Source organism: Lipophrys pholis (genome assembly GCF_963383615.2).
Source record: "Lipophrys pholis genome assembly, chromosome: 6".
Classification (NCBI taxonomy): domain Eukaryota; kingdom Metazoa; phylum Chordata; class Actinopteri; order Blenniiformes; family Blenniidae; genus Lipophrys; species Lipophrys pholis.
Window position 1 is genome coordinate 9,184,781 of NC_137629.1, and position 144,179 is coordinate 9,328,959.

The following is a 144,179-nucleotide window of genomic DNA, read 5'->3' on the forward strand; positions in this document are numbered from 1 at the left end:
TTCGTGCATGCGCCTGTCGATGACGTCACATAATGTGATTTACGGCGACTCCATATGGACAAACTACATTACGGGATTCATTGATGAATAGATAGATAGATAGATAGATAGATAGATAGATAGATAGATAGATAGATAGATAGATAGATAGATAGATAGATAGATAGATAGATAGATAGATAGATAGATAGATAGATAGATAGATAGATAGATAGATAGATAGATAGATAGATAGATAGATAGATAGATAGATAGATAGAGATCGACTTTTTGTTTGACATATTTTTGTATAGTTTTCATTCTTAACATACACACACCTGGACAAAATCTTTGATACACCTTTGTTAATCAAAGAAATACCCACAATGGCCAGAGAAATATCTTTAATCTGACAAAATTAAAAATAAATAAAAATTTAATGATTTTTCCTCCTTGGTTGTCTCCCATGAAGTCTACTGTGGCTCAAACAATGACGAATGGTGCAATCTGACACTGATGTACCTTGACCTTGGAGTTGATCTTTAATTTATTTGGGTATTGTTATGGGCTCTTTTGTTACCATTCATATTATCCATCTCTTTACTTTGTCATCAGTTTTCCTCCTGTGGCCACGTCCAGAGAGAGTGGCTACAGTCCCGTGGATCTAAAATTTCTGTATAATATGTGAAACTGTCATCACAGGAGCATCAAGCTGCATGGAGATGGCCTTGTAGCCTTTAGCTTTATTATGCTTGTCTATCATTTCTATCATGTCCGGGCTACCAGATCTGTCCAGGGCGGGGCTTGCGCATGCGCTCACGCGACCAGATCGGTCCTGGGTGGAGTTCGTGCATGCGCAGATGACGTTGCAGTCTTTGAAACGACATGGCGAGTCACAAGGAGAACGAAATGGATAGCTTTTATACTGAGCTGAGTCACTTTATTCAAACCGCTGTCTATCACACCCTCACTACAACCTCCAAAAATACGGAGGGCCGAAAAAGTGCGATTCGAAGAGCATCCAAACACTACCTTGTAAAGGGTAAGTCACAGTATGAATTTAATATATATAATATCTACTGTTCAATTGTTCTGATTAAACTGAACTTAAAGTTAAAAAAAAGAATATATATACACACACACACACACACACACACTCCAATGTAATGCCACAAACTGCACGAGTGTGTTGAAGACAAACTCACCACTGTACAGTAGAAACTATTTTCAGAGCCAGACACTGTACTGATTGCACTGATAGTTGCCTGATTATTATCAAGTGTCCCCTTTTACCCCCTTCCTTTTAGTTTTTCCTTTCAAGTACTACAACCAATATTAGTTGTAGTTTTCACTGCCTGCCACTGGATTTTCTGGATTTTAACTTAGTCATAAAGTAATCAAATAGTAAATATACATGCACAGTTCTAAATGAATGTTGTGCTTTCCCACTGTATCAGATGAGCGGCTGTTTTACAACTGCCAAGGCAAACCCCTCCTGGTAGTGATGGACCCAAAGCAGGTGTGTGAGGTGCTGAGAGAGTGTCACAACAATGGAGGACATCCAGGGAGATGCAGAACGATGGAAAAAGTATTGGCTTCCTACCACTGGAGAACTCAGCGTGACGATGTAAACAAATGGGTGAGAGCTTCTAAAGGAAACATGGAATTGTTCATTGTCATTAAAATAGAATAAAAAATAAATACTCATACATTACTCCAATAGTACAGAATACTCTTACAGTGTAGCTTAGCAATTAAATCAAGAAATGACTTTGTTATATCCTACATTCTAATTAATACCCTTTTTTTTTTTTAAAGGTTGATGAGTGTCCCAAGTGTCAGCAGCACGACACACTCCAAACTGTAGCACCTGTGCTACATCCCATTGTTGTTCGGGAGGCATGGAGTGTCCTGGGGATTGATTTGATGGGTCCTCTTCCTACTACTGTGAAGGGAAAACGGTAAATATTTTAGGTAGAAGCTGTTGTCTAAAACTAAAAATGAAATGACATTTAAAGATGCTATTCATTTACAACAAATTGCACATTATGTTGTAGATATATACTGACGGCCACAGATCTCTTCACCAAATGGGTCATGGCCAAGTCGATGTACACCAAAACAGCGGCAGAGGTGGCCAGAAAAATCTCAAATATTCTGCTCCACTTTGGGTTGGTTGAGCGGATTATTACAGATCAAGGCCGTGAATTTGTTAATGAGGTACTGTTATGTGTATAAAATGTAGTTTTGTATGACACATATTTGTACTTCACAATATTTGTAATTGAACCACACTGTATCTGTAAAGATCATTAGTTAACGTGATCATGTCCGCAGGTCAACCGCAGTCTTTTGGCCGCTCTGGGAGTCAAGCACTGCATCACATCGGCTTACCATCCCCAGGCCAATGGCCAAGATGAACGCACCAACAGAACAATCAAGACTGCACTGTCCAAATACTGTGGGGAGCAGCAGAATTGAAAAAAATTAAATGATATCGATTTATGTCTCTGTCAGAGGTCAACCAAGTACACACCATACTGTGCGTTATTTGGTAGACATCCTCGCACCCCAGGAGTCATCAACATTGGACAAAGGGAGGAGGGTGACATTTCTGTTGTTGTGAATGAGGTCACAGAACAACAGGTTGAGGCTCAGACTGCAGAAGTCAGTGAGCTACATCAAAAGGTGACGGTAAAATAGTTCTATGCATCTGTAGTTCAACTTGAAATATATGAACAAGGATGTTCTGGGAAATAAACAGAATGTAATTGGACTTGATAATATCTCTGTAAGGAAGTTTTGACTCTTGTCCAAGGGGCTTCATCAGTTCGTGCTCATCTGATTAGGCTAGGCTCGTCCGACTGGCTGTTGTAGAAGCACTGGTTTTTAACCTCAGGACGTGTTTCCAAAAGCCAATGGTGTCCAACAATTGTTAGAAAAATTGCTAGAATAACCATGACCTGGACAGATTACAATATTCGCTTTTCAATTCTTTTTTTTCCTCTCAGATCTACCAGAACATACAGATTGCCCAGGACAGACAGAAGAAGGACTATGAGAGCCGCAAAAGAAGGAATGTCATGTCATTCCACTTTCAAGTTGGTGAGGAGGTCCTGAAGGCCAACAAAAGAAAGGAAGGCCGAAAAGGAGGGCGACTGGAGAGCAACTGGTCTGGGCCTTACGTCATAAGCTCCATATCAGAAAAGGGAGTGTTGAAGTTATCGAGCATGACGGGGGCTCAGCTGAAACAAGAGCGTCAATGTTTCACAGCTGAAGCCTTTCATCAGACCTCATTTCAGAGGTATTATAATTAATATAAAGTCACGATGTATCTGGATTATGTATGTGGTAGTTGTTAATACTCCCTATTTTTCATCGGAAAGCAAAGAGCCAGATGTCTTAAATGACAATTTTGAGGAAATTATTATTAATCGATAATTTTTTTGTCCATTAACAGTTGAACAGGAGTCCTTGTTCAAGGAATCACTGGATGATCATGTGTACTGTTCTGGGGCGAGTTATTTAAAGGAGATGCATCCAACTCAAGACATGCTGGTAAATATATAAATATGATGACATTTTTACACAAACCTTAATATGCATTATTTTGACTTCACAGTTTCATTTGTATGTTTTGTAAAAACTGCACCCCAGGTACATGCATGTCATACTAGAAAATCTTGTATCTATTTCATTGCACATACTTATTGATGGCAGCTATGCAAAGATTTCATGCAGACTGTACTGTAGTAGTAGTATTCTTTTTTTTCTGTCACTGTTTTACAGGATATGTCGGCACAGGGAGAAGGGGGCAAGTGACGGCATTCTATTCCGAAGCCAGTCATCCAGGCTACTGCAGCCACTTCTGCAACCAGATGCATTAAGGTGAAGAGAAGTGACACACAATTCCTGAACTAGACTAATCAACATGTTTGTTACAATGGTAACTTCTTGACAAAAATATCTATGCATGTTGCAGGATATCCTTGCAAAGAGGAGCAGACTCTTGACTCATCCACCGACCTTCTCCACTTGTCCTCAGCTCCAGCTCGCCAGTCTCTGCTCATCTTTTTGATTGCACTGTTTAATATTTCTTTGTAAATTTGTTTTAATTTCCTTGTTTCAAAAAAGGTCCAAATGTGTCACTGTTTTCAGCATATTTGCCAATAAACTTTTCTTAACAAATATCTTTCTGATATTGTATGAATGAAATATTTATTTTAGCTGCAGTCGGCCTATTTACTGGGTGAAGAGTCGCCACTGTGCTGTTTGGTCCACGTTTAGCGTGGTCCACACCATGTCCCCAGAGGAAGTCAAGGAGAGAGTTGTCTGAGATTACAAAGAAAATGATAGACAAGCATAATAAAGCTAAAGGCTACAAGGCCATCTCCAAGCAGCTTGATGCTCCTGTGATGACAGTTTCACATATTATACAGAAATTGTAGATCCACGGGACTGTAGCCACTCTCTCTGGACGTGGCCACAGGAGAAAAACTGATGACAAAGTAAAGAGATGGATAATATGAATGGTAACAAAAGAGCCCATAACAATACCCAAATAAATTAAAGATTAACTCCAAGGTCAAGGTACATCAGTGTCAGATTGCACCATTCGTCATTGTTTGAGCCACAGTAGACTTCATGGGAGACAACCAAGGAGGAAAAATCATTAAATTTTTATTTATTTTTAATTTTTTCAGATTCAAGATATTTCTCTGGTATATCTATCTATCTATCTATCTATCTATCTATCTATCTATCTATCTATCTATCTATCTATCTATCTATCTATCTATTCATCAATGAATCCCGTAATGTAGTTTGTCCATATGGAGTCGCCGTAAATCACATTATGTGACGTCATCGACAGGCGCATGCACGAACTCCGCCCCGGACCGATCTGGTCGCGTGAGCGCATGCGCAAGCCCCGCCCCGGACAGATCTGGCAGCCCGGACAGATCTGGTAGCCCGGACAGATCTGGTACCTACACCGGACCAACATCGAGCTCATGGAGTATAAATTGGCCTTTAATACATTAACTGTGACGCAAAGCTGGAAAAATGTCCCGTCCCGTCACTTATGTCCTCCATTTCGGCATCAAAACAGAAAAGCTCCTCTCTTCTGATTGGCTGTGGGACAAAATCCTCTCTCCTGTGAAATCCGTCAATCTCAGATAAGCCCCGTCCTTTTCTCCATTGACCGAACCCACAGGTCTTTTTCACCAGATATCTCAGCGGAGGGGAGCCGCGGTGTGTGATTTGTAGATGAAGAAAACAATCTGTGACTTGTGTGAAAGAACTTCACATCGATACAGATGCACAAATATGTTTTTCACCAGATGTACTGCAACAATTGGAGGAAAAATATCAGCACAACAGTTTTTTTAATCTGTGACTTGTAAAACAGGATTTGTGCTCCGGTAATTAAGAAGTTGTGACTTCTAAGTGTGGTGTTGTATTTGTGGAGAGAAAAGAATTCTACAGGTACACAAAACAAATCTACAGGTACACAAAACAATTCTATAGGTACACAGCTACAAATAAATTTTTACAAGTACACAAACCTATTTCACCAATAATATAGAAGTATTCATACATAAATCAGAAGCCGGTGGGAGCTTCCCTGGTGCGTTCAAGTTCACCTCAGTTACAAGTATAAATCACACCAACACTACTGTACAAGCGTATTGTACCAATAATTCATAGAAAAACTAATTGTTTTCAGGAAACTCCACAGCATTCTTGTTCTACAGGCTCCCAGGTACCTCTGCGTCAAACCTCAACTAGAATCACAGTAGCATTTTCTCACAATAACACAAAACACACCCAATACATACAGTGCTGTACAGGTTTATTGTCTAAAAATTCATAGATAATCAAATTGTTTTCAGGAAACTCCACAGCATTCTTGTTCTACAGGACCCCAGGTACCTCTGGGTCAAATTTAAACTGGATTCACAGTAGCATCTTCACATAATTACACAAAACACACCCAAATACATACAGTACTGTACAGGTTTATTGTATCAAAGAATTATATAAAAATCCAATTGTTTTCAGCAACCTGCACCACATTCTTGTTCTACAGGACCCCAGGTACCTCTGTGTCAATTTTCAACTGGATTCACTATAGCATTTTCTTACAATTACTTACAATTAAAGTATTGTCTGTGGTGAGGGTGATGGAAAATGGTGGTGCCCAGGAAGCAGAAGAACTCCACAGTGACCACTGGGGAGCCAATCCTGTGGGTTTCTGACAGCTTTACAGTAATACGTGATCTAAACAGGCATTCTAGTTTAAAGCGCAGATGGCGTTACTCCAGTTAATGTTTAGAAATGTCAACTATTTCACTCAAAGAAAGCAATCGTTCGACACAGTTTCAGAACTTTTTTCATCGTTTTGCCGAAAAGCCTTTTATTTATTTGTTTATTTATTTAGCTTTTACCAATATCAGGTCCATACAGCATATTGTAGCGGCCAGTGTGGAGTGAAGGGGGGGGGAGCAGCACATCAGCAGAAACAGAGACAGCAGTGCAGGACCTGCTACACCGCAGCTGCGAAGGTCTGAACTCTGCACGGCAGCAAGAATTTGCGGACCTGGTGACAGAATTTATGGATATTTTTGCAGCCAAAAATGAGGACTGCACACAAGCCGAACAGGTTCAGCATCACATCGACACTGGCTCAGCTCAGCCAATCTGTCTGCGCCCCCACAGCCTGGCTTTCACAAAATGCCAAGTTGCAGCGAACATGATCAATGACATGGCTGCTGCAGGAGTGATCGAGCCGTCTCCGTCCCCAGGGGATCGGAGACAGCGGCAGGAGGCTGACCTGACCCTGGCGCAAGTAAAGAGCTGGTTGGAGACTGAACAGCGGCCGGAGTGGACAAAGGTGTCAGCTCAGTGCCGGGAGCTGAAATCATACCACTCCCAGTTGGACAGTATCGAGCTCTGTGACGACGATGGCAGGCTCTGGGGCGCGGGAATGACATCTTCCAGCTGCTGGTTCTTCGTGCACTCCGCTCTCAAGTCCTCCAGATGACGCACGGTTCGGCAGCAGCGGGTCACTACGGGAACGCAAAGACTTTGCTGTCTCAGGGGGCAGTTCTACTGGCCTGGCTGCCGTGGCGATGTGGAGCTCCATGTCCACTGCTGCGATGACTGCACCGCTCGGAAAGACCCGTCCCAAATGCTCCCGTGCACCACTGCAGCAGTATTTGGTGGGGGCCCCGAGTGGGGGTGGACATCCTCGGGCCGTTTCCAGTGACGGACGCCGGACACCGCTATGTCCTCGTGGTGGTGGATTATTTTACGAAGAAGCCTGAGGCGTTTGCCGTGCCAGATCAAAGCGCAGCCACCACAGTGGAAAAGCTGGTGGAGGAGATGTTCAAACACTTTGGGGTCCCCAACGAGCTCCACAGCGACCAGGGCAGAAACTTCGAGGCACAGGTGTTTGGCGAGATCTGCTGGAGGCTAGGGACCCGGACCACACAGCTTCATCCCCAGAGCAACGGACTGGTGGAGCGGTTGAACTGCACCCTAGCCACCCAGCTGGCCATCCTGACCAGCCAACACCAGTGGGACTGGGACCGCCATCTGCCCCTGGTTCTGTGGTCGTACTGCACTGTCCAGGAGTCCAGCCAGTGCACACCTGCAACCCTCATGTTCATACCGGAGCCCTGGACACTGTTAGATGTGTTGTTTGGGACCCCGCTGGAACCGGAGATCGCTGGGGTACCAGAAATGGACTATTGTCGCAGACTGAAAGACCGTCTGCATGCCGTCCATGAGTTCACTCGCCTGGGGTGAAACAGAAACGGGCTTATGACACAAGGTGACACAGACAGTGAACCCACCACCGAGCATGGGGCCAGTCCCAACCCGCTGCAGAGGGTCACGGGCAACTGGGACGGCCGTGGCGAGTGAAGGTGTTAGGAGGCTTCCGGGTCGCTGCTCGTGCGGTCGACCGGCCGGTCAGCTGAGTAGTTTTGCGCCGTTTTATCGTTTTTTCGTCGTCTTTTTGTTCGTTTTTTTTCGTCGCCCATTCGGCACATTTGTATCTTTTTCATTTTTCTGAGACTCTTCGGACCTTCGACACTCCAACATGGTCCCACGGCTCAACTACACCAGAGACTTCCTCATCCAGCTGCGGCTGCAGCCCGGACTTCGGCTTCCTCGCTCCGCTCCTACGGACTACTTTCCTGAAGAAATACTCCGTGGATACCGCTTCAAACAACAGAAGTCAAACCGAAAAACTCAAGACTCAAGAGGGAAACACACAAACAACGAGCGCTCCCGTCGATTATCCTGGCGAATGTGCGGTCTCTCCGCAACAAGCTCGACGAACTGCAAGCCTGTGTCAACCACCTGCACGAGTACAGAACCGCGTCCGTTCTGGCATTCACTGAATCGTGGTTAAAGAACAGTGATGACGATGGAACACTGCACATCGATGGCTTTGCACCACCCCTTCGTCTGGACAGAGACAGCGAACGCACCGGGAAGCAACATGGCGGCGGCGTGTGTCTGTATGTAAACAACAGCTGGTGCTCTACAGTCAAGGTGAGGGAGAAGCTGTGCACTACAGACATCGAGCTTCTGGCTGTTTCCCTGCGCCCCTACTACCTTCCCAGAGAATTCCCACAGCTCTTCATCATCCTGGTTTACATCCACCCCAGAGCTGACGCAGCTAAAGCTACTGAGCACTTCACTAGCATTCTACACAAACTGGAACAATTATCACCAGACTCTCCAAAGTTCATCCTGGGTGATTTCAACCACTGCTCCCCTGACAAGTCCCTCAAAGGTTTCCAGCAGTACGTTACATGCAGCACTCGACAAGGGAAGACTCTGGATAAATGCTTTGGCTCTGTACCTGATGCATTTAAAGCCCTACCCCTCCCCCCGCTCGGCTCAGCAGACCACCTTACTATCCTGCTGGCCCCTGCATACACCCCAGTCATCAGGAGGATGAAGAAGGTCACCAAAAACATCAAGCAGTGGACTGCAGAAAGTATCCTCACCCTTCAAGGATGTTTTGAAGCCACTGACTGGGACAGCCTCCTGTCTCCCTCTGATGACATCAACGAACAAGTCGACACGGTGACATCATACATCTCCTTCTGCGTGGACAATACTATTCCCTCAAAGACCATCACCATCTACCCCAATAACAAACCCTGGATCACTAAGAAACTCAAGGAAATCCTAAACAAAAAAAAGAGGATTTTCTTTACTGGCTCTGCACTGGAAAAGAAGGAGGTCAACAGAGAGGTCAAGAGGGCCATAAAAACTGCTAAGCTGGAGTACAAAGACTCAGTGGAGAAGAAATTCTCTACAGGGGACCTTCGCTCAGCCTGGCAGGGCCTCAAAACCATGGCCTCTGTGAATACTGCTGTCACCACCTCCAGGACCATCCAGGTGGAGTGCAGCAACCCCTCCTTCCTCCCCGACGACCTCAACACCTTCTACACCAGGTTTGAGTCGGATAACACCACCCAGCTTGAGGAAACCAGATCCTCACTCAAACATGGCAGCTCTGCACTCACATTCAGGACTGAGGACGTGGTGAGAGCCCTTAGGAGGACCAGGGAGACGAGCTCACCCGGCCCTGACAACATCAGCAGTCGAGTTCTGAGGCACTGTGCAGAGCAATTAGGAAGTGTGTTCCGGAGCTTATTCCAACACTCCATGGACAGTCACACCGTCCCCCAGTTGTGGAAACACTCCACAGTTATCCCTATCCCCAAAAACAAAAACCCTAAGACTCTGAATGATCTTCGTCCTGTGGCCCTCACGTCTCTGGTGATGAAGGCTATGGAGAGGATCATAAAACAGCACATCATCAGAGCAACCGACCCCCTGATGGACCCACTCCAGTTTGCTTATCGCGCACGCAAAGGTGTCGATGATGCAAAGATTTTCATCATGGACTACCTTCATAAGCACCTGGAGCTCCCTGACTCTTCCGCCAGAATACTGTTTGCTGATTTTTCCTCTGCATTCAACACCCTGCAGCCCCACATCCTAGCCACCAAACTTTCCTCCCACTTCCACCTGGATGACCAGCTGATCCTGTGGATACTGGACTTTCTGACCAACAGGACACAGAAAGTTCGGGTCAACAACTCCCTCTCTGACCTCCGTTCCACCTCCACTGGCTCCCCCCAGGGCTGTGTGCTCTCCCTCCTGCTCTTCATCCTCTACACCGATGACTGCAGATCCACACAGCCCAACTGCCACCTGGTGAAATACGCTGACGATACAGTTCTCCTGTCACTGCTGTCAGGCCCCTCACAACACCACGGACCCGTTCTTCAGGAGTTTGTAGAGTGGTGTGACAGCTCCAGACTTGAACTGAACGTGAGCAAAACCAAAGAGATGGTGGTGACCTTCTCCAGGAGGCAGAGGGATCTGGCTGCTGCAGTCACCACCATCATCCATGGGAAGCCAGTGGAGGTGGTGGAGGAGTACAAATATCTGGGCACCATCATGGACAACCTCCTGAGATTCTCTGCCAACACAGAAGAGATTCTCAGGAGGTGTCATCAACGAATGTACCTCCTCAGGAAACTCAATTCCTTTGGAGTCAGCACAGCCATCATGATGACTTTTTACTATGCCTTCATTGAAAGTATCATGACCTTCTCCATGACCTGCTGGTTCCACTCCCTCAGCCTTCAAAACAGGAACAGACTGCAGCGCACTGCATCGGTTTGCTCAAAAATCATTGGTTTGCCTGTCAGAACTCTTGCACACATCTTCAGCCAACAGGCCCTGAGACAGGCAACCAAAATCATTAATGATCCCTCCCACATTCTCCACCCCGCATTTCAATGGCTTCCCTCCGGGCGGCGCCTCCGCTGCATTGCCTGCAGGACTGAGAGGAGGAGAGCTACCTTTGTCCCCAAAGCCATTCTGCTCTTCAACTCCAGCTGCTAACATAACATCACATTCCCTTTTCCTCGATTATTTATACTATTTATACTCATTTATACTCATCTTACACTGTCCACACCCCATTTCACCCACTTCAGTCACTTTACTTGATATTATGTATATACCATATAGTCTATAATTATTACTCTTTTTTTACTATATTTATTTATTCATTTATTTTTATTCGATTTTATTCTATTGTCTGTCATTGTCCTGCTCAGTTGTAGTTGCCCAATTGCCCCTTGGGGATAAATAAAGTATTTGATTGATTGATTGATTGATTGATTGATTGATGTCCGGCCCACTTGGACGATTTTGTTATGACTGTGGGTTCCGCCAGGATGGCTGACTTGGGATGGCCGACTCGGGATGGCCGCTGTGGCGTGAAGGAGGAGCTGCGCAAAGGATCATGGAAAGTGCTCCTCGTAATTTTGTTTATGTGTTGCCTTAGTTACTTATTATAGTTCCGTGTTTGAGTTTTACTGTTTTAGTCAGTTACAGTTTGTGTATTTGTGTGTGAAGAGATTGTAGTGCCCCAATGTTGGAACGGGATGAAACAATATGGCTTTCACGTCACGGCCTATTTGGAGTAAAGGTCATCGGTGCAGCGACCCTACTGGAGCTGCCTCTCCCACACCTTCCTCAAGTGGTTGATCTGAATTACTGCGGTGAGAACTGAAGGAGAAAACCAGAATCTTCCAACTTGCTGCAACCAGTTACTTTTTCATTTCTATTGCATCCGATTCTAATCAAGCAGAGCACAGAGAAACATCTAGACCTGCGAACTACATCAGCTGCAATAGATCCCTTTAATATTGGACAGAAACGCATCTGGTTTTATTAGAACAATTGTAAGCACAAAACATTCTGGGGAAAAAGACATGCATGCATGTATTTGTAGTGCCCGACTTACTGAAATCAGCAGAATTGTGGTATGTGGGGCAGTGGAGGCCCAGATTGATCATATAAGGGATGAGGTCAGGGATTAAACCCTTGTATGGGTTCATCAAAGAACATGACGGGCAGGTTGTTGACCAGCTCCAAAGCAATGGCAAGTCTTTTTCACTAACCCCCGGAGAGAGAGTTGGCGCGTGTCTAAGCATGCTCCTGAAGGCTCAGAGCTGTCAGGATTTCATCCACCTTCAATCCAAACAAATGATGGATCATATTGACACACATAGTCAAAACGGTCTGTGGGTAATAAATCTTCTTTAACGGTATATGTGCCGTTAAACCCTAATATCGATGTATGTTGTAAAGCTATGTAGAAAGAAGGCAAGGAGAATGGTTGTCAATCACTATGGCCATCAATGCAATGTCCTGCTTTTTGTGATGCTGCTCAAGAGCTGTATTTTTGGGGGACTTGTGTCATAAATTTCAAATTATAAAAGAAAAAAAATCCAACTGAAAGTTATCTTTAATACTATATACAATTTTATCCCCAATAATCAAATACAAGCAGCAACTTTAAGAAAGGTGGAATGAAAAAATCTCCAAAATGAAACATATTCCTTTCCTCTTGTCCAGTCATGTTACCTTATTTTTTAACACATATTTATTGCCTTCACCAACAAAAGTTGGGGTAATGGTTATGTTTATGTCTGCGTTTATTTATATGTATGTATGTATGTATCAGTGGTGGTCGGCCAATAGAAGGCACCAGGATGCTGCCCACCCCTGCTGGAAGCAAGCAAGATTTTTTTTTAATATATATATAAATACAACGACTGCGTCATATATGTGCATTTTCTGTGTCCTGTGTGCTTCTCCCTGCCAATTAACTATGTAAATTGGGCTGTTCTGTCCCGACAAGCTGATTGGCTGAATCCACCAAGTACAACGGTACTTAAATACTTAAAAGGCCTTCCCATGCTCTCTGCGAGACGCAACTGCAGACTGCACAGTTGGCGCGCAGTCACAAAATGTGCGTCTGTTTTTGGAGTCGGTGCTCCTGGGGTGCTCCTTCGCGCTCTGTTGGCCCGACAAGAAGCCAGTGTGGCCGTGATGCACGTCACCATCAGGTTCACCCACAGAGGCAAAGAGACAGATCTTTCCAAAACCATACTTTTATTAAATTAAATCAAAACTCACACACACAGACTCAGCACTGTGTATCCTCCACCTGTCATCCTTGTCTCTGGGTGGCTCCTCCTTTATGGGCAGAGAAGTGATTAAGCACCTGATGTGAATCAGGAGCGCTGCCTCACCTCTCTGCCAGTGTTTTTTCATGAGAGAAAACTGTAAGCCAGGCAATAATTTGCTTTAATTTTGCTGTTGGAAAGCAGTTTGTAACTATTATCTGTTTTTTCACCTTTTGTAAAACACTGTATTCATAGTTCACATGTGTGAAGTTTTCTAACTTTACACACATAGAGCGTGCTGCATGAACCGGAGCCATGCAGAGCAGGGGTAAAACACAAATGACCCAGACGACTAAACTGCACACTGCAACTTTAGTCTCTCCCACATTATTGCCCAACTATTTGGTTGATTGACTTAATTAATGTCAGATGGACTGACAAAATGATCATCAACACATCCATCACCCACACTGAAGCAGATTATAGCAGAAGCAGCTGGGTCATGTCTCCTGTTCATTGTACAATGCTGCATAAAAACACAAGATAAAGATCTGAGGATAAAGGTAAAAAGAAGTAAGGGTGAGGATGTCTTCTCATCCGACAGTACAGATGTCCAGCACACAGAACTTGGCTCTACAGGTGGGACAGGGGACTCTGCTGGACAGCCATGTCTCAGGTCTCTGCTGGTCCTGACGACTGGCAAACCACCGACCCAGGCAGGACAGACACCACATGGGTCTGCAAAAACACTGCTCACACTCCGAGTCCTCGTCTGTGTCTGGGGACAAATACACGCAGATTAGTGAGGGCCACACACTCATTTACCCGATATACTCCCTTTGCTCCTGACTAACTCGGCGATCTGCAGCGTTTCTAAAGATCTGTGTTAAAATAAAGATAACACAACAACTCAGTTTATATAGTATATATAAAAATATATTTATATATAGTTGTCCCACATTTACTGGAACTCCAGTTAAATTTAGGAAGTGTCTTGCCTGCTGCGGTACACAGTCTGACCAGCTTGGTGTTGGCAGGTGTCTGCATACAGCCGATGCAGGACTCCACCTCCTGTACACATGCAAAGCTTATTTTACTCACTTCACAACTTAAATGAGCATTTCATCTTTTCACACACGACACAGAGGAAAAGTATACCTGTCCTCGGGGGAGTCTGTATGGAGGATTGAGGTCTATCTGAGCTCTGAATGTTTCCAGGAAGAGATCACTGATGGTTTGGTGAATTACCACGTTGGCTGAGTTGCGAATTGGAGCTCGGAGCTTGTCTCTAAACTCTGCATACTCTGAAGAGTTCACACTAGGGAAAGAAGCAGTGTGATTGGCTGGACCTGACAAGGTTTTTACAGACCTGTGCAGTTGTGTACCTGATAGTGAATGGTTTGACATTGGGGTTGGTGCTTTCCACCCTCAGGGTCAGGATCTCTGTCGGAGAGGCCAGGTCTGGACTAAACTGGTGCTGTCTGGATTCTGTCACAGTCACATAACACTCACTCTGTAAGGCCATGTAGATGTGGTACGTGGACACCTGAACACAGAAGAAAAGATGGAGATATGGTTGCCTTTTATTGCCTTCATCACATTGGTTTCATATTCTGCACCTCAGATTCTAGATGTTCAGATGTTCTGTTGGTGGACTGTGGGCTTTTCCTTTTCTGCATTTAATTTACTCTAACTGGTGTAATTTTGACTTTTTAAAGGGATTACTTCAGTTCATGTAGGACAGGGGTCCTCAATTATTTCCCCCCCGAGGGCCAATATCAGACCAGCATGCCGAACCAAGGGCCGGAACAGTCACAGGTTTTTTGCAAAATGTCAGTAAAAGTTATTTTAATTGCAAATGTTAGCTACTGTTACAATTACTACTATTATTATTGTGGTTATCATCATTATTATTATGAGTAATAGTACTCAAGGTGGTTGTAGTAATAATTTAAGCCTGGGATTTTAAAAACATGTGTTGAGGGTCACATAAAAAAGAATTCTTGAAAAAAGTAAGTGTAAAACCAAAAAAGGACTCGCAAAACCAGCTATCTAATTATTTACATACAGAGAGACCGAGACAGAAATACAGGGAGAGATTTACAGTTTGTTACTTTTTAAATTCCAGAATTGTTGTTTCAGTGCTGCTTTGGTTTCTGTTCTCATTTCATGCATTTATTCTATTTAATTGTGGTCTGTTGCATTTGAAGTATAAAAACGTATTATTACCATTGTTGTAATTTTTGTTATAATACACTAGTTAGATGCCAAATAAACTAAAAATTATGAATTCACTGACGAATCAGTGAGAAAAGTGATGGGATGAGGAAATCCCTCTGATGTATGTTGCAGTAGAAAGTCTGTTTCTGGATTCTGTTTCTTTAAGTCACTGATCAGAGGTGAAGAGCCCTTCACTAAATCCTCCACTCTTCTTGTCGCAGTATTATCCGACAGTTACCAATATAATTTTCCAGCATTCCTGCCACATTCCTGACATTCTTTATGTGACATAATGGATCTGAATATAGTTCTCAAATGGGCCTGACATTCCTGGAACATATTTTGGCTCCAATAAATCTTCCAAGAATATCAAGAATCACCTGTATTTTTGAAGTTAGTATCTGAGCGTGTGGATTAGTAGTGATGTGTGTTGATGTGTTATACATCGTGACAGCATCCTCCTCTCTGATCAACTCCATGGAATTTCTCTGAATGTTGAGCGATCTGGAGTGTGTGAACTGTTCAGTAGCTGTTGGTAGAATAACTGAGGTGTGTGGAGTCATATGTTTTTATACCCAGTTTATACCCTGACTTGTTTTACGCCCTGGGCAAACACCCGCCTCCACCAGACGCACCTGAGACGGTGACTCACTTCCTCTGGTGTGCTCTGGCGGCTGGACACATCTCTCATAGCAAAATCCACAACTGAAAATACTAAATTCCGCCGATTCACCACATTCCTGACTGATTAATGATAGAAAACTACGATACACTACGGCCCGCCGCAGCGCACATCTCTGGTCTGCTGCAGATCAAGCATGGGCCGGTAATATAAAACTAACCTGTTCAGTCCAGTCAGAGTTCAACTGAAGCTTTTCCTGACCGACTTTGCACTTTTTCACGCTGCAGCTCGTGTTGTTTCTTTGTTTAATCTTGACTGACTTCGTGGGTCGTGAAATTGAAATCTGTGGATGTCTGAGGAGAGCGCGCATTGACGTGATTACATCAGACACGCACAGGCTCCGGCTCCCGACTACAGTGTGGGATGAGGTCCAAACAAGTTAGAGCAGCGCATTTTCCCCCACAAATCCTACTTTATTTCATGTTGATGTGCAGCTGATGGGCCGGCGCGGGCCAGACAGTTGGCTCCGGCCCGCGGGCCACCTATTGAGGATCCCTGATAGGATATTGACTGTGCTATTTGACTTGGTTTTAAAACAGCTAGAAATGGTTTCATTGGGTACATTCAATATGAATAGTTTTAATGCTTTTTTTTTTTTAAACAACACTTTGTTGGACATAAAATCGGAAAACAATGTGGGCTACCTTAACAGTTGGAACAGTTTTGGGGGGAAACTGGTCTGATAAGGAGGGGTGGCATCATCCCACTTTGGATGGTGTGGCTCTCCTATCTATAAATATGGACCATTTTATTACAACCTCAAAATCTGGACTACCCAGACTCAGACTCAGGCTGTCATCTCTTTTGTTGTCACACGTGGGCAGTACGAGGACTCCATAGCCCTCTCACTGAGATTATCACATATCACAATTGATCACTGGAAGACTGGGAAACACTTCTTCTCATGGAGGTGAGGACAAACACTTTCATACAGTAGTGGCTCATCAGACACTTTTCTCACCTTCAACACCCAGCTGTCAGTAATGAGAACTCGAGCTGCAGGTGGTCCGCTGGCAAACTTATCAATGCGCCTGAACTCGGTGTTGATGCTGGTCGCTATGGAGCCCCACCCAGGAAAGGCGGGTCGTACATGAGCCTGCAAGGCTTGACTGATGGGGTGGTTTAACCAATTGTTGAGGGACCAGTAAAATATGAGCATCCAACTGGAGAGCTGCAGGCAGAGAGAGAGGAGGAGGAAGGCTCTCCAGAGGCCGCTCACCTGGTGAAACACATGTCACAAAGACCAGGAGCCTCATTTAGAAATGTTGCTTGTGCACAAACCAGGCCTGAAAAATGCACACGCCACTTCCCATGCAAACTTTGGGATTTATAAAAACAAACTTGATGGAAAAATGTGTGCACCGGTACGCCAACCATAAACCTTGGGCACGCACATTTTGGAGATGGATATGGTGAGGTTGTGATTCATCTTATATAATTTATGTCATCAAATATCAGACTTATTGATCCACATGATCATGAACATCCAAGCCAGCAGTGTTATAGATGTGTTACTTTAGTGAGCCATGAGGCACCAGCAGCACCAGCAACTTCAAATATCTGTTTGCTGCTCTGTAATGTCATTTCAGTAGCTGCTCTCTTCATCCGATGTATTCCTCTGGCCGAAATCTTCCCCATTGTGTCTTTATCTGCACGAACCCCTGTGAGCTCTGAATCAGCCACACATTTCTTAACAGTACGATGATCACGATTAAGTTTTCGTGAAATATCAAAGGTTTTCATACCTCGTCCAAGGCATTCAACTATTTGACGCTTTTCGGCCGCAGAGAGATCCTTTTTCTTTTGGAGTTTATCCTTTAATTGGGCTCACCTGGCAAACTAATTATCACAGGTGTCCGAGATTGATTTCAGTGATCCAAAGAGCCCTGACACACAATGCCATCCTCAAGTTTAATTGAAAAACAAATAATTTAATCTTTATGACACTTACATGCAATTTACATAATAATTTGGAACGTGGTGTACAGCGGTGACGACCTGTTGCCAGTCACTGTTTTTTCTTTCATTAGTGATGCCACTACTGTGACCACCAAATATTATACAGACCCTTTCCAAAAAATTAGAATGTCATGGAAAAGTTTATTTATTTCCATAATGCCATTCAAAAAGCTATACTTTCATAGAATAAAGATTCAGGGCCCACAATTCAAATAATTTCAAGTATTTGTTTATTTTGACATAATTTGGGCTCATTAAACCCATGAAAACAGAAATTCAAAAAATGCGAATACTGTTAAGAAATCAGCCCAAATTTTGCAGGGCATGAATGAATGTTTTAAACTGAGAGTCACACAAATCATCTACCAAAGTCAAAGCACCTGCACAGGTTTCCCCAGGTGTCATTAAATTGTCTCAGTTCGGTTCAATATGGGGAAGACTGCAGACTTGACAACTGGCCAGAAGACCATCATTGATACCCTCCATAGGATGGGTAAGCCACAAAAGTTCATAGCTAAGGAGGCTGGCTGCTCACAGAGTGCTGTGTCCAAGCATATCAATGGAAAGTCGAGTGGAAGGGCAAAATGTGGCAGGAGAAGATGCACCAGCAAAAGAGATGACCGTGGGCTTCAGTGGATTATCAAACAGAGAAGATTCAAGATGTCAGTGCACATGAAATATCTGGTGAAACTGGTGATTCTACTACCGATCAGCACTCACAGCTTAAATACTAACACCCATTGATAGAATCATTGATGAAATCCAAGAAATTGCTAATTATACTTTAATGCAAGTGTGTTACAAACTTGAGATGGCTACATAAGCAAGTCCAATGTGGGCATTTTGGGAGCAGGATATGAACTGCACAACCTTCCAGGTGGACTGTGATTTATGAAGGGAAAAGTGCTTACAGGTGTGCATGCCCACGGTTGAATAAATCAGATCATTTTTTAAGTGTACACCCTTTTCAGCATTTTGGGCACACGTACACTTTTCGTATGGATCCTAAGCTTTGCTTTATAAATGAGGCCCCAGGGCTTTAAGAGCTCATGCAGAATTCAGCAAATAACACCAGTAAAGTCCATTGTGTTTCTTTACTGAGACAGACATCAAAACTTGGAATGATCACTCTGTTGAAGATGATTATTGTGAACATACACTGAACAAACAATGCAAGAGTTTACGAGGAGAGGACCAGCCATCACGTCGCATCAGCCTGTTAGACATGTCTCTTATACGATCTCAAATACAACAAAAAAGAAAAACTGACAAACCTGGTGCACATATAGCAGGTTTTTCTCTGGAGCAGCGATGCACATCCCCATGTAGTACCCTGAAGAAATGTAACATAGCAGGAATATGTTCATGTCACAGTTCAAAAAGGCTGTATATAAAAGGCAAAGATTTTTGGTTCTCCTAAGCTCAAAATAATTAAAAACGGAATATATCATATGCTGCAAATTAGATTTCACCAAAAAAAGATTTTAAACTTATGGTAATAACAATACAAAACCAAAGACTGAATGTTTACTGTTCCTCAACAGTCAAAGTCACTCTAGTTGTTCAATAGGACATGGTGGATGGATTCACAGCAACACATCAGCAGTTCATTAGAGGAACATGTGATCCACAATCAGCTGTGTCTGAGTTATCAGCTGCAAACATGTCACCCTGTAGGGTTTGGAGGATTAACTGATCATACATCAAACAAATACAATCATTATTGTACAACTCTTAATAAAAACTAAAACAATAATAAAACAGGATTAAATCTGCCACCCATTCATGCAACAGGATAACCATTTAACGTCACTGTATGTTTTCAACTGTGAGAGAAAACTACCTGGATAAATCTCTCACATGAAAAGGAAGAACATAATAATAAATAATAATACATTTAATTTCTAATGCACTTTTCATTCAGAAATCTCAAAGTGCTACAAGCACATTAAAAAGAAGAAACACTAACACCAAAATTTAAATATTTGAAAAGAGTCAATAAAGATAGTTAAAAGCGTCATTAAAGAGGTAAGTCTTCAGATGCTTTTTAAAAGAATCCACAGTCTGTGGGGTCCTTTGGTGGCTGGGTGGGGAGTTCCACAGACGTGGTGCAGCAGCACAAAAGTCCCGATCTTCAATGTTCCGGAGTTTGGTTCTGGGGTGTGGAGGAGGAGGCAGCAACATGCGAACTCTACAAAGACAAGCTCTGGAACTCCAGACGCAAACCAGGGACAATCTCGATATGTGGTGAGAGTGCAAACTACTACACCATGGTGGAGTGAGTCCTTAAAATAACAGTGGACGTACCGAGATACTGAGAAACAGGCACAAGCTAAAGAAAGACCACATGACATGAACATGCATGAGAAGAACATGTGAAAAACATCAGTACAAAGTGAGAAGAACTTGAGAAAAACCTGAGAACATGAGTAGAAAGTGAGAACATGTGAAAAACATAAGAACATAAAGAGAGCGTGAGAAAAACATGAGAAAAACAAAGAACACGAGACGAATGTTAGAAGAATGTGAGAAGAACATGCAAACTCCGTGTAGAGGCAAAAAGCCCAGAAGACCCACCTAATAACCAGCAGGTAGCCCAGAAGACACTGACTTCCCTAAAGACGAGCTTGTAGAAGAACCAGAACTAAAGACCAGACTAAAGACTCTTACCCACCTAAAGGCAGAGCGGAGTGGACCAGAAGGGTGGCGCTGGTCCTCCGGACGTGGTACTGGATGAAACCCACATCTTCACTGCCCAGCCAGGACTGAAACAGGTTCTGGACGGTTAACCCAGCCGAGCGGAACTCGTTGGGTGTGAACACAAAGCAGAGTGAGAAAGCGAAATAGGCTAAAGTGAAGGAAAGTTCCTGGCTCTCCATGTTGGATCGCAACTGTTACTTTCTGTGTTACAGTCAGTCCATGTTTACGTCCGCATTAACTTCTTCTTCTGCGACTCCAGTATTAACCTGAAGGAGGGTCACTGCTTCCGTCTGCTGTTCTGGAGTACAAGCTGCACAGGAAGTACACCACTCGACTGTCTGATTCTATTTTTGAATACCAAATCACTGAAATAAACATCGATTTGGGGGGGGGGGGGGGGGGGGGGGGTTCTGTGGTTTAGTTTATCCACGTAAAGAATGAAGTACAAGTGACGCTGAAAAAGACCAGGGTCACTGTTTATTGGCTGTGGTACGTCACATCCGGCTTACTTCCGGAGTTTACAATAGTTTTTTGGTGTTTCAGATTAAGTGGTTTCCGTGTTACCTGCTGACCGACTTCTCCTAGCGTCCCTCGTTAATACTATTAATACCCGACAGAACCCTGTAGCTGTCTACCCTAACTCTAACCCAATTCCGCTTGTATGTCGCTTTTGAACATCTGCTTTTACGAGCAGCAACAGGGGACGCTAATGGCAGTCGGCCACAAGTTAACATGGAAACCACTGATTTCGAAACACCGGTGTGTAGGGAGTTATTTCAGGCTGGATTAACGAGCACATCTGAGAACAGACAGACTAAGTCTGTTATTTGATCACCGGGCATGTCGGTGCGGCGGGCTGAAGCTCACAGTCTGTGATGAACCTATCGACGCTTGAACCGAGGACACGATGACTTAACATGTTGAAATCTACTTTGTGACAGATCTGAAGGGACGTTTTCACAGCCTCCTGAAGAAAGTGAGTGTACATGTACCCGTGACTAACAATAACTGTTTCAGCTGTGGAAATTACACTCTACTTATAATCATCTTTTTTCTGAAGCCTCAGATTTTGTAATATGTTTTAGAACGGGGGGGGGGGGACGACTCACTCACGCCCTGGAGAGCCTGCATGTATCATTTCAAAATAAAAAGGCATTATTTTATCTTGACATGACACATCAGAATTCCTTAATAACAACTGAGTGGTATTCTGGGATGGCCTACTATCGCTGTCATGTGGAATGACCCCATACAACTAAAGATTTTGGAGTTATTCCAACTTGAAATGAGAGAATGTTTGGTTTAATTCTTATTTTCAAATAGATTTTATTTTAAAATGCAACATCATATTGTAAAAATATAAGTTTAACGTAATATATTAATACAGTAAAATGTATGATGTAGGGACACCCTAAAACCTACGGGCAAGTGTCCCCTGAAGACAGGTGTCCTCTCTTCGGAGGGACGGGTCACGAAGACAAATTGTAGGACCAGTTGATATTGAATGAACCAAACACCAAATATGTTATGGTTATTCAAAAGTAGATAACTGAACCAATACAAAGATGTATACAATATAAATTTACATGTGTATAAGATGTATACAAAATGATAATGAAATAAGATTTAATTTACTTCAGGGACCACATACAGTTCAGTTTCATCTTAAGTGGACCAGACTGGTAAAATATTGCTATAATAACCTTTAAATTTACACTTGAAAGTTTTTATTTGTTGTGGTCACAGTGTCTGTAATGAAATTCTCTATATTTTTGCAAGATCAAACAGATAGTACCAAACGGTTAGTTTTGTCCCACGGGCCTTATGTTCTCTGCTGTTAAACAGTGCAGCGTGTGCGCTGCATGTGCGCAGCGTGTGTGGTGTGCGCTGCACGTGCAGCGTGTGCGCATAACATCGAAATCGTCATCCGCCCCTGTGCGCTAGGGTCCACTCCGACCCTCTGTGGTCAGGCGCCAGAGCCCACTGGACGCTTGTGTGAGGAGATCCTCCGTCTCCATGTCTGAACAATCACAATAAAGATCCAGAGGCTCAGAACTCCTGAAGTGAAACACAAGCTACTTTAGGAAAGGTGGAGAACGCCGGGCAGCGGAAGTAGAGATAGCTTCGGTATTGTTACGTTACGTTATGGAACACCCACGGAAGTGAGCCCAGAGTGTAGTATGGATGCCATCTTCTCGCACCTGTGGCCCGCGCACGGTTTGCGGACATGCAATGGGAAAAGCATGGAGGGGCTGACAGAGAGGAGCTTCACACAGAGCAGCACCATGCTGCAAAGAAGCAGCAATTATTCAGATCTCAAAACTAATCTCCTGACACCAGCACAACGTCTGAATATTCGAATAATCCGGTCCAGCTCAAGTATTTTGGCCCTTGCAGTGTCGCTCAGCTTGAAATTTGCCAGGAAAACCTGTCCGTTGTGCACGTTTGGCAGGTTGTCCGCTCTTTAGGGTGTGTTAGCAGTTAGATATGTGTCCATGCACAGTGACGTGTCCACCCACAGTGACGTGTCCACCCACAGTGACGTGTCCACCCAGTACAGAGTGTCCGCTCTTACTTGGTCCGCTTGTCAGAGGTTCTACTGTATATTGAAATGAACAGTTTAATTCCATTGATACACTATTTGAAATTACTTTTAATGAATAGTCTTTAGCTTGGAAAAAATCATTCTTTAGAAGAGGTCTCAAGGATTCATGGCGACGTGATCGGAGCTTTTATTTACAAATCAGGTAGCAGACACAGTCCTGCAGTCCTGCTAGTATGTTTACATATGTTGTGAAGTTGTATCACAATCTCTACAACTGTGTGTGTGTGTGTGTGTGTGTGTGTGTGTGTGTGTGTGTGTGTGTGTGTGTGTGTGTGTGTGTGTGTGTGTGTGTGTGTGTGTGTGTGTGTGTGTGTGTGTGTGTGTGTGTGTGTGTGTGTGTGTGTGTGTGTGTGTGTGTGTGTGTGTGTGTGTGTGTGTGTGTGTGTAACATATGCTGGGTGCGCGAGTTGCTTTGCCAGTGTGCCTAAAGGCAGACTTATAATCCATAAGAACAAGAAGAATGTTCAGCACTCCACGGTCTTGCCAAACAAAATGACGTAATTTTCTTCAGCCAGCTCCCTCTGGCCGAAGAAATTCTGTTCGTCGGTACCATCTGTCTGGGCCAAAGTCTTTTGGTGCCGCACTGCCGAAACTTTGGCACTGCCGTGAGCTGCGCACACACGTTCCAGCTCACTAATGATTGTACGGTTTTAATCATTTTTAGCATGTAGCCTTGCAACTGTATAGACATTATACAGAATAGACGCCGCATCGAACGCTATTCCCTATTGGTGCTGGCGAGCGGGGAGCCACCATCTTTGTCTGGTCGCCCGCTTCGTTTAGTTCAATCTGTTTGGCAGGAGCAATGAAGTGTCAGCGACTTTAATCAATCATAACTCGCTAAATACTAAACTGATTTTCACCTGGTTTTCTTTCCTGCAAACATCATACATGTAGTTCTGATACAGGACACATGGTTTGGAGTATTTTAATGTACATTGTGGGATAAACAATAATAGAATGTTTTGAATTGTGATATATGATAGGTAAAACACAACACACACACACACACACACACACACAATAATACAATATAATTTTTCGAATCATACTTGTTGTCTTATTAATGTGCACAAAGGTCAATGAAATGTCGACCTCTTCTGTGTCAAGAACTCCAAAATCCGTCAAGCTTTACTGTTAATTCTGGTAATTGTAATAATTTAACTATTAATTCAAATTCCTAAATAATGGTTTAGTATATCTTATAAGTAGGCTTCTCACGATAACAATATTGCAGGATTAGAAATTGTCCCCGAAATTATTGCGATAAATGATAATATTGCTATTTTGATACCATTTTTCCCCTAATATATTAATGTTGGGATTTATGGTTGGTTATTAGCATATAATTACTGTAAGTAATAGATTACTAAAAGTAATAAATCACTGGAAGTAATTTATGAAAAATTTTAATTATTAATGGAAGTAAACGGTCATTTACTCATTAACAACTCCTAAAGTAATTGAGTAATTACTTAAAAAAATAAAAATAAATTATCAAAAATAATTTATAAAAAAAATATATTAATTTGCATAAATTTGTTATTTATGTATTAATAATAAATCAGGGCACCACCAGATAAACTGGAAATAGCTAATACCAAAATATCAGTCTTGTTTGTAAAAAGTTTATTTAAGTTAGTTAATATTTCTGTATAAAATAGAACAATCTTAAATAGAATGGAAGGTGTGAGATCCAAGCACAGACTGTTACAAACCAGTGAAATGTCAACAATAAATACACAATAATCACCAAGAAGCGTTCAATTCAACTAACAGGCGTTTATTAATAAAAATGTATTAATTCATAAATAATTCTGAAATCGTCTCATAAATCAACACATTCAAGTAGCAAACGACATCTAACACCGAGATCTAATCTATTAAACAGCAAACACTATGTACAGTGTGTGTGTGTGTGTGTGTGTGTGTGTGTGTGTGTGTGTGTGTGTGTGTGTGTGTGTGTGTGTGTGTGTGTGTGTGTGTGTGTGTGTGTGTGTGTGTGTGTGTGTGTGTGTGTGTGTGTGTGTGTGTGTGTGTGTGTGTGTGTGTGTGTGTGTGTGTGTGGAGAGATGAGGGTGGTGGTGTTTTGACCTCGAACGTCCACCAGGTGGAGGCAAACGTTGGTGGGTCAGTGTGGTGACCGTGACGACCACTAGGGGCGTGCGGCGGCACGCAGAGGGAGAGCGCAATGACTTGATGTGTCCACCAGGTGGATGTCAAGAGGGATTGCGATGACCCACGCGACCACTAGAGGCGTTTGACTCGCTCTTTCTGGGGACACGGTTGCTTAGCGGCCAGATGAACAAGACGTCCGTTGAGCGCGCATGGGTGAGGGCGGTCTCGGAGCGAGGCAGTCTACCGAGGGCATAACGAACGGGCGGTTCCATTGGCCCGGTTCTGAGCGCCGGAGTCCTAAGTGGAGGTCGGGACCTGCAGTTTGAACTCTTGTGATCGAGGCAGATCTGCTTTTGGTTGTTACATGCAGCTGTGTGTGTGAGCTTATCTTGATCAGATAACACGGGTGCAGGGGCTGCGCAGACTCGGGTTAGTGGAGAAAGGGGGAGAATGAGAGAGGGTGAAGACAAGAGAAAGACCGAGAATTCTGGCGACACTCGGTTCTGAATCCTGGTTCCTCCACACAGAACTTCCAGTGGACTGGAGCTCACTTGGACGTCTGGTTCTGAGGTGGAAAACCCGATTCCCGGACTTGGTTGGTGCGCTTGAACGCGCGTACCCAATCATATGAGATGCTGTGGCCTTCTGAGCGGCACATTGAAACACATTGCATTTTCAACAGAACATCATTCTACTAATATATCTGCCCAGACAAAAGCTCTCACCGTCCGGTTCTGTTGGTTCTGTGAGGCTGTGGTAACTGGTTGTTACCGGGTCTGAATTCAGCGTCCTGAATTCGGAGGCCTGGCTTCAGCTGCAGGAGTGGACAGCTGAGAGGATGATTTTGGAGAGGAGACGCTAGCTCTGGTCTCCAGAATTCCCCAAAAAAGAACAAAATAGAGGAAACAGAAGATGTCGTCCAAACTGGGTCCTGCTCGTCCAGCGGGCTGGGGTTGATGTTTCTTTTGTTCCCACTTGATGCTCTCAATACCATCCTGAGGAAAGCAGAGACTTGTGTCTCCCTTGATGGTCAGATTGAGAAGCAGAGAGTGTTGGTTGGAAAGGTTTCACCAAGGCTTGAATTTCGGACCCCTGTGGTGTTTGGGTTGGGTTCGATCATCCTCATTGGCTGTCGACCTGGGGGGTCGTAAAACTGGCTCGCTCCCCCGCTGTTTTATGGCCTGTTCACTGTCCATGGTGATTCTCCTCAGTCAGAGAAACTTTGGGGAGCAGTTCACTGGAATCTTCAGCCCAACATTAATAATAGTATAATAATGCAAAAATACCCTTTTAAAGATAAAAAAAAACTATTTTCTTAAGAATATCTAAAATTGGAATTGTATTATGAAAAAAGACATTGTAAATATCCAAAATAAATAATCAAAACAACCTCATCGCTCCCTCTCCTCCTCATGGGGCTCTCATGCTGCTCTCAGGTGTGCCAGGTGCCCCCCCCCCCCCCCCCCCCCCCCCCCCACACACACACACACACACACACACACACACACAAGAGTGATTGACAGGCAGTGTTGGGAAAGTTCAGTTTCTACATGAACCAGTTCAAAGTTCAGTTCACAAATTTTAATATGAACTAGTTCAGTTCATAGTTCTAAATTCATAGTTCCAAAAATGAACTAGTTCATAATTCTTTTTTTTCAATATGTTGCTGCGAGCATTAGAGTTACGTGATGCACCTGAATGCATCACCCGTATCAGCAGCATGAAGCTTGTTAACCCTTAAAAAGCCGAGTCGTCCGCCACAGGGTTCAAAGCATGATAAAAAAAAAAAGGTAGCGGCTTGTGGTCCGGAAAGTATGGTAACCACATGAAGATGAAGTATTAATTGTTGAGACAGAGTCTGAGGTCGTGCTGCTGTCTTCTACTTGTTTTTGTCGTGATGCTTCGCATTTTGATGACGTATAAAGCAGTGCGACTCTGGTGGCTGCTGTTGCCAGATTGGCTGTTTTCCACCAACATGTTAAGGCCCATTTACAGTGAGCCTTACCTGGGTTTTCTACTGGAAGACTCAGAAATCTTGCAACTCTCTAAAACAACATTGAACTGTGAGAGAGCCGTTCACTAGCACCAGAATGAGCGCCGTTCACAGTGACGTCTTTGGTAAATGAAAAATTATCGAGCCTGGCAAACATATCAAGCTCATTTTTAATTATTGTGCAATTAATTGATTTATTGATTATTGTGACAGGCCTACTTATGAGACTAATATGACTGAATCATTTTCTGTTAAACAGATGGTGATCCTGAAGTATCAAATACAGATCAGATAAAATTTTCAATAACTTGATTAATAACTATCTTTGATAATTATTAATTATTATCGGTAGCCAAACTGCTAAAGCACAACATAAATGGTGCCCTGTGCCTGAACTGCACTACATAAATGTACCTAGTGATTATTATGAGGTAAGAAATCCCTCCATAAACAACAACGGGAGGGTTTATCGTCAATGAAATATTTAAAGTGCCTTTGACACCATATCGCATGTTAATTTATAAATTTTTCCCTTAAAAAATAACGGTCAAAGCTGTATTTACCTTTGCGAGACGTGCGCTTGAACGTCAACATTTTAATTTTTATTGATTTTTGCGCCGTTGAAAAAAAATTTTTCCTCACGAATGTCGCCGGTTGGACAAGAAAGCAGAAGTGACGTCCCAGGAGGAGGAGGACTTGGCTCTGGAGTACTGTGTCGTTATTATCGTTGTGGTGGATTTTTTTCGGTTCAATTTGTGTTGCTGTTACTAGATTTTTACAAATATGCCGGGGCGTTGTGTGGCAGGCTTTTGCTCGAGCAGACGGAGTAAGCCTTTTCAAATTCCTGAAAGACACCGTCCGCAGCGATCAATGGTCGAGGCAAGTTTAACGGACACGACAAAAATAGACACCAACGGACTTTTCGCTGTTGTGTTCGGCACATTTCGAGGACAGTTGCTTCGACAGTGTGCCTCCGTTAAAGTGAGAGTTTGGGGCTGAAGGTGCTTCGCCAGAAGTTGCTCCTACCATTAGCTGTCCCAACTATCTTTCCTCGACCCAGACCTGAATTTGAGCATGAAACCACAAGCACGGGCGCAGGTGGCGACACGCATACAAAACCCACAAGGAGAAGTTCGGCCGAGGAAAAATGTGCCAAGGTTGAAGTAAGTTAATCCAAATGTTATCTACAATTTCTAGAGTAATACAATGTTTTTTATGCTAAAATTTAATAAACGTGTGCGTATGTGTGTTTTTTGTGATTATTAATGTTTGGCATCTTCAATGGTACTTTACAATAACATACTAGTAGTGGTTCCTGCTCCTCATATTCATAATCATGATAATTCTAGTATTAGTATATGTATTTGTCAGACTCAACGATTTCTTTTGATTTTGATCCTGCCAGTGAAGTGTTTTAATGTTAATAAAACATTTTTTCTTAAAAAAAAATCTATTTCAGATGCTCAATGAACTTCTTGGTCAACAAGCAGAGGCGGAGTCATCTGACTTCCAAATCGTGGAATATTGGCTCCAAAAGTTGTTGAGACTTGGGCACAAAAAGAACATGTGACTCAGGTTCAAGGGACATCAACTCTTCCCACGGATGGGCATTTGGGAGAGATGGAAAAATAGAAGCTGCACAATGCTGAATCTGAAAGTAGCAAAACAAATGAGTGGCTGGAAGTTTCTTTGCCGAGCATAGGTCAGAGAAACTTAAAAAGCTATCATTTTTATAGAGGTCCTTAAAAGCTTTGATGCCAGCATTTTTCCACTGCATGTATGTAACTTCGGCAAGACTGGGGGGGAAATAGATGATTTTTCATGATTGGCATTGTTACTGATGCTGAAAGAAACTAAAATTGGTTTCTGTATTGTGACCATATTTTCAAACCACCGTTTTTTTTTTTGATATTTAGATTGATTAATTGGAAGAGAAGAAGACAACAAAGCTTCCAGTGACGATGAAGAACAAGACAAGTGTTCAAGTTTACACCACAGCAAGTCTTGTGACTGGAGCCAATAGGTCAATTTATGAACGTGAGCTGACCAGTAATAATACAGGAAGTGAGGCAAAGCAAGCCCACCACTAAACGTCATCTTGTGTATTAGAGAATTCTTCACTTAGGGGTTTTTGCCCTCCCACAAAAACGCTATTATAAGATTGTCGAGAATCTTAAAAAAAATTTGGGGCAGAAACAGCGGAATACATTGAAATAGAAAAAGAAATCGGGGTAAAACGTTCATTTTAATTGTGTTTATCCAACCCAAAAGAGAAAAGGGCAGGGAGCCCCATCTCTGAAAGTCTACTTTAATTTGATTCATCAATAGGATGAGATTAGCTGTGTATAAGGAAGTTAAAGTGCGGGTGATATTGATTCCTAAATATTTAAATCCAGAAAAGCTACGTTTGAATGGGATATCTGTCTGGTTCAACGCAAGAGCTAATGAATATACTGGGTAACATTCACTTTTAAGTAGATTAACTTTGTATCCTGAGAGTAAACTGAATTTTTCCAATAACAATATAATTGAAGGAACACTAAGACTCAGATTAGAAATGTATAAAAGTAAATCATCTGCGTAAAGGGACAATTTAAGGTTCATACCAAAAGGAGAGATTCCTTGAAACTGAGGGAGTGACTGTAAGGATATGGATAAGGGCTCGATAGCCAGAGTAAAAAGGAGGGGCAATAATGGACACCCCTGTCTAGTGCCTCGGAATAGAGAAAAATAACTGGGGGTAACATTATTTGTGTGGACACTGGACTGAGGTGAATCATACAATCACCGAATCCATGAGATAAATCGAGTTCCAAAGCCAAATTTAACCAAAACTGCAAAAAGGTAGTTCCATTCCACTCGCTCGAACGCTTTCTCAGCATCGAGTGAAATAACTCCTAGACTGATGGAGGAGTGTTGAGAAAGGATCACATTCAGAAGTGTGTGGACATTATAAAACAATTGATGGCCTTTGATGAAACCAGTTTGCTCCTCAGAAATGATTGAAGGCAAGATTTTCTCAAGACGACAAGCCAATACTTCAGCCAGGATTTTTACATCAACATTTAAAAGAGATATAGGTCTGTAGGACGCACAAGATGTAGGGTCTTTATCTTTCTTTAGAAGAACTGTGATTACTGCTTGAGATAGTGTGGGGGGCAGCGAACCACATTCCAAAGATTCATTGTACACCAATGCCAACAATGGAACTCGTTTGTTCGCATATTTCTTAAAAAATTCAACAGAGAACCCATCTGGGCCTGGTGCCTTACCATTGTGCATTGATTTGATACAATGTTGTATTTCCTCTAATTGAAGTGGTGCATCTAATTGTTTAGCCATGACGGGATCAACAGGGGGTGTGGTAATATCTTTAAGAAAGGAGTTCCTTTCCAAGGGGCCAATTGTGGATTCAGATTCATATAAAGATGAGTAAAAACATAATTTATAGCTATCGGGTCAGAAACCAACTCGCCTGTTGTATATTTAATTTGCGTAATCATAATCAGTCGAGATGCTGCTTGAAGTTTTAGCTGGTGGGCCAGAAGCCTACTGGGCTTGTCACCATGCTCATACTAAGTTGCACGCTAACGGGACAAAAGTTTCTCAGCTTCAGCTGTTGAAAGCAAATCAAATTCTGTAAATTTCTCTGGAAAAGTTAAAGTTTGTAAATCTAGTTGTTTTTTATGCATAATTGGAGAAGAGTCTGTTACAATTTGTCTATCGATGTCATTAATTTTTATCACCAATTCTTTAAGCTTTGCTCTACGATCTTTATTTAAATGGGCTGAAAAAGAAATGATTCTTCTTAGTATTTATACTTATCTTGCCTGTCTGCCACTCTCTCTCTCCCTCTTCTATTCCTCTCTCTCCCTGTCCTATCCCATGTACTTCTCCCCCCAACCGGTCAAGGCGGATGGCCGCCCTTCCAGAGTCTAGGGTCCGCCCCACGGTTTCTTCCTGAAGAGGGAGTTCTTATGAACTTCTCTCCATGCGAGGGAGTTTTTCCTGGCCACTGTTGCTTGTTACATCTGCTTGCTTTGGAAGGGTTCAGTTGGGTTCTGTTGTACTCTATCATTGTAAGAGCGCTTTGAGATGTTTGTTGATGTGATTTAGCGCTTTACAAATAAAATTGAATTGAATTTGCCCACGTAAATAGGCTTTCAGAGATTCCCACAGCAATGCATATTAAATAATGTCAGTCTTGTTTATTGATATATATTCATCAATTTTTGATTCAATAAAATCTTTAAATGCCCCATCTGATATCAATATAGGGTTAAACCTCCAGGGTGAAGAAAAAGAGGGCTGACTTTGCAGTATAATATCAATGCTAAGTGGTGCATGATCTGATATGACAATCGGATGATATTCAGATGTTTCTACTTTAGAAATAAGGGAGCCATCTAAAAAGAAGTAGTCAATCCTTGAAAAAGACTGGTGTAGCCGAGAGTAGAAGGAATATGCTTTTGTGTTTGGATTATAAAACCTCCATGGATCTACAAATCCATTCTGCAACATGAAATTTGAAATGGATTTAGCCATAGAAGACTGAGTCATAGTCTTAGGATTCGAGCGATCTAAAACAGGATCAGTAACACAGTTTAAGTCACTGGCAAAAATAAGAAGAGGGGAGGCTGCTCAACAATGTGTCAGTGAAACTTGGATTATCAAAATTGGGAGCATACACAATAACTAATAACACAGGTTTATTACACAAAGTACCAATAATTAAATATCTCCCCTGTTTGTCAGCTATTACCTTTGATGATGTGAACTGTACTCTCTTATTAATTAGGATTACCACCCCTCTGGCCTTGGAATTGAATGTAGAGTGAAACACAGGTCCCACCCATGGACACCTAAGCCTCATATGATCCCTGTCTCGTAGATGAGTCTCCTTCAGAAAAAGTACATCACATTTAAGGCGTTTCAAATGTAGAAATATTTTAAAACGTTTAATAGGGCTATTTAATCCTTTTACATTCCAAGTCAATAAACAAATTCCACCAATATTAGTTAGGTTCTGACTTGGGGTATTAGTTATAGGCATTATACTTTAAGAAAAGAAAAAGAAAAAATACATGGTAGACTGACATCCCCCCAAAGACATACCCAAATAAAAGTAAAATGACGAACCAAAAATTACCACAAAGCTTTTAACACACACCCTTCTGCACAGCAGGTGTCTCCATCCTGAAACGAAAGAAACGGCAGTGCAAACTCCTAAATGCAGCAATCCAAAACAAAAAGGCTCCCGAATGTAACACGAACTGTACCCGACAAAGGAGCTCCTGCAGAGTAATTCCCTGAAAATGTTTGGCACTAGTATTGGATAAGAGTCTCAATGTAAACCTTAGCTTCCCATGGTGAGTTTGAATGAGAACAATAAATACAAGGCCGAAGTGGTTTCTGCACCACCACTAAATCTAAAGTGTCAATATAGTGAGATCTAGTAATGATTATAACAATAAAAAACAAATAACAAAAATGCAATAATAAAGACTAATAAAAAATATATAAAATAAAGATAAAATTAGGTAATAAAAATAGAATGAAAGAGACAATAAAAAATTCAAAACTCACCGGAGAGCTTCTGTTTTCCATAATTCTGCATTATATTTCACAGTTCTAGTAAGCCAGATTCATTTAGTGAGTCTTAATGTAAACCTGAGCTTCCCCCGGTGAGTTGAAGTCACGCTGCACCCACCTCGTAAGTGATGCGGAGCTTGACCTGGCGGAGGATGCCGAAGCGGACTCCTGGAATGTCCCTCAGCTGGCGACGGACTTCATTGAAAGCAGCTCGGGTGCGAGACGTTTTAGCGGTGTGGTCCGGGAAGATAGAGATCGTCATGTTACGTACCTTTATCCGCTGTCACTCCCTGGCTCTCTGAAGAATGTTGACACAATCCAAGTAATAGTGTAATCGTGTCACTACAGTACGGGGGTATCCGCCAGGATTGGGTTTGGGGGCCAGAGACCGATGTGCACGATCCACCACCAGGCTCTTTCTCCAGACCAAAAACCTCCTTCAGAAGTATCAATACAAAGTCCGTAGATACATGTTGCTCCTCTGGTACACCGACAATACGGAGATTATTGCGCCTGGATCTGGACTCTAAATCGTCGCATTTAGAGCGTCGGGAGCAGGCCGTGACTGAGCTGCGTTCTTCTGAAGCTTGGGGGGCATCGTAAACAACAAAAATGAACTTTCCTTAAATAATTCACTGGGGTGAAGTGCAGGAGTTGGGTAATTGTACAAAAAATACTGGATAATTACTTAAATAACAAAACTCAGCAGGAGCTCCTCGTGTTGTGACCTACTCCATGCTCCGCCAAGCCAGAAGTCCCCGGTTGTTAACATGTTTACCCAAAACAGCTTGAAGATAGACATGTGGATGCTGCAACTCAGGTTCAAATCAAGCCGCCATCCAGGACTGTTGGGACTCTATACCAGCAGAAAGGTCCCTGCAAAGGTACATTTTTCCAAATTGATGTGTTTTGAGTTGGTCCCCTTTAATGGTCAAAAGTAATAATGAAACCTCTATTGCAATATGCTCACAGGTGTTCAAACACATCAACAGTTTACCGACTTGGGTACGCAGACATATATCAGCGATGTTCTGATTGAAGAGTCGGATGAGGACGAACCAGAGGAAACTGAGGAGGCCATATCAGATGAGGACTACACTCTCACTCTCACTATCCAAAGACTCATAAGATGGTGATCTTATGAGTCTTTGGATAGTGAGAGTGAGAGCGAGGTGGAAATGTGCACAGATGCCAGTACTTCTCCCTGCGCCAGCCCTCAGCACACCTTCTACCTTGTCTTCTGGTCCAGCCTCGTCCAACTGTTGACTACATGGTGCAGCTGTCCAATGTGTGGATCTCACCGGCTCACATGGCCCTAAAAGCAGGTTGGGACTCTTCTGATTCAATGTATGGACTGTGGCCATGGATGCACCTGGAACAGTCAGCCTTCTTATGGCAAAACAGCTGCTGGCAACATTTTGTTGTCTGCTGCCATTTTGTTTGCCGGTGCCAGCGCTACGAAAATGCTGCGAGTGTTATCGCACATGGGAGTGGCAATGATCAATATCAGGTCCTACTTTCGACACCAGCAGCATATCCTGTACACAGCTGTTCGCCCTGTGTGGAGGGAGCGACAGTTGTGGATGCTCTGCACATTGCAGGCTGAGAGAGAAGATCTGGTCTGTGGGGGTGATGGCCGCGCTGACTCAACTGGCCACAGTGCAAAGTTTGGCACATACACATTCATCGAACTGCGGGAGAAAGCTGTGATCGACATTCAGGTGGTTCAGGTAAAAGGACTTGTGTCATAGACGCTTAGTGTCCATAGCAAATATTGTTTGTACTTGTATTGCATATTTGTTCTTTTGTTTTTTTAAACTAAATAGAGCAATGAAGTTGGTGGCAGTTTCCACATGGAGCAGTAGGGTCTGAGATGGTCCTTGCAGAAGGTAGAAAACCATGTACATGTTGGAACGCTGATGACAGATTGCACGTCTCCATCTGCAATATGATGCGCCTGGACCATCCAGACATTACGCACCTGTTTGACATCTGGCATGTTGCCAAAAGTAAGATCATTCTCTATGTACATATGCAACATGTTGGACATGTAATTTTTCCATTTGCATCCATATACATGTTTTCATGTATAGCTTTTTTGTCAAAAGGTGTACACAATATACTGAAATTAATACATAAAACTATTTCGTTTTATAAGGTACCAAAGTCTCGCAAGAGCTGGACAGGATTGTGTGCAGTCCAAGGCTGTGTGCAGACATCAGGCGCCTGTCTCCCGTCCATCAGACATCATACGTAGAGGCCTTCCACAGTCTGGTGACCCATTTTACTCCAAAGATGCTGGCCTACTCGTATGATGGAGTGCCGGTAAGATAATGTGTTGGAGAACATCAAAAACCTTTGCAACCTGACACCTTACAGCCTCCACACTATTTGTTTGTTTATGTATTTATGAGAAAACGTGTCAAGTATATGTAACTTTGCAAGCTTATTCTACACATCAATTCATATGGACATTCCTACATATTTATTTTTTTAATTTTTTTGAGTATACAATTTGTCGCCCCCTCCAGCGGGTGCCGCCCTTTGGTCTATCCACACAGCCGACCCTAATTTTCGGTCATATATTCTGTCAAGCAATTTCAAAGAAAAGTGGTGATACCGCCACTGTTTTGCTTCTTCTATGGTTTAGATTTATTTCAATGTTATTTTACATTGTGGTGTTTGCACAATTTCTGCAGTCAGTGAGACCTGACCATAAACAAATAGTTTTTTTGTTTTTCTTTATTTGCAGAAAAATCCTGGCTGCTCTGCACTTCAATGAAAATGCACATAGACCACAAATGTATTCCAAAGATGGTGAGCTGGTGTACAGTTTGCATTTTCCCAAATACAAGAAGGGTGACGACATTGTCAGGAAAGTTTTGGAAAATGCCACTTTTGGTAGGTGTATCCACTATCAGAATAATGTTTTCATAAATACAATGAGTTTTAGAAGCTTTACTCAACCTAACACTAATTGGTATAACCACCTTTACATCGTTTTTATATCTATGCATTGCATTGTCTTTAATACATTTTGCAGAATATGTCACAGAACTGAAGATCATGGTTGAAGCCATTTGTTGCGGTGAGGACTACGATGGAGACGAGACTGAGGACCTGTTGAGTGTTGAACTCGAGCACTTGCCCCTGAGTGCTGCATGCAACAAGGGTGTCAAAAAAGATGCTGTGAGAGTGCATGTAAATCATTTTCTGACTGAGTAAACGAATGAGTTGATGAATGAATGAATGTATATAAACCTAAAAAAATTTCAAATTATGAGTAATTCCTCTCTAATAATTTTGAGCTATACAATAAGACCTCTTGTAAATAGCATCTACCTGTAAATCAGCTTTTGGAAATCTCTGTAGTATATAACTTGTTTGCCATTTATTCTGTGTATAAAATCATCTCTTGAAGATCAGTTATGTATCTGAATCATCTATTGTAAATAATTTCTTTCAGGACTGTACCAAGGATCCAATTTTTGGGTAAAATCTTTCTTGAATCAAGGTTTTGGTACAGGCAGTCATTTTGGGACCTAAAGCAAAATTGTTTGCTAAACTGATATCTCAGTTAAGTGGTGCTGTGCTCACAAATATATGTTCAAAATACTAGTATATATTTTCCATGAACAGCAAATATGTACACCATGAAACAAAATCTGTGATCCGACCCATTTATCCTCAACTAACTTATATGTAACAAAAGTGACAATGTTCCAAGAGTATCTGAGATACTTTTAATATCATTGGTAACTAAATCCCACGTGATCAACTGAGAAAAATCTCCTCCTGATGGCAGTCACCGCACATGATGGAAGTGGCACCTGCAAGTGACTGGTAGCACCCGTAGATAAACTGTCTGTAGGCAGTGTACCGCTTCCAGCTGAAATGACATCAATCATCTACAGTTGTGCTCATAAGTTTTCATACCCTGGGAGAATCTATGATTTCTTGGCCATTCTTCAGAGAATATGAATGAAAACACAAAAGCCTTTCTTCCACTCATGGTTGATGGTTGGGTGAAGTTATTTATTGGCAAACAACTGTTTACTCTTTTTAAATCAAAATGACAAAAGAAAGCATCCAAATGACCCTGATCAAAGGTTTACATACCCCAGTGACTTTGACCTGATAACATGCACAAAAGTTGACACAAACAGGTTTGAATGGCTAATCAAGGTTCCCATCCTGACCTGTGACCTGTGACCTGTTTGTAGTTAGTGTGTGTGTATAAAAGGTCAGTGAGTTTCTGGGCTTCTGACAGACCATTCATCTTTCATCCAGTGCTGCACAGACGTTTCTGGATTCTGAGTCATGGGGAAAGCAAAATAATTGTCAAAGGATCTGCGAGAAAAAGGTAATGGAACTGCATAAAACAGGAAAGGGATATAAAAAGATATCCAAGGAACTGAGAATGCCAATCAGCAGTGTCCAAACGTTGATTAAGAAGTAGAAAATGAGTTGAAACCAAACCACGGTCAGGTAGACCAGCAAAGATTTCAGCCACGATTTCATAACTTTAGCTGAAATACATGACTCTCTGGAAAATTGTGGTGTGGCTGTTTCAAGATGCACAATAAGGAGCCACTTGAAGAAAAATGGGCTGCATGGTCGAGTCGCCAGAAGAAAGCCATTTCTGCACAAATGTCACAAAGTATCCCGCTTCCATTACGCCAAACAGCACAGAGACAAGCCTCAAAACTTCTGGAACAAAGTCATTTGGAGTGATGAGACCAAAACTGAACTTTTTGGCCACAACCATAAACGTTACATTTGGAGAGGAGTCAACAAGGCCTATGATGAAAAGAACACCATTCCTACTGTGAAACACGGCGGTGCATCACTGATGTTTTGGGGATGTGTGAGCTACAGAGGCACACGGAACTTGGCCAAAATTTATGGCAAGATCATTGCAGCATGTTATCAGAAAATACTGGAGGAAAATTTGCACTCATCAGCCTGGAAGCTGCACATGGGACGTTTATGGACATTCCAACATGACAATGATCCAAAACACGAGGCCAAGTCGACCTGTCATTGGCTACAGCAGAACAAAGGGAAGGTTCTGGAGTGGCCCTCTCAATCTCCTGACCTCAATATCATTGAGCCACTCTGGGGAGATCTCAAACATGCAGTTCATGCAAGACAGTCCAAGAACTTACAAGAACTGGAGGCTTTTTGCCAAGAAGAATGGGCAGCTTTGCTATCTGAGAAAATAAAGAACCTTATCCACAACTACCACAAAAGACTTGAAGCTGTCATTGATGTTAATGGGGGCAATGCATGGTATTAACAACTCGGGTATGTAAACTTTTGATCATTTGGGTCATTTGGGTACTTTCTTTTGTCATTTTGATTTAAAAAGAGTAAACACAGTTGTTTGGCAATAAATAGCTTCACCCAACCATTAACCATGAGTGGAAGAAAGTTTTTTGTGTTATCATTCATATTCTCTGAAGAATGGCCAAGAAATCATAAATTCTCCCAGGGTATGTAAACTTATGAGCACAACTGTATTTCTGTACCACATTTAAAAACCAAGGTTGACCAAAGTACTTCACATTTAAAAATAGCAGGGTAAAAACAAAGCTACAATGACATGCTATTTTACTTTATATTATATGTCTTGAACTAAAATATGATTGTGACCAACCTCTTTTGCAGATTTTAAATGATAAAATGAATATAAAGCAAATTTTCTTTTTGGGTTACTTGTATTTGGAATTTACACATAGGCCTATATATGGGATACTTACTCATTTCCTACATCATGTCTGTAGTGTTGACGGTACATGTTGTATGTAGTCGCTAAGACCTTAGTGTTGAGACACACAGGTTCAAACCCACAGTGTTCAGTTATACACCTGATTTCAGGTTGCTCCTCTCTCTTCTCTATCACTCTGGCCTGTTCTCTACAACACACACTCTCTTCCACAGAGATCATTGGCTCATACTGCCCACAGGAACACCTAGATCAAATTGAATAAAACAAATACGATCAATGTAAAACATTATTAGATCCAAATTTGAAATGTAACAACAAATTGTTTATCAAATATATTACTATGTTGTTGTTATTATTTAGTTTTTGTATTGCAATAAAGTAAGATATGATGAGATCCACTTTAATTTCAAGCTCAGCCTCGCCTGTAGACTAGTAATAATTCATTTATTGTACAGAATGTATGACCATTGTTAATGTGATATTGGATTTAGGACGTGGCTGAGTGGTAGATCAGATGCATCATATATCTACCATTCTTTATTCTGTAGTCTCCCGATGTCATTAGGTAAGGACACATTCACATTGATGTCGCCGTGACGATCGTTGACAGTCTCGTCTTCAGATTCTTTATCTGTGTTTCTTGGGTCATCAAGATACGGCTCAAATCCATAAGGTCGGATGCATGATGCCCCCTCAGACACACTCTCATTCTCTTTTTCTTCAAAAAAGTCTTAAACTACAGAGGAATAGTCTGAAAACCTTTCTCTCTCTTCGCTTTGCTGCGGCGCTTCGATCCTTGTCCGGCTGCTGGCACCTGCACTTCTGTGACGTCACCGTCAAAATGGAGGGGCTGAGAGAGCTCGCTCAGCGGAAATCGAAAATCACGACTAGTTTCACTCGTTTTTCAGAGTTGTTTACTTGTGGATGACGGCAGCAAGACAAAAACGTTTTATGAAGATACTTCAATCCTTATTGCTTTTTTTTTTTATGTTTTGGTGTCAGAGGCACTTTATATATTGAGGGCAAGTCGAGAATGACGTGGTAGTGATGTGCCTCACGCACGTGTCGATTCGAGAAGGAATTAATATAGTCACAAAAAAAAAACATTTCTAATGTGGGCCGGAAGACTCTCTTGTGACATAAGTTACCTCAAATCATTTCTGCCTCGATGTCGATCAGGTTTGAAAATAACAGACAATCTATTCACGTGGGAGGAGACAGAATCTCAGGGTTTCCTCTAAAAACCTGCCATCTAGCAGGCTGTGTCCACAGAGTCTGTATCCGTGGTGACTGACCCCAAGCTTAATTCAGCTCTCTTTCTGGATAGGAAAATTCTGAGTTTCCCTCATTTCAGGGTTAACATGCTCTAAGTTTTCACAATACCTGCTTAACCCCCCTGATATGAGCTTAACACTATGCATTGGGAGCTGTGCTTCAACATACCATTGCTCTCTTTTTGGACCCAGGTTCAATGAAACACAACCTATTTCGCCCCCCTGTTCGCCTGCAGTTTCTTCCAGCTTGTCATCTCCAAATTTGTTGTCAAAATAATGAAGTAAAATAAGATCTGTTGTGAACACAGTCTGGTGCAGGAGGACACATTTGATTGGTCCAATATGCTGTCATGCCGAACACGAATAAACAGAGCACAGTAACATAATGTTTTGTAACTCAGTCTGTTTTGTGTTTTATATTATGCGATGTAGACCCTCTTGATGCAGTCACTGACATGATTTTGGTAAAAGTCACAGAAATGTCTGTGTCAGATAGGTGAGGATATATGATACTTCTATTGTCTTGTCCTCATCTTTTGTCCATGTTGTTTGTACACACTTTTGACAGGGATGGACAACAACTTTGAGACTGATGAAGATCCGGCTGGAGAAGCTTGTCTGACAGTCGGTGAGATCTGTTCACTCTAATTGACACGACCGCATACGTCACATATGGTTCCATTATGATTTCCACATCATTTGAGCTGAGCTGACTGAGCTGAACCTGCTTTAGTCCCTGGCTGCTGCATGAACTGGTTTATAAATACCTTTAAAACCACAAAGTTTTCCATCGCTGACTCAGAAACTTCTGTAATATTTGTTATAATTTTGGGTTTCTTTAGCGTTCTGTAGTCCTCATTCCTCAATAAGATAAAGAGCCTGGAAGGCAAGAACTCCAAAGAAGGAGGCAAGGACCGTATAGGTGTATTGCACTCGGGTCACAAATTTCCCATGATCCTCTCTAATTTGCTTGTGTCCGCCATTTTCAATGCAATCAAGGTATAGTGAACGGCAGCTCAGTGTTTTTATATTGTCTATAAAACTACCATAAAACATAACAAATAATGCTGCTACCAGGGTATTAACGTGGGAACACATGAAAGCTGAGCTGAGATGAGATGATCCGACGACATCATGATAGATGGATAGATAGATAGATACTTTATTCATCCCCGTGGGAAAATTCACAATTTCAGCAGCATCAACAGAACTGGTTTGCACAGGAATAAAGAAAACAAAAGCTTTATATACAACAGAGTCTGGTACCCATGAGTACTAGGGTCCCTTCTAGTACCCATTTCCACAGTTTTTTAACTTATAACTCCCTTGGGGGAGTTAAACAGCCTCCATGGCATGAGGGAGGAAAGATTTCCTCAGTCTGTCAGTGGAGCCGGACAGCGACAGCAACCTGTCACTGAAGCTGCTCCTTTGCCTGGAGATGGTGCTGGACAGTGGATGCAGTGGGTTGTCCATGATTGACAGGAGCCTGTCCAGCGCCCATCGTTCAGACACAGATGTCAAACTGTCCAATTCTGTGCCCACCACAGAGCCTGCCTTCCTCACTATTTTTCATTTTTCTTGATGCTGCCCCCCCAGCACACAGCAGCGTAGAAGTGGGAGCTTGCCACTACAGAGTGATAAAACAGCTTTTTACAGATGTTGAAGGATGCCAGCCTTCTTAGGAAGTACATCTGGCTCTGTGCTTTCCTGCATGTAAGAGTACTGAGGTGTACCAGTATCTACACAGTGAAAAGGTGGGCCTTGAGCCGTTATCCAGAGATGGAGAAATTACATTTTGAAGGCAGACGTAAGTCCCAGCTGGCCAGCTGGTGCGAGCCACCATGCCAGCCACACAGAGTGGGTGAAGCAGAGAGGGCACAGACAACTCTTCCACAGACAACTCCCACACAGACAACTCCTCCACAGATAAGGCATAGTGCCACCTGCTGGGAAAAGAGTGATGAATAGGCTAAGGTGCGAGGTCCAGGCCAAGGCTGCTTGCAGCTTTACTTGTCTGAATGCTGAAGGCAGTCACACATTAGTGATCCAAATCTTTATTATTATTATTGTTATTGTTATTGTAATTGTTATTGTTATTTGAAAGTTGAAGGCATTCAAACTTGCATTTTCTTATGGAAATGCAAAACCATCTAGTTTAATCTGTGTCTTCTGTGTCAGGTCCCTGGTCCCAGAGGTCCATCTCTCGCTCACTTCAGCGTGCTGAGGTTCTGCTCAGGAGTACCTTCCATCCCAGTCTGAAGTGGTTGTTCCGGAGTCACAGTCAGGATGAGGAAGAAGACCATTTCGTGGTGGCACATAACCTGGTTTCTCGCTCTTCTACACGTCTCCTCCGTCTGCAGCAGGTTCTTCTGACTGTTGTCCCCCATGGGCAGCTAGTTGGGGAGAAACAGACTGGGGCTTCACAGGTGAGAGACCGTCAAACTTCACAAAGGCACATACTGTACTTATTAGAAGTTCTACCTCTTGAAACTTGGGCCCAAGTTTTTAAGTTTTAGCTTTTTAAGTTTTAGCTTTACACACACACTTTTTTAGATTTCCTGTCTATCATGAGGTGGATCAACACATATTTAATTCATTGTGATTAGCCCTGTCATCCCAAGATATTCTACATCAATAAGAAACTACACACTGCATAATAATTAAAACTAGGCTGTGAATAATCAACTGGTTCAGATCAATTAAGTAGTATATCATATGTGGTGGCCACAGGACAGAAGGTAGATGCACAAAGATCAAGGAAAAATAAAAGAATGAATAAATAGAAAGAGCACGAATCTCAAAGACATAATCAACGTCCGTGTTTATCAATCATATAATTCACATACAGTACATATTACATGTTTACCAGACATTGTGCAGTCCTTCCTCATACAGAATTATGATTGTGTCACAGGTAAGGATCATGGTCATTTTAAGCACAGAGGAACAAGGAATCAGTTCAGATTACTTCATCTCACTGCATTAAAAATGTTTAAAATGGTATTGTGTTCTCATGCAGGGACACTGCAAAGCTGTGTGGAAACTTGTCCTGCAGCGATCTCTGTTGCTCTTCGCACATGAGTACACCAGGAGGGTTAGGCTGGCAGCAGTGTACATCTCCAGAGTTGACCACCTGCTGGACCATCTGAGGAAAGCTCACCAGACACTCAGCCAGGTCAGTTTCATGGCATCTGTGAGACATCTGCCTTGTGGAAAGGTGAAGGAAGGGTCAGGATTTTGGAGTTTGCTGTTGTACGGCTGGTATGAAATGAAAAGCTTATGATGCTGACTGAAATAAAGGCTTTTGTTTATTTCTGCAGGAAGGACAAACAACAAAGCTCTCTTACAGAGAACAGAGGATAGCATGAGACACTGTAAACTGGCCTGTTTAACAGCAGCAGGACCAGTTTATTTAGAATACCAACCAAATGTATCACCCAATTCATCCACACCTCAGACAGAGCTGCACGAACAAACAATGTTAGTGTTAAAGTGTGTATTGGTCAGATTGACAGATTTACACCATCACACAACTCGCTCCAACCAGCAACTACTTGTAAATAAAGCACAGTTAGCCACCTAGCCTGTATTCGTAGCTGGGGATTCAGCAATGGCTCCAGTAAGACTGGTCTAACACAAAATGTTACTTTTGCTGTGTATTGTACAACACTGTAATACACCAGGGATCTCAAACTCAGGTCCTGGACATCTGCAGCGATGCATGTTTTCCATGTCTCCCTTTTTTAACACACCTGAATTTCATGATGGTTCATCACCAAGTTCAGTCAAAATCCTGATAACAAGGCACTCATTGCAATCAGCAATGAAGCAGAGAGACATGGAAAACATGCAGGCCTGTGGCCCTCAAGGATCTCAGTTTGAGACCCCTGAATACCCTGACCCTTCACTGTATTAGGTACGACACCTAAAGCACAGAGCCAGTCGCTACTTATAATGTCAGTATTTTGACAGCTGTGGATATTCAAATGGTTTTATCAGATCGATGCAGTTTATGGATTGTTGACAGCAGGTTTTCAGAGATACAGTATTGTCTTCATTAGGCTCAGGCAACATCAGCAGAAGCTTCATGTGACTTGTCAGGGTTTTTAAGGGTTAAAGTGGCTTTGGTCCAATCTTCACTGACTAGACTACAAATTGGCTATCTCCTCATATTCGGTTTGGCGCTTGTTGGTGGTCAATACTGAGATATTGTCAATGTATATTGGATCACATTTTCTAGACAATTAATGCAGAAAACTGAAAAAAACAAAGCTTTCACATTGTGTTTTGTCTCTTGCCAATGTCTCCTGTTGTGTCATTCTGAAGTTAGTAGTATACGTAATCAATCGGCAGTGCATTAAAACTGCCTTCCATCCAATACTGTTAGGTAAGATGAATCGGTGTGTCAGGAAAAGTTTGACATTTTCAGATGGTGGTGCTGGTGTGTTTCATTCCACCTCCACCCTAGTAATGACAGTAGACGTTCGATTCATACAGAAGGAGACAAATATGTCTCAAAATGCAGTTGCTGCAGACAATGAATTTAACACATTTCTCATTTGTTCCTGCAAAACCACACTGGACTCCATTATATATTAGGCAGCTTAAAAACTAGGCAGCCTCAAGCCAAACCTGAGCCCTGGTTCAATGAAAGAACCGGGGGGGCGTTGACTTGGGTCTTCCGCATGTGAAGCCAATAGTTTTAAATTTAGGTTTTAAAATGAACAGTAATTTAAAATTGGAGTCACAGAAAAGGGTTAAGTCCAGCTTCTTTCACCTCAGAAGGTTTGCAAAGTTGAAGGCCATCCTCTCACACCTTAGCTCGATTAGTATAACGTACTTTATTTTTAAAGAGTTTATGACACCATATTCCATGTTGATGTAATTATTTTCGCCGTCAAGAATGACAGTGAAAGGCGTAATTGCCTTCATCAGATGGCCCCTGGAATTTACCCTTTTTTAAATTTTGCACTGTTGACAAGCTAACCCTCTCCGGGAGGTTGGAGACTGGAGAGGAATGCGGAAGTGACCTCGCAGGAGGAACATTTTCTCTCAGACCATAGGGAATGCTGTGTTTTCATATCGTGTTGGTGTTTTTTATTTTAAGGTATTTTCAACACAGAATGATCTTATACATAGACATATAGTAGTAGACCTCTACTAGATTGCGTATGTCTACACAGTAGACATACTCTAGTGCAGTGGTTCTCAAAATTTTTTGGATCCTGGACCCTCTGCATATTTAAGATCAACCCTGAGTACCCCCCGCCCCCACTCCTGTAAATGTCATAGGACGGGTCCTCAATTATTTACTCCCGAGGGCCAAAATTAGACCAGCATGATAAACCAATGCCGGAACAGTTGCAGGTTTTTTGCACTATGTCAGTAAAAGTTGTTTTTATTGCAGATGTTTTAGCTGATGTTATCATTATTACTATTATCATTGTTATTATCATCATTTTTATTATAGTAGTAATAGTCAAGGTGGTTGTAGTAATAATTTAAGCCTGGGATTTTTAAAACTTGTGTTGAGGGTCACATGAAAAAGCACATCCTCCTCTCTGATCAACTCCATGGAAGTTCTCTGAATGCCGAGCGATCTGGAATGCGTGAACTGTTCAGTAGCTGTTGGTAGAATAACTGGGGTGTGTGTGGAGTCATATATTTTTAAACTCGGTTGCGGACCTGACTTGTTTTACGCCCTGGCAGAACACCCACCTCCTGAGATGGTGATTCTCATTTCCTCTGGTGTGCGGTGCGCCCTGGCGGCTGGACTCATCTCTCATGGCAAAATCCACAACTGAATATAACAAATTCTCCCAATTCGCCACATTCCTGACAGATTAATCTAAGTGACGATGCGCAACGACGCACAACAGGTGGCCGCAGCGCGCAGCTTTGGGCATATTAGTTTGCAACACCGCGGAACATGTTTGTTTCTTTAATTTTTGACTCACTGTTGGATGACGTGTGGTTTCGCCAGGTCATGACATTGAAGTCCGTGGACATCCGAGTGGAGCAGCAATGACGGATACATCAGATGCGCTTAGACTCTGGCTTCGACTACAGTGTGGGATGAGGATTAAAAAGGTGGAGCAGCGCATTTTTTTTACCCACAAATCGCACTTTATTTCTCGTTGATGTGCAGCTAATAGGCCGCCGCCGCAGACAGGTGGCTCCCGCGGGCCGCCTATATAGGACCCCTGTCATAGGATCTTTTTTTAAGAGATGTTTGATTTTCAAGGACCCCTTGCAATTACACCATGGACCGGGGGTGTCTGCGGACCCCCGGTTGAGAATTTCTGCTCTAGTGGATCGTTCACTCTATCTTGTAGACTAGAGGCTCTACACATATAGGTAAGGATCTACAAGCATATGTCTACGCTGTAGGCGCGATGGAGCAGACATTCAATATGGGACCGGGACAGATTGACGGCAGAGTTAATTTTTTATCAGTCCCTCATTAGTGCTGTGACGGGAAATTTCTTCACCGAATAGACTGTCGGCAGCAGCCACACAGCGCAGCGCTTGGGGGAGGTGATGGAGGCCAGGGGTGTAGTTCAAGGAGTCACTGTGTAGGTTATTTGGAAACCCGAAGTAAACCCGAATACCGGAGGAAAACTGTGCACACACGGAGAGAACATACACACTCCACACAGAAAAGCTCCTGCTAGGATTTGCTCCGGGATCTTTTTAGGGGCCAAGCTGAAAAGGCCAGTCTTGTTTTCATGGGTTTTATGAGCTGGAAGCCAAAATTATGTCAAAATAAACAAATAAATACTTGAAATCGTTTGAATTGTGGGCCCTGGATCTGTAATCTATTAAAGTTTAACTTTTTGAATGGCATTATGGTAATAAATAAACTTTTCCATGATTTTCAAATTTTCGGAAAGGGTCTGTAAACAAGCTGCCATGTGTACTCGTGTGCTTTGTGGCCCAGATAACATGCTAATATGCAGTTTAAGGGCAAGCTAACATGCTAACTGTGACATTAAAAAGCTAACAAGCTAATGTGTGCTTTGTAGACCAGATAACATGCTGATGTGCACTGTGACATAATGCTAATACTTTCAATGCGTTTTAATGCTTTTTATTGCTAATGCTAGGCTAGTTAGCTGAGCAGATTAGCATGTGAGATAAGGCCAAATTCCAGGTCAGGGACAGAGTAACCGGTATGATTTTCAGGTAGATAACATTTATAGGGGCCGGAGGCCATGATTGGGCTGGAGGCCGCAATTGGGCCGACCCTGACGGGCCAGTGGGCGAGGTCCCGAACAACGCTGCTTGCAGCTTTAATTTTGTATTGCTTTTTTTCAAAAATGTTTTGGTGTCATAAGCTCTTTAAGTCAGCCAGTCTTCAATCGCATGTCTCCATTTAGTCCAGAATGCTGCAGCACAACTTCTAACTGGGGCATGTAAGAGATGATATATCATTTCCATTCTGATTTCTCTCCACTGGCAGCCCATACATTTTATGATTCATTTTAAGATCTGTGAATGGTCTCTCCCGCCTTACCTCTCTGAGCTGCTCCCCCCCGACATTCCTGCTCTGTGCTTCAGATCAGCTGATCGGCTGCTTCTGGAGGTACTTTTCTTGTTGTGAACCCTCTGTTGTGGAATGAGCTACCACTGCTTGTCAGACAATCCTCTTCATTGTCCACATTTTAAATCAATCTAAAGACCTACTTTTATTCAATGGCTTTTAACCATGTTTGAGACTGAGCCTGTTTGTTTCCAATTATATGTTTTTTTTAGGAATCAAGCCCGGAAGGGAAACCCTCCAAAAAATCACACGCGACACAAGTCTGCAATTTGCCTTTCAAAATAAGATTTTTGCCTCAAATTTACATTGGGTCTTGCACAAATGCTATGTCCTCGAATCACCTTCAAAACCGAGGAGACGTTTCTACTCAAAACATGTGTCAAAGTTTTTGGTCCCTTGAGCTCTTTGGATTTTATTCGCGGTCAAACTCCGAAACCCAACCTCCCACCGCCTGCTTCCTTCCAAAAAATCTCATAAAAACAGACCTGATCGAAGAAGTGGTGATTGGTCATCACAACCATATGATTACTGTTACTCGTAGCACCATCTGAGGGCGTGGCAATGGCCAAACACGCCATGGAAAAGGAAGTGCATCGCAAAGAGCCCTTGCATGATCAGATCAGCCTCAAAGTTGACATATTGCATCAGAGCTTGGCCATCATCACAACCGTATGAGTCTCAGTTGGAACGCCATTTGAGGGTGTGGCTTTGGCCATGTTTGCCAAACAACAGCCAAGTTGGCAGCACGTTCGGACGCAGCGGTTTGAAACTCCTCTCTTAGACAGTGTGTTTTATTGTTTTTGTTCATGTTTTTGTTTTGTCTCTGCCCGACCTGCCTTGCTTTTATCACCTACAGCCAATAGGATCTTTTTTGCATTGGGTTACGGAGAGTACAACTTGTAACCGAGGACTTTTTCAACTCGCACAACATACCGCCAGACATAGCCCAGACACCGGGCTCCCCGTGGATAATCATTCCTGCGGGCAGGAGGAGGACACAGCGGACAAAAGCAAAAGCAAGGCTGCCGGGCCGGCGTCCTCATACAACTGCAGAGAAGGCAACGCTAACCGCCGCTGCCCAGCATTTATCTCTCCAAAGTCAGATCCCTCATTAACAAGATGGATGAGTTGAAGCTTCAGCTGGCAGCAAAAAGACTTGTGTGCGACTGCTGCATTCTGCTGCTCACAGAGACCTGGCTCCACGCTTCCATTCCAGACACCGCTGTCGAGCTCGCGGGCCGCACAGCTCACAGGCACAACAGGAACCGGGACTCTGGTAAGCGCAGCGGAGGGGGGTGCTTTGCATCTACGTGAACAACAGCTGGTGCACAAACTGGAGTTTATCACGGTTAGATGCAGGCCCCTGTACCTCCCGCATGAGCTTACCGTCGTCCTGGTAACTCTTGTGTACATTCCACCGGATGCTAACGCTAGCACGGCTCTTAGCCACTTGGACATTGCTCTCAGCCGGCAACAGAACAACCACCCAGGAGCAGTGCATGTGATCGCGGGGGACTTTAATCATGCTGAGTTGAAAGTAGTGCTTCCTAAATTCCATCAACACATTAAATGTGCCAGCAGGGGAGCTAAGCCCCTGGATAAAGCCTACTCCAACATCAAGCATGGTAACAGGGCCACGCAGCTGCCCCATCAGGGCTCTTCTGATCATATATCGCTGCTCTTGATCCCGGCATACAACCACTGAAGAAGCGATCACCCCGCACAACTCGGACTGTGACAAATTGGCCAGACGATACCCCGCAGCAGTTGCAGGACTGCTTTGAAAGCACAGACGGGGACATTTTCTGCTATCAGGACTTGGAGGTGTTCACATCAGCAGTACTTGGCTATATCCAACACTGTGTTAACACTGTCACAGTGGATAAGCACATCCAGGTGTTTTCTAACCAGAAGCCCTGGATGGACAAGCAGTTCAAGGAACTTCTGAAGGAGAGGGACAGTGCCTTCAGGTCCGGGAACAAGGAGCTGTACAGCTGTGCTCGTGCTGCTCTGAAGAGAGGCATCAGAGAGGCCAAGGCAGTCTACAAGCAGAGGCTCAAGGAGGACTTAGATTACAGCAACAGTTGACAGGTGTGGCATGGGATCCAGCACATCATCAACTTTTGTTCCAGCAACACCACCACAACCTCTGGGCATGCCTCACTGGCATAGGAGGTTAATCACTTCTTTGCCTGCTTCGAGGTTGAGCCACCGGCGGGGTCCACACTGCAGCTGACATCCCCCCACAGCCAGACCTTCAACGTGCAGAAACAGGAAGTGAGGAGAGCCCGGAGGGCAGTGAACCCCCAAAAAGCTGCTTGATCTGACGGTGTGACTGGAAGGGTGCTGAGGGACTGTGCTGACCGACTGGCTGGGGATTTCACCAGCATCTTTAATCAGTCTCTCTCCCCCTGTGCTCCATCTCACCCTGCTTAAAGTCCTCCACCATCATCCCTCTGCCAAAAAAGAACAATATCAGCAGCCTCAATGACTACCGGCCAGTGGCATTCACCCCCATCATCATGAAGTGCTTCAAGAAACTGGTCCGGAGTCACATTACATCATGCCTACCACCCACACTCGACCCCACCAATGTGATTACAGAGCCAACCGGTCCACAGAGGACGCCATCGCCACCGCTCTGCACACCACACTGACCCACCTGGAACAGCGGGGGAGCTACGCCAGGCTGCTCTTCCTGGACTTCAGCTCGGCTTTCAACACCATCATCCCGAGCAGACTGGTAGGCAAGCTGGGGGACCTGGGTCTCCTCCACAGCATCTGTTCCTGGATTATGGATTTCCTGACAGACCGCTCCCAGAGGGTGAGAGTAGGACACCACCTGTCCTCCGCACTGAGCACCAGTACCAGTTATCCACAGGGCTGTCTGCTAAGCCTCCTACTCTACACCCTCTACACCTACGACTGCACCCCCACCCACCAGAACAACACCATAATTAAGTTTGTGGATGATACCAGGGTTGTGGAGCTCATCTCAGGAAGAGATGAGACTGCTTAAAAGGCTGGTGCACCCCCAACAACCTCATCCTGAGAACCTCCTAGTCGAAGGAACTGATCGTCAACTTCAGGAGGTGTAAACTGGACATTCAGCCAATCACCATAAATGGGGAAGGGGTGGAGACAGTGTCAGACTTTAGGGTAGTGGGAATCCACATCAGCGAGGACCTAACCTGGACTGTTAACTCCACGGAAATCCTGAAGAAGGCACAACAGAGACTCTACTTTCTGAGGATCCTCAGGAAGAACAACCTAAAACCGGAGCTCTTGTGCTTCTACCGCTGCTCAGTGGAGTCGGTACTGAGCTCCGGCATCTCACTGTGGTTCGCCAGCTGCATCACAGCAGACAGGAAGAGGCTCCAGAGCAGGGGTGTCAAACTCATTTTGGTCTTGGGGCCGCATACAACTTAATCGGATCTCAAGGGGGCCGGACCAGTAAACTCATTCCAAAATTACATAGAACTAACAATAAGTCCACTTTTTTTCTTTGTATTAGTGCAAAGAAGAAGAAGTAAATTATAAAAATCTTTATATGAAATGAATTGTCCCTTTTACTAAATATATACACACTTAATATAAACACTTTTACTCACTTTAACATTTATTCAAGTGCATTATGCATAAAAACTGATCAGTGATTGTACAATGTTGCAAAACATTTATTCACAGTTTTGTGGAACATAAACCCACTGTCCTGCATGTTAAAATACATCAAACACATACAAATTTAGTGCAATGCTGAAAGCAGCATTCCATACGATTTAGTCTTGCTCAGTATTTGCCCCTGAAACTTGGCATCTTTTAGCCTGCACAAGTGCATCAATATCAGGCATCATGTCCTGAGAAGCAGCCAGTTTCAGAATCTCATTTATGTGCTTATGTGTGAGCTTTGAGCGAAGCTTTGTTTTATTAATGTTCATTACTGAGAAGACCTGCTCACAAAGGTAGGTAGTCCCAAACATGGACAACATTTTTGCAGCCAGTGCTGTCAATTTAGGATAGCCTGGTAGGAGATACTTGTAAAATGTGTCCAAGCCCACAGAAGCAAATTTGTCCTTCAATTCTACATCACACTGCAAATCAATGATTTCAAGTTGCATGTCAACGGGCACATCAGAAGCTCTGACTGTGAATGGTGAGCGAAAAACTGCAAATTCTGTCTCAAGTTCGCTAAAGACCTGAAATCGCTTCTCAAACTCCCTCAGCAACCCTGAAATCTTGTCTTTGTACTGTGTCACGTCAGGATTAACGCTTGCGGCGCACACATCTCTGAGACAGGGAAAATGAGCAGGGTCACCACTTGCCATCTGCGTCTCCCATAACGTGAGCTTTAACTTGAATGCACGTATGCTGTCATAATACTGTGTTACAATTTTTTTGCGTCCTTGCAACATTTTGTTCAGATTATTCAAGTGCTCTGTAATATCAACCATAAATGCAAGGTCCTGCAGCCAAAGTGGGCACTGTAATTCCTTAACAGGTTTTCCTTTTTTCTCCATGAATTGTCCGATTTCCCCACGTAGATCAAAGAAGCGCTTCAGCACAGCACCTCTGCTTAACCATCTTACTTCAGTGTGGTATGGCAGACCATGGGTAATGTTACAGTCACTGAGAAAGCTGTCAAACTGACGATGATTGAGACCTCTGGCTCGGATGAAATTAACAGTTCGGACAACCACCTCCATGACGTGATCCATTTTTAGCGACTTGCAACATAATGCCTCCTGATGCAAAATGCAATGAAATGTCCAAAAATCACCTCCTCCATTTGCGGCTTGTACTTTCTCTCTGAACTTTGTCACAACACCTGCCTTTTTCCCGATCATTGACGGCGCACCATCAGTAGCCAGGCTTACGGCGCGGGACCAGTCCGCCCCGACTCTGTCCAGCGCTCCAACAACGGAGCGGAAAATATCCTCAGCTGTTGTGGTGTCGGTCATAGGCACCAACTCGACAAACTCTTCTGTGACAGTCAAAGTCTCGTCAACTCCACGAATGAATATGGCCAGTTGAGCGACGTCCGTAATATCAGTACTCTCATCAATTGCAATAGAAAATGCCAGAAATGACTCCCCTTTGCGTTTCAGTTGGCGGTCCAAATCTGCCGATAGTTCCGAAATCCTGTCTGCCACGGTGTTTCTCGTCAAGCTAATATTGGCAAAAGCTTGTCGCTTCTCAGGACACACAATTTCGGCAGCCTTCAGCATACAGTTTTTGACGAACTCCCCGTCACAGTACGGCTTTGACGCTAATGCTATATGGCTAGCAATTACGTAGCTGGCTTTCACCGCAGCATCACTGACCTCTCGGCTCCGGGTGAAAACAGATTGCTGTTTCCTCAGACCCACCAGCATTTCATTTACCTTCTGTTTTCTCACTTCTCCGTGCAAGCTGTTGTATTTTTCACCATGCTGAGATTCATAGTGGCGCCGAATATTGTATTCCTTAAGCACCGAAACTTGCTGCATGCACACCAGGCACACGGGTTTACCATTCACCTCCGTGAACAGATAGGAAGACGTCCATTTTTCTTGAAAAATCCGACATTTCACTGAAGAGGGTGCCAGAGTCAACAGAAAAAGCAGGTAAAGCGCGCAGTGCGCCCTATGTGTGTGTGTTGTTGTTGTAAAGCGGACGTAGTAGAGAACACCATGAGAACGTTAAAGGGGGAAGTGTGGGCGTGGATTGCATATAAATGAACGGGTATGTGCGTTATGCAGAACATCGTTGTTTTAACAACCCTGAAAATGGCGAAGAGACACGCTTATGAAGCACAGTTTAACTTTAAACTGAAGGCCATCAGCGGAGGAACATGGAAATCGAGCAGCCGCGAGAGAACTTGGTTCGCAAGTGGAGGAAGCTGGAAAACGAGCTCCGACAGGTGAAGAAGACGCAGCTGAGTTTCCGCGGACATAAGGCGAGGTGGCCCGAGTTGGAGGAAAGAACGAGTGGGAGAAGCGTTTCGACGGTCACCATTCGACTAAAAGCAGTAACGCTAGCAGAAGAAATGAAAATTGAACATTTCCGCTGGACATCGGTGTGAACCGGCCGTTCAAAGTAAGGCTGCGAGCGGCGTGGGAGCGATGGATGACCGATGGAGACCACAGTTTCACTAAGAGTGGAAGGCAGCGCCGGGCGAGTTACGCCACAATTTGCAAAAGCCGGCATCATTTCCAAGTAGCCGCACGGCTCCGACAGTGAAGAAAATGAACCTGGTATGTTTGTTAGTACTTTGTAATCAATACTTAAATAAAGCACAACCAAACTCAGTTTTGCTCCAGCTCTATTTTTAAATACGCACACTTGTGTGTGTGTGTTGTTGTAATGCAGACACCATGAGAACGATAAAGGGGGAAGTGTGGGCATGGAACCCGTGCCCTATGAGCAGGTGCGCCTTATGTGTGTGTTAAATGCAGTAATGGCACACATAACTGAGACTGCGCCTTTTAGTACGGTGCGCCTTTTGGTCGTGAAAATACGGTTATTCATTTTTTTTTTTTTTTTTTTTTTTTTCTTAAAAAAAAAAAAAATTCTTTAATAATGCATATTTATCCCGCGGGGTAAATATGCATCCCGCAGGGGTGTCAAACGTACGGCCCACGGGCCGTACGTTTGACACCCCTGCTCCAGAGGGTCATCACCACTGCCAAGAAAATGATTGGCTGCCCTCTCCCATCCCTGGAAGACATCTATAACACCCGCTGCCTCAGGAGAGCCCACAACAGCCTTAGGGACTCCTCACACCCCGGTCATCACCTCTTCAAACTTCTGCCATCAGGTAGGCGTTTCAGGGCAATAAAGACAAAAACAAGCAGACTTAAAAGCAGTTTCTACCCAAGAGCTGTTGTTGCCCTGAACGCCTCAAACACCAACAAACACTGAGCTGGTGTTTTATCCCTTCTGTCTTGTAAATACTCTCTGGGGACTGTACAGTTTATGTTTTTAAGATGTTATGTCCTGCACTATTCTATTTATTTTTGCTGTTTTACAGATTTTTGATTTTATGTTATTTGCACTAATTATCTTTGCACTTTCTGTTGTTTGCACTGTTTCTTTATGAGAGCTGCTATTTTTAATTTTATTGTGCTTCTGTAAGAGGAGCAGTATTAGCATATGCGCTAATAAGCATACACACCAGAATTAGCACATGTACTGATTAGCATAATGTAAAATTTGCTTACACTGCAATTAGCATATGCACTACGCATTCATGAGAGTCTACATCTGATCACAGTCTAAACAGTTACGATTGCGCATAGCGCCACCTGCTGGAAACAGGAAGTGAGATGTACATGCACTGTTCTGGCTGAAACTTTACACGTTGCATAAGTCCACATCTGATCATAGCCATAAGATGGTTACAACCCTCGGTTATAGTTCCACCTGCTGGAAACAGGAGGTACGGTCTACAAGATTAGAGTGTCGCTGCTTTTCAAAATAAAAGCCCCAAAACCCTTGAAAATAAAAGTCCTTGTTTGTTTAAACCATCCAACTGTATATTTTAATGAGTTAAATGGGCCAGAGGTCATGATTGGGCCGAACCCGATGGGTCAGAGTGCAAGGTCCCAACAAAGTCTGCTTTCAGTTTAATTATTTTTATTGTTTTACTGTATTTTATTGTTTTATTGTTTGCTCTTTTTTAGTTTTAGATCTATTTAGTCTTTTTATGTTAAGTACTTTGGTTTCAGCTGCTTTTGTTTTTGCTTTTGACTTGACATTTTTCATTCAGTTTGGTTCTTGGCCCATTTCATTTGTGAAATTGCATTATTCGGAAAATGAGCAGGAGTTTAGAAATGTTTTTAATTACATTACTACATATATAAAGGGTGGGAGAAATAACATTCTCATAATGACTGTTAAAGCACAAAAATTACCATTGAAAAAATAAAGGAAATTTTTTTTTCCCATTTCTCCTTATAGATGTACAAGAAGTTTGAGATTTTTCATATTTTTAACTTCATTCAGTAGGTCATGTTAAGTGAATCTAATTCTAAATATCCTTTTCTAAATTTTATTAAAATAAAATATATCAATTAAATATGTTTGGAAAAAAATAATCCTAAAGTCTAAACATTTCTTTGCAAAAGCTGAGGACTCCCATTGTAATGTTGTAACTTTAAATTGAACATTATATCATTTTCAAGCTTTGAAGCTATCAAGCTTTTTTTCTCAAAAATATCATGTTTTATTTGTGATTGAGGGATCTTTGTGTTCCCTGTCAAGCTTTGTTATATTATAATAATTCATTTATTGATTTATGAGTCCCTTATTTGTCCCCAAAAGGGAAATTTCTTTTCTGAATTTGCCCATTGGTAGGTAGCGACTGGAGGCCCAGGAACTTGCTCAGGGGGGAGCCAGTGGGGGTTGAGGGTCATTCCCTGGGAGTTCTGGTGGGGGCCAGTTATCAAATGAAGACTTTGTCAGCTTTGCATCTTGACAGATCGATTTCTTGGCAATCCAGAATAAAACATCAGATATGTCAGCCTCTCTGTTGTGGGAAACTTTAAAAGCATTTTTTCGGGGAAAGATAATCTCCTTTTGTATATATGAGGAAAAAACATGGAAAATTTTGACTTCAATATCATATTTAAATTTGATGTTCCTTATCTATCAGTGAAGGAATGGCAAATAATATGTTAACTGAGCTGCAACGCTATATCCGCACCGGTTACAAGAAACACCTGCAGGAAGCTCTTGCTTAGGGAGTCACCATGTCCTTGAGATAAGAACGACTGGAACATCCCAGACACATGAGTTTCCCCCTCTCGCTTCTCTGGGTAAAACAACACACACACACACACAGTTTCATCATGGATGGGACGTCCAATCTCAGTTGGTAACAACCGGTCAACAAAATTGACCGGTTGCGAAAAGACCAACCCAATGTCGGGGCGAGGCCTATGTCCTGAGGGAAAATTGTGATCCCGGGAAGTTCTACACACTTTTTGGGGTGTCTTCCTCTGTGAGTCCAGCGCTGTTCATTGCATTTGGCTATCTTTACTTGGATGAAGGGTTAGACTTATCTCGCTGTCTTGAGACTTTTTTAAACAACCAAGTTCAGGATCAAAGCCAGGAGGAACCAGCTGGCCCAAGGCCGGGTTCTAACATCAGTTGAGTTCAGAGCCCCAGCAAGGGTGGCGTCTCAATTCCTTTTTGTGGTCTTTATAGTCCTTTTCAGCTTCTTAACTGCTTTATTTTAATGCCGACGCTTAGTTAAGAATGAGCTACATGCTACATTTTTGTTTTAGACATTGTGGCTCTGTGATTCCACTGGACTATTGGTGCTTCACTCTGGACCAGCAAAGAGCTGGTGCTCGCTAAACATTAGTTTAGAGATCCTGAACTGGTTTGAGTGATGGAAACACAAAGAACAAGTGCTAGTGGTAGAGCTAGTGTTGAAGCTGATCCAGGGACCAAAAACTACAGTACCCATTAAGAACTCCAGCTCTAGCTCCGAACTTGCACTGGAACCAGCTTGGTAAAAAAAAAGGAACAATAGAAAGCCCCCCACATGGTATTTGAACCCAGACCTTCTTACTGTCAGGCGAGAGTGCTAACTACTGCACCACTCTGCGTTTCTTATATTTCTTATGTTTCTTATGTTTCTTATGTCTTCCAGACTCTGTCCATGTTGTCTTCTCTGGCGATGAACCTTGGCTCTCTTTGCCAGGAGCTACGGATCCATCTGAACCACTGGTCCTGCCTCATCTCCAGAGTCCAGTCAGATACGTGTCTGAGACTTGCTCTTGTTCATCAAACGGGGCTTTTGATGGAGATCCGACAGAACCTGGACTCCCTCAGTTTGCAGGCTCTGGTGTTGATGGAGCATTGTGTTTACTTCGTCCTGTCTGCCGTAGCTCGTATGGACTTAGACACTGTACCACCAAAGGTTCTAGAGGATATTTTAACAGGTACAGACCTGTATAACCAAGCAGTGGAAGAACAGAGGACACAGCAGCGTGCCTTCCATCTCAGGACCGCAGTGTTACAGCAGGCACATTGTCACAGGTCGGCCTTTCATCATACAAAGAGTCAAATTCTTCACCCGTCTGCTTTCTCAGTGCACGAGCTGCTGAGGATTTTAGCTGTGCATCATGCAGATATGGCAGCCAGACAGCTGTATCAGTGGGTGTCTGAACAGAGCTCTGAGACCTGTCATAAGGCCTGTGTGGTCAGGCTCGGCTGTGGTGTCTCCTCATATCGATCCGATGTGAGCTGGGAACAGCAGGCCTTCCATTTTCTTTCTCCACTGTGCTCCATCAACAACCTCTCTCTACAGTCGTCTTTATGCCAAACATGCACTGAGGCTCATCCATTTAGCATCTCCGACCTTCACTCTGACTGTAGTACATTAAAAAAGTGTCCTGTGTTAGCCACACCAACTTCTGTCCAACAAACAGAGAGAGGAGACCAAACACACCCGTGCCTGGCTGATACATATCAGTCTCTGCTCAGCTCCAGCAGTGTGGAAGTTCAGAATCCTGTTAAACAACAGAGAAAGACCTCTGTACCTCCTCCATCCACTGACTGCCAGGTCTCAGCCCCACTTCATTCACAGGCTTGCAGAGTGCAACAGCTCTCTGTGGAAATAATGTTTCAGCTGTTGATCTCCTCCATTAACCGATCATCTCACAGATGTACAACAGAAGTTCCACCTGAACTTTACGCTACAGGAACTGCTGATGCTATGAGTTCTGACTCTCCAGTGAAAAATATGACTGGCTCCCTAGATTGGACGAGAGTGAGTTCAAAACTGAACAAGGACGAGAATGTCGAAAGAAGGAAACAGGAATGGCTGGAAACAGAAGCAACTGGGTCTGAATGTGAGGACAGGTAAGATCTTCACTGCCACGCTTTTCCACCAAAAAGAACCAGGTGCTAGTTCACGGCTGGTGCCAGGGCCAGTTCTTACATGCACATCGCCAAAGAACCTTTCGTTTTTCCATTGTCAACGGAGCCAATTGAGAGCCACGTCACTCCAAAATGTTGTATGTTACTGATTTCCACCAATGCAGTGTGCATACAGGTACGAGGAGACGGACTGTATTCATCGTTTTCGTCCGGGTCGCTCTATCTAGTTTGGCCTGAACCTCGGATGCAGACCAAAGAGCGAGAAAACATTGCGTCTCCTCGTCGCTGTATTTGTGTTTTTTCACGTCCTTCTTGCTGTGTACGGAGCCCTGGAGTGGCAATTGGAAAAATTCTAAATCATCTTGTCTGGCCACGGCGGTGGGAGCTCTGCACTGTGGTTCACTGACCGTTCTGTGGGCTCCTGACCGACTGCTTTGGCAGGCCCCCCATAGCTGTAGGCTGTGGCACCTCTCGACGTGGTCGGCCCCTTAGGATAGTGTTTTCTCTCCTGGCTCATCAGTGCCTGGCCAGTCTTACATCACTTTTTATATTTTGATACGGGCAGTTGGGGTTGGTGGTGTGTGTGTGTGTGTGTGTGTGTGTGTGTGTGTGTGTGTGTGTGTGTGTGTGTGTGTGTGTGTGTGTGTGTGTGTGTGTGTGTGTGTGTGTGTGTGTGTGTGTGTGTGTGTGTGTGTGTGTGTGTGTGTGTGTGTGTGTGGTCGTGTGTGTGGTCGTGTGTGTGGTCGTGTGTGGTTGTGGTTGTGTGTGGTTGTGTGTGTGGTCGTGTGCTACAATTGCATGAAGAGTGCTATATAAATAAAGTTCAATTTGATTTGAGAAAGAGGAGGAATAAATAATTTACCTGCAAGGTTCAAGCATATCCTCCAGCTTTTGTAGTATGGCAAGCAACCGATCAGTCAACATGGCAAGTCTGCTGTTTTACTGCACAGAATTACTTCTGTGGTAGTTAAATTCAACTTTGCAAAATGTGCAAATGACTTTCGCTTTCTCCAAGAGCTATCTCGCAACTTTTTAAAGTGAAACGTTCCACCTGATATCCCGTCCCCCATTGTTACGCCGTATTCTGCTGCTCTCTAGTCAGGGTGACTCGGTGCAGCTGAACCTGCTGTTCTCGTGACCAAAGGTTAGGGAGTGAAAAATCCCAGAAGTAAACAAAACTGTGTTAATTGCGTTTTAAGATTTCAAGTACAAATGTTACACAGCAGAGCCTAAAACAACATTTGCCCCACACACATTGAAGTACTAAGAATGAACAGCTCAATAAGTGACTACTTTCATACATATAAGACATAAACGTACATTACATAAATGCAAACATGGCATACAACACAAACACAGAAGGATAGGAGTAAGGAGAGCGACGAAACCCTCTTGCTTTTCAAATTTCCTTTCCAGTCTCCAGGTTGTAAGGGCATTCTGTGGAAGTTTTCTTTTTTAGACTAACCAATTTTCTAGAAATATATAAGATATTTCAAAGAACAATAGGGGTCACTGAGAAAGCCTCCTTTGGCCACTGCCAAAAATAACTGCACAAACATGCAATTTTGTAACATTGTCTGGTACCCCAAAACCTATCTCCTCCAGGAGGCGTTGTAAGTGACAAGTTTTAATCTGGTCTGCTTATTCTTCCAAAGAAAAGATGAGAGAGAGCTATTAAGAATAGATAGTGCGTGTTGAGAGAGCAGGGATCGTTTAAACTAGGTACAGCAAACGTGGGAGTATACTCATCTTGTAAAGATTCACTGTTTAAGAGACAGAGGCAAAACTGTCCATCTTGCAAGGTCTTCTTTAACCCTGTGGATCAGGAGCACAAAGTTTACTTTATACAGACCATGAATTGATGGAGTAATTTATATGCATAAATAGATAAACCAGATGATGCCTCATTTATAAAACTTGCATACACACAAAACGGGTCCTGAAAGATGCGTACGCCACTTCCCATGCAAAGTTTGTGATCTGATAAAATAAACTTAGCGGGAGAATGTGCGTACCGGTACGCAAACTTTGAACCTTGCGCAGACACAGTTTGGAGACAGAGGAATCTGGCAGCACTGATTGTGAGGTGGTGAATTGAATTCAGATTCATCTCATACGTTTATTATCTTCAAATATCAGACTTACAGATCCACGTAATCATAAACAGCCAAGCTGCAGTGGTATAGATGTTTCTTTAGTGGAACATTACTACTGAATCAGCAGCACCATGGTCATATGTCATATTTTCATCTTCAAATGATACCGAGCGGTGGATGGAACTGATTGATTATCAATTGTGACAAAGTGCGCCCTTTATCCTTCTCTTGTGGGCTCCTCTTGCCTGGGGGGGAATCCTTTCTGCATTCTCCGTCTGGTACTTTCTGGGCAGGGGCGTGGGTCTCTGGGGTGGTTTGCTGGGGCCTCCCCCGGTCTAGGGGGCTGTCAGCTGCCGGGGTGGAAGTGTTGCTGCAGGCCCCCCCACAATTGTTCCAGCCACACCCAGTGTACAAACACACACACACATTCTCACTCCTCACGTGATGTGTTGCTGATGTCGCTTGTTTTCTGCCATCGTTAGTTCAACTATCAAAATCATGTTCTTCTTTTGTTGTTGCTTCTTTGTTAATTTATGTTCCTGCTTGAAAATCATGTGACTGTCTAGACAGAGCTGCTCAGGCTGGTTTAATCTAACAACAGTTGGAAAGTATTTGGATCAGTGTGATAACCGTAAATAATATATAGGACTAACTCTGAGCGTTCCCCCCCGGTCATGTATGGCAGCCATGCCAACTTCTAATAAAGGCAGCAACAGGAGGAGACTGCAGGTCTCTTCCTGTTGCGAAAGCAAAAACTGTTTTGACACCGGAAGGCTCTCAATCACATAATATTGTTTGCCCAAGCTGCCGAACAGGACAAGGGAGGAAAAGAAAAAGAAAGATGTGCGTACGCACGGTTTTATAGATCCGAATTTCTTTGGGCACACGCCATTTTCAGCTTTTGGGCACACGTACATTTTTAGTAGGAATCATACACAAGGTTTTATAAATGAGGCCCTAGCAGAATTGGGGGACCAGGACAGTTCAGGGGTCAAGGGCATCACCTCAGATTTAAAATATTAATCTCATAGCCTGAAAACCGAGTGAATTCACTAATCATATCCACTGCCCTGGCTACAGAAGTTTTGATGTTACTCAGAAACAATAAGACATCATCACAATACAAGGAGATTTTAGTGTACAGGCCCAGGGTCTATGCCTGACACTAAAGGGTCCTTCCTAAAGGCCCACACTTAGGGTTCAAAAGCAAGGGCGAAATGCAGTGGTTATGTAGTACATCTCTGTCTGCACCCACGCCTCAAATTGAAAACAGGAGACTTAAAACCAATTGTGAAAACTGAGGCATGAGGAGCAGCATAAAGCAGAGATATCCACTAATAACATTATCACCCAAGTTGAATTTATGAAGAACCTCCGATAAGTAAGACCATTTAATCCTGTCCAAGGCCTTCTCTCCATCTTGGGAGATCACAAGCGTCTTTGTAAAGCATCTTTGAGTCTGCGAGAAAAAAGTGCTTTACCACATATGCAGCGAGAAAGAGTATGTACTGGTGTACAAAAGATGGCGGTGCCTTTGGGTCAGTGGTTACACAGACTGGGTGGAGGTCTGTGACCCCTTTTTTTGTACCATTGAGAACCTGTTCGAGGTTAACATGGGGAGCCCTGTTGATGGTTTGGGTTGTGAAAATTAGGAGAGCGGTGTCATGCAGGTCGTCACTGGTGGGGGACGATGGCAGGTTGTCAATGACAGGAGCCATCAGTTTAAGATTGTGAAATGAACTGTCAGTTAACATCTCTAATGGAGGAAATGCGGTCACTTTAATGTGACCCTATTTCAGATTTTGGGCCTGCGGGTTGGCTGAATGATCGTTCAGCTCAAGAAGAGATGTGTCACAGATCGTTAGGTCAAGATCTGGACTGTGAAGCGAGGAGGCGCATGAACCAGGGACCTTGGTTAAGGTCTAAAGTGACTCTGCTGAAAATGAGCGGTGGTTAGGAACTTTGAGCAAGTCGGCGCCAGTGGCAGATTTTTCTAACCAGGGCGCCAAAGGTGCCTCAGGAACCGAGGTTCCATTCATGTGTGCACCCCCCACGATGTGGTGGGTGTACCAAGAAGTACTCAGGTACAAAGAACTCACGTCCTTCAGTGACAAGAGTAAAGAGTGGTGTGCTTGAAATGGGTCTTGGCTCGTCGCCTGCAGCAGTTGCTGGCTGTCAACGAGCCTTGAGGTGGATCGGCTTGGGTTGAACTTTGGAAGAGACCCCAGTATTGGTTGGGAACCTCTGGACTGGATGTTAGCGACTCTGCTGTTTGAAGCTGGGTGGCCTGGTTCTGGGCCAAGGTGAGTCGGGCTGGTGACTTCGGACCAGAGGCGCCTTTGGTGGCAGGCAATCTGCACAGCCAGTCGGTTCAGGAGGTCCTGACCAATAAGCAGTTCCTGTGTGTTCAGAGCAGTGACGTAGATGGGATGCGTAACTGATATTAGGCCGTAAGGTGAACCCTGTTATCGTTTCATCTCGCTCCGACGTCTGCGAACTACACAATCTTTAGCTCATAAAAAAGAACGACTTCTGTTAAGTATACAACCAAAAGTTCGTCGCAAAAAAACCTGCCGATTATTTACGGCGAGGCATTTCATGTCGAACTAGATTCTTCAGAGCGTAATAAGATTGTGGTGGCACGGCTCGTCACGTGATCGTGCTAGACCAATCGCGTAGCTCCATTATGACAACAGCCCGGAACATGGCGACGTCGATAGCTTTATTCAACATCACCCACATAGAGGAATTCTATTATTTTATTTTATGTATCATCCTTGTTGTACCTATTGCTGACTTATTTTTATTTATTTATTCTTCCTACTACAACAGTAGTGTTATTATTTTGTTATTTTCAAGCTGTATTCGATATATTGCTGTATTGTTGTGCTGTCCCTTTGTACTTGATGTGCTGTTGCACAGGAACGTATACCTTGTTCGTTTTGTAAAATTTATTCAATAAAAAAAAAACAAATATATATATATATAGAGAGAGAGAGAGGAATTCTACCAAAAGTCTTCTAAAGCGGGTCAAATGGATACTAAACAGTGCTTTATACATAACCGCCTCCAAGAAGAACAATGAGACAAATAGACAATAAGGTGAAATTTTAATGTTCATGTCGTTTTGATCAATAAAGGGCAATAATTGTAGATCAATGACAAGGACCATTCATTTATTAATTCCTTCATTTATTCACTCATAACTAAATACAAAAATGATTAAGCATAAAATAATCTGCATGGAAAACATATATACATATTTACAATATATATAACAGCATACGAAAATGAATGCTAATGTTACCAATGTAATCAATGCAATAGCCTACAATTCTCAGACAATTGCCAACATGCTAGTCCTCACTGTCAGTGTCAGGACAGTTGTCATCTTCCCTCTCCTCGATTTCTTTTGTATTTGAGCAGTGGCAACACCTGCATAAGTCTGTGCAACAGAGTCCTGCAGAGACACATGAACATCTGCCCGTCTCACAGGCACTCTCTTTGCAACTGCAATGTATCACATGCAAAACACTGTCAGGGGCTGGATTTCTTGTCATCCATGTGACTTGTAGGTTTCCATTTTCCAGATGCCAACCATGTCCAGCGGGTGATGGAGCACCTATCTTTTGCTTGACACAAGACCTCATGATTGCAGCCTGATAATTTGCCCTTTTGCAGTGCTGATGGAGGGCATCACTTGTAGGGGGAATAGATAATTCTGGCAAGGCCGATGATGCCATACAGAAAGCCTTGTACCTGGCCTCATTGACATTTTCAGCAGCTGGCTGATCATACAGGTGGCATACATATTTGCAAAGTTGTGCTAAAGTTGAGTGGTCCAAGTTAAAGTCAGAACCCAGATTTTTAAAAGCCTTAAGGTACTCATCTTTCACACATGCCACAGAAAATGTCTTTCTTTTTCCTTTACCATAAAAGGCACTTGTGGAGTCACACCCAGTGAACGTATGTATCCCAATCAAGGATGAACACACACTGGGTCCGAGAGCTGATGACACCTTGGTAATGTCAATGATGCGTGTCCTGTTGCCCGTCCCTGTGAAAAAATATAAGCTGCATGGTAAATTTGTCTGCAGACTTACAGCAATGACTGCCACATCAGTGTCAGGGCTCTTAATGATGACAGTTGTATGGACCTGTGCAGCATGTTGTGCATGTAAAAACACCCTTGTGTCACATTCTTCATGATCACATTGCAGGTCTTCAACGGCACAAACAGACTGTACACCCTCCATTACAGTCACACAGTGACATTGATCTCGATGTGATATGTACAAGCTGAGGTTTTTGCCCACTCCTCTAAGGTCTGCATTTGTCCATGCAACATACAAGAATTCAACAAGTGCTTCTTTGTTTGTTCCTTCAGAGAGAAACTTTTTCCACTGGGTTGGGGTCCTCTGATCCGGGCCATAGATTTGCATGCGCTGTGATCCTCCATCAGCTCTGCGTGACCGTTCTAAATTTTTGATGCTTATCTGTGGGTATTGGTCAGTGACAAAGTCAATGCGTGTACACTTGTGCTGCAAAGCAAGTTGGACTATGTACTGCAGTATGGTCTCTGCAAGCTCTCCAAATGTACCTGGTCGGGATCGAATAGCTTGAATGACAGCCATGCCATCAAAAAGAATGGCACCATCTGCTGGAACACTGTCAACTAAGCAGTCTCCTCCTTTGCTCTCTAATAAATCCATTAGAGCTGATTTGTTTGTTTTAGCAAGTGAACCATCAGCACTGGCTAAAGGATAAGAAACAGTGCCCAGGGAGTAAGACAGAATTTCCCTCATTTCTATCTTTCTGCTTTGACCTAGGATGAGGAGCCTGGAAAACAGCTTCTTGTCAGCACGCAAAATCACCTCCTTGCCTGCTTCAGATTTCTTTTTTGCCTTACCCTGGTCACTGAAGGTCTTCAGTTTTTGTGACTTTATGGGTGAAAATATGTCAACTGAATTAGACGACAATCTCTGTTCCATAAACTCCTTCACAGCATGCTCATCCTTTTCTGATGCTCCAAGCAAATCTTTTGTGACGTCTTCTGCTGCTACTTTTCCTGAGCTAACACACACGATACTCTCTTGGTATGTATCAAAAGGGTTCAGCATGGAATCAATGGTGGAAATGATTCTGCAGACAGCCTTTTCATCAGCATCAATCCGTGTTCTGTCAAGGTCTTTTCGTGTGCGTACTTCAGGAGATATTCCTGCCATGGACTCACATTGTCTTGCTATAGCAGCCCTTTCATGTTGTGACAATATCCAGCGATACACGGCAGATCGATTCTGTGTTATGCCTGTCCAGCCACCTTTCGTCTTGGCATCTCTGTTGCAGGTTTGCTCAATAGCCTGGTCACAGGCAATGGAGGCAAACCCATGAGCACTTTGTCGCTGGACAGTCCACTGGCCTTTCTCACTAATCTCTCTGTGGCAAGAGGGATGTGTAATTGGCAAATTCACCATCTCCAGCCAGTATGGAGGTAGGTAACGAGCATAATTGACACGATCATAGGCAAAAAACCATGGCATCATTAGCCGGACCGTTGAGAGGTGAAGCTGCCAGTTTGACTCACGTGTTGCACGCACAAACAGTAGGAGTAGCTGCATCATATCAATGTAGGAACTCCAGAAAGCAAAAGTTGGATTTTCTGAGCTTTTCCTCTTCACAAAGTCAGCGTATTTCAAACACATGGTACTAAACCTCTGATCTGTGCTCAAAACATCCAATAGCTGGTCTGGAAAAGCACGTTTCATCTCAGTCATGACATCCATGTACTCAGCTCTCTCTTGTGGTGGCAAGGAGTCCAGGAAGGTGATAAATCTGATACGCTGCAGACTCTCGTACAGAAGTTTGTGAGCCCTCATGCTGCGATTGTAGTGATGACCATTGATCACCCCATTGATGGATCCTGGGGCAACAACTTCAGATTCGATGAGAATATCTTGAAGCCCTGCATCTCCAAATCGTTTACCTAAAACACTCAGGTAGGACATGCATGTATGGAATTCACCGAGTCGAATCACTAAACGCTGTGTGAAGTCATCATTCTTCCAGCGGATTTGCTGTGCTTTGGCATATATAGCTTGGTCAAACACTAAAACTATGTGATCCAGTTCTAGCTGGTCAGCAATCTGGACACTTCGCTTCAGGATCGTGTTGACTGTTGACATCTCTGTTGGTGAGGCCTCAATGACTGGAAGATAATACAATGCTGACTTTTGCAGAGTGTTTTCACCTTGGAGCAGCGTATGGAACCCTGTCCAGCTTGGGATTGCACCTCCATCCACAAATGAGGACTTCACGAAAACATACGCCAATTCAGCTTGTGCAGCAGAGTGGGTGTCCATTCTGCATGTCTCTGCCTCCATTGGTTGACACAAGTTGTGTGGGCCTTGCCTTTTGGACTGATGGTATGGCTCTATAGGGATCTGGGGGGGAGCTTTGAATGAGGAAACTCCCTTTCTCAGTGGCTGTCGGGTGGCTGTGGACATAGTCTCGTTGGCACAACTCTGGAGCATAATTCCGTTTGTATGATGAGTAGTTCCACGGCCTGACAGAGTCTCCTCGCCAAAGTCAATGTTATCCCACACAAGTGTTGTGGGTGCCCTCTTTGAAAAGCCCTATGGCACTTTGTCACTGCCCTCTATTAGTGTCAGTTGGGCAAGGCTAGTGTCTAGACTCAACACTGTGTCCCATGATGCACAATGTCCCAGTTTGTTAAGCAGTGACACAATGCGTGATGAACCTGTTAAATGTCGAACAGTTAAACCTAAACACAAGGACTTAGGTGTCTGCTTACGGCCCTTGGAAGCAAGGTACACAATGTCCTGACAAATCGACAACACTTTTAAATGCAAGTCATCAGCAATGTTGACAAAATGTTCCAGTGTTGGCTCCTCAGTGGCACCTATAATCCAGCTAACTAAGTTGTAGAGTTCAAGGGGAACAACAGCTTGCGCTTCAGTGACATTTAAATCTCCTGCAGTGGGAGGCCATGGGCACGACATGCCAGGAGTGTCACTTAGCAGTCTTTTTAACTGTAGCGCTGCTGTATACAGTGTCCTTGTGTCCTCTGATGTTTGGAACTTTGTTTTCATTTTCTCAGTCTCGCTGTACGTCTGACTCATCTCGCTAGACTGTGTAGTTTCAGCACCTGATGGATAAGGGAGCATGTCCAAAAGTGTTTCTGTTGACAGAGTCTCAGCAAAAACCAGTTTAGAGATGTTACGCTTGGTGGGGGTGTGAAACACAAGCTGGGGGAAATCACGGCACAGTCTCCTCTTCAGTGTATCCTGTCTGCAACACAACACAACAAAACATCAACAATTACACCCGAGTACCATCAAAAACATAGGCAAAAGGTGGACTTCATGATGGTTGTGGCTGGTAAAGTCATTTTCACAAAACAACACAGAGTGGTATAGGGGATACTAAACATTACAGGCTGTAACAGATTTCACACCAAAGACGGCCAAGAAAAGCACACATCCCAAACCACACCATCAGCTGTTTCTTTTCCTTGTTGCCAAATAGTACATGTCTGTACGGACAGCAAGCTGAGTAGTCACACACGTTTCATGTCAAATTGGCCTTGCATGTTACAAATGATAATAAATTGTCTCGAAATTACCTGTAGTTTGAAGCATCAAGACCTTCACTTGTGTTCACCAGTTCAATGAAGGTCTTCCTCAGCTGTCCCATTCTCAGCACCTCCTGGTTGACAAGCAGCCTTTGACGGATGATCCTCTCACAGAAAATCTTGTAGCTGATGTCAAACGTTGGTTCATTCCTAAAGAAAGAAATAATTATTTTGAAGACAATAAACATATTATGATTGCTTGTGTTCACATACAAAATACAGAAAAATACATTGTACTCCATGTTTATTTATGTAAAGAAAATAAATGACTTACTGTTCTTTCTCTGGTCTGGCAGGCTCACTCAAAAACCTGGTGTACTGTAGGTAACAACTCTTGTGGTACTGCACCTCCAGAGCCACACAGTCTTTGTCTTTGATGTGAATAAGAATGCTGTAGTCGTCCTTTAACTCAGCAGCTTTCTGCAACTTGCCTTGTAGAATGAATAGATAGATAGATAGATATACTTTATTTATCCCGAAGGAAATGAAGCCGTCCAGTAGCATCAAGTAACATCAATGCACAGACATATGACATCCACACAAACATACAGTACATACTACCCTATGACATCCATCCATACAAACATACATACTACCCAAATGCAAAAGTAAAAGATATAATTGTGTGCAGTGTAGTTTGTAGTATAGTTTAGTTTGATTATAACATGCTTCGTGTTCAGGAGCAGTGAGGCTAGTCATTCAACTACTGTCTTTGTGTGGGTGTGTGTGTGTGTGTGTGTGTGAGTGTGTGTGTGTAGGGGAGGGGGATGGGCTGCATTTTTTATTTTTGCTTACCTGCTGTTAAGGTTTCTGCTTTTGACAAAGCTTCCCTTTGTCGTCTTCCTGCTTTGACTTTGTATATTTCCTTCTTCTTGCATATAATGCACAGGGCAGGAAGGACGGGGCCAGAGCTCGAGACGGGGAGGTCTGACCTGGATCTAAGTCTTTTTGTCGGATTTGTAGGGCTCGGAGTCGTTCTGCTCGATGTCGATGGGGTGGCCTCGCTTCTTAAGGAGCTTTCCGTGTCATCTCCTCTCTCTCTCACGCGCGAGACGGTTTTCCACTTTTGCAATCGCATTCTTGTCAATAAACCTTCGATAACAAGTAGGGTGGAAGGCAGCGTCCTCGGGAATGTTTTCAAAATCCAAATCAAGGCAATGTTTGTAGCTTTCAGTTACGTCTCGGCACTCACCCCTCAACTCGAGCCACCGTCGTAGGCTGTTCCTGTAAGTATCCCAGCGTGCGATTGTGAAATCCTGACCTTTTTCATGTTTCACTGATGCTATGTGCATATAGCACAGTTTATGTCCCGAAGAATTTGCTGTTTTACCACTTTCTGGTAAGTTTTCCTCTTCTTCCGTACTACTCGACGAAACGCCGGACGCTGCCATCTTGGCTTGTGTTGATCAAATTCGGCTCTCCTATTGGTCTAGAACAATCACGTGTCAACCGTGGCACCTCTCGCGGACTAAAATGTTATTACGCCGTGAAGACGCTAGTTCTGTATAAAATGCCTCGCCGTAAATAATCGGCAGGATTTTTTGCGACGAACTTTTAGATGTAAGCTTAACATAACACCTTCTTTTTATGAACCAAAGATTGTGTAGTTCGCAGACGTCGGAACGGAATTCAATTTCTGAAAGACTTTTCGTGGTTCACCTTACGGCCTATATGTAGTGGAAAGCGACATCGACCCAGACACGTTTAGTGATGGGTGACTCGTCCTGAGTGAAGCTTCTGATGTTCATGCTGCACTCTTCCACCTGAAGTGGCTTTCCTAGGTCATGCATGGTTCTAGCAACCTGTGTGAGGGTGATTCCTGACCCAGAATCAAGCAGGGCGAGGGTGTTGGCACCCCCTACCCCCACTGAGGTGTATAAGCGGTTGGCATAGCCAGCGCGCACAAGAATGTCAAAGGGGGCCTCTCTGTTGGTTCCGGGGGCCTCTTTGACTTCCTGGATTTCCTCCTCCTCCTCCTCCTCCTTACAAAATTTACTTTGTGTGAAGAGGAGAGGGGCATCCAGCCAAGTCATGTGGTCAGGGGCTGGGGAGTCCGGTTCCTCAGGGGAGAAGTGCATGGGTGGTGGTCCCCAATTTCAAAAAGGGAGACCGGAGAGTGTGTGCCAATTATCGTGGTATCACACTTCTCAGGCTTCCTGGGAAAGTCTATGCAAGGGTACTTGAAAGGAGACTCCAACCAAAAGCCAAACCTCAGATACAGGAAGAACAATGTGGACTCCTGTCCTGGTCATGGAACAATGGACCAGCTCTTCACCCTCTCACAGATTATTTAGGAGAATAAGAGTTTGCCAATTCAGTCTGCATGTGTTTTGTGGACTTGGAGAAGACCTATGACCATGACCACTCCCAACGTGTTTTGTGTAAAGTGCTAAAGGAATATAGAGTGCCAGAACTGCTGCTGCGGGCTATTCGGTCTTTGTACTTCTGGTGTGAGAGCCTTAAGGCCTCTCTATACTTTGTACATTGCGTGGCCACAGACTGCGCAGACCGCACACAATTGCATCCATACTGCACTCTGGGTTCACTTCCGTTAGCGTTCCATAACATAACGTAACAATCCCGAAAATATCTACTTCTGATGCCCAGTGTTCTCCTCCTTTCCTAAAGTAGTTAATGCTTCACTCCAGGAGTTCTGAGCCTTCTGGCTATCTTTATTTGCTTTTAAATTGGGATTGTTTAGATGGGGAGATGGAGGATCTCCTCACATAAGAGTCCAGTAGGCTCTGGCGCATGCGCATGCCACAAAATTTGGGCTGCACGCAGTCGACTGCAGAGGAGTTTGAACGGACCCTAGCACCCGGGGCGGATGACGATTTTGAGGTCACGCGGACTTTGCGCACATGTAGACATGGAAAGTATGGAGGGGCCTTTATGTTCGACATTAAGATAGACTTGTTCAAGGTGGGAAAGTGGATGGATGGTTGATCTCTTTGCATTATTCCACACAACAGTTTAAGACTTGAAGTTCCTGCATTAATAAATTAAATGCTTATGACTCCTGTCTACCACATTCTGTTTCTGCTACATGATATCTGTAGCCTTCAGCTTGAATGTTGTCACAAATTCATGTTATTATGTTGGTGTATCCTCTCAGATTTCAGGCCTTTTTCAAGAAAAAGATGAAAAATTTAAGAAATTGTTTTCTTTCCGCTTCACTGAAGCCAGTCCAAAAAGATCCCATGCTTATTCATTTCACCTGTCACTATTCAGTTTCCAGTTTCTTTTACATTTCCATCTTTTATATCCTTTGATAAATGAATGACAACTTTACCATTTTTATACTCAGTATATTTGATTTTCATGAGTTATGATCAGTAACTAAACAGATATTTAAGTTTTTGTGTAATATGTCTGAGTAATTAAGCAATGTGTTTCTTATTGTGAAATAACATTCTTTTTGTAAAGGTGAATAGGTATACCAACCTTCATTGCTTTTCATCATGAAACTGGTGCAGATTAGATCCTCCTCACACATTTAAAGCTGTTTGCGTGTTTCAGCTCCTGTCTCCAGGAACCGGTGGGGGTGGGGCGGGCAGCAGAGGAGGCGGACTGTGCTCGCTGGCCTCACTCAGTGCAGTGGTCCGACCTGGGCCAGCCCCTGGTTCTAGGTGACCTGATATACCAGTATAGCTCTCTGTTAAAGAGCCTCTACAGAGAAGCTCTGGGGCTGCAGCTGTTTATCCCACCAGCAGGGGGCAGTGCAGACAGCATCAACTTCCAGGACTTCCACAGAGCCTTCAAGACACTGAGCTGGATCCATCATGCTGCACATACAGGTGAGACAATATACCTAGAGGTTCACCTGAATGGTCCCAAGGAGGTACTGGTAGCAACAGAGGGTCATTTTGCCAAGTTTGTGGTTTCTTTCATGTCTCCCAAATATTTTAAACATGAGAAGATTCAATCCTGACATATTGTTTTGAATCTATAAAGTCACATTAAGTCTACACATAATCAGTTTATAAGAGCATTTTTTCCCCATATTAGTTAAACTTTTTGGTCAAGATCCTTTTGAGAGAACATCTCACTTTAGTTACATTACAACAGAAACCTTGAGAGAATTGTGCTGCACTTTTTGGAAATGACTGTATATTAAACTGTTTTCTGATTTGTTTGTTGTAGGTCAGGTGTCAGAGGAATGCAAAGCCATGCTGGTGGACTTCAGTGAATACCTGTTAGTAATGACAGCACACACTCACTGGGATCATGGTTTGTACACACACACACACACTCGCACACACACAAATACACACACTGCTCTCCGTTCCATTGGTTGTTGAGTTCTGGGTGTTTCTGAAATCCAACTGAATCACTCCAACACGCAGTGGAAAAATCCAGAGCAGCACATACTGTTATTGAAAAAATGCATTTTTAAATAATTTTTAAACATTATGAACGTCTTCCAGTGGTTGAAACCTTTAGACCCGCATGTACCACATGCAAAATTGAATTAATTCAACACCTCCGATGGAAGATTGGGATTGGGTGAGAGACGTTTGTTGCTGATATTCACAAAAAAAATCTCTGTGATGTAGAAGGAGGACACATTGCAGTGTTACCTGTATCTGTATGTGGTGGAGAGCCTGAAACTATTATAAATCAGTGTTTTTGTATTCAAAGTTTACTGTTGTGGTGAAAATCAGCAAAGCTGTAATCTTATAACCTATCATATTAAGTACAACAGCTTCATGCTGATAGTTTTATCCTTGAATATCTAATAAATTTAAAGAATTGGAGATCTCGGAGATACATATTATCTACATGTGTGTTAATTTAAGGGTTCTCACACACACTAACTGTTTTAAAGATTTAAAAAGTATGATTGCTATTTTTCTTTCTTTGCCTTTTTCAGTGCTGTGCAGAACTTTGGGTTCAGCTCTTAAAGATAAATGTCTCACAGCTCAAGGTAGAAAACTCCTCAAGTCTTCATCAGAGCAGGATGGATCTGAGACCACATCACTCACCATGAGGCATTTCCTCTTACTGCCCCCACCTCTACACTCAGCTCTGAGCTGCGATCAGTCAGACTGCAGGGCCTCAGGTAACAACACCTCCTCACAGACTCATCTAACACTGTGTGTGTGTCTAAAACGCAGTTATTCACATGTTTTTTCACAGTTCTTTCAGATTAATAATAGAAATATTAATAAGAGAAGAATAATGCTCGTCATCTTAAATATGTGTTGTATCAAGTTGAAAAGTTTTTGCACAACAGCTCAGTTTTACACTTTTTACAACATGTTCACAATTTTTTTTCCAATTTGCCTTAACAAAGCATCTCTTCCTGAAAGTTATTGCACCACAGATTGAAATATTTTCTTTTAAAATTGTAAATGTAAAACTGTGCATAGCAAATTAATTAATAATAATAATTAATTTTATTTATCTGTGCCTTTCAAAACACCCAAGATATAATACACATGTTAAAAATGCAGGTAAAACTAAGTAAACAAAAAACATTTTAGTAGCAACAAAAAAACATTAATGCATTTGCTGTGGACTGTTATCTAAAATAAATATCCTTATTTTAAAATGTGAGTTTTAAGATGAGGTTTAAGAGTGGCCAAACATTGAACGTTTCTGATGTTAGGTGGGAGGGTTAGTGTGAGTGGGTGTGTAGATGTAGAGGTCATCAGTGAGGTTATAGAGGTCAGCTAGGTGTAGAGGAAGTCAGTAAATTATGGAGGAGGTCAGCGAGGTACAAAGGAGGTCAGCGAGGTTCAGAGGAGGTCAGCGAGGTGTGGAGGAGCGACATTATGGATATTGGAAGCCATACAGTTTATGGAGAAATGGGATTATGTGATGGATGGAAGGACTTAAGACCCCTTCATACTCCATAAGAACAAGACGAAAGTTCGGCAGTGCGGGGTCCTGCCAAACAAAATGACATCATTTCCTTTGGCCAGCTCCCTCTGGCCAGCTCCCTCCTGGCCGAACTATGAAGAGCCGCACTGCCGAAACTTCTGCACTGCCGTGTGCTGCGTGTTCCAGTTCGCTCATGACTATCAGTCATATTTTAATCATATTTAGCTTGTAACCTCGCTACTGTACAAGCGCCACAGCTCCTTAAAATGTGGGAGTGCAGCCTTACATGATGCACCTGAACGCATCACGAACAGCTGTCAGCTCCTGTAATTTAAACTGGACCAACATCGCGCTCGGACAAAAACTCTCTTTTTTACTGACACAGTTCAGAGAAATGTATTTCTGAAAACACTGGAGGTGAGAAATAAACTGTGCAGTTGAAAAGTTTAAACGATGCATCACAGACGTGTGGCTGCTGTGAGGGGGTGTGGCCTGCGAGTTCGGCAGCTTCTTATCGGAGTATGAACAGTCCTGCCGAAAAAGGTTTTTTTTCAGCAGCTGGCTGACGTCATTGCCGAATTATTTTCTTGTTCTTATGGGTTCAAAACGGGAGTATGAAGGGGCCTTTAGGGTGATGATTCAGGTGGCAGCATTTAGGGTCAGTTGGAGTTTATGAATTGATTTATTGGGAGACCACACAGAAGGGAGTTGCAGTCGTCCAGGCAGAAGGTGACCAATGTGTGGACTAGTGTGTCAGTGCTGCTGGGTGAGATGGAGGGGCGAAGGCAATTGATATTATGTCGGTGGAAGTATGCTGACCGAGTGACATTATTGATGTGAGCTTGAAATAATAAAGTGCTGTCAAGGACGACACTCAGACTCTTAACCTGAGAAGAGGGAGAAACAGATGAGCTGTCAATAGTGATGGAAAAACTGACATTTGGTGAGGGCGGACTTTGAGCCAATGTGAAGAGCCTCTGTTCTGTCACCGAGTTTGAGGAAGTTATGGGAGAACCCGGATTTGATCCTGTAAACCAGGGGTCTCCAACCTCGGTCCTCGAGGGCCCCTGTCCTGCATGTTTTAGTTCTCTCCCAGTTGCAACACACCTGATTGCAATGAAGGGCTCGTAATTGGGCTTTTTCACAACCTTGGTGATGACATCATCATTAAATTCAGGTATGCTGACGCAGGTAGAGAACTAAAACCTGCAGGACACACCGTCCAGGACCGGAGTTGGAGACCCCTGTAGACAGTCTTGGAGAGACGAGGGTTCCTACCCGGGTGGAGGTGGTTTTGGTGGAAAGGTCGAGCTCGGTGTCACCTGCATAAGAATGAAATTGAATATTCTATTTGTGAAAAATATGGCCATGGGGGAGGAGGTACTGTAAATGATGAAGAGGATGGGGCCTTGGACAGAGCTTTGGGGGACACCGATGGAAAGGTGAAATCTGATGGTGTGACATGATATTCCTTATTTCAAGCATAATCTTATGCAGAGCCTGACTACTCTCCTGCTAATAACACATTGTATTTGGCGACAGGCTGCAGAAATCAAATGAAGGTTATTATTATAAGGTTATTCTTGGGTGAAATACAAGATTTTGGTCAGTTTTACTCTTTTCAAAAAGAGAGTACTGTACATTTGTAAATGTGTGTGAAAGTTTTTGTATCTCAGTTCTGTCTAGATTTGAAAGACTTTCTGGATTGATGTAAACATGCTGGAGGTTTCTGATGACAAGAAAAGACAAGTTCTCCTCCAATTAACCCACACACCCAATGTTTTTCTCAACATTTACAAAGTAGTAGCCCACCACCCCTACCCCTTCTCTCCTGTACTTAAAAGCTCTGGTACCAGTTTCCATAGCACAGCTCCAGAAGACTGATGCTGGAAGCAACACAACAGCATCAATCTTCATTCACTATTGTTCTGCCTCATTATTACATGAACTATATTTACATGCTCTTCATTAGTGAGGGTGATGTGTATTCACACTCAATGTTTTGAAATCATTAAACGTGGACACTATGTGTGTGTGTTGTGTGTTAAAGTTAAATGCAACTTGTTCAGTTTATATTGCCCCCCACATCCAAAGATGGACATATTACAGGGTGCAGTTATGTTGCAAGAATGTCATTTTAATCTTATGGTGTTCAGAGCAATTTAATGAAAGATGTCTATACAAGATTAAGAAATCCATGGTGGTAAAACCTCCTTTTCTTACTGTTCTCCAGGTCCCGTCGGCCCTCCATATTCCACCCTGAGGAGACACACTGTTAGCCTGGTGTTAGCCTCCGTGCAGCTGTCAACAGTGTGGGTCATGTCCAAAGCTTACCAGTTCCTCTCCTCATGGAGCCTCAATAAGTTCCTGCTTATCACACAGGGAGACCTTAAAGTGAGCGACACACCGAAATCCTTTCATTTATTTGGAAAGTCTGAGGTATTACAAAGAGTTGTGTTTGTCCTGATTCAGACATGGGTAAAGCATAACAAACCTGCACCGTGTTCATATAATTGTGATGGTAAACACTCACACTGGGTGTCAACAGGTGTTTTTATAGTTATCACAAGTTCAAAGACCAAAGCCCACAAATCCTTTTGCTATCTGTAATATCTGTACACAAAAATGTACAGATTAGGCTGTGTGGATATATATATATATATATATCTGTGTTGGGAGAACAATAGAACATGGAAGCTTGTCTTTAGCGTCTGCTTCCTATGTGTGTCTCAGAACCCACTGTGACACGGGTGTCACCGACACTTCAAATGACACTATAAATCTTATGTATACTGCTTTATGCTTGAACTTAACTCATTAACTCCCTAAGTGACATCTACTTAAAAATAAATAAAAGACTAACTTATATAGCGCCTTTTTGCTGACAGCAACCCCAAAGCGCTTTACACGGTTCATCACATTCACCCATTCACACACACATTCACCACTGGAGGCTGCAGCCGTGCAAGGCGCTGTCACTCCAATCGGGGCAGTTTGGGGTTCAGTGTAGGACACTTCGGCATGTAGGAAGCAGAGATGGCAGAGATAGAAATCGAACATGCAACCTTCCAAATGGGAGACGACCGCTCTAACTTGGTCGAGGTCAACATCCTGGTGTGGTTGTCATGTGACAGTCATGTGACTGTGGCAGGTTATGACTTCCTGAAAATGGTGGTGTGGCTTGCTAACAAAAGTGAAGGAGGTAGCTAATTTTCAGAAGCATTTTTTTTTTTAATACTAAAATTAAATTTGAACCCATTTAACATGTCTAATGCTTTAATAGGAAGTCTTGAATTACAGTTAACCTATTCTGACCAAATTTTTTGAGCTGATTAATATAAAACAATTTAAGAAAATATGGCTGTGACGTACACGTCACATTGGGCTTTTTAGCCTCAAAATACTTGATGTATGTGTCACAATAACAAAAATTGGAACAATCCTCTCCATTATTTCAACTGTTTTAATTGTTTTGAATTAAAATATGTTCTGTTGTTCTATTCAAAGTGCATTTGAACAAATATAAACACAAAATAATGTGAAATTATTCAGCTATCAATAAAATAGCGAACAAAACATTTTTTGCACGTCTGTTAGTAAAAAAAGACAAAAAGCAAAGCTGAAAAAACATTTGGGGGATAAACCACATTATCTAAGTCTTAATTTATATATTTATATGACAACATATATATATATATATATATATATATATAAAATAAAAAGGTGAATCTGTGTTATTAAACAGTAATAACAGTCTTGTTGACTTATTGTCAAATGCTAAATAAATGTACCATAAAGGCCCAACGTGACATATATGTAACATCACAGATCTTTGACATTTACTGATATTATTTTTTTTTTTAAACTTCAGAAATGTGTTCTATGGAGTCCACTTGGTATGTGGTGTATTGCACATAATTCTCCTTTTAGGAGAAATGGGTCCGGGTTCTTATGGGTTCAAGGTCCATTTCTAAAATGAGTTTATGTGAATGCAATTTGCTTTGTAAAACATCTGGAGTCATCAGATGGTTTTCAGTTACATGTATGATGTTGTTTTTGATGTGATATGTGTAGGGTTGCAAGTTAACAAGTTACAAAAACAAAGATTAGCATGCAAGACCCTGTTTCTGTGTGTGGCAGAGCTTTGTTTACAGTTGGTTTACAGGTTGATAAAAACTCCTAATATCATTATCAGTAGAACTCAATCACTAGTAATGGAATTAACACATCTTCATGAAAGTTAAACAGTTGTGTTCATTGCATCAGGTTTAACTAATCCTCTCATGTAAATACACAGTCGTTACTAGATCCTTAATGTCTTTGACGAAGGAGTTTGGTTGTTATCCGGGCCTGGGAAGCTGCTGCTTCTGTGGCACTTAGCACCTCCTGCTAACTGTGGTTGGCTGCGTTGAGCAGGCACGAAAGAAGAAGAAACTGAAGCGTTTTGATTGAGGAGCAGTTTTTGCAGCATCCTGTTTTTTCCCTTTTCACACCTGAGGAGCTGGTCGCTTGGTCTGTGGTGCTTTTCCTGTTTGTTGAGGAAAAATCACAAAAAGGTTCTGTGAGCTGTAGTCTCCCAGGTCTCGTCCTGGGAAAACAGGTTGGACGCTCTTACCCTTGTGCTAGGTCAGAACAGGAGTTGAGGAGTGGAGGCCTTAGGTTGCAGGCCTCTGGTGTTAACAGGATGAGCTAACGGTTGAGCTGCTCATCCAGAAGCTCCTCTGTCGAAGAGCAGGAGCAGAAAAAGAGAAGAATTTTCCAAAGGTTTTTGATAAGGTGGGGGCATTCCAAGGTGTCGAATCCTGGGGGCCCCAACCAATTTGTTACTGGGTGAGACCATAGGGGCAGTCAGTGCCCCTAAGAGGGGAAAGGGGGAGGATTTGATGCATAGCGGCTGCAGTGTTTCATGGCCCACCTACTGTGAGATGCTCAGGCACAAATTAGGATTGTCTGTGGTCTGCTGAGATCCTAACTACATCTGCAGTCTGACAAGACGGGACATAGAAAGAAAGGATTTAAGAAGAACAAGTGCGGTTCTCCTCCTTTTCGGGAACATCACTGTCCTGCTAACAGAGGTTCAGTAGGACCTTTTAGCACTGCAGCTGTCTTCATATACTGTATCACATGGTGGTCTTAATGCTTTGGCTCATCACCACACCCCAGGATATTTAATGTAAAAGCATGTTTACCTGAACAGAGCTGAATTCCTTTAAACATAGTCCTCTTTTCACTGTTTATGCTCTGCTGTCTTTGCCACTCTGGGTTATAGTTGTGGATATAACTCTGCTGTAGAGACCCTAAAGACTCCTGGATGTTCAGAGCTGTATCTTTTTTGGGATGTACTGATATGAGTATTGGGTATCAGGTCTGATCCTGCACGGCATACTCGTAGGAAAAGATCCCTGATACGACCCAGCGAGTCCTACGTGACATCATCCGTCAGCAGCAGTTATGCAATAGAGGACCAGCGATGTCCAAGGTTTGGAGATTAATAAGTATTAATGAGAATGACAAACATAAGACAAATTGTAAATTATGTTCTGCCAAAATATTAACAGGAAGAGAAAGATGGTTTGTGCAACACTGGCACCTTTATCACCAGAGACATTTGGACCAGCAGAGTTAATTTCTATGCGTCATGGTTAAAGTATGGCTGATACACTCAACAGGGAGCTCACTCCCTCAGTTTACATTCTATCGTAGCCATGGTGCAGTGTGTAGCTAGATGATACGCGTACTGTCGGCACAGTCGTACACTGTATAAGGCTGCTGGAGGTGACATAGCATTGACGCAGAGGCTGTGTGGAAGTGTTAGCATCTGCGTATGGAGTATGAATTAGGCTTTATGGCATTTGATAGGTGCTTCTATCAGTACTCAGTATCAGCAAGTAGCTAAAGGTCAGTACATGTACTTGTCATTTAAGAAAGTGATGTTGCTGCATCCCTAGTATTTTTGACCTGTTTCTGGACTCGCATCATTCCTTGTTCTGCCTTTTTCCCTCTGCAGATGTTGAAGAAGTCATTACAGTTGCTGATCCATCAGACAAGCTCTCTGGTACTGACTTCAGATGGAGATCATTGTTCCTCTCTGCAGAACCACACACAACAGCTCCTTAGACAGCAGCTAGGAGAACTGAACAGCTCTGTTTCTGAGCTGCAGGTGATGTGAAACTCCCTCTTCATATTTGACACTTCCTGCAGCGTGTATCTGACAGTCTATGAAACATTCATCTATAGATACTTCTATTGTTCTAGAAAGAAGATGCTTTTCAATATCTTAAAGTGGAGAAAGCTCTGCTTCATTTGTGGGGGTTGGTTTTTCTCTGCTCGCTAAAAAGTGTCCAGAGAAGTTTCCCTGTTAAATGCAAATGTTTAATGGACTTTAGGAGCAGCAGTAAGATGTGAGGTCAATGGGGAGTTTACTGTTTGCTATCCAGTCATAACCACATTAAATATATTAAATGATTGTTAGAGCAGTTTTAAAACCACCAGTTTGACTCTATCAGGAGAGTAAAACACTGGGCACTACTAATGCTGCTGGTTTTCACCATCCATGATAATAATGTGTTTATATTGAACAGATCAAAGATCAGTGCAGTGAGAAGAAAATCAGTTCATCCTTTTATTTAAAGGTCTTCTCTGCAAAAACCTGTGCAGAGAAACTAAAGGAGAGTGTTGATTATTTTGTTCACAAACTGTTTTTTGGATTTCGTGGTTAATGTCTGATAATGGAGATGTTCTCCCATCAGACTTTCTGCTCTCGGGTCCTGAAGTCCTTCTCCAGTGACTGTAAGCGGATGTCGGGAGAAATCTTTGAAAGAACCATGCCCTCTGCAGGCCACTGGAGACCAGGCCACAGGACAGGTACCTGCCTCATTTGCAGAAGAACTTAACATATTCTTCTGTAGGGTCAACCATAACAACACATTAGGACACTTTAGTTTTAACTGTCGGACTGATGATGAAGCCAGTACTGTAGATGAGCAGCTTATGACCTCCATCTTACAGAGGGTGAACCTTCACAAAGCTTCTGGCCCTGACAGGCTCAGGGGCAGGGTGCTTAGAGACTGTGTCGTACAGTTGGGGCCAGTCATCACCAGACTGTTTCTCTTGGACTTCGGCTGTGCTCCCATCCTGTGGAAAGTCTTTAATCATACCCATCCCCAAAAAGGCACGGGCTAAGGACACCAAAGACTTCAGGCTTGTGGCCCTCACATCAGTCCTGTGCAATGCATGGAGAGAGTGGTGTGTGACTTAATGTCACACATGTCCGATAAACTGGATCCTCTCCAGTTTGCTTCCAGAGCAAAACGAGGTGTAGAGGATGCAAGCCTGACTCTTCTAAACACAGTTGCGGAAAACATGGACTCTGCACAACCACATACTCATGTTTTATTTATGGAGTTCTCCTCGACTTTTAAGACCGTAAACACTGACACTCTGCTGCACTGCCTCCTGAACCTACAGATCCAACCAACTTTGATTTTATGGATAAAAGACTTTGTAACAGCAAGACCACAGCAGATGCTTTTAAATGGTTTTAAATCCATTTGACTGGTTTTATACACAGGGCTCCCATAAGGATGTGTTTTATACAACATTCTGTTCTCTGATTACACAAATGACATCACCTGTAGCAGGGAGGGAACGAGTCTTTTTAAATATGCTGATGACCTGGCCCTGGTGGCCCACATGGACAGTATGGAGGCTCCCATCCAGTACCAACTGGCAGTCAATGACCTGGCCACAACCTTCAGGGGGAAATCACTGGATCTAAATATCCAAAAGACAAAGGAGCTGTGCTGTGTGGGCCGGGACAGAGCAGCAATTACATCTCAGCTCTTTAATCCTCTGATTATCCAGGGAGAACAGGTTGAACAGGTGGACTGTTTTAAGTATCTGGGGACACAGATAGACACCCGCCTGTCCTTCCAAACACACACTGACACCATTTACAGTAAAGCGTCTCCATCTTCTCAGGAAGCTAAGACACTTCAACATCAGTAAAAAGATTCTAACAATGGTTTACCGGTCACTCATAGAATCCATTCTGACCTTCAACATCACATCTTGGTACAACTTCCTCACCAGCAAACAGAAAATAAAACTATGCCACATCACCGACCAAGCCAGCAAAATAATTGGCTCAACACAAACTCCACTGTCCCACCTGTATGTCATCAGGAAAGCCATCCTTGTCACAGAGGAACCCTCCCACCCCCTTCATCACTCATTCACCCTCCTCCCATCAGGCAGAAGATTCAAAGTCCCAAAGGCCAGAAAAACAATATACAAAAAATAATTCATTCCATCTGCAGTCACAGCCCTCAACAGCAGAGGAAACATAATTCCAAGAACTTAAGCAACTTTCAGCCGGTCCTTTCCCTTCTCGGTTATTTTAAGTAATAACGTTGTAATATTGCCTTTTCTTAATGCCTTTTAAATGTGTGCGTATTGTATTTTGAGCCCTGCCAAAGACAAATTACTGACACCCTTGGGTCAGACAATAAAATTTCTATCTATCGATCTATCGATCTATCGATCTATCGATCTATCGATCTATCGAGTGGGGCCTTGTTGATGATTTCCAGATCGTTGGTGATGTCTGGCCTTAGTTGTAGTTCTTGGTCTTTGTCCTTGAGGCTTGCATTATAACATGTGCCAAGGCCAACGGTGAGATTGTACAGCCTGCCATGATGCCTACTTCTATACTCTCCCATGATGTTTAAAGTCTGACAGTTGCAGGTCTCCAAAGTAGGCTTTTACTAGAGTAGTCATGGATTATGAAATGTGGAAGAAGTTGAAGGATTTCCAGAGGAGGTTATGGGTAACTGATCCAAAGGCATTGGCCAGGTCAAGGAAGATGACATTTTGTCGTTCCTTGCCGCTTGAATTTGTTGCCAGATCTTACTGGTATGCTCCAAGCAACCAGAGAACCAAGGAATGATGGCCTTCTGTACGGATGTATTATACTTGTTCTTCTCCAAGTAGGTGGACAGCCTCTGTACTATCATGCAGAAAAATCTTTTCCTGTCAATATTGAGAAGGCAGATTGGCCGGAATTGGCTGATGTTTGACGAATGCTCGTTCTCCTTGGGAATTAGCCCTTTGCCACACCTTAGGTATGATTCCCTTCTACCCAACTATTCCCATGAGCCTCCAGACATAGCATTGAACATCTGGTGTATTCTTGTAGAGTACTCCATTCGGCCCAGGGGCTGATGCTGACCTTACACACCGTACAGCATTCTCCACTTCTTTCAATCTCCATGATGAATTCAAGAGATTGAATTGCTGGAAGGCCATGTTGGATAACAAGCTGTTCGTGCCTAAAGAGAAACTTGTGGTAAAGGAAGAAGGTTGGGAGATGAAAGGAACACACTACGAGGTGAACGATAAGTCATGAGAGGAGGAAAATCCTTTACCCGATCCTCAAAGATAACAGACAGAAGGGAAAAAAACCTCTCTGGTAGTAGATAAACTTTATATTGATGGTCAGCTGTACAGAGACTCATACACCACACTCTGGCTCTTCTAAAAAAACATAAAGATATAAGGATAATGATAAATGATAATAATAATTAAAGCTGCAAGCAGCCTTGATTAGGACCTCGCACTCTGGCCTCTTGCCCATTGGGGTCGACCCAATCATGGCTCGACCCCAAGCCATGGCAAAGCAAGCCACTTTCAGTTAGGGTTGGTCCTGTAACCTTAACCCTAGGGTGGGGGTCAAAAGTTGGCGGGACCTGGCTAGTTAGCTATGGTCCGTAACCCTAGCCTCTCCTCCAGAAGCGTCTCCTCTGTCATTTAATAATGTTTTGAAGCCGATACGATATTCAACTTCAGAGGAAATAGCGTTTGCAAATCTTATTTTGAAAAGCAAATTGTGGACTTCCTGTTGGATTTAGGTCAGGGGTATCACGTGATTTTTAGGTCTTGATGAGATGGACAATTGAGTTTTGGGTTGATCTCTCTACGACATTCCTGCGTGCCGTGGTGGCCATTTTGGTGTTTCTAGGAGGTGCTAGAGAGCACATTTTGGGTCTCTGGGGGTTGATTTTTACATTTTCTTATATTTTTCACCAGTCATGATGAGCGTGCCAAATTTGGTGAGCATTTGAGCATCTTTAGGGAGTCAAATTTATTCTCCCTCAGAGGTAATAGCGTTTGTGTGAGGGCCTTTTTTGTGTGAAAATGTTACTTTGAAAGGCAAATTGCAGACTTCCTGTTGAATTTAGGTCAGCGCGTGATTTTTAGGTCTTGAGATGAATAATTGAGTTTTAGTTTGATCTCCCTACAACTTCCTGCTGGCCGTGGTGGCCATTTTAGTGTTTCTAGGCGGCGCTAAAGAACACATTTTGGCACCTTGGGAGTTAATTTTTCCATTTTCTTAAATTTTTCGCCAGTCTTCATGAGCGTGCCAAATTTGGGCTCAGGAGTCAAAGAAAAAAAAAAGAATTACAAAAACAATAGGGTCCTGGCCTTTTGTGCTCGGTCCCTAAAAACAGAGACAGGTTTCCCAGATATGTGATTATTACAAAACATAAAAACAACAACGAACCATACACACAAAAACTAATACAAACAAACAAATAACAACAAACGAAATTCTATTAGCAATTATGTAGATATGAATAGGTATCAATAGGTCCATTTGGGGACTTTTTGATATACAAATATGGAGATGTGCACATAATAAATTGCATATTTAAAAGTGGATGTTTAAGTGGATTCTGCTGCACTCATCCTTATTAATGCACAGACATTTATAAATCTGCTGCCTTGGCTCCATCCTCACAACAGTATTTGCTTATTAAACACATTTTACACACTGGCCACAATAGATGCCCCCCATAATAACACATACAGATTAAACGGCACATATTCACTGGCAATGACTGCTCACAAACACAACTTCCATATCCTGGAATGTGCATGGCAAAAAAGATTTTGAAGAATTTGTGACAAGATTAAAAGCTGATATTCTCCTCTTACAAGAAACACATCTACTTCAAGCTGAAGATAAGTCCCTTACCACCCCAAATTATAATAAGTGATAGACAAAGAGGGGTTTCTATCTTAATTCAATAAATAATATTTTTTTCTCTGGGAAAAGTGATAATAGATCACAAAGGTAAATATATCACCCAATCTATCTGAATTAGTCCAGCTGAACTTCACACCACTCCTGGATAAAATCTGTAGTGACCTGAGCAGGTGGAGCAACCTTCCCATGTCTCTTCTGGGACGTATAGCTACAGTCAAAATGAAAATATTACACCAAATCAGCTTTATTTTTTCAATGATTCCATTCAAACCCACATCAAAGTGGTTCCAGACATTAGACTCTGTCCTCATAAAGTTCTACCCAAAGACTAAAACACCTAAAATCAGTCTATCCACCCTTCAGAAATCTAAATCAGAAGGTGGCTTTGACGTGTTCTATTACCTTGCCAATATACTGCAGTTAATCAAGTAAATGGATGAACCCCACAGAAGAATCTAGTCTCATGGATAGAACTGGAACAAACCGACACCAACAGAGTTAAACTCTCTGACTTACCTTTCATTGCAACCAGTCTAAAAACCACACAATTGTTTCAAAAACCCACTGATTGCTTCTACAATGTCTGCATGGTGGAAAAGTCTGGAAGTTCCAGGATCCACTCTGGAACCTTGTGCTCCCTCCACAATCTGGCATAACCCAGACTTTGAAAACAACAAAACAAGGCTGTATTTCAAAGCATGGGAACAGAAGGGAGTTACGGACTTCCATCATATTTGTTAAGGCAATACATTCATGACAGAGACAGAATTATTTCAAAAGTTTGAGATGCAAAAAGAGAAGTTTCTACTGTATCTGCAATTAAAGAACTCAATTTAAAAAAAGAACCCCACTAATGCAGAATGCATGACAACCACCTGATTTGACAAATAACATTAAGAAGATTTCTTCAAAAAAAAAAAAAAAAAAACACTTCTCCAAAATATACAGGTTACTTATAAACACAGAGTATATCTTCCAGTGTTAAAATGGGAAGAGGACTTATGCTTTTCATCTGAATCTGGCTTCTGGATTCAGTACGACAAGAAACACCAACCTAATGCTAATTGGTGACCTAACTACAACTGATATCACAAACAACTTAGCACATCCAATACTTATAGCTCTCACAATCACCAAGAAAACAATTTTACTAAACTGGAAAAATAAGCAGGCTCTAAACATCAACCAGTGGCAGAATCTTTTGATGGAGTACGTTTCACTGGAACAAATAACTGCAACTAAAAAACAGCGACTGACTGACTTCACAGAAAAATGGTCACCTTTTGTTAGGGCTTTATATATTATTTAAAATAATGTTTGTCTGTCAGTGGATCCCTTATTGCGAAAATAATAAATGAAAAAAAAAAGATTCCATGGGGGTGTGTACGTGCATGTGTATATGTATGCATGGATTTTGGGTGTATATGCACATGCACATATACATGTTCGCAGGTAGAACCGGACAAGAATCGATAAAAGGAACCATTGATGCTTCTCATCAATCACATCTATTCCAAAACAATGTGAGGAGTCATTTGTGTCACCCATCCAGGAAGTCTGATATTGTCTTGTTGGTGTCTTTGCTTTCTCTTTTTTCTTCTTACCCCCTCCGTCCTGGGGAGCTGGTCCGTGGTTTGGTGGGGTTCATCGGGCCGATTGCCTTCTTGCATTGCAAAGCTGTGGTGCCTCATCTCTGCATTCATGGGGCTGCATTGAGGAGAGCCCCAGGCCCTCCAAAGGAAGAGGAAAAGGGGAGGAAGGTGAGGGCAATGGGGGACGGGAGGGAGGAGAGGGTGAGAGAAGGAGGCAGAAGGGCAGGAAAGCCACCCCACCACCCTGACACCCCCCGAGTAGACCCAGAGACCCCAGGTGAGAGCAGCGCCCGCCCCTCCAAGTCCCAGATCCCGCAACAAGACCCTGCATTCGAGGGGCTGCTCCTCGATGCATGGGGGCAGCTAGGATCCTGGGCAATCCCTGCGGACTGGTTATCAGGTGTTGGCCGGCCCCGTGGGAGCTGGCGGGGAGGAGGCGCTTGATTTCGGTGGACCCGACTTAGATCGGATCCTTCCACAAAACTTTCTTTTCTGGGTCCCTGGTGTGTTGGGATTGCCGATGCAGCCAACGCACCACATACACCCACACTGGGGTGAAGGATTCCCTGCAGATCGGGGAGGGGTTTCCATTGGGGAAGACACCTGGGCAGTAGTGCCCTGCTGCCCTCCTCGAGGACCCCACCTTGCCCATCCACACACCTAATTTGAATGCATCACACAGCACCTTAGATAACACCAAGTCACAGGGTTGGTGAATGTTGCTGATCAGGGTTCGGGAAACATATTAAAAAGGAAAGAATGATGACCCGCACTTACTACGGGTGCTTGGTGGTCAAGGTGGGGGGCTGCCCCCTTGCCTCACTCCTTCTGGGTTGGCGTTGAGGGCCTCGGGGGTGGCGGCCGCTGTGCCTCTGGATCTCCGGGTTTGCAGCCATTCTCTGCAGTCCTTCAGGTGTCTGGGCGTCGCATCCTGTGGCTTGGGGCGGTGTTGGTCTGAGGAGCTCTGTCACGCCTGGACCAGGCTTCAGGACTCTTTTGGCAGCCCCATCTGCATGGGTGAAAATCACTCCGACTATTGGCAAGACCCTTGGACGTGCAGAATCCCCCCAGGACTCAGTGGGCATAGTTGAAAACACTGGTTATCTGTATCTGTCATCTTGGAGATCGAGACCTAACACTTTATAACCCCCACCCCCCCAACATCCCCCCCCCCCACTTATGTATGCACACACACACACACACACACACACACACACACACACACACACACACACACACACACACACACACACACACACACACTGAGGTGTGACACTACCCTCCCTGGTCCAGAGTAAGTAGTGAATATTTACCTTCAGGAGGGCTGGCAATGATCACTAAAATACAAAAAAAGACACCTATGATGATCAGTGATTCTCCGAGAGCTTGGTGAGATGAAAATGAGAAATTGTGGTGTCAAAAAAGAATTTTAAATAAGGGGGGGGGGGTTGGATTATCACCACTTGCAGTGTGATGGGACTGCTGCAGGACCTACCAGTGCTTCAAAAATACAACACTCTGAAAACTCAGCTCCTCCATCTGTTTCAAATGTCTGACGTGGAATGGGCCGAGAGTCTGCTGTCCCTCAACGGCTTGAGGGACAGTGAACCCATAGAACTGATGGAAAACATGCTGGCACTGCTCGCATCACGTAATGCATTGTTTGGTGAAACTGCTGGAATTAAATAAAAGGTTGACTGGACTCTTTCGTCCGTCTTGTCTTTCCCACTTCCACAATGGTGGATTTATGACTATGGCTCGTAGAAACACTGTATGAACTACAATCTGACCCAGAAGGAGAGGCTACTCGAAGATGAGATTCTGCAGCAGCAGACAGAAGTTTCAGAATGGTTAGTTAAAAATATTTATGTGTCTTAGTTTAACCATTTGTGTTGTTACAGTTACTGCCAAGTGGGGGCTGAGGTAGCTTACAGGAGAGAGGTGGAGGTCCTGGTGAACTGGTGTCAGGATATAAATGACTCCTTGAATGCAGACAATACCTATGAGATGATTATTGATTCACAGAGGAGGGGCGTATAGCACACACCACTGTATATTGGGGAGACGAAGGTGGGAAGGGTGAAAACCTTTAAAATCCTTGGCACCTACAATAGCCAAGATGTCACACATGGTCTCACAATACACAACGGCACATCAACAAATCCCAGCAGCAACTGTATTTCCTGAGAAGGCTGAGACAATTTTCAGATGTCATCCAAAATTCTCAGCAGCTTCTACAGGTTTACAGTCAAGAGCGTCCTTACCAGTTCTATCACAGTTTGGTATGGAAACTGCTCTGCTCTGGAAGACTCTCCAGCATGTAATTATAACCGCAGGAGCAGCCTACCCTTCAGTACAGTATATATACACAAGCTGGATCACCAGAAGAGCACAACACATAATCAGGGACAGCACACACCCCCAAAACAGACTCTTCACTCTACCACCATTAGGCAGGCGCTATCGGATGATAATAATGATAATGCATGGGTTTTATATAGCGCTTTATATCGTGCTTTACATTGCATTATTCATTCGCTCCATACCGGATGGTGGTAAACTACGTATGGAGCCACAGCTGCCTTGAGGCAGACTGACTGAAGTGAGGCTGCCAATCGACTCCATCAGCCCCTCTGACCCCCACCAACCTCTCACTCTCACACTGCATTCACCCAGGCAGTTTGGGGTTCAGTGTCTTGCCCAAGGACACTTTGGCATGTAGGCAGGCAGAGATGGGATTTGAACCTGCAACCTTCCGATTGGGAAGCCATGCCGCCCTGAAATCCAGGACCAAGAGACTCAAACCTTTTGGAATTTTCCACCATGTGACAAATTCCACACACAACAAGGGACACATCTTAGACTTGGTTATTTCCAAAGGCCTAAACATTTCTGAGGTTGTGGTGAAAGATGTGGCTGTTTCTGACCATTACCTTGTCTCTTTTAAAGTCTCTATCTCAGAGGACAGCATTAGAAGTAAAACAGAGTTGATAAGAAAACCTCACATTGATGAAAACACACGGCGAATCTTCAGCCAGACATTCACTAGCATGCCGGCTCTGCCGGCAGCTTCTATGAACGACCTTGTAGGTCGATGCAGCTCTAAAGTTATAAACATAATTGATAGCATAGCACCAGTCAAAGCTAAAGGAGTGTGTGATAGGAGAAAAGCTCCATGGAGGAATAACAGACTGGTTAAGGCACAAAACAGACAGTGCAGACAGGCAGAGCGCAGGTGGAGAAAATCTAAGCTCCACGTTCATTATGGCATCTACAAAGAAATGCTTCACATGTATAATGTATAAATATATAAAGAGGGCCAGGCAATCTTTCTTCTCTGAGATCATCACCAAACACAGTAATAATGCAGGAACTTTGTTTAGTGTCGTGGACAGACTGACTAATCCCTCGCCATCAGTACCTCCTGGACCGTTATCAGATGCATCTGTTTTGCATCCTATTTCACCCATAAAATTACACAGATCAGACTGAGAGTCAGTCAGTGGACCTTAGGCATTATGACTGTAACACCTGAACCTCCACACGAAGATGTTCTGTCTAATCTGGCAGATTTTCACCTGTTAGACTGAGCAGCACTAACCCACATTGTTCAACACCTGAAACCCACAACATGCAGCCTCAACACTTTACCCACAAAGTTTTTTAAAGATGTTTTTAACTGTTTAGCTCCAGATGTACTACAGAGAGTACACAGCTCTCTTCAGATGGGTGTTTTTGCAAAAACTGTAAAGACAGCCGTTATCTAACCTATTTTAAAAAAGAGTAATCTGGATGCTTCAGTAATTCGTAATTCCAGGCCCATATCAAAACTTTCTTAAGTAAGATTACTGAAAAGGTAGTTTTTACACAACTTAATGCTTTTATGGCACAAAACAATGAGCTAAATGTTTTCCAATCTGGATTTAGGTGAAACCACAGCACTGAAACAGCTCTTATTAAAGTGCTGAATGACATTTACATGAGCAGTGACATTTCTACAGTCTCAGTTTTAGTGTTACAATCCTGTAAGTGCTGCTTTCGACACAGTTGACCACAACATACTGCTGGACCCACTGGAACAATGGTTGGGAATTCCTGGCACTGCACTAAGTTGGTTTAAATCCTACTTTCCAGATGGCCACTATTCTGTGTCAATAGCTGATTATGAATCTGAGCAAATTAAAATCACTTGTGGGGTTCCTCAAGGCTCCATTCTTGGGCCCCTTTTATTTAACATCTACATGCTCCCGCTGGCTCAGATCATGGAACAATACAACATCTCTTATCATAATTATGCAGACGACACACAGCTCTATATATCAGTGTCAGTTAATGACCACGCCCCCTTATACCAGCTGAGTAAATGCATAAATGAAATTAATGAGTGGATGTTTCAGAACTTTTTACAACTCAACCCAGAGAAAACTGAGGTCATTGTTTTTGGCCCCAAAGAAAAAAGGTTAAAGGTCAGTGCTCATCTTGACTCCAGGTCACTCAGGACATCAAATCAGGCCAGAAATCTGGGTGGAGTTCTGGACTCCGACCTGAAATTCAACAGCCACATTAAGACAATAACAAAATCAGCTTCCTACCATCTGAAAAAAAAATTGCAGATAGTTCATGCATTTATTTTCAGGAGGTTGGATTATTTTTTAACGGTGTGTTTACAAAAAATCTGTCAGAAAACTGCAGCTCATCCAGAACGCTGCAACCAGAGTCCTCACCAACACAAACAGGGTGGAGCACATTACACCCGTGCTCCAATCCCTGCACTGGCTGCCTGTGTAGCAAAGGAATGACTTCAAAATCTTACTTCTGGTCTATAAAGCTTTGAATGGTCTCGTGCCTAAATACATCTCAGATTGACTTGTAGAATATATAATCTCCAGACCTCTGAGGTCCACAGGAAGATGTTTACTCAGTGTTCCTCGAGTCAGAAACAAACAAGGTGAAGCAGCTTTTAGTTCCTATGCTCCTCACCTGTGGAACAAACTTCCTGAACACCTGAAGACTGCTGAGACACTCACTTCTTTTAAATCAGGATTCAAAACATTCCTATATGCACAGGCTTTTAAATAAAAACTTTATTTATTTACTTACTTAGTAAACTGATCTTGATGAATCTCTTACCTTTTTTTTAATTATACCTTTCTTCATTATTTGTTTTAATGTATGTCTTTTAATTTCTTCTAAAGCTTTAATGTATTTCTTTATTCTGTATTTCTTTAATTTCTTTAATTTCTTTGTAAAGCACTATGAATTGCCTTGAATGGTGCTCTATAAATAAATGTATTTGCCCTGATAAACAATTTCTACCTAAGGCCGTCAGTCCAATAATAATGGACAGTAAATTACTCTCTGATTTTCTTGAGTTTGGAATATTGAAGTTTTCTTCCACATCTGGAAAAAGAAGAAAAATTACATTTAACATACTCCTTTTCATGAGGTGTAGCTTTAAAGCTCTGATAACACACACAGCTGCTTTCATGGAGATGCACAGTTCGGACCGGAGACATCAGCAGATCAACATTTAAATGTCCATCCATCCATCCATCCATCCATCGTCTATGCTGCTTATCCTGTTCAGGGTCGTGGGGCACTGTAGCCAATCCCAGGTTGCCAGTCTATCACAGGACAAACACAGAGAGACAGACATCTACACATACTCACATTCACATCTGGGGGCAATTTATGGTCACCGATTAAACTCACATGCACACGTTTGGACTGTGGGAGGAAGCCAGAGTACCTGGAGGAAACCCACCCACACAATGGTACAATGTGCAAACCACATAGAAGGCTGTTAGGCTTAACCACTGCATCGCCATGCAGCCAAACCAGACTGTTTATTCTTGTAATTGTTTTTCTTGGGGGGGGTTCCTGATAATTTGAATGTGTTTGGACCTGAGACTTCACCTATTGTTTTCTGACCCTTTTATTGGACTGAGAACATCATCATTTAGGGCTCCTACAATATGAAAGTCTGTGAGATAAAGTTGCACATAAAATCTATTTTACAGTCATCAAGTCTCATTATTGTCACAGCTACTGAGCCCAAATATGACCTGAATGTAACTTTTCCCTATTGGGAGTTGTTTTCCCACTGATGCAGATGTAGGACATAGATCAATCACACCAAGTTAAAATGATTGTATGTTCTCTGTAAATCTGCCTGGAGCTCATTCTGTCTCCATCATGTCCCTCAGCAGGTTTTCCCAGCAGTCCCAGTGAATACGCCTCTTTGGCAGCTCAGACTGTGATTGGACAGGTGTTGGAAGGCGTGGCCCCACTACCTGATGACGTCCGGGTTCAAGCGCTCAGTATCACAATGACGGCCTTCATGGAGGCGTGGATGGAGCACATCCTCAAACAGAAGATCAAGTTCAGGTCTTGATTTATGACTACTGTCTGATCCACAAATCAAGATGTCATAATTTAGTTGAGTCCTGAGGAATTGAGTCCTGGGGCCCTTCAGGCACCTTCAGGACAGACTCACTGCTGTGTCTGTGCTCAGTGTCCAGGGAGCTCTCCAGTTGAAGCAGGACTTTGACTGTATCAGGGAGATGATCCAGGCAGACAGATACGGTTTATCAGCTGACCTCCACCAGCACCTGCTCAGCCTCCGGTACCACAGCAACACCTCCACCACAACTACACAACATGTTACAATTGTACCTAAGGCTCCATTCTGCTACTTCAGCTGGTCACTTATCTTATAGAGATTTTTCTCTATGGTAATGTCTCAATATAAGTCACAATATTTCTACAGATGAGAACATCTTTCTTTATTATATTTGTTTAACCTTTTTTTAACCAGGAAGTAACCCATTGAGGTGGAGAATTATTTTACAAGGGTGACCTGGCCAAAATGTCCGCAGCACACATCACATCATTACATTTTGAATCAACACATTTATATACATGTATACAACAGTTAAAATTATAAAATGTAGAAATCTATGGACAAATTGAAAAAGCTAAAAAGCAGATTATGTAAAAACAGATTGGAGTAAACTGCAATAGTTATTAAAGATAATAAGGCACATTAGTTGGCTTGATATACAGGACTGTCTCAGAAAATTTGAATATTGTGTTAAAGTCCTTTATTTTCTGTAATGCAACTAAAAACATGAAAATGTCATACATTCTGGATTCATTACACATCAACTGAAATATTGCAAGCCTTTTGTCGTTTTAATATTGCTGATTATGGCATACAGCTTAAGAAAACTCAAATATCCTATCTCAAAATATTAGAATATCATGAAAAAATATACTAGCAGGCTATTTAACTAATCACTTGAATCGTCTAATTAACTCGAAACACCTGCAAGGGTTTTCCTGAGCCTTTAAAAACACTCAGCTTGGTTCAGTAAACTAAATCACAAGTATGGGGAAGACTGCTGACCTGACTGCTGTCCAGAGGACCATCATTGACACCCTCCATCAGGTATCAAAAGCCACCGTTCACAGACGTGTCCGGGAAATGGGCTACAATAGCCGTATTCCCATGGTCAAACCACTCCTGAACTCAAGACAACGGAAGAAGCGTCTGACTTGGGCTATGGAAAAGAAGCACTGGACAGTTGCAGAGTGGTCCAGAGTCCTGTTTTCAGACGAAAGCAAGTTTTGTATTTAATTTGGAAGTCAAGGCGCTAGAGTCTGGAGGAAGGCTGGAGAGGAGCACAATCCAAGTTGCTTGAAATCCAGTGTGAAGTTCCCACAGTCAGCAATGGTTTGGGGAGCCATGTCAGCTGCTGGTGTTGGTCCACTGTGTTTCATCAAGTCCAGAGTCAATGCAGCTGTGTACCAAGAGATTTTAGAGCACTACATGCTTCCATCTGTTGAAAAGCTCTATGGAGATGATGATTTCATTTTCCAGCATGATCTGGCACCTGCCCACAGTGCCAAAACCACCAGTAACTGGTGTACTGACCATGGCATTACTGTCCTCGATTGGCCTGCCAACTCCCCTGACCTGAACCCCATAGAGATTTGTGGGGTATTGTGAAGAAGAAGCTGAAAGACACCAGACCCAATAATGCAAATGACCTAAAGGCTACTATTGAAGCATCCTGGGCTTCCATAACACCTCAGCAATGCCACAGGCTGATTGCTTCCATGCCACGCCGCATTGATGCAGTAATCCGTGCAAAAGGGTTCCCAACCAAGTACTGAGTGCATTAATTGACATTTTCAAATGTTTGATTTTGTTTTGCTGTTATAAATCTTTTTTTTTTTTTACTTGGTCTGAGGAAATGTTCAAATTTTTTGAGATAGGATATTTGAGTTTTCTTAAGCTGTATGCCATAATCAGCAATAGTAAAATAATAAAAGGCTTGCAATATTTCAGTTGATGTGTAATGAATCCAGAATGTATGACATTTTTGTTTTTTTAATTGCATTACAGAAAATAAAGACCTTTAGCACAATATTCTAATTTTCTGAGACAGTCCTGTATATGAAGACACCCCGTAAACCTTCAGCTGCAGTTAACAGACACTATATTAATTAGGTTAAATTATTCTCAAAGACCTTATAATGTAAATATAGTGGTACAATAATAATATAATCTCCTAGCTTTTGTGTTTCCTTCACTGGTGGATCATGAGATGATAATCAAATTCAGAGTGGAAACCTAATCTGTAAATGTAGACTAATCAGAATAATTATTCTTCATTTCATTCTACACTGAGCTTTTAATCTTAGGCCCTGTTTACACGACAACGTTTCACGTGACAACACCTAATCCGCAAAAACAAAGTGGCGGCATTTACACTGCAGCAACGGACACAGAGACAACGATATAGTTAGTATGCCGGGCCACTGGAGGGCGCTGTTGCTTCATTTTTTTTTATGAAACTACACAGACGTGTGCAGAGAACAAAACACTATAAACGTGAGGAAAATGGAGAGAACCCGACATCCACATGGACTGATGACACATCAGATGCTATCAGGGAGAGTCTCAACTATTAAACTACTGATCTGGAGGATAAAACTAGAATATGGACCGCGGGTCGTACCACTACGCGGCCGCCATGTTTGTTTACAAATGGATGAGCAGGTGGGAGGGAGAGAGAGGTGCATGCACAGTAACAGGCTCTGTAGCCTCCATCAGTCTCTACAGGAGGGAATTGCGCCGTGAAAGAATCTTTCCACCTTGGGAGCCGGATTAAAAACTTTGCGGATACAGTGGATCTGCAAACTAGTGCAGTGTAAACGGACCCCCCAAAAGGGAAGAAAGTTTTGCGGATACACTCAAATTCGTTGTCGTGTAAACGGGGCCTAAGACTATCCCAGTCATCTGAACACACCAAGTAAGCTTTTATCCTAAAACTTAAACCAAAAACTGCAAAGAATCCTGAGGAAAGTATGCTGAAGATCCTCTGACACATATCTATACTGGTTTAAAAGCTGTGAAACATGTTAGCTGCAGTTTATATGAAGTAAATTTACGTTTGTGTGACTGCTGATGCAGAACATGAAGTCTTCTGTGTTTCTTCAGTGTCTTCCAGCAGGTCGATTCGGCTGTGGTGTGTTTGCTTCAGCAACCACAGGCTAAATCCTACCTGCACTCCAGAGCCTGGGAGCCTCTCACACACTGCTGTGAGTCCCTCACACACGTCATCTTCACACATCATCATAATCTAACGCATGAGAAAGAGCACTCGCTTGAAAGAGAAAAGAGAAAGTGTCTCGTACTGGAAGTCGTCCATGGTCCAAAATGAAGTTCTCATGTTAGATTTTGGATGATGGATCACGGGCTCATTTTAAAAACCTCCACAGGTCCCTCCGCTGCCAGCAGGGACAGCCTGGACGCTGCAGTAAACAGCAGTATCACCAACCTGCACTGTGTGGAGGGGGCGGAGCTTACTGCTGACCTGCCTGCTGTGGCTCCATCCACCCCTGCAGAGCCTTACCTGGCACCCAGGTAATGGTCCTCTTAGACCTGAGCATGTTCCACCTGTCCCTGCACTCATCCCATCTCTTTCTGTATCCCGCCCTCCCAGCGTGTCTCTGGGAGCATCTCAGCAACAGTGGTTGGACCTGAGGATCCAGAACAATGCTCGTCGGTGGAAGTTACCTGGATTACAGTGTCTGTCCTCGTATGAATCCTGATGTCTCCTAAGGATACATCCAACACTAATGAATCATTGCAGATGTGATGTGAAGTGAAGATGTTTGAAATGTATATCAGAGTCCTTATTTTATTTTTGGTAAGCAGACAGCAGATCAGATTTGATGATCTATGACAGGGATGTTTTTACCAACTGGAGGTAAAGGTTAGGAGAAGAGGTCTTGAAGTGACTGTGGTACAGGTATGAATCTACTGTTATATCTGTTAAAACTGTTTTAGAAATGTCTGACTGAGTTATACCAACAAGCAGACATACTGAGCTTTTCAAGATACACAGTTACGTTATTATCATGTATACATCACAAATAGATTAAACTTTATGAGGGGAAATCTCAATAGTCAAACAATGGATATAATCATTGTGTGAGAGCAAACTGCTTCAGAGTAATAAGTGTTTGTGTGTCTCGTATCAGGAGGATGTTCTGATGTTGGGTGTAACCATCACACAATGTTTGCAGGAGTTTCTTTGTTCATCACTGAAGTTATCTCTGTAAAATATGAACTTATTGAAAATCTATTTTTTAATTGAGTCTCTAACCTTGTATAAATCTTTCATTTCAAGAAACGTTTACCTTATTGAACTTCTTTTGACAATATTTGTTTTACCACTGAAGCACAAATGTAATTTATTTTCCTTAATAAAAATTGTGTACCACGTAGGATTGATGTCATAGATAAGGAGATAATCTGGGTGTGTCTGCCTGCTGAGATGAAGGTTTAAACTTTTTTTTATATATATATATATATATATATTATTGCATTGCACATCCCAGATTACAATACAATGAAGAGATTTACCAAACTTAAGCTTTTTCTGCTATTAAAAAAAATGTGAACAAGATCAAATGGGGTGGGGGGGGCTTACATTATCTGATTGTAACCCTCCTATTCAAATCCCAATACACAGCACCTTGGATGGGTATGTCGCATTGGCCTGGGGACTGATTTGTTGAGGAAGCCACTAATTTCTTTAAAGTGCATTGACTGACCAATAATACTCTGCTTAAGATGCAGAGAGACCCAGTTAGCAGATCACTTGCTAAACTGTTAATGTGAGTAAACCCAAGAACCAAATACTCAAATATACTTTAACCCTCATTCAAACCAAATTGGAAAATATACATATAATCACACAGTTTAAAATAAACAATAACTTATTTATTAAATGAACTGCACAAACAAAAATATCGGAACTCTGATCAGTTTCCACTGAAAATACCTCTGTTAAATACCCGGGATTTTCTAGTTTACTTTGCTTGTACCAGTTGGCGCGCTTGTTGGAGCTCAAAAGAAAACACGAAGGGGGGCGTGGCTTGACCGCGATGGAGTAAGCCGTGTTTAGCTTGAGCTCCCGTCGAACCTCTACTAAAAGCAATATTTAAGGAGTATTTCTGTGTATACAGCAACTAAAACTTTGTTAATATAACTCTATAGAAGGCTTCCTCAGTGGTGACGGACAAATGTCGACTAATTTGCGGAAATACAAGTATTCTGGCCCAGCCAGCACGAGGCCAAGCAACTCCTCGTGCAGAGTGTTTCCAAGAATCCAGGTGAGAAGACCCCACCCCCAGTGGATACCGGAGAGATGGAAATAGCGAGCTTAAAGTCAGAAATCCTTCTTTCACTTAAAGCGGATATTTCAGCGGTGATAAAGTCCGAACTGAAAAATGCCCTCGCTGAAGATTTAGATTTTCTTAAGAACGAGCTGAAAGCAGGGAAAACGGAGATAATTAACAACACCGCTGCCCTGAAATCCGATATCGACCAAATGACGGTGAACATCAGAGGTTGAGGGGGGACTTTTGAGTGCCTGTTCTGACTTGCTTGTTCTGTGATGCCGAGTGAATCAAATCCTGAAACGTTATTTCACGCATGTATAACGTCTCTTTTTTTTTTTTTTTTTTTCTCCTACAAGAAAATTTAAGTTCATATTTACATTGGTATATTAATGTTTTCTATGTACAAGCTAGGGAACATCCTGATTTGCACGTCCATAAATATTTCTAGTTTATTTCATGTTTATTATGGGTTGTAACACCAATGTTTGTTTAGTTGCTCAGTATTCTCTCTCATAACATTGACTGTGATACACTGTACAATATAATACTACAGACTTTGTCATGTTGAATCTTGCTGTTCAAATTCTACTTGGAAGGCTTGGCGGGCGAAGCATTGAGCTTTATAGTTCCCCAAGACAAGCACAATATGTGTGGATTTTTGTTCAAGGGATGTTCTAATCACCTTGTCCGTGTAGGTGAGGGGGGGTGGGAGTTAACTGGACCATTTTACAAACCGAAATTATTCCATTGCACCTCTTTCTTTAAATATATTTGTAACTGTACTTTACAGTCCTTGGGTTTCATGTGTGATGCATATTTCTTTGCATACACACTATGGCCAACATGAGTAACTTAAGAGGATACAGCCGCCCTGTTAACTTCATAAGTTGGAACGTCAAATCCATGAATCATCCAGTAAAGAGGAAAAAAGTCCTTTCACACCTAAAACAGCTGGACACAGACATAGCTTTTTGTAGGAGACACATATAAGCGCAGGAGACAGTACTCGGCTTCTTAGAGGATGGGCTGGTCAGGTGTACCAATCCAATTTCGAATCAAAGATTTGAGGTGTTGCTATTTTGATTAATAAAACTACTCAATTCACAGTATCAGATGTACAGAAAGATAGCTCTGGGCAATACGTCATTGTTGTGGGACAACTATACACACTTCCAGTTATTTTAGTATGCATCTATGCCCCAAACTGGGATGATCCCAAATTCTTTACAAACCTTTTCTCTAGCTTACCAGATATGACAACACACTACCTCATACTTGGTGGTGACACCAACTGTACACTTTCTTCCAATATGGATCGGAGTGTTTCTAGGAGGGCATCCCTGTCAAAATCAGCTCACTCTATTCAGCACTTCCTAAAAAACTATGGCGTGGCAGATGTCTGGCGAGTTCGCAACCCCACTACCAGAGCATATTCCTATTTTTCCTCTGTCCATAGGACATATTCACGTATTGACTACTTCTTTGCAGACAAAAAGATCCTTCATACTATAAAAGACTGCCAATATGGAGCCATAGTCATCTCTGATCACGGACCAGTCATTATGAAAATGCAGATTCCGAATACACAAATCAAATGTCGTCTGTGGCGACTTAACCCTTTACTTCTTTCAGACCAAGAGTTCACCACTGAATCAGCTGTATCAGCTGTATCAGCTGAAATTAAAATGTTTCTCGACATTAATCAAACACCAGGAATTTCACCCTCTATTGTATGGGAATCACTATAGGCATATCTAAGGGGCCAAATAATCTCATACTACGTAAATAAAAAAAGAGTAAACACTGAACGTCTTAAAAAATTAACAGATGAAATATTAGAATTGGACACGCTGCACAGTCACTCCCCTATGGCAGACACTAACAAAAAACGTCTGTCACTTCAAACAGAGTTTAATATCTTATCTACGCGACAGGCTGAAGATCTTCTCTCCAAAACTAAACATACACACTACGAACATGGGGAAAAGGCTGGACGATCGCTTGCACATCAGCTACGCCAAAGAACTGCTAACCAAACAATCCCTGCAATTAATGATGAAAATGGTCTAAAAAATACTGACAATGAAAAAATGTATTCATGTTTTAAAAGTTTTTATGAATCATTATATAATCCAGATTCGGCTGCCAGCCCCTTTGCTTTGAATGACTTCTTTACAACCTTGAATATACCCCGTGTAGACCCAGTACTATCTACTGAATTAGAAAAAGATTTTTCAGTCATGGAGATAGCCTCAGCAATTAGTGCTATGCAAAGTTATTAAATCTAGAATAGAATTCAAGATCCTTCTGATCACATATAAAACTCTTCATCACCAGGCTCCGTCCTATTTGGAGAAACTTCTAGAAGTGTATCACCCTCCACGAGCCCTTCGCTCTGAGGATGCAGGACTGTTGGTAATCCCTAAAGTCCATAAAAGTAAAACAGGAGGCAGGAGTTTCAGTCATATGGCTCCTTTACTCTGGAATCAACTACCAGCCTCAGTCCGAAGGGCCGACACCATTAGTTTATTTAAGAGTAGACTAAAAACCTTCCTCTTTGATAAAGCTTATCATTAGGAATAAAATAGGACCACTAAGTTGAGCTGCTCTAGGCCTAGACTGCTGAGGGGATTTTCTCTCTCCCGTTAAAGGGAGTAACTCTACATTTGGAGCTTCTGTTTCTTGTCTTTCTTTCTTTCTCTCTGTGTAACAACATTACTGTAGCCACCAGATACTGCCGCCGTCTGTTTTTCTCCCTGACAGGAGGGGAGCAGGATCCACGGGATCAGACCCAAGACTCACAGAGTGGAGTTACGACGGTCCTACTACCCGACCCCACCACAGCACCGTGACCCCACCGCAACCGCGGCCCTTAAACTCCAGACTGAGATTGGTTCATCATCAGACCAACGCTCATCATAGACTTTTCTTAGTATTTGTACTTATCTCGCCTGTCTGCCACTCTCTCTCTCCCTCTTCTATTCCTCTCTCTCCCTGTCCTATCCCATGCACTTCTCCCCCCAACCGGTCAAGGCAGATGGCCGCCCTTCCAGAGTTAGGGTCCGCCCCACGGTTTCTTCCTGAAGAGGGAGTTCTTATGAACTTTTCTTCCTGCGAGGGAGTTTTTCCTGGCCACTGTTGCTTGTTACACCTGCTTGCTTTGGAAGGGTTTAGTTGGGTTCTGTTGTCCTCTATCATTGTAAAAGCGCTTTCAGATGTCTGTTGACGTGATTTGGCGCTTTACAAATAAAATTGAATTGGAAAAAATTTAAAAAAGTAGTAAAGCCCCAGGGCCAGATGGCTTCCCAGATGAGTTTTATAAGCAATTCTCAAATTAGATCTCTCCGTTACTGCTATTGGTATTTGAAGAATGTTTTGTCAACAAGTCCTTACCACCAACCATGCGACAAGCAGTTATTTCTTTGCTATCTAAAACAGGAAAAAATCCTCTTGAGTGCAGTTCATATCGCCCTAATTCGTTGTTGAACACTGACACAAAAATCTTTGCCAAAATTCTGGCATGTCGCTTTAAAAAGATTATTCCCTCTATTATTGCACCCGATCAAACGGAGTTCACAAAAAAACGATTTTCTTTTTACAACATTAGGAGATTATTTAACATTCTCTATGGTCCCACTCTGCACGATCCCGATGATATTGAGGTAATTCTCTCGCTTGACTCTGAAAAGGTGTTCGACCGGGTGGAGTGGGACTACCTTTTCAAGACTTTAGAAATTTTAAATTTGGGCCCTAAATTCGTATCCTGGGTTAAAATTCTATATACTCTACCAATGGCAGCCATGCGCACAAATAACAATCTGTCTACCTATTTTGAGCTCAAACGAGGCACAAAGCAGGGATGCCCTCTGTCACCACTCTTATTCATTATTGCACTTGAGCCGCTTGCATTAGTCCTGAGACAGAGCACTTCTATCAAGGGTATACATCGGGCAGGTTCACAGCATAAAGTCTCACTTTATGCAGAGGACATGTTATTGTTTATCAAGAACCCTCTATCAAGCTTTCCTAAACTGTTAGCTTTACTCTCAAAATTTGGAAAAATATTGGGCTACAAAATAAACCTCCATAAATTTGAACTTATGCCCATTACTAAATTGGAGGAACAGCATTTTGTGTCAGTCCCCTTTAAAATAAGCCCCCAAAAGTTCAGATACTTAGGCATATGGGTTACTTCAGACTACAAAGATCTGTTTAAGGCCAATTACCAAACTCTGCTTTTAAATGTGAAGCAAGACCTCGAACGGTGGGACCATCTACCTCTCTCCCTCGGGGGCAGGATCAACACAATTAAGATGAATGTACTCCCTAAGTTTATTTATTTATTTCAGTGTCTCATCTTCCTGACAAAGTCTTTCTTCCACAACTTAAACAGCCAGATATCATCCTTCATATGGCATAAAAAACCACCAAGAATCAATATGAATATATTACAGCTCAAGTGGAGGTATGGCACTTCCAAATTTTATGTACTACTACTGGGCTGCCAATATAAGAGCATTGTTATATTGGGTGAAGAATGATGGCATTGATGTCAATGACCATGAATGGGCGGTGCCCATGGAAGAGAAAACTTTCATTGGTTCTACTTCATCAGTAGCTTTATTATGTTCCAAGTTACCACTAAATCAGCCTATTTCATCCTTTACCTCAAATCCAGTTGTCATTCATTCGCTCAAAATCTGGTATCAGTTTCGGCTGTGTTTTGACCTCATTGACCTTTCATGTTCAGCACCAAAATTAAGAAACCATTTGTTTGCCCCATCAATGATGGATGAGGCATTTGATATTTGGTCAAGAAGAGGAATAAGAGCAATATCTAACCTCTACATTGAGAACAGGTTTGCTTCATTTGAACAACTATCACAGAAATGTAATCTCCCCAATCCCATTTCTTCAGGTACCTACAAACCAGAGATTTTGTGGCCTCTAACTTTGCTCAATTTCCATTAAGTCCACCTGAAACTCTACCAGAAGCAATTCTCAAATGTAATGTCAACACAAAACAAATAATAAGTAAAATGTATATATTACTGAATACGTCTAATGTGGATAAACTGGACTCTCTCCAACACAGATGGGAAAAAGATTTAAATGAAAAAATTCCAGAAGCAAAGTGGCAACAAATAATACAAAGAATTTACTCCTCCTCAATATGCCTTAGACATGCTGTGGTTCAATTTGAAATAGTCCACCGTCTTCACTGGACCAAAGAAAGACTAACTAGATTTAATAAAGATATTGATCCTACATGTGAACGTTGCAAACAAGCTTCAACCACATTACTACACTTGTTCTGGCTATGCCCAAAGATGTACAGTTTTTGCGGTCTATTTTTGAGACATTCTCTATAATATGTGGAACAACAGTAGACTCTTCTTTTGCCAAACTCGTATTTTGACATGTTGTCACGCCAGTTTTCTCCGCCCGCTCCAGTACGGCATGCAGTCTTGTGTCATGCTGCTCCTTGGTGGATCCCCAGACCAGGATATCGTCCATGTGGCAGACGACTCCCTCGAGATCCCAAATTTTGCCAAAATCTCATATTTGCATCGAGTTTTGAAAAGTACTGGGCGCCTGTGAGCATGCCTAGCGTTTGATCCACAGAGGGAAGGATGTATCTTTCGTGACACACAGACTCATTTAAAGGTGTCATATCCACACAGATACGGACCTGTTCTTTGTCCTTTTTGGGAGCCACGACCATGCCACAGCACCAATCAGTGGGCTCTTCCATGCGGGTGATAACTCTCAGCTTTTCCATTTTCTCCAGCTCCTCTTTCACTTTGCCCATGAGCCGCAGTGGCACACGCCTTGTCACCTTCAGTGAAAAGGGCTTGGCATCAGGTTTCAGCTTTAATGTGTACGGGTTTTGAACTAGCCCATCACACAACTTGGGGTAAGCTAATCTCACTGTCTCTTGGTCTATCGCGTCAACTCTGGCGATTAGTTTCAGTCTCACAGAAGCTGTTCTACTGAGCAGTGCCACACGTAGGTTTCTGACAACGTAGATTTTCTCAGATGTGCTCCTGTCACCATATGTTACAGTCTCCGTTGTGGACCCCAACACAGTTAGTGCAGTACCACCTGGTCCATAGAGTGGTTTTTGTGCCTTTTCCAACTGTTCATTTTTGCTTTTGAAGTTTTCAAATGTTATTTCTGAAATAGCTGTGACGTCCGCTCTGGAATCCAACTTAAAAGTCACTTTATTCTCTCTCACGTTTATGTCTGCAAGCCACGGATCTTCTCCAGAATCCACTACACCCAGAAAAAGTACATCTGTGCCGTCAGCAACCTCACTCACTGTTGGGTTGGACCTACAGACCCTGCCATAATGTCCATGTTTTCAACAGTGATGGCATTCTGCATTTTTAGCTGGGCACTGGACTGATGCATGTGCTGGTGTTTTGCCACACTTGGAGCATGTCTTATGGTCCTGATTTGTCTGCTGAGGCATTGGGGACTACATTTTTTTGTTCTTTGCTTTTGAACTTGTTCGACTTGAACTTCCTCACGTGTACTGCAACCATAGTTGTTTTGTTAGGGTTAGCTTCACCTCTTAGGTCAGTTTGCTGACGTTTTATTTCTTCCGATTGTCTTGCCATTGTGATAGCTTTAGCCAGAGTTAGATCTTTGTTGAGCTGCATTCTTTCTGACAGTGACGAATCTTTAAGACTCACTACAAGCCTCTCAAGCTCATCATGAAGTGCCCCGTACTCACAGTTTTCTAGTAGTGCATAAAGTGTTGTTAGGATCGAGTCCACTGGTTCTGATGGCTTTTGCACTCTTTTGTTGAATTTTGCCCGTTCATAAATCACGTTCTTTCTGGGAAAAAAATGTCTATCAAAAGCTGTTTTGACGGCATCATATTGCTGGCGCTGCACACTGGTTAACTCGAGCCCTCTTAGCACGTCATCAGCCTCATCTCCCATGCAATAAACGTGGGTTTTTACTTGATTTGCGTCTGTGGAGTTGTTCAAATTACTTGCCATTCGAAAGCACTCAAAACGTCTTATCCACTTTTCCCACTCCTGGGGTTTTGCAAAGTCGAAAGGCTCCGGTGGTTTGATGGTGAAAGTTGCTGCTGGGGTTGCCGCTGCGGCCGCCATTACTGGTCCTGTCGACGCGTTAGCTTGGGCTGCTACTGTCCCTGCCGTCCCCGCTGCTGAAGCTGCTTGCCCTTCTTCTTGCCCCTGCATAGGCCCACAAGAGAAGGATAAAGGGCACAGGGCCCCAGGCCCCGACCCAAGCCGCCAAGCCGAGAAAAGGCCGGAGCAGGGCCCCCGGGCCGAGAGCCCCCCCAACCCCGGCGGCGAGTCCCGCCGCACCCCCGGGAACAGGCCCACCCATCGGGCGGTGGGTGGGCCCCCCAACCCGGCAAGGCAGAGACGGCCCCCACCGCCGCGCCCCGGACCAGCCCCGCCCCCAGACCCAGAAAAGTGAAGGCCCGCGCCGGCCCTGGTCGGAGGACAGTCAACTCTACACCCCCAGGAGCCTCATATCCCACCCGCCACATGATTCTCCCCCCCGATCTTGATTGAAAAACCCAACCCCCGACCCACCCCCCACAGACACCCACCCCCGACATAGACACAGACGCAGACGCAGACACAGACACAGACACAGATACACACACTCACACACTCACACACTCACACACTCGGGAGGGGAAGGAGTGATGACTCTCGCCCCCCAGGCCGCCGGCCAGGCCCCCACCCGGCCACCACGGTATCCCAACCTCCACCAATCCAACAGCAAATGGAGAAGGAGCACCGCACCCCAGCCCCCCCACGAGCGCCACGCCCGAGGGAGCGCGCCCCCCGCATTCCAGCCGCACTCACCCCGGGCCGGGGCGAGACCCCAGCGGGAGGTTCTGGGGGGAGCCACATCTCCCGCCCTTCCCCTGCCCTATATGTGTGTTGGATGTATGTAAGGGTGTGTCTTTGTGTTTTGAAGAGGTGGATGCAATGTGTGTGTATATGGTGCGGTTTAAAATTGGGTGGTAGCAGGGCCCGGGCTTACCCCCTCAAGACCCTGCGTGACTAAGTGTGGTTAAAATTGTGGGTGGTGCAAAGTTGGGGGAGGACCCAGACCGCAGTTAAGTAGCCTGGACCCCCCACCTAGGCACCGCCCCACTGTTCCCTATTGTGGAGTAATATAAGGTGAGGTAAGGCAGGGAGGGTTCTGAGGGAGGGGGTCCCCCCGTCGCTAGGACCTTGGCCCAGCTGGACCCCCCGCGCTGCCCCACCCCACCCCCGAACGGCCGGCCTAGGACCCGGGGGCCACCCCCCCCCCAACAAGGCGCCGTAAGGGGACCCGGGCAGGGAGCCCCCACCCCACCCAACGGCCAGACAGCAGAGTCTGAGACCCGCAGGGCCCAGTGCGAGCCCAGCCGGAGGCCAGTGGCCAGTGGCCAGGGCACCCCCCCTCATTCGTCCACACACACACAGCCCCACACCCCAACACACACCCACACCCACACACACACACACACACACACGCACACACACACACACACACACACACACACACATCAGGCCCTGGAGGTCACTCTCAGTCAACCGTCCATCCAGAACCCGGAGCCCCCCCGTCCCCCGCTCCCCCCAATCCGGGAACGAGGCAGACCCAGAGCGCGGCAGCAGGGGGACCCACCCCCAGCGCCGCAGCGGGCACCCCCACCGGAAAGGGGGAGGCCCCGCACCCCCAGGGCCCGGACGCCCCGCCCCCAACCCCCCCCAGCCGACAGCCCAGCCGGGGCCCGACGCCCAGCCCCCCCACCCCACCCCAGCTGGCGCACCTCCGGCCCAGAACAGAGCCCCCCCCACACCCCCACCCAGGACTCCCCAGGCCAGGCCGCAGCCCCCCAGCATAGACGCTAGGACCCCCCCGAGCCCACAGAGCCACCAACCACCAAAGCCACGACGCCCCAACCACTGACGGTCCCCAGAGCCCCGGGGTGGAGCCACCACCCCCCCACAGGGCTACATGGTGTATTTAATTATTGGGGACCATGTGGACTCAAATTGGGTCAAATGATTTTTCCTACAAGCAGACATTCTCTCCAATGTGATGTGGTCTAGAAGTAAGTTTTTAAATTACTTTATATTCAGATACTTTTGGATTTCCAGTTAAAGAGGATCGCCTTTTTTGCGACGCTTAGGGAAACCAGGAGCATGCAGGACTCATTTTTTTCTCTTTAAATTTCTGTGAGATCTCCTAACAAGCAAAGTGAAGGTGAGACTGGAATAGGGTGGCCCAGGCATAACGATAAATCTTCACAAATCTTTTGCCAGAACATTTGGACTGGTGTACACAGCCAAAGTGCGTGTAAATAGGTATCGGGGAGATCACCTGTTGTTGGAATAATCTTACGATAGGTTATCACATTCATTGTACCAACATTCTTTCTCATCTGCTACGACTTGTATTTCTCCACTGTGAACTTTTATGGTAAGGAGGAATGTGGTCTGCAGATGGGAAGTCCTTGAAATAAGATAAGAGGACCCCTGTGATCTATTATGATAAGGAGAAATGTGGTCAGCAAATAGGGAAGTGCCCTGAAAGAAACACAGGAGGAACCCTAATAAAAAGAGAGGAGGCGGCAGAGGTTTTTCAGAGCGGGTTGGAAATTTGTACCTGAAACATCTCTCTTCCGTTCTCCTCATGAGTAAAACCAAATCTTAATTTGTGTGCTTTGTTCTGTCTTGCAGAATTAATAAATGTTCAGAGGTTGGACCTGACACCTGTGCAGTTTGAACACATGTTAGTGGGAGTGAGCCCCATCTTGAACATCCTTTGTCCTGTGTAATGAACTCTGTGGAGGACCTTGTATTGTATGAGCTGTATATTGGGGTTTTTGCTCATTTTGAATGTATTTGTACAGATTTCTGACCAAAACGTTGGGTCTCTGTTGATGTTGAGATCTTCTTCCCATTTGAAGGTGGGAAGGGATATTGAGATATTTGAACCTGACAGGATTGAGATAATTTTAGAAAGAGGTTTAGGTGCTGAGATCTTCAGGAGATTTGTCACTGTCTGAGGTCAGTACAGGTTAATCTGTTCTAGTTTGAACTTAGTTTGTATTATTGACTTAAGCTGAAGATATTCCAGATAGTTGTTTTGACTGATGCCATATGTTTCTATTAGCTCATTAAATGGAATAAAAGAGTTATTGGAGATAAGTTGTTCTAAGTGTCTTATTCCTTTATTTTGCCATCTTGGGAAGTTTATTGGTTTCTTTCTTTGCAGGATGTCGGGATTGTTCCAGATGGGTGTGAGTTTGCAGGGAATGAGTGAAGATCCATTCATTTTAAGAAATTCCCACCAAGCTGTCAGCGATGTGTTTATATTGATGCTTTTAAAGCAGCTGTGCTTTTTGATGACAGGACTGAAGAAGGGAAGATCTCTGACTTGGAGATCTTCACAGAATGTTTTTTCAACGTCCAGCCAGCCTTCATCTAAGGGTTTCTGATTGATCCATTTTACAACATAAAGTAGTTTATTGGCCAGATAATAATTATAAAAATTTGGGAGTTCTAAGCCACCTTGGTCCTTGGTGTTCTGTAGTGTTTTTAAACTTATATGTGATGGTTTGTTTTTCCATAAGAATTTTGAGACATGAGAATCAAGAGTGTTAAACCAGGTTTTTGGTGGTTTTGCTGGGATCATTGAGAAGATGTAGTTAATTTTAGGCAAGACCATCATTTTGATTGTTGCTACTCTCTCCATAAGTGAAATTGGGAGTGTCCTCCATCGAGTGAGGTCCTCCTCCAATGTTTTAATAAGGGGGGTGTAGTTTAAGTGCACCAAGTCTGAGAGTTTGGCTGAGACGTTAATGCCGAGATATTTGATGTTCCCTGGTTTTAGTGGGGTGTTAGGTGTGTGCTGAAATGTAGAGTTGATAGGCAAGACTACTGATTTGTTCCAATTTATAGAATATTCTGAGATTGAGGAGAATCTGTTTATTAACTCTTTTGTTTCTGGAAGAGAGGTCTGTGCGTTTTGCAGGAAAATTAGCACATCATCTGCATAGAGACATATTTTATGTGTTGCATTTGCTGTTCGTATTCCTTTTATGTTATTGTTCTGTCTGATGGCTGCTGCTAGTGGTTCGATAAAGATTGCAAAGAGAGATGGTGAGAGTGGACACCCCTGTCTGGTGCCTCTCTCAAGATTGAACCTTGAGGACATTTGGTCATTGGTTTTAACACAGGCACTGGGTGAGGTGGACAGTATTTTTATCCAGGAGAGGTAATTTTCTCTAAATCCAAATTTCCGTAGTGTAGCAAGTAGAAATTTCCAATTTACCCTATCAAAGGCTTTTTCTGCATCTAAGGAGGTGATAATGGCTTTTTGTTTATTGTGGTGGCAGTGGTCTATAAGATTAATTAATCTACGTGTATTGTTAGTGGAGTGTCGTCCTTTAATAAACCCAGTTTGATCTGGGTGTATGATGTGGGGTGTGATTTTTTCCAGTCTGCTTGCGAATGTTTTACTAATTATTTTAAGATCTACATTGATTAGTGATATCGGCCGATAGCTAGATGGTAGTGTGGGATCTTTATCCGGTTTTAGAAGAAGACTGATATTTGCACAGTTCATATGTTGGGGGAGATTTGAAGATTCTTTAATTTCCTCAATTATTCTGAAAAGAATAGGTGAGAGTAAAGACCATAATTCTTTGTAAAATTCAGTGGGGTATCCATCAGGTCCTGGAGCGTTACCATCAGGCATGTGCTGGAGAGCTTCCTGCAGTTCTTCAACTGAGATGGAAGCTTCTAGACCTTGGATCTGTTCTTCTTTTAATTTTGGGAGGTCAACTGTGCTCAGAAAGGTCTCCATTTCAGATTGTGAAGGGTCAATTTGTGAAGAGTAAAGTTTTTTGTAAAATTCTCTGAAGGTATTGTTTATTTCTTGTGGGTTAAAAGTGATTTTACCATTTTGAGTTTGGACTGAGGGGATTGTACATTTTTCTTTATTTCGTTTTAACTGACTGGCTAAAAGTTTGCTGGATTTATTACCATGTTCAAAGTTCTTCCAGCGTAGTCTCTGCAGTTGAAATTGTGTTAGTTCCATTAATAGGCTGTCGTCTTTGCAGGCAGCATGAGCTGTCTCCATGGTTTTGATTTTATCTTCCAGTTCTTTCTCCTTTATTTTTTTCCCTTTTGGTCTTGTATGAGGAATAAGAAATGATTTTACCTCTCATGACAACTTTAGCCGTCTCCCAGAGGACGCAGGGAGAGACACCAGGCAGGTCATTTGTTTCTAAAAAGATTGACCATTGTTTTTTAAAGAATGTGCAGAAGTCTGGATCCTTAAGCAGTGACGTGTTAAATCTCCACTGTCTAATAGGAGGGGTGATTGTTCTATTAGTAACTGTCATAGTGACAGGTGCATGGTCACTGATAGTAATGGGGTCACTGACAGTAATGGGGTCCATCCATTTTCTTCCACTTATCCGTTTCTGGGTCGCGGGGGTGGCAGTCTGAGCACTGTCACCCAGATCACATTGCACCGATTAAGAACCTTTTCCTGTGGGTGGTGAGCCCACAGGAAGGTGGCGCCTAGTGTGGGACACAAACCCACTACCTTGAGAGTGCGAGTCTCATGCTCTACCAACTGAGCAAGCCGGGGGTTATCAACCAAGTCCTTACCCAAAATGCAGAACCCTTTCGTAATACAGAAAATGTACAAACCTATATACACAGTAAAGGAGTGGGGTAAACTAAATGTATACGTATCAATTCAAATAGCAGTGTGTTTAGTAAAAGTTTGATCTCATAGCCTTGACATATTCCGACTACTTCGACCATATTCGATAAAATGCATGTTTATAAGTTGTGATGAAAAGGAGAGTTTTTCAATAACCATCAATCTCTTGAACAATGTTCATCCACTCTTCGGGTGTCAGTGGTTCGAGTTTGAGCCATCTTCTCGTAATGGCTTTTTTGCTTGCTTGCTTTGAATGTTTGGATTAATCCGAGAATAACCCTGGTCACTTTGATGTTTTGGGTAAAATTGTGTCTAACTTAACCTGAAGAAATCATCAGGGCCCAGCCCATGTTTTTGCTTTAGATTTTCAAAGCTTTGGAGGGCCCCCTTGTGGATAAATGTGTAATAATTAGTTAAGCCTTTTAAGATTCCTCTCTTAGATCGGTTGTCATAATTATTATGGGTAAATTCAGAATCGTGTGCACGCCATCGTAACATTTTTGAATGGTCTTTAAGTTTACAAAGCTCGATTGCCTCATTCATTGGCAGACTGGTGCTCAGAGAACAACCTTGCTCTGAACACCAAGAAAACTAAAGAGATCATCGTCGACTTCAGGAAACACAGCACCGACCCAGCCCCCCTCTACATCAACATCCGAGTGTGTGGAGAGGGTCCACTCCTTCCGGTTTCTTGGCGTCTTCATCTCCAACAACATCTCCTGGACAGAGAACATCACTGCAATCACCAAGAAGGCTCAGCAGCGGCTGCACTTCCTGAGAGTTCTCAAGAAGTACAACCTGGACTCCAACCTGCTGCTGACCTTCTACCGCTCATCTATTGAGAGCCTGCTGACTTACTGTATTACAGTATGGTACGGCAGCTGCACCGTTGCAGACAGGGAGAGGCTCCAGAGAGTGGTAAAGGCAGCACAGAGGATCATCGGCTTCTCTCTCCCCTCCCTGATGGACATTTACACCTCCCGCTGCCTCAGCAGAGCTACGAATATTATCAAGGACAGCTCCCACCCTGGCTCTGACCTGTTTGACCTGCTGCCCTCGGGAAGGCGCTACAGGGTCATGAGATTTGGAGAAAAACAGTTTTTTCCCCAAAGCCATAACTGTCATGATCGGCTCTCCTGCAGCCCCTTGGGGGGGGGGGGGTTTATTGGCTGCAGGTGTGTTCTCTCTTCCCTACAGTGTTTTTCAGGTGGGTGTGCCTGGAGGTGGTGTGTTATGATGGAAGAGCTGGCTGGTTTAATTACCTGGATTCAGCACAGCTGCGGGTACCAGGTGGAGGCGTTTCTGGAGGAGTGGCTCTACTATTTAAACGGGCTCCTCACGCCACTCGACACGGGACCGTAAATCCACATGAGTCAGTAGTTGTGGCGGTTGTTTGTTAATACTATCGCTTGCTACCAGCTCATGCTCTCTCTCTCTCTCTCTCTCTCACACACACTCCTCCTCATCAGAGCGACGTCGTCAACGCTCCACTCTCGGACCCAGCCAGCACCAGCTCTTCCCACACCGCCTCGGCTGCCGCCCACTGGACCACAGCCTCAACCTGCTCTGCCCCGCTCAGCTCTGTACTCGGCTCTGGTGCCGCTTCCCGGGAGCACCCGTCCGGACAAAGACACGTCCCCTCGCTCCGTCAGCCTGACTCCGTTCCACGCCAACCTGACCCGTGAGCCACCTCTCCCCAAGACTTTATCCCTTCCGGAGGAAGAACTCTGAAAATTATTATTCTTATTTGAAATAAAGTCCTTGGTTTACTTCATCTCTGTCCTGGTGACTTCCTGCGCTTGAGCCTCTGTCCCTCTGCCGTAACAATAACCACTGTGAACTCTCGTATGCACTGACTTTACAGATTGCACCATAATGTGCAATATAATTTTTATAGTTTTTTATTTATTTCCTGTAAATATACTGTGTACTGTTCACAGGTCTGGACCGTGCACCTTACCCCCTACACCCTCCACCCTCCTTCTCGCACTATATTCTGCTCTTTTTAACTGCTGCACTGTCACTGGAGTTGTTTTTAATCTCACTGTACCTAGTACAAGTGACAATAAAAGGCATTCTATTCTATTCTATTCCAAGCTGAGAGCATCACATGTGATATGTGCTTGTCTGCTGAGCCAACTTGGTCTTGCAGTTTGGAATCGGCTATTAAGGCTCTCGATGGAATTCCTTGAATCGTTGTCCCTTCTATAGCTTTCCACCCGGAGGCATAAACAGGAGAGCACAAGCACGCCAATGATCTGAATTGGGCAGCGTACTAGTATTCTCTTAGTCATGAAAGGTTCATTCCTCCTTTATCTTTCTTTAATTGAAGAAATTTGTATTTGATCCTAGGTTTCTTCCCTTTCCATTTAGATCTTGGCATTTGCCTGTCCCGTTCTATGAATTGTTTTGGGGGGATTTCAATAGGTAAACATTGGAATAAATACAATAGTCAGGGGAGGATAGTCATCCTAATGGAATCTATCTGAGAACGCAAATCCACAAAAGGTACAATGTTCCACCTTTGTATATCAAATTTTAGTTTTGTATTTAGTGGCCCGTAGTTAATCTCAAACATCTTTGTAAGGTCTCGGTATATAATAACACCAAGGCAAGCCCGGAGTGACTAATCGGTAGGACCGGGACAATTCCCGTGGGCCGGTCTGATGTTTGGGCCATGAAGGCCGGTGTTCACTTTCTTTTTCCGGCCAGTTTAGGTACCAGATCAATAGACATTATAAAGGATCGACGTCTCATTCTGGGCTGGAGAGTGATGCAGCTTTGTCGCCATATTGGATGGGGCATCTCGCTCTCGGATAGCACCAAATTCAACAGGAGTTAACACAGAACGAGCAACTTTGTCCATGTTTTGTTTACAAAAACTTGACAAAAAGCTGAAGAGAGCTGACCAGTGGACCTTTCTCAGCTTTTCTCTGAAAGTGAAACTCAGTCCGATGATGTGAGTTTTTGATATGTTGCATAAAGCTGTGAGCATCATGAATATGCCCATATTAAAATCTCCTCCTTACTTTGTGCAACTCTTTTTTTTATAGAAGAATATTGGGGCCACTGAAGAAAGAAAATTTAAGGTAAAAAAACCCACATCATGCATTCCAAAGAAAGTCGAAAATCAAAGTTGAGATTTTCTTTCTTCATGGAGAAAAAAAAATTCCAAAGTCTACTGTTGGGATCTCACAAGACCACATAAAGTTGGTTCATTTCTAAGGAAAGACCATTTTCATTTGTCATGACATGGTCATAAAATGTGGAGTCTGACTCATGAATCTGCCTGAGCTTCACACCCAGCAGGGGGTCCTGCAGACACTGCAGTCCCATCAAAAATCCCACCCCCCCTTTCTGCTCAGAGAACTATGACTGCCCCCATGCTCTCACCGATTTGTGGAGGCTCCCAGCATTTGACACCTTGGAATGCCCCCACCTTACCAAAAGCTTTTGGAGAGATTCACTCTTGAAGCTTCACTCCTGCTCTTCGACAGAGGAGGTGAGCTGCTGGAATCGACTCACCCAGTGTTAGCATCCTGTTAACACCAGAGGCTTGCAACGAAGGCCCCTACTCCTCAACTCCTCTTCTGACCGATCACGAGGGACAGCGCTTCCCCTGGATCCAGAGACCAGCACCCAGCGTCTGATCTCTCACCAACCAGGGAAGAACAAACAGTTTCCCCAGGAAAGAGACCTGGGAAATGACAACTCGCAGAACTTCTTTGTGCTTTTCCCTCAACAAGAAGGAAAAGTAACACAGACCACAGCGACCAGCTCCTCCGGTCGGGACAACAGAACAACCACGACGCTGCAAAGAAAGAATGCTCCTTGTTCATCAACTTCATCTTCCTCTCCTCAGCCTGCTGAACGCAGCCAACCACAGTTAGCAGGAGGTGCTAACTGCCACAGAAGCAGCAGCTTCTCTCCAGCCTGGACAACAACCAAACTCCTTCTTCAAAGACATCAAGGGAATGGTAACAAACAACTGGGCAATACATTCTCCACTTACACTACAAAACTTCTGACACTACAAAAGAAAGCTTTAAGAATCATTTCATGGTTGATACCAAACTCTCCAACAAGTGCTCTCTTCCATAAATATGGTCTCCTAAAGCTTCCTGAAATGAATGTTTATCACAACGCATGTATTATGTATAATGTTAACAGGTCAAATACTAGATTGTGCAAATTCATTCCATTGTACTCAGCCTCTCACCAACATGGTACCAGAAATAAACTGCTTCTAAAAGGTAAATATAGAAAACTAAAATGTACCACTTTTAGTATAAGTCATAGAGGTCCAAACTTATAGAATGAGCTGGAAAGCAACTTAAAACAATCAGCCACACTATCCATATTTTAAAGGAAACTAAAGAATCAACTACTGGAGAGTTATGCAGGTGGTTTACATGTGGCTTAGTATTCTCAGGGTTGAAAGGTTTTCTTTCTGTACATGGGTCAATTCAAAGTATATGATTGACTGTTACATGCACATAAATGTCGTCATTTATTGTCTTTTCTTTTGATATTAGGACAACACTTGTAGGGGAATGGGTTTGTTTCTATATGTGTATATGTACGTATGTATGTGTATATATATTGCACAAATTAGTCCCCATTCATCACTACTTGCTAGTGATGTCTGAGGGACCTGGTTGTGGTTGAGCCATTTTTGGTTAATGTAAAGCACAAAATGCACTGGGTGGTGGTGTGTTGGACCCCAACATGATAAGCTCCAAGCTTTTTTGAGTGCCGATTTTTTCATAATTTTGCAAATTCAAGCACAAATCAAAATTATTGTTGTATATGAGAAAATGTGGAAAATAAATAAAGAAATTAAATGACATGAAAATGACTCATGGGCCATGCAGTTATAAGTAAAGGTCAATGTCTGCAACATTTGAGGCCACTTTTGCTTGTCTCTCGGGAGTAATGACCTAATCATGTTCCCCAAGGTTCTCTTAATTCTCTCTGTATTCCCATTCCCCATGGGATGGGATGGAGTTGTTCTAGACTTTTTGACACCAGAAATTTGTAACAACTCCTGGATCAACTGACTTTCAAAGTTTGCACTCTGATCCGAGTGGATCCTCTGTGGGAACAAGTAGACATAAAAGTATCGGTCCCACAACTGGCGTGCAACTTGTTTGGCTGACTGGTCTGGGCATTTGAAGGCATATGCCATCTTAGTAAAGTGGACAGTAACTACCAACACATCAACACTTTTCCCTGTGGTCTTTATACTCTGAAGCCTGGCCCTTCCCTCAGGTTCCAATGTTTTGCTGACAACACATCGTTTACAGCATGTGTCGTTCCATGTCAGCCAAGAAAGTGTGGTAGAACCGCAGCTTATGGTTCATAAGCTGCGGTTCTACCACACTTTCAATGCCGGGACGTCGCAGGGCGGGACCGGTTTTCGCGTGGTCCGACTGAAAAAGTTGTGAATGGTACGGAAAGAAACCGCGACCACCGGCTACAATTTTCCACTTCCCCTCTGTTGAGGTACCTCTCACCGAGGAACCGATCTGTGAGGAGCGACAAAGCAGCCGTCTGCTGATTGGTAGTGACAAGCGCCACTCTCAACTTGCCCACAATATTTAAATATTTCATCGACTGTAAACCTTCCAGTTGTTGTTTACATACACTGCTTTGCGCTCACTGGTTGTTTTGTTAACTGGGTTTATCGAAACGTAGGCGCGTGACACAACATCGCTGTCTTTTAACGAGGTTCAGACGATCCTCTCTTTAACAGGAGAGGAGGAGATTCAGCAGACGCTGCTGTTTACAATGAGAAAGCTTGTGCTGTAGAGAACCACTCGGACAGCCCTGGAGTTGTAATGCCGGCTGCCGCTGGCCATTTCCATGTTCTTTCACTCGGTGTGTGCCGTACTTTCTGTAGTGGGACCGCGCAACAGAGTTGAGTCTGGGTGCGCTTTGCCATACTGTACCCGCCTGCTCCGCCCCGCTCCGGCACGTACTGTGCTGTGGAACCACGGCTTTAGTCTAGCCAGACTTAAGGTCCTGCTTTGGCCCTGACAGCCAGCATCATCACGAACACCTTGCAGGATGTGACTGACCAAGGGTGCCATGTATTGATGTTGTTTCATTCTTGTTAAAGGGTCTTTTCAAACTCTGTAAAGGATGCCATCGAGCATCCGTAGTTTCTGCCACTGCTTCAGAGTCTTCAGCACCCCTGACAGCATAATGATTTTCTCTCTTCCCGTGGGTCTTCTTTCTCGGCTGATGAACTCAATGACTTGGGACAATGTGGGATCTTTTCTCTGTTCATCCTTCAGCTCCTGAGGTGAGAAAATGGTAAAAGTGTTGTTTGACCAGGGGGGACCACATTTTCCAAGTTTTGAGCCAGCCAATGGATCACCCTCTGCGTAGTGCCACAATCCCACTCCATGTGTCCATCCAAAACTGCAGACACCTCATTGTTGGTCAGAGAGTTGTGTTCATGGGAGGGGTTGAACATTCAACACTCTGATGGTTGGCACTGACTCTGAATGCTCCCTGGACTGTGCACTCTTGTATATGTTGAGATTCATCCAACAGAGCTGTTTATGGCTCCTTCAAGATTCTTTGACAAACGCAGCTCTGGATAAAAGGCACTCAAATTTGTGACAAAATTTGTCGCACACTGACCGCTTCAGCGCTAAAAACTCCAGAAGATGGGCGGGATAGTTCTTTTGGGTACATGTTACTGACTTGCTGACCGTGCCTTGCTGAGACAGCACAGCGCCCAACCCATCTTGAGAGGCATTTGTCGACTAAATGAAAGGTCGACTGAAGTCTGGATAAGCAAGCATGACAGATTCCACCAGTGCAGATTTCAGCTGTTCGAATGAGTTGCGATATTCCTCCTTCCAGTCACTGGCATGCCGTTTTCTGAACACAGCAGCACCTCGTACATTTCCTGTTTTCCCTTTGGGTGCGGCAGTCAATGTAAACAGCGGTTTACCTATGTGGGAACAGTCATGTATGAATTGTTGATAATACATGACCATACCTCGGAACGACTTGATCCGTTTCTCGGAGGGTGTAACATCATCCTCCATCATAAGGTGACATTCTGCCATAGTCGCGAGAGCTTTCTCTTTGTCAGGGTCGGTTGCTATACCATTATCATCCACAATATGTCCCAAGAACTTCACACTTCTCCTGAGTAGCTGACACTTTTCCGGAGCTTGCTTTAGTCCATGAACTCGCAGCCTACTGAAGCTTCAAGCTTCTTGGGTGCTTCTGTTTCATTGTGGGCAAAAACAAGTGAATTGTCTAAGTATCACAGCAAGGTCAAGAAGTTCTGGTCACCAAATATACTCATCATGAGAAGCATGAAATTTGCTGGGCTATTACATAACCCCTGAGGAAGTCTATTGAACTCATAGAGTCCCATGGGAGTAGTGAAAGCAGGTCGACTTTCTGTCGTCATCTGCCATGGCAATGTTATAGAAGCCAGAGGTGAGGCCCATTGCGCTAAAAAAGCACTGCCTCCCATAGCTTCTAGGCAATCTTGTTGGTGGGGCAGAGGATGTGCATCTTTGATTGTGCGTGCATTCAACCAGCGATAGTCCACACATATCCTGAGATCTCCACTTTTCTTCCACACAAGCACAAGTGAAGAGGCCAACTCGCAACACCTCACAGCAATCAATGTCCAGACCTTCCAGTCACTTGCTGGTTAGACTGTCTTTAAAGGTGTCATATCATACAGCTTTTCAACATTTTCACATGGTTCGTATTGGTCCAAAAACAATGTATTCAAAGTTTGTTGACCCAAATCCAGCTTGTCCTTGATTTTCAGCCTTTTGAATATTCGATCATTCAGAATCTGCTGGGTTTCAGCGAGCTGGACTGGCTCCGCCCACATGCCCATCTTGGGAAGAGGAAGAAGTACTTCCTCTTATGGTGTCATGTGCCAGTTTACATTCTATCTATCCTATGTCACAGAGAAATGCTGTTTAACCAAACCAATTTAAAACAGAATGTGAGCCAGAAGGAGAAGCTCCTGAAGAAGTTCAGACTCTGTGTCTGCAGCAGGACGTTTCAGAAGGTTAGTAAAACGTATTGAGGGTCTGAATATGTTCATTAGTTTGGTCGTGTACTTAGTTACAACCAAGTAGCTAAATAATCCCCCTGTGCGTCCCGCGCCACGGAGTCAGCCTCCGTTACTCAGATCATACCACCGTCATGACCTTGTCAGAGTGCTCACATCTTTGCATTCAGCCAAATACTAGCACTCTATCTATGTATCTCTTGTCCTTCATCGGCACAGATTTATTACTTCTGCTTTGGTGTTGCTGTGTCAGTCGTGGTCATACAGGTCTGCCTGATTGTGAGTCTTGTTCACCAGAGGCTCGTAGATAGAGTCGGGACTTTTCCCGAGGTGCCTGACCTGCATTTGAACTTCATCTACTCTCCTCTCTTCTGACTCTTCCCCTCCCCTTGCCTCTGTGCTCAGGCCTGTAGCCTGTGACAGGCTGTAACTCACTTCAGTGGTGTTCACTCTGCTGCATTCTTTTTCTCTTCCACAGCTTGCAGCACATCACTGATAATTACAGGACCAGCTCCAGCACCATCAGCGCCTCAGACAGCCTGCCATTCGACCTCAACACCTTCTACGCATGCTTTGAGATATCCACCCCCAGTACAGAGAGGAGAAACCCACATAACCCCCCAACCACTCTCCCCCCCAACTGGTTGTCTCATCAGCCCAGGTACGCACAGCCCTTAGGAGGATCAACTCCCGTAAAGCAGCAGAACCAGACACCTCAGAGCATGTGCCAACAAGCTGACAGACATTCTCACCTCCATCTTCAACCTTTCCCTCAGCCAGAGCATCGTCCCCTCCTGCTTCCACCTCTTCAAAACACAAAGACACACCCTTACATGCATCCAACACACACATAGGGCGGGGGGAGGGCGGGAGACGTGGCTCCCCCCAGAACCTCCTGCTGAGGTCCCACCCCGGCCCGGGGTGAGTGCGGCTGGAATGCGGGGGGCGCACTCCCTCGGGCGTGGCGCTCATGGGGGGGCTGGGGTGTGGTGCTCCATCCCCATTCACTGTTGGATTAGTGGAGGATGGGATATCGCGGCCTGGGGGGCTGCCGTCTGCCGGGGTGGCGGTGTCCGGGCCCGATGGCCTCGGGCCCCGGGGTGTCGCTACGGGTCCCCCCACAACAGTTCCGGCCACACCCAGTGGACAAACCACACACACACACACACACACACACACACACACACACACACACACACACACACACACACACACACACACACACACACACACACACACACACACACACACACACACACACACACACACACACACACACTTCCACTCCTCATGAAAGGTGCTTCTGAAGTTGCTTGTTCTCCGTCATCATTTGCTCAAACTTTAAAAATCATGTTCCTCTTTTGTTGTTGCCTCTTTGTTAATTCATGTTCCTGCTTCATGTTACTGTCTAGATAGAGCTGCTCAGGCTGGTTAATCTAAGAAATCATTTTACTGTCTAGATAGAGCTGCTCAGGCTGGTTTAATCCAATAACAGTTGTAAAGTATTTGGATCAGTGTCTCTCTCTTTGAGCGTTCCCCCCGGTCGTGTACGGCAGCCATGCCAACTTCTGATGGAGGAGGCAACAGGAGGAGACTCCAGGTCTCTCCCTGTTGCAAGACCAAAAACTGTTCTGACTCCGAAGGCTCTCAATTACATCATATTGTTGGCCCAAGCTGCCGAACAGGACAATGGTGAGGAAAAAAAAGACCACCACCATCATCCCCCTCCTCAAGAAGAGCCCCCCCCCCCCCCACCTGCCTGAATGACTACAGGCCAGTAGCAATCACTCCAATCATTATGAAGTGCTTTGAGAGGGTGGTCCTGACTCAGATTCAGAGCAGTATATCGGACACATTGGATCCCCTGCAGTACGCCTACCGTCCCAACAGGACCACCACGGACGCCTTTGCTGCTGCCCTTCACTTTTCCTTCTCCCATCTGGAAAATAAAGGCTCCTACATCAGGATGCTCTTTATTGACTACAGCTCTGCTCTCAACACATGTCACCCCCCACAAGCTCACCCACAAACCGCTTTCCCTTGGATTTAACCCCACCCTTTGTGACTGGCTCCTGGACTTTTTGACGGGCAGGCCCTGTCAGGATTGGGCACAGGACTTCAGCCAGCATTATCACGAACATTGGTACTCCTCAGGGTTGTGTCCTCAGCCCCATCCTCTACACCCTGTTCACCCATGACTGTGTTGAATCCCATAAGGACAACACCATCCTGAAGTTTGCAGATGACACTGCAGTGATCGGACGTATCACTCATCAAACGAAGCAGCTTACAGGAGGGTGGTGTCCAGTCTGATTACATGGTGTGATGACAACGACCTCACCCTCAACACGGACAAGATGAAGGAGCTGGTAGTGGACATGAGGAAGGAGAGGGGCCCTCATCAGCCACTGTCTATCCAGGAGCTGGAAGTGGAAAGGGTGACCAGCTTCAAATATCTTGGGGTCCACATCAGTGAGGACCTCACCTGGACCCTCAAGACCACACAGCTGGTGAACAAAGCTCAATAGCAGCTGTACTCCCTGAGGAAATTTGGCATGTCCCCAAAGATCCTCAGCAACGTCTACAGCTGCATTGTTGAGCCCATCCTATGTGGTACGGCAGCACCACTGTCATGGACCGCAAACGCCTGCAGAGAGTGGTGAAGACCACTACAAAGATCACCAGGACTCCACTGCCCTCTCTGCAGGGCATCTAAAAGCGCAGAATCCACAGGAGAGCTGCTGCCATCATCAAGGACCCCACTCACCCCCAACACGGCCTGGTCACACTTCTACCCTCAGGCCGGAGGTACACAAGAGTGAAATGCATGACCACCAGACTGAAGAACGCTTTCTTTCCCTCTGCTATCAGACTCCTAAACAGCTGACAGGAGTCTAATGGACTATTCACCCCCCATGCTTCTCATTTACACTGAATTTGCACAACTTCTGTACTGTTTATGCACTTTAGATGCGCACGTGTACAGTTTACATATGTCCCATCTACTGCTAACTACCTCGCACGTTTATGTACAGACTGTAGCATTTTTTACTTCCACCTTAAACTGTATATTGCATATTCACTTGTATATATCAATTGTATTTTGCAGTTTTAATGTATAGATTTATATTTCTATGCTTAAGATTATTATAGTTTATAATCATGTGGTGTTCAGTGTGGGAAGCAAAGTAAGAATTTCATTGTACATTGAAACACGTTTCTTTACTGTACACATGACAATAAACACTTTGAATCTTGAATCTTTGTCAACACCTTCTCTAGTTTGTAGAAAGCAGGAGTACCTATAAAGAAATGCATATTTTAAATTGCAATGCATTAATACTGGTGACAGTGTTTGTGATGAATAGATAAAAGTGACTAAATTACTAGGTGTATTTGCTTTTTATGCAAAATTTCTGATCAATAATAAGCGAGACAAACCTAATAACTTTTATTCCGTCTACAATTAAAATACTTGCAGAAATAGTCCAAAAAAAGTATTAAAACAGGTAAATGATTACAAACGTTATCACAACTACTATTACTAAAGGTGGATAGAACATACTAGCACTTGTTAAGTGGGACCGAAGAGTCCTAAAGGACAGCTGTGTGCCCACAGTGCGTGTCTCCAGTAGACTGCTCTCAGTAGATGTGCTGGCCTGTAAAGAGAAAATTAAGTTTGCAAAGATCTTCTCACATTTCCTAGTTACAACAGCTGAAGGCAATGTAAGAATTGTGACACCAAATTATATAAAATATATATAATCAATTATATAAAGGACACAATATTCAAAGCCTGTAAATGCAGTAAATGGAACAAGTGGTCAATCTACAAAATATGCATTCTGTTCTTCCTTCCCCACCCACCACTGCGCTGAATATTTACTTTACAAAGAAATGTGCTGTTTTAACAGCAAATAAATTACCATTCAGACCAGCCTGAGTGACTATGCACTTATCTAACAATGTGCATGCCACACTGAGATCGGATAATTAAATTATCCTCTACTAATTATCATAATTAGTAGCAGACAGGAGAATATCCTGAACCACCATTGAATCATAGAAATAAATTAAACAATCACCTCACAGTTATCAAGCCTATACAAGGACCTCAGACTCTGCAAAGCCTACATTTGATCTACATTCTATCAGCACAACTTTACAGACATGAACAATACCTCACAATAAACAAACAAAAAAAAAAAACGTGACCTCAGCTGTTGCTAACTAACCAGCCTGGTGCTTCGAAAAGTAAAAGCATATAAATCACAATATTTTACTAACGGTTCCCACATTTGCAGCCGAGTCACAGATAGTTGGTACAGGGGCATGCTTTATTAGAAGTTTTGCAGCGAATCCAGCATTGTTCTGGCCAATGTTATGAAAACACTCCTCCGTGAAGTGCTGGTAGCGGACATACAAAACAACCGGGCCCAGAAAGTACTCCAAGCGTGAATAGGATTGGTGCACTGCTGAGTAGAAGGTATACTCTTTAAGAGTGGGATGAGAGGTGCGCCAAGCGTAGCAAAGCCCATAGTTACCCATGCACTGCTGGACTATGTCTGTGGATGTCGGGTATTTGCTGCTTTACTAACTTTTTTTTTTTTTTAAACATTTGTTTATTGAAATTTACATCACATCAACATCTCTTACACAAATATGCATGTGTTTTTTTTTTTTTTTGTCCCTTTTTACATTGGTAGAATAATAAAATAAAATAAAATAAAAGTACAAAGTATATCCCCCCTCCCCCCAACGGAAAAACCAACGAGAAAACTAAATAAAAATAAAAAATCTGTGGAGTGCCACCTGAAGAAAAAGGAAAAATCTGAGTCACTGTCAATTACAATTAGGACTTTTCAAAATAGTCGATAAAGGGTTGCCATATCTCCTGAAATTTGTGCATGTAACCTCTGAGTGACAATTTGATCTTTTCTAGTTGTAACAGACTCATCACTTCCCTAAGCAATGCTGGATGTGCTGGTGGGTTTTTCTGCTTCCAATTTAGTAGTATCATCCTTCGAGCTAACAGGGTCACATAGCGTATCAGATTATATAGATTTTTTGACAAAGCTGTTGTGGTCGCTTTCACCCCAAATACAGCCAACACTGGGTCTGGCTCAAGTTGCATATTAGTTTTTTATTAGTTGACAGAGTTTTAAAAACATTAACCCAGTAGTTACAGAGTCTTGGGCAGTTCCAGAACATATGTGCTAAAGAAGCCAGAGCCAGTCCACATCTGTCACATAGAGGGTCGACTGTAGGGAACATTTTTGACAGCCGTAATTTTGATAAGTGTAGTCTGTGTAGGATTTTGAACTGTATCAGTCCATGTCTGGCACATACAGAAGAGGAGTGGACAAATTCTTGTGCTCTTTCCCATTGATTTTCTGTGATTTCCACTCCCAGATCCTCCATCCAAGCTTCTCTTAGGTGGTCTAGCGTCGGTGGGCAGTCCGTTTGTGTTAAACCATTGTGAATCTTAGAGATCGCCTTTTTAGTCTGTGGTTCAGGCAATAACAGTGAGTCCATTGGAGAAACCAGAGGTTTGTTTGGGATGGATGGAAATGTCTTTTTAGCAAAATTTCGGATTTGTAAATATCGAAAAAGGTCTGTGTTGGGGATGTTAAATTTCTCTTTTATTTGCTGGAATGTGGGAAAAATGTTGTCGATATATAGATCATTGATTGTCCGAAGTCCCTGTAAATGCCATTTGTGAAATTACATATCGGAGAGTGAGGGGGGGAATGAGTGATTATTTATTATTGGCATTAGCGCTGAACAATTCTGCCAGCCAAAGTGCCTCCGAATCTGGGACCAAATTTTTATAGAGTGTGAAATAATTGGATTATTCATCTTTATTTTTGGTGTTGGTAGAGCAGAAAAAAGTAGTGCAGCTAAAGAGGAAGGAGAGCTATTTAGATTTTCCATCCTTGCCCATTCAGCGTGTGCAACCAGAAAGACATAGATCGAATGTTACAAGACCAGTAATAGAGGCGAAAGCAAGGCAATCCCATACCCCCAAATGTTTTAGGTCTCTGCAGAATTTTTTTTTTAATTCTTGGAGGTTTCTTATTTCAGATAAATTGAGATATGGCCACATCTAATTTGTCAAAAAAGGATTTGTTAATAAGAATAGGGATGCATTGAAAGAGAAATAAATATCTTGGTAAAATAGTCATTCTCACAATATTAATTCGACCCGCAAGGGAGATTGGAAGATTAGCCCACCTGTCAAAGTTACGTATTGTATGGTCGTACAGTTTCAGGAAATTATGTTTAAATAAATCAGAATGATTTTCAGTAATATCTATCCCTAGATACTTAAATTGGTCTGAGATCGTAAATGGCAGGGGGTTGAGAGTATGTATGTTCTGTCTGGCTTTTGGGTTAATTGGGAACAATGTACTTTTTAAAAAGTTGATCTTGTATCCGGATATTACGCCAAAGTTTTCTAAGATTGATAATATGCCTGGCATTGATTTCGCAGGATTTGAGATGAACAAGAGTAAATCGTCTGCGTATAACGCCACTTTGTGTTCTGACCCTGCCCTTTCAATACCTTCATATTCTTTCTCCGTACGTAGCGAGATAGCGAGGGGTTCAATGGCGAGCGCAAATAGCAGTGGTGAAAGGGGACACCCCTGCCTCGTAGAGCGACCAAGCGGAAAGTAGCTTGAATTAACATTATTCGTTTTTACGGAAGCCTGAGGTTGAGCGTACAGTAATTTAACTAGGGAGATGAATTTTGAGCCAATTCCAAACTTAGACAGGGTCGAGAAGAGGTAATCCCATTGAACCCTGTCAAAGGCTTTTTCTGCATCTAAGGAAATTAGTATTTCAGGGTGTTCATTATTTGTGGACTGTGTATAAATAATGTTAAGTAGTCTCCGTATGTTAAAAAATAGCTGCCTGTCCTTGATGAATCCTGTCTGATCTTGGGATATTACTGTTGGGAGAATTCCCTCCAGGCGTGTGGCCCAAATTTTTGCAAATATTTTATAATCTACATTCAGCAGGCTTATTGGTCTATAAGACCCAGGGTCCAGAGGATCCTTATCTTTTTTATGTATTAACAATATATTTGCTAAATAAAAAGTCGGTGGTAGGCAACCCTTAATAAGTGCGTCATTAAGGACGTCGAGTAGGAGAGGAGAAACTTGGCTTTTAAACGTTTTATAAAATTCAGAGGTATAGCCGTCTGGGCCTGGGGCTTTTGAGTTTTGCATACTTTGTATAGCCTGTTCTACTTCTGACCTAGTTATGGGTTTATCTAATAATTCTTTGTGACTTACCCCTATTTTTGGGACATCTAATTTTTAAAAAAAAGTTTCAATCAGTGATATATCTCCCAGGGATTCTGAGGCAAATAATTTGGTGTAAAATTTTTTAAAAACATTATTTCTTCTGGGTCAATGGTAGTCTGACCTGAGTCAGTTCTTATTTCTGTAATTGTTCTTGATGCAGCCTGTTCTTTTATTTGGCGTGCTAGAATTCTACCGGCTTTCTCCCCATGTTCGTAGTATTTATGTTTTATTTGAGTTAGGAGTTTGGTTGTCTCTGTAGAGTAAATTAGATTAAGTTCAGTTTGGAGGGTTAGCTTTTTTTTATGAAGTTCGGGGGAGGGCTTGAGTGCATACTGTTGGTCCATGGCCATAATCTCATCACTTATCCTGCTTTCTCTTTCTCTGCGTTGTTTATTTATTGCACTTTTATAAGACATAATATGCCCACGTATGTACGCTTTCAATGCCTCCCATAGTGTAGATCTTGAGGTGTCAGGTGTGTCATTAAATGACATATAGATATTTATGTCGTTTTTCAGTTTGTCAACCACTTTTTTATCTGATAGTAGGCTATTATCAAAACGCCATACCTTTGAAGCACGTTCCCGTCCGAACGTTAGTTGAAGTGTTAGTGGGCCATGGTCAGATATTACAATTGGTTTATAGTCACAGTTCTTCATCAGAGGCAAGAGTTCTTTATCTATTAAAAACAGATCTATTCTGGAATAAGTGTGATGGACTGATGAAAAGTAAGAGTACTGACGTGCGTTGGGGAATCGGGTTCTCCATGGGTCTGCCAATTTATATGTATTAAGAAACGTATGGATTTTTTTTGCAGATTTAGATAAAGCTGTAGGTCTATTTGACGACCTATCCAGGTTGGGGTCTAAAACCAAATTGAAATCTCCACCAATTACCAATCGGTGAGAATTCATGTTCGGCAGTTTTGCCAAAAACATTGATATGAAATGTTCATCGTCGACGTTGGGCGCGTAGATGTTAGCCAGAGTAATTGGGTAGCCGTACAGGTTTCCGGTCACGATCACGAATCTCCCCTGCGGGTCAGCTATAACCTCAGACCTTGTGAAAGGTATTGAGTTTTTGATTATTATGGCAGTGTTACACCCCGAGGAGGGACGGAACATATCTGGAAGGACACTGGGAAACAGGTGGATTTTTACAATTTTTATTTAATTTTCTTTTAATTCACTCGTTGGTTTTTAATTCGAAAAAAATGTTGAACCTGAAAAACAAGCGGGTTATGTACAAACTAGAACCCGACAAAACCCAAAACCACCCCGTGTCCTAAACTACCAAAATATCCAAAAGAACAAGTACCTGGTGGGCTGGCACAAACAAACAAACAGGTGCGGTACCGGGCCAACCCTGTACAGGGCCGTCGGAGCCGGTACCAACACCCAATCTAACAAACAAAACCCCCAACCTACTGTTGCAGGACAAACAAAAATTGACCTCTCCACGGAAGTAGGATAATATATATGGTTATAAGAAAACCTTCACTAATACCTAACAGGCATTGCCTCTATTTTTAAAGTTAAAGGAAGAATGGAATATTTGTCCTGTCCATCTACAACGTAACCTATGGTGATCTATATCCCTTAGATGTGTTTCTTGTAAGAATGCTATGTCTGTTTTCAGCTTTTTGAGATGGGCCAGTACGTTTCCACGCTTTATAGCTCCATTTAGTCCTTTACAGTTCCATGTAACAAATTGAACCAGGTTTCCAGATATACCAAAGTTATTGATCTTATCAACCATTATCCACTACTGTGTAGTTTGAAAATCCAATTTTTGCAATGACATTTTGGTGGTAACCACATTGGAAAAAAAAAAGAAAAAAGAAAATTGAATAAATAAATTTTTTTAAAACAAACAAAAAAAACACACAAAAAAAAAAACACCCTGTACTGGGAACACAACTTTCCCTTCGGAACCATATATGAACCCCTTGCTGTCCTTCCCCTAACGGGGGACGTGCTTTCTAACATTTGTCGCTTGACTTACCACTAAGCTCCTATGTTAAGTGTGCTTATTTGTTTTCCTTAGACCATTTTTCTTTCATGTCCTAACTTTGCTCCCTGAGAACTTTGTTTCTTAAATTATATTAATCAGAAATTAAAAGGTACTGCCCGAACAGCGATAAAGTAATGAAGTGACTTATATGCACTAAACATTCGTACTACCAGAACAGCAATACAGTAACATATTTAGTATCTATCAAACTAGTAATAAACCATTTTCAATATACTGAACAATAACACCCTCCCGTGGGCTCACCACCTGCAGGAAGGTTCTTAAATGGTGCGATGCGATCTGGGTGACAGTACTCAGACTGACACCCCCGCGACCCGGAAACGGATAAGCGGAAGAAAATGAATGAATGAATGAATGAACAATAACAAGGTTGTGTGGAGCCGCCCACATTAATCTGTAAGCTGGGCTTCATATCAGTCAAACAAATAATAATACCTTTCCCAGCGTTACAACAGATAAACAGGCAATATGGAGCAGCCACTCATTCACCTTCAATAGTTTTTTTTTTTTTAATAAATTGTTATAGTTACTCAGGTTGCTTCTGGTAGGCACGAGGAAGATGTCCTCAGGCGGGTGTGTGATGTTAGCCCGGATGAATTTCTCTGCCTCTTGGGGGTTGGTGAAGGAGTGCTTGATGTTGTCCAGGGTGAATGTTAGTTTCGCCGGGTAGTACATGCTGTAGGGGATCTTCGCGTTGCGCAGCTCCGCCTTCACCTGGTTGAACGATGCTCGTTGTTTGACGATTTCTGGGCTCATATCAGGGAATATGTGCACAGGAGAGCCTTTGTAGACCAGGCGGCCCTTCTCTCTGGATAATTTCAGAATCTTTTCTTTATCAGCGTAGTAGTGCAGCCTCACAATAAGCGCCCGGGGTCTCTCTCCATTCTGTGGTTTCGGCGCCAGGCTCCTGTGTGCCCTGTCTATCAGCAGCGGCGCGTCAAAGTTTCCAACTCCCAGCACGTCAGTGAAAAACTCCGCCACAAAGCGACTCGGGTTGCCTGCCTTGCTGCCTTCCGCGATACCGACCACCCGGAGGTTCTGCCTACGGCTTCTGTTCTCGAGGTCAGTGCACTTCTCCTGCAGCTTTTTGTAATCCTTCTTCAACATGTCATGGTCTTTTTCCAAGACCACCAACCTGTCCGTTACGTCGTTGAGTGCACCGCCCATTTCTTTCTGCTCTTTCGCCGTCTGTGTGTGTGAATTACGGAGGCTGTCCATCTTGAGCAGAATGTCTTCCCGGAGCGTGCTGACTTCTGCCTTTGTTTCTGCACGGAGAGAAGTGATGTCGTTCTTTAACTCCCTGTGCATGTTTTCTATCTGTGCCTTAATGTCGGCCGCCATCCCCTCCCGGCAGGACTGCAGCTCGCGTTTCATTTCGCTCATCAGAGACTCAACCAGGGCAGGTGAGACGTGGCTATCATCCGCCATCATGTGTCCTTCTGCCGTGTTCGATGGCGATAAGAGCTTCTGTGTGTATTTTCGATTGGTTCCTTTTTTCATGACAAAGCACGTAGTTTCACCGGATCAATATTCGTGTGCCGCCCAAAAATCTCGTCTAGAAACGGTCTAGGGATCTATTTTGATAAAGATTTGACGGAGCTGGTTCTTGCTCACTCCATGAACCGGAAGTCTTTTACTAACTTTTTTAAACAAATGTATTATTTGTGGACACCGTCTGTTAAAGTTGTTTGTTTTGTATTATGTTTGTTTGCACTATTTGGATGTTTCCCCAGTTGTGCAATAAAGTTCTTAGGAAAAAAAATGCTAATGTCCAGTCTCAGTCATAGCGCCACCTATTGGTAAGAGGAAGTTTAAGGAATTGTATTTTCACATACCATGGCCCCACACTTTGTGATATCATCCTTGAGATAGGTAGGGATTTGAAGCACATCAAGAAACACAAATATGTCATGACATCATACTCTTAACCCAACAGGAAGTCCGCCATTTGACATTAACTCTGAATCCAAGAGACCTCAAATTTCGCCTGTATAAACAACAGTCTTTACTGATAAAAATTGTATCAAAAGTCTTGCTGAAGTGAAATGTCATGGCCATGGCAGCCGGCCGAAAGTCTGATGTTTCACCATGAAACAGCTAGGCCCCGTTTACATGACAACAAATGAGTGTATCCGCAAAACCTTCTTCACTTCTGGGGGGTCCGTTTACACGGCACCAGTGTGCGGATCCACTGTATCCGCAAAGTTTTTAATCCGGCTCCCAAGGTGGAAAGATTCTTTCACGGTCACTATTCCCTCCTGCAGAGACTGCAGTGTAGTGTAGTAGTTATATTACAAAATCAAGCAACAGCGCCATCCTGTGGCCCGGCATACAAACTACATCGTCGTCTTTATGTCCGCTGCTGCAGTGTAAACGCACTCCTTTTTAATGGATTAGTGTTGTCAGGTGAAATGTTGTCGTGTAAACGAGGCCCTAGTGATGACTAACCCTGCTCTACATGCTGTAATTGGCCTAAAACTTCATATGCTTGGTCAAAGTCCTCATCTGATCAAATCCATATGCCAATATCTACTCAGATTTTTTATTTTTTTTTGCATTGGTCTGTGTTATTGACCAAATCAACCTTAAATGTGGTGTTGAGTCTAAAATATGTTGATGGTGATTCACTGGAAATAGTGACTTTTTCTCAAAGTGTGTGTCCATAGTGGCCCTCTGAACGTTGATGTGTCGGGTCTGACAGAGCAGTGAGCTGTAGGCCCACACTGGTGCCGCGCTGAGAAATCTGACAAGCGATCATTTACAGTGGGCACGGTTTAAATTTTTCACTCTTCGTTTCATTGCAGCCATTTGCTAACATCGAAAAAGTTCTTATTTTTTTCTCATTAATGTACTCAGTAACCCATCTTGACCAAAAAAACAAACAAATGTAGAACTTTTTGAACATTCATTAAAAAAGAAAAAGTGAAATGTTACATGGTAATAAGTATTCAGACCCTTTGCTGTGACACTCATATTTGAATCACATGCTGTCCATTTCTTCTGATCCTCCTTGAGATGGTTCTACGCCTTCATTGGGGTCCAGCTGTGTTAAATTAAACTGATTGGACTTGATTAGGAAAGGCACACACCTGTCTATACAAGACCTTAAAGCTCATAGTGCATGTCAGAGCAAATGAGAATCATTAGGTCGAAGGAACTGCCCGAGGAGCTCAGAGACAGAATTGTGGCAAGGCACAGATCTGGCCAAGGTTACAAAAGCATTTCTGCAGCACTCAAGGTTCCTAAGAGCACAGTGGCCTCCATAATCCTTAAATAGAAGAAGTTTGGGACGACCAGAACTCTTCCTAGACCTGGCCGTCCAACCAAACTGAGCAATCGTGGGAGAAGAGCCTTGGGGAGAGAACCCAAAGATCACTGTTGCTGAGCTCCAGAGATGCAGTCGGGAGATGGGAGAAAGTTCCACAAAGTCAACTATCACTGCAGCCCTCCACCAGTCGGGGCTTTATGGCAGAGTGGCCCGACGGAAGCCTCTCCTCAGTGCAAGACATATGAAAGCCCGCATAGAGTTTGCCAAAAAACACATGAAGGACTCCCAGACTATGAGAAATAAAATTCTCTGGTCTGATGAGACCAAGATGAACTTTCTGGCATAAATTCTAAGCGGTATGTGTGGATAAAACCAGGCACTGCTCATCACCTGCCCAATACAATCCCAACAGTGAAACATGGTGGTGGCAGCATCATGCTATGAGGGTGTTTTTCAGCTGCAGGGACAGGACGACTGGTTGCAATTTAAGGAAAGATGAATGCGGCCAAGTACAGAGATACCCTGGAAGAAAAACTCTTCCAGAGTGCTCATGACCTCAGACTGGGCCGAAGGTTCACCTTCCAACAAGACAATGACCCTAAGCACACAGCTAAAATAACAAAGGAGTGGCTTCGGAACAACTCTGTGACTTGACTGGCCCAGCCAGAACCCCATTGAGCATCTCTGGAGAGACCAGAAAATGGCTGTCCACCAACGTTCACCATCCGACCTGACAGAACTGGAGAGGATCTACAAGGAAGAATGGCAGAGGATCCCCAAATCCAGGTGTGAAAAACTTGTTGCATCATTCCCAAGAAGACTCATGGCTGTACTAGCTCAAAGGGGTGCTTCTACTCAATACTGAGCAAAGGGTTTGAATAATTATGGCCATGTGATATTTCAGTTTTTCTTTAATAAATTTGCTAAAATTTCTACATTTGTTCTTGTCTGTTAAAGGGGTCTGAATACTTTCCGTACCTACTGTACATCGCAAACGTGACCTCAGGGTTTGCTGAGGGAAGGGCAGTAGGGAATCTCTGCCAACAGCGTATCATGAATGTGTCAAAAATGTAAAATTTCGGTCATTTTGTTTGCCCACATTTCCATAGCACTGACATGCACAAAACCTTGGCATGCAGCACATTTCAACCTGATCGCAGCTTTAACTACAGATGTAAAACTAGTTAGCCATTATTTCTGTACTGATGCAGGACTATTATGACCAGTGGATCTCTAAAGAGCTCTAAAATATTACAAAAGGAGTCATTAAAACCTCCACATTATATTCAATTTATTTTATTTGACCATTTATAAAACAAACGGGAAGAAAAAAAAAATCTTACATTAACAAACAACCAATATTCAACATATGGAAGCAGGTCCCTCCCACAAAGACCGATCTTTAAAAAAGATCTCTGAATTGTTCGACAAAAGAATAAAAATATTTTGGGTGATTTATGGCAATTGTAATGTTCTTCTGTACAAGTATAACCAGAGAAAACCAAAGCTGTCTCATTGAGTCTGAAGAGAAATATTTAGTTTTCCACACAGCTGCGCCAACAGATCAGTGCAACAGCAACAATATTTTCCCAAATCTTTTCAACCATCCTGATCTGAGGCTCACCTTGACCAAGACTCCCTGAGCACAATATTTGTTAAAAAAAAAAAAAAAATCCAAACTAAGGGATTAAAAACCACCAACAGTGAAAAAAACAGGCTTGACAACGTAAAGAGAGAATGGTCTACAGCTGGTCCCGGTCCGCCTCCATCTTCATGAGTTTGACTGGCGTTCCTGCACAGGCTTCATCCTGAACAACAGAAAACAGAAGAGTTCACACAGAGAGACCAATGATAGCCAGGTAATGGAGATGAACTGACCTCCACTGAAACACTCTGTATGGGGGGAGCTTTAACAGGCGTGTCCAGAGGCTCTGACAAGGTTGGAAAGTCCAGCTCGATGTCCATTACATCATTGAGATCCAGCTCCTGACTGAAGACACAGAACAGATCAACCATCAGCTGAGTGAGAAAGACAGAGCTTCACATTCACAGAATCGGCTCCTACATGTGGTACAGGGTCCCGTCCTTGCCCTCCTCTGTGGGGGGGTCCCAGGCATGGAGTTTGACTTTCCACAGTTTGATCTGCTGGTCCCAGGAGCGCCGGCTGTACTTCCTGAACTTGTTTGGGGTTTTTGGGTGAACGCCAGGCTGACGCATGTGTCTGAACATAGGAGAGGAACTAGGATTAGAAAATCAGCCTTTTTTCTCATTATGCTCACAGAACCGTTCTTTCACTCACTTTGGAACCTCTTTGATGTACCGATCATAGGCCAGCGTGTTCTTGCCATAGTTGATCTGTTTCTGACGCCGTAGTAACACAGCTTCATCCATCTCCATGTTGTCTCCTTCTTTGGAGTCACAGCTGCAGGTAAAACACAGAAGACCCCCTCACTCACAGACAGAAACAAATCAGACATGAAAACCACAGAGATTCATTTCAAGAGGACCGCGGTGGAGCTTCCTTTCGCCCCGCCCTACTCTACGTGTGATTGGCTCATCAGCCTTCAGGCTGCACGGTAAACATAGACACTACAGAGTAGAGCGGGTCCCCGAGACACGTTTGTCCTACCAGGTGCAGCACGTAATTCTGAGCTGTGCTACATGCTAAAGAGTTCCGGGCGCACACAGTAGCGAGGCTACATGCTACACACGATTAAAGAATGAGTGATATACTCATGAGCGAGCTGGAGCGTGTAGCGGCACACCGTAGTGCGTAGAAAGAGATGCCACGCGCTGCCTCGCAGTCTAGTGGACACGCTGCACCTGCCGCCAGCATTTTCATATCAGAACAGTGAAGGAGAAGGAAGAGGAAGAGGAGCAGGATTTAACCAGCAGCGAGCATGGCAAACAGTGACATCTGCAAATTTTTATTGTCTATTGCGTCGACTATTCGCAGCAGCTCTACAAAATGTAAGACCTACAATGTCAAATTCAACACCTTTTTAAGGTATTAAATGCAGATTTGTAAATGTAATACTTTTAAGACTTTTTAAGACTCCACGGAAACCCTGGTATCACTCATACTTTGTCTCTTCCAAACTGGAGAGATTGTAATCATTTTCAGTACTAACTGTTTGATCTTGCAAAAATATAGACAATTCCATTACATACACTGTGACCACAACAAATACAAAGTTTCAAGTGTAAATTTAAAGGTTATTATAGCAATATATCTGCACGTTTTCCATGTTTCCCTCCACTGAATGTCCTGATGGTTCATCAACACTTTCAGCACAAAGTCAGACAAGGATCTGCTCATTGCAATCAGCTGTGTTGAAACAGGGAGACATGCAAAAGGTTGAGGACCGGAGTTCGACACGTGTCATAGGGAGATCAAACAAAAACTCAATTGTTTGTCTCATCAAGACCTAAAAATCCTATGCTGACACCCCTGACCTAAATTCAACAGGAAGTCTGCAATTTGCCTTTCAAAGTAAGATTTTCACCCAAAAAAGGCCTTCACACAAACGCTATTACCTCTGAGGAAGAATACATTTTACCCCATAAAGATGCTCAAATGCTCACCAAATTTGGCATGCTCATCAAGCCTGGCGAAAAATATAGGAAAATGTAAAAATTATAAAAATTCAGTTCTCCTCAAAAACAGCCATGACAGAACACCCCGAAAAAGTGGTGACTGTGGTTAAACCGTGACTGATCAAAAAAGTAAGCAGATCAGAAGCGCGACAAGAACCTACCGAACACGACAATGTAACACATGTGGGGAAAATTCCATAAAACATGACCTTTTTGATGAGAGAAAACAATGCTGTCATTTTGCATGATTTCAAGCCACATTTATCATCAAGTCAGATGGAGCAAAATCGTACGTCTGCATCAAACTGAGCCTCCTCGTGTCTAAAGTTTACGTCTGACTGCTTCAAAACCCACACAGACTGAAAGACAACACATTTTCCCCTCAAGAAATTATAATTTTATGAATAAATGCGACAACACCCCTCAACAGCCACGCCCACTATAGTAGATCCTTATCTCTGGAAACCAGAAAAATTGGGGTTAGGGTTAGGTGGTGGCCTATATGCTATGAGCTACATTAGAGTTTAGTTGGCTTTCAAAATAGTAGCCCACCACATTTTTCAAAATATGGGTCCTTTTTTTTGTAAAACCCTCAATTTATATTTGATCAATATTTAAAAGGCTATGATTGGGCCGACCCAGATGGGCCAGAGGCCCTGATAAAGGCTGTTTTCAGCTTTAATTATTATTATTATATATTATTATTATAGCTGAACAGACGCGGGTTGAGGGCCGAAGCAGACATAACTTTTTGATAATTAGTGTCCAAGGACTAACAGTGCATAGGACACTATTGAAACCGTAGGGATTATTATTATTATTATCAGTCAGCTGGAATGGACGCGTTTTTGGGGGCCTTCGCATACATAACGTTTTGTGAAACTTTGCACAGTCTGTGCAAATTTAGATAATTTTGGGGAGTTACACATGTGACCTGCAAAATGGCCCAACAGCGCCACCTACAAAATTGGACAAAGGTAGCCCCAAAATCCCCTTTCACAGAGAGCTCCGAAAATCGGCACACATATGTCACGGGCCAAGGCGGAAAAAAAACTCTCTGACGGTAATACCGAAAACTCAACAGGAAGTTGGATATTGGGATGAAAATGGCGTATTTTAGCCCAAATTTACAAATTTTCTAGAGCAAACTCGTCCGAGGGGGAAACTCAAATCTACTTCAACTTGGGCTCTTTTGATAGAAAAGGAGTTGAAGAGCAAAAGTTATCAAAATAAGGGATTGGGCCGACCCGATCCACTATTGGTATCGAGTTTGGATACCAATTAAAGGCGTTCTCTTAACAGCCAACAAACAGCCTTGTTTGTTGTTTACGCCGCCGAGTTCAAAGTAGGGATGTCCCGATCAGATCGGTAGAAATCGGATCGGGGCAGATATTGGTGATTTGTGAGGGATCGGGAATAGGCAAATCCAGCCGATCACCCCACCGTTCTAAAAAAAAAAAAAAAAAAACGCGGCCCGCAACGTCACCTAATAACCACAACAATCACAGACTAGAAGCTCCGGTCGAGCTGCAGAAGCTAGAAGCAGGCGGAGTGGGGCCATAGACCTATAAAACTAGAGTTATATATAGTGGTTTATGTGTTTATGTGCAGAAGTCTACTTGTAAATTTCTATGTGGTCTGTCTTCTGCGTTTTTGTTGTGTGTGGTGATCACAGCGCCCCTAAAGGTCTGGCGTGTGTACTACATGCCCTGAAGCTTCATGTTGAGTCATGTTCATAGTGAGGTGTGGATGGAAGTTTTTTGGGAGAAGGCCGGGGAGAAAAAAGACGTGTTTTTTCCGTCGTGTGGATGTACCTTCAGTTTACAACAACTAAAGAAAAAGTCGCACTGAAGCAGCAAACTCGGTGCGGCTTTAAAATAAAGGATTTTAAAATAAAGTATAAGTACCCACAGGGGAGTGATATAGAGAAAAAAATAACCCAGAAGGTTACGCTAGTTTGAAGGGAGACTGGGATATTCTGAATAAGTTTTTGAGAGAACTATGTTCAGACTACTTTTGTCAAACAGGTTTTACCACTTTGATGTGGAATTAAGTGTTTATAATTCACATTGAAATGTAAATGTTTTGTGACAATTCAGGTCAAATCTCTCATACTGCTTTAAGTTAAACTGAAATTTAATACACAAAGAAGTTACATTGCCCAAGAGCATTTATGTTTAAGTCATTCTGAGAAGAATTTTGATTCAATAAGTGAGTTTTACAATAATTTCTAGCTAAACAAAGCTTCTGCCAATAGTGCTTTTAGCTTCAGACAGCTAAGTATCGGATCGGCAAAGTATCGGGATCGGCCGATACTCAATTCTGAAAAATCGGATCGGTATCGGGGGCAAAAAAGTGTGATTGGGACATCCCTAGTTCAAAGTGTGCGGAAAAAACTAGTGGCCGACAGTCCGGACATTACGAAAAGTTACGGTACGCGTCATACACTAGAATAAAGTCCCGGTACGCTGAGGGGTAAAATTTAGAAGTGCTAGTACTGCGTACCGGTGCATACTGGCCCACTTAAAGCACTAAATGGCACAGCTAACGGTTTCCAGAAAAAAAAAAGAAGTGAAAAACTGAATCATTTTAAATTCAAAGTGGATGGGAACCCAGGGGAAAAAAGAAGAAAAAAAGAAATACCCATATTTCAACGCCATACTTTCAGCGAGACTTGATTTCACTTCTAGAACGTTGCCGCTCTTGTCCTCTTTCAGAAGTGAAAACATCTTTTTCCTCTCTTCGACTAATTTTAATCTGTGAGCCTTTAAGTTTGATAAAGTTTTCAGCCGTTTGAGTTTGACATGGATGTGTATTGGAAAAGTTAGAGTGGGAAGATTTTGGTTAGAGTGGGAGAATTTGTCGGACGACAAAAGTCCATGGGACTAGCGCAAAATTAGAAATTTCCGATCCAACCTGCGGAGATTTCTGATCCATGAGCTTCACTGAAATGACTCCACATGTGTTTCCATGCTGCTGCGCTGCTCGCTGGCTGCAAAATGTGGACTGGATTTCCTGTAGGGAGGCGGGTCTCAACAGCCGCTGTTCCATGTTGGGGAGCGGGAGGTTAAGGTACGGTAAAGTGCACCCAGGACCAGCTCGGTCGTGCGGTCCCACCACAGAAAGTACGGTAAAAATGTAGGCGGGGTTGTGAACGACTCAGAGAGCGTCCAGCGAAGAACACTGAAGCGGCCGGCGGCCGTCCGAGTTGTTTTCTGTGACTCAGGTTGAACTTTCTCATTGTAAACAGCAGCGTCCAGCTCCTGATGAATCTCCTCCTCCTGTTCCTGACAGAGGAGCGTCTGTATCTCCTTAAAAGACCACGATGTTGTGTTGAGCGCTGACGTTTCAATAAACCCAGTTAACAAATCAACCAGTGAGCGCAAACCGCTGTATGTAAACAACAACGGAGGGTTTACGGCCGATGAAATAATAAAATATGGCGGGCAAGTGGAGAGTGACGATCGTCACCACCAATCAGCAGACGGCTGCGCTGTAGCTCCTCCTCACAGACCCGTTCCTCGGTCCCCGGAACCTCAACGAAGGGGGAGCGGAAAATCGTAGCTGGCGGTCGCGGGTTCTTTCCGTACTATCCACAACTTTTCAGTCGGACCGCGCGAAAACCCGCCCCACCCCGCCCAGCCCAGCGACAGAAAGAGCGGTGGAACCGCGCCTAATGAGACGTGGAGTAATGAGTCAGGAAATCCATTCCACAGTTTGCAGCCAGCTAGGAGGCTAGCGTAGTAGCACTGTGCTATCCAACTTTTCATGACAACATGTCGCTGTTTGGATGGATGTTACGTTCAAAACACCGCAAAGCAACACATCAACGTGGATGTTTGCAAAGCCGTACTACAGCCAGGCGGTCACTCTGCCGCCAGATGTTACCGTTTTAAAACTACAGCTCGCCGAGGAGAACGGCACTGAATGCACCATCAAAACAATGAAAAGCAGCTCCTCCACGCTGTAGCAGTCGATTCACACCTACTATTCCACGCAAAACTCCCTGAAAATAGTCCCCATCATTCGTGTTGTGTTAGAGCTGGAAACACTGCTAGAAACACTGTTTGTGCTGTGTTGCTAAATAATAAAGTGATTCTGAGGTTTGAAAGATAGAACTAGTTTATCATGTGATGATGACGTTGCGTAGACCCCCATATTGTCCAAATAGAACAAAAATAGTTTGTACTGCTTCCTTTTCTGACCTTATACTAACCTCAAGTTGCCTTTTGAGAGAATACATGTCATAAAACATTTCATACCTACCTGTAGAGAGGAGTTTATTACAGCCTCATTTAAAGTCAATAATAATGATAATAATATTAAAGCAAACATCTCTGGTATCAGAATCGTATCAACAGATAAACACATTTGGGTGTCGGGATCGGATCAGAAGTGAAAAATCGTGGATCGGTGTATCTCTACTGCAATGTAGATGAGCAAGTTCCTGAAGCTGTCCCTCGATCAGACACCTGACATAAGAACAGGCATCAGTTTTGTGTCTTTTTATTGGTGTACTCAAGTCACTGAATAATATAATTTAATGTGTGATACTACAATAATTGTTTTGTCTAAAACTAGTCATTAATTCTCTAGTATGCACAAGAATTTAATACTTCCCTTTAAATCATTAATGTAGTACTTGTATATAATACAAACAGTTGTATTGAACTATTCTAAGGTAACTGAAATGACTCTTAATATGTATAAAAAATGTAATTATGTAAAGGAACTCTGATAGTACTGAAACATTTAGACATTTAGCCTATGTCAGAATCTGTATGGATACTCTAATGGAATAAAGTGTAAATTGTAAAAATATTTTGTGAAATCCTATTATGTTTGTCTAGCCATTTTTAATTGGAGTCAAATATACCTCACGTTTATTCAAAAAACAATTACAGAAACATATTACAATGTATTTAATGGTCGAATTCATACATTACCCTAGCTTATAAATTTCCGTTAAACTTCAGGCAAGTAAAAAGCAGTCAAAATCCTTAATGTCATGCCCTGGAAACATTAAATAATAAATATATTGTAGCGAACAGGCATTACAGGCATGGGGTGACTAAATTCTGAGCCGTTTTTCTAGTTTTTTGCCATGCACCATACAAGAAGAAAACTCTAAGGTGATGTACCTGCAACACAAAATGTAGTATTTAAAAAAAATCAATAGTATTTCAATGATCATGATTTTAATATAACATGAAACTGTTTTTGTTTAACAAAATATATTTCACTGGGTGCAGGACTAGTGCAAAGTCTGCAGGACTAGTGCAACCCATGGCTCACTCGTCCTCTCGACTCGTGGGAAAAAAAATTAAGATCTTTCCTTGACGGAACGTCATTAATACATGAGAAGCTCACTATATATGAGAAGCCCCTGAGTTTTTAAATGACTCCTGCTCCTGAATGTTAGTTCACTTTCACGTGAACTACAACATTTAGCTTGTATGCACCGTGAAAGTGTATGACAGTGGATATGAGGTGGGGAAAAAGATGTCAGCAGGTCTCATCACACTGCAGACGGTTAAAGAAAGGCTTCACCCTCCACCAGAAATACACCAACAGTGTGTGTGTGTGTGTGTGTGTGTGTACATATAGAGTCTAACCATACCCGAAATCAAATCACAAACCCAGACTCCATCCTGCTGGAGAGTGTAAAAAACTTGTATAATCTCTTCTGGTCTGGTTCCAGCATATTGTAGCCTTCAGCACAGAGCCGAGTCGGAGAAATGTCTCATTATTAACGATAGAAAGAAACAATAGAAAAAAACTAAAAAGGGCCAATACCTTCCTGAGGAGCCAGAAGAGGTCTTTCTCTCTCTGTGGCTGAAATCCGCTCCCAGTATCCTCCGCTTGTAACTGCACACAGCCAACAGGCCAAAAACAAAGAAAACAGTGACTTACTGAACAATTCTCATACTATTTATACTTATGGTGCTGAAGGTGTGTCGTTAGGCCTGTCGCAATAATCAATAAATCAATTAATTGCACGATAATTAAAAATGAGCTCGATAAGTTTGCCAGGCTTGATAATTTTTCATTTACCAAAGACGTCACTGTGAGCGGCGCTCATTCTGGTGCTAGTGAACGGCGCTCTCACAGTTCAATGTTGTTTTAGAGAGTTGCCAGATTTCTGAGTCTTCCAGTAGAAAACCCAGGTAAGGCTCACTGTAAATGGGCCTTAACATGTTGGTGGAAAACAGCCAATCTGGCAACAGCAGCCACCAGAGTCGCACTGCTTTATATGTCATCAAAATGCGAAGCATCACGACAAAAACAAGTAGAAGACAGTAGCACGACCTCAGACTCTGTCTCCACGATTAATACTTCATCTTCATATGGTTACCGTACTTTCCGGACCACAAGCCGCTACCTTTTTTTTCTTCTTAACATGCTTTGAACCCTGCGGCGGACGACTCGGCTTTTTAAGGGTCAACAAGCTTCATGCTGTTGATACTTGGGTGATGCGTTCAGGTGCATCACGTAACTCTAAAGCTTGCAGCAACATATTGAAAAAAAAAATTATTATGAACTAGTTCATTTTTGGAACTATGAACTGAACTAGTTCATATTAAAATTTGTAAACTGAACTTTGAACTGGTTCATGTAGAAACTGAACTTTCCCAACACTGCCTGTCAATCACTCTTGTGTGTGTGTGTGTGTGTGTGTGTGTGTGTGTGTGTGGTGGTGGGGGGGGGGGGGGGGGGGGGGGGGGACCTGGCACACCTGAGAGCAGCATGAGAGCCCCATGAGGAGGAGAGGGAGCGATGAGGTTGTTTTGATTATTTATTTTGGATATTTACAATGTCTTTTTCATAATACAATTCCAATTTTAGATATTCTTAAGAAATAAAAGTTAAAAGGTATAAAAGGGTATACTTGCATTATTATACTATTATTAAAATATTAGTGGAAAAATGGTATCAAAACGGCAATATTATCATTTATCGCAATAATTTCTGGGACAATTTATTGTCCAGCAAAATTTGTTATTGTGACAGGCCTATGTGTCGTACTCTGCTTTTTCAGGCATAATATTAAAAGTACATTCAAGTGGATGTATCCATGCTTCCGATGGCTCTACATATGATACAGAAACAAGGTTTACCGCTGCATGTCTTTGTGAACATCCCTCCTCATCTCATCGTCCTCAACCTGGCGACTCCAGTCGCTCGGATCTGAACGGCGGGACACGGAACCCGAGCTCTCCGGGGTGGTAAAACTGTGGACACAAACACTGATGAAAGTCAGAGTGCAGACAGCTGCAGGGACCACTAAAGCCTTCCACACACTGATACTGTATGACATAAACTAAGCCACGGCATGAAGTTTGCTGTGTGTAGACAGTACGATGAATACACTCGCTGACTCGCAGCAGATGTATTACGCAATCACATATTACACAACACAGGCACATGGTTGCGCAGTACGCGATTAAGGATTCACCGATCCACATTTTTTCACTTCCGATCCGATCCTAATACCCGACTTTGGATATCTGCTGATACAGATACTATTGAGATACCAGAGCTCTGTTTGCTTTAATATTAAAATCATTGTTGTTGATTTTAAATGAGGCTGTAATAAACTCTTCTCTACAGGCAAGTATGAAATGTACTAATGTATGCATGTATTCTCTCAAAAGGCAACTTGAGGTTAGTATAAGATCAGAAAACGAAGCAGTACAAACTATTTTTGTTCAATTTGGACAATGTGGGGGTCTACGTGACATCATCTCATCATAAACTTGTTATTTCTTTAAAACCTCAGAATAACTTTATTAATCCCTGGAGAAATTATTTAGCAACGCAGCAAAACAGCAATTTTGTGGTGATGCCTGGCTGCAGACAGCAAAGCACAGACGTGGCTCATGGATCAGATATCTCCGATCCCAATACTGGATCGGCACCATCCCTGTCAGGTTCAACCTCTGGACATTTATTAAATCTGCAAGAAACAAACACACACCGAAGTCAAGTTCTGGTCTTACTCGCAAGGAGAACGGACAGAGAGTGTTTCAGTTACAATCTCCAAACCGCTCTGAAAACTCTCTGCGTCTCCTCTCTTTTTATTATCTCGTTCCGAGGTCACAGTGGGGAAACATAAGTCACACAGTACTTCTGCAATTCATGAGAAAGACTGTTGGTACAGTGAATGTGATAACTTTACGTAGAATTATTCAAACAATCCCTATACGTGATCACATTCTATACTTAAACATGAAGGGCGTTGTGGCATTTATCCATTTGGAAAGAAATCCCAAAAAAGGAATAAGACAATATTGATGCGGTAGGAGCTCAGTGTTAGAGACCCACCTGGATAGTAATCAGGGGTCGATCCAACGCCAGTCGGCCAGTCCAACACTACTACACACTTCTACAGACTACTACACATTTCTACAGACTACGACACATTTCTACAGACTACTACACTACTACACATTTCTACAGACTACTACACATTTCCGATGACTTGTCCGTGAGACTAGTGCAAAATTAGAAATTTCCGATCCAACCTGTGGAGAGTTCTGATCCATGAGCCTCGTCTGAAATGACTCCACAAGTGTTTCCCTGCTGCTGCGCTGCTCACTGGCTGCAAACTGTGGACTGGATTTCCTGAAGGGAGGCGGGTCTCAATGAAATGGGGAGTAATGAGTCAGGAAACCCATTCCACAGTTTGCAGCCAGCGAGCAGGCTAGGATAGCTGTGCTATCCAACCTTTTATGACAACATGTTCCTGTTTGGATGGATTTTACACTCAAAACACCACAAAGCAACACAGTAACGTGGATGGTCGCGAAGCCGTAGTACAGCCAAGTGGCACTCTGCCTCCAGACGTCACAAACTCCAGCTGTGGGGGTCTGCGTGACGTCATATTAAACTAGTTCTATCTTTCAAACCTCAGAATCACTTTATTAATTCCTGGGGAAATTCTTTAGCAACGCAGCACAAATAGCAGTGTTTCCAGCTC

At 43.2% G+C, this 144,179-nt stretch overlaps 3 protein-coding genes across 8 annotated transcripts in view; 1 reads left to right on the plus strand and 2 right to left on the minus strand.

Moving 5' to 3' along the window:
* Positions 1-12,962: 12,962 nt before the first annotated feature.
* Positions 12,963-21,034, minus strand: tmem129 (transmembrane protein 129, E3 ubiquitin protein ligase). Of its 5 annotated transcripts, none has more exons than XR_013935396.1 (8): positions 20,537-20,921; positions 19,137-19,195; positions 16,865-17,122; positions 14,387-14,547; positions 14,160-14,319; positions 14,000-14,072; positions 13,160-13,779; positions 12,974-13,099 (listed from the first exon to the last, which is right to left on the minus strand). XR_013935396.1 is itself a non-coding variant. In XM_080464955.1 (8 exons), exons 1-8 carry the CDS (start codon positions 20,739-20,741, stop codon positions 13,595-13,597), a joined length of 1,032 nt encoding a protein of 343 aa, XP_080321081.1. In that variant the 5' UTR covers positions 20,742-20,921; the 3' UTR covers positions 12,974-13,594. The 5 variants fall into 5 exon arrangements, 3 of the variants coding, with proteins under 3 accessions (XP_080321080.1, XP_080321081.1, XP_080321082.1); XM_080464955.1 differs by having other exon boundaries at positions 12,974-13,779; positions 14,387-14,444; positions 14,514-14,547; XM_080464954.1 differs by having other exon boundaries at positions 12,963-13,779; positions 20,537-21,034.
* Positions 21,035-21,087: 53 nt separating this feature from the next.
* Positions 21,088-97,300, plus strand: ccdc142 (coiled-coil domain containing 142). 2 transcript variants are annotated; one of them, XM_080466386.1, is made up of 16 exons: positions 21,088-21,538; positions 40,444-40,503; positions 42,054-42,301; positions 42,895-43,050; positions 57,056-58,269; positions 71,554-71,831; positions 72,178-72,264; positions 72,908-73,096; positions 76,094-76,254; positions 79,868-80,020; positions 80,610-80,724; positions 92,709-92,886; positions 93,014-93,124; positions 96,008-96,108; positions 96,289-96,433; positions 96,513-97,300. In XM_080466386.1, exons 2-16 carry the CDS (start codon positions 40,446-40,448, stop codon positions 96,619-96,621), a joined length of 3,303 nt encoding a protein of 1,100 aa, XP_080322512.1. In that variant the 5' UTR covers positions 21,088-21,538; positions 40,444-40,445; the 3' UTR covers positions 96,622-97,300. The 2 variants fall into 2 exon arrangements, with proteins under 2 accessions (XP_080322512.1, XP_080322511.1); XM_080466385.1 differs by having other exon boundaries at positions 21,318-21,538; positions 92,706-92,886.
* Positions 97,301-132,872: 35,572 nt separating this feature from the next.
* Positions 132,873-144,179, minus strand: part of slbp (stem-loop histone mRNA binding protein) — a 13,295-nt gene continuing 1,988 nt past the window's right edge. Inside the window, exons 3-8 of the mRNA XM_080466017.1 lie at positions 142,318-142,431; positions 140,996-141,067; positions 133,902-134,024; positions 133,668-133,823; positions 133,481-133,592; positions 132,873-133,410 (exon numbers count right to left, since the gene is read on the minus strand). Coding sequence (XP_080322143.1) covers positions 133,345-133,410; positions 133,481-133,592; positions 133,668-133,823; positions 133,902-134,024; positions 140,996-141,067; positions 142,318-142,431 — 643 coding nt within the window. The 3' untranslated portion in view covers positions 132,873-133,344. The remainder of the gene's footprint in view (positions 133,411-133,480; positions 133,593-133,667; positions 133,824-133,901; positions 134,025-140,995; positions 141,068-142,317; positions 142,432-144,179) is intronic.

Coding starts and splice junctions, on each gene's coding strand:
- ccdc142 (XM_080466385.1), top strand. CDS start 40,446: ATGGACAACAACTTTGAGACTGATGAAGATCCGGCTGGAGAAGCTTGT. Junction 73,097..76,093: donor GTCAGACTGCAGGGCCTCAG/GTAACAACACCT, acceptor ACTGTTCTCCAG/GTCCCGTCGGCCCTCCATAT. Junction 80,021..80,609: donor GCTCTGTTTCTGAGCTGCAG/GTGATGTGAAAC, acceptor TTCTCCCATCAG/ACTTTCTGCTCTCGGGTCCT.
- tmem129 (XM_080464954.1), bottom strand. CDS start 20,741: ATGGAGAGCCAGGAACTTTCCTTCACTTTAGCCTATTTCGCTTTCTCA. Junction 19,196..20,536: donor CCACTCCGCTCTGCCTTTAG/GTGGGTAAGAGT, acceptor ACATTTCTTCAG/GGTACTACATGGGGATGTGC. Junction 14,548..16,864: donor CTGACAGCTGGGTGTTGAAG/GTGAGAAAAGTG, acceptor TTCTGTGTTCAG/GTGTCCACGTACCACATCTA.